Source organism: Coregonus clupeaformis, unplaced genomic scaffold (genome assembly GCF_020615455.1).
Source record: "Coregonus clupeaformis isolate EN_2021a unplaced genomic scaffold, ASM2061545v1 scaf0963, whole genome shotgun sequence".
Lineage (NCBI taxonomy): Eukaryota > Metazoa > Chordata > Actinopteri > Salmoniformes > Salmonidae > Coregonus > Coregonus clupeaformis.
In genome coordinates this window covers 348-144,526 of record NW_025534417.1, presented here as the reverse complement: position 1 = coordinate 144,526, position 144,179 = coordinate 348, and the positions used below count along the sequence as shown (strand labels likewise).

Genomic DNA, 144,179 nt, shown 5'->3' with positions numbered 1-144,179 from the left:
TGTCTACACTGTATTTCTGATCAATTTGATGTTATTTTAATGGACAAAAAAATTGCCTTTCTTTTGAAAACAAGGATATTTCTAAGTGACCCCAAACTTTTGAACGGTAGTGTACACCTGTTCTGAAAGGCCCGAGAGTCTGCAACACCATTAAGCAAGGGGCACCACCAAGCAAGCGGCACCATGAAGACCAAGGAGGTCTCCAAACAGGTCAGGGACAAAGTTGTGGAGAAGTACAGATCAGGGTTGGGTTATTTAAAAAAATCAGAAACTTTGAACATCCCACGGAGCACCATTAAATCCATTATAAAAAAAATTGAAAGAATATGGCACCACAACAAACCTGCCAAGAGAGGGCCGCCCACCAAATCTCACGGCCCAGGCAAGGAGGGCATTAATCAGAGGCAACAAAGAGTCAAAAGATAAATCTGAAGGAGCTGCAAAGCTCCACAGCGGAGATTGGAGTATCTGTCCATAGGACTCTACAAAGTATTGACTTTGGGGGGGTGAATAGTTATGCTCGCTCAAGTTCTCTGTTTTTTTGGTCTTATTTCTTGTTTGTTTCACAATAAAAAAATATTTTGCATCTTCAAAGTGGTAGGCATGTTGTGTAAATCAAATGATACAAACACCCAAAAATCAATTTTAATTCCAGGTTGTAAGGCAACAAAATAGGAAAAATGCCAAGGGGGGTGAATACTTTTGCAAGCCACTGTATACCACACCCCCTCTGGCCTTAATACAGCTGTTATAAGGCTTTATGAATGCATGGATAAGGACACCTTCAGTAAAATGTTACCAATTATTTTACAGCACTTACAACCCATGAAAAATCTGAAATCAGAAAATCCACAACAATTTACACATATCACAGGATACAAAGACAATGTCTATTTTATTAAGCACAAATTAATTTACCCTGCATGAGAAAGGCCCCACATGGCCCCAGCAGCAGAGTATGAAAGATAGGTATTGTTTCTCGAAAAGTGTTTATGCTTATGACATAACGCCACTTCCTGGTTCTGTGTGTACTCTGAACCTGTAGAGGGTGTGGTGTTGGACAGAGGTCAGGAAGAGATTGTCTGTCCAATCAGAGGCAATGTTTATTGCCATTGATGGCAAGTTTTACAGTATGTCTGGAATGTAACCCTCTACAATCCATTGTACCTTAGTCTGCAGTTCAAGACCTCTCAGTAGTTGACCTCTCCATCCAAAACACTATTCTCATACTCATTAACCTAACTAAAGCGAAGAAAACAATATAAAAATATATAAAAATAATAATATATAAATAATAGTTGGGCACACAACATAAACATGGATTATACCTGGTACGGACACCAGTTTCTGGAGCTCCTTCTTGAGTCGAGTGATTTCCTTACACAGCTGAATGTCATCCATCCTAAAGACATAAACATTTAATTATTTAAAAACCCTGCATTATTCAGAATGATTCAGCAAATGGTCCAATCTAAGTTTACATGTAATTTGTAAAAATGTTTAGTCATTTAGCAGACACTCTAATCCAGAGCGATTTACAGTAGTGAGTGTATACATTTTTGATACCGGTAACCCAGTATCACAGCATCACAGTTGGGTAGCTGAGCCTACAGACATCCATCACTGTCAGCTAACTGAGAGCCTCACCTCTCTACCTCCTCTACCTCTCTACCTGTCATTGTACTCTACCAATACCATTACTGCCTCAGAGCAGCCAGCCTCACATCTCTCACACACCCTATCTGATGTTAATGGTAGAAAGTCCCTAGTTATTAGCTACAGATGTAGAATAACATGATGATGTTTTAGAAAGGCTCTCTGTGTCCAACCCGGTCTCCTGTCCCCCTCCCCATCTGACCAACATGCACATGGATCCTCTCTCAATTAAATTCAAATAATCTCTCTCTCTCTCTCTCTCTCTCTCTCTCTCTCTCTCTCTCTCTCTCTCTCTCTCTCTCTCTCTCTCTCTCTCTCTCTCTCTCTCTCTCTCTCTCTCTCTCTCTCTCTCTCTCTCTCTCTCTCTCTCTCTCTCTCTCTCTCTCTCTCTCTCTCTCTCTCTCTCTCTCTCTCTCTCTCTCTCTCTCTCTCTCTCTCTCTCTCTCTCTCAGATTATACATTTTACATTTACATTTTAGTCATTTAACAAACGCTCTTATCCAGAGTGACTTACAGTTAGTGAGTGCATACATTTTCATACTGGCCCCCCTTCTATTCTATTATAATGAAATTGTTGAAGCAGCTTTGCTTATTATCTTTGTTATCATTGTTATGAGTGGTGTGTTGAATGGGTTTTCAATAAACTTGATTTGATCATGGATATATGCTACTCATATTCCTGAATTGGCAACATACAGGGATCATTATACTAACTACTTGCATTTTATATGCTCAGTCATACTCATTAAGGCCTAGTCTGATTAGATTACTGTGTATCAAAGTCTTGGCTCTAAATGAATCACAGCTCATTCCCTGTCTTTGTGTCACAAGGGAGGGAGGCGATTCCATTGGGTTATGATGATGGTGTAGCACTAGCAAAAATGCAGTATAATCATGCCTGAGTATAGACATTCCTGGATTACTTTCCTTCCATTCATCTCTATTGGATCACTCTGTCTCTTATAACAGTGTACGTAACTGTGAACACACAGTTAGGATGAGAGAGTTAAGCCTATGGGTTCGTAGCTTCAACCCCGCAGCACACACACACTTACTCACACACCAACTGATTAATGGACTGCTGAATGTTTTTTTTGTTGTTCTCTTGCTTGGTTTGTTCTTTTACATATTATGTCTATCTCTGAAAAGCTACCCAGGAAAGGGCTGAAAATAGCCCATATTAATATAGGTAGCTTTAGAAATAAGGTTAATGAAATCAATAACATTCATATATTAGCCATTTCTGAGACTCACTTAAATAATTCCTTTGATCATAAAGCAGTAGCAATACTTGTTTTATTTTATTTCACCTTTATTTAACCAGGTAAGCCAGTTGAGAACAAGTTCTAATTTACAACTGCGACCTGGCCAAGATAAAGCAAAGCAGTGCGATAAAAACAATAACAACACAGAGTTACATATGGAATAAACAAAACGTACAGTCATTAACACAATAGAAAATCTATATACAGTGTGTGCAAATGTAGTAAGCTATGGAGGTAAGGCAATAAATAGGCCATAGTGCAAAATAATTACAATTTAGTATTAACACTGGAGTGATAGATGTGCAGAAGACGATGTGCAAATAGAGATACTGGGGTGCAATGAGCAAAATAAATAACAATGTAAATAACAATATGGGGATGAGATAGTTGGGTGGGCTAATTTCAGATGGGCTGTGTACAGGTGCAGTGATCGGTAAGCTGCTCTGACAACTGATGCTTAAAGATAGTGAGGGAGATAAGTGTCTCCAGCTTCAGAGGTTTTTGCAGTTCGTTCCAGTCATTTGCAGCAGAGAAGTGGTAGGAATGGCGGCCAAAGGAGGTGTTGGCTTTGGGGATGACCAGAGAGATATACCTGATGGAACGCATACTACGGGTGGGTGTTGCTATGGTGACCAATGAGCTAAGATAAGGCGGGGATTTGCCTAGAAGAGATTTATAGATGACCTGGAGCAAGTGGGTTTGGCAACGAATATGTAGTGAGGGCCAGCCAACGAGAGCGTACAGGTCACAATGGTGGGTAGTATATGGGGCTTTGGTGACAAAACGGATGGCACTGTGATAGACTACATCCAATTTGCTGAGTAGAGTGTTGGAAGCTATTTTGTAAATGACATTGCCGAAGTCAACGATCAGTAGGATAGTCAGTTTTACGAGGGCATGTTTAGCAGCATGAGTGAAGGAGGCTTTGTGGCGAAATAGGAAGCCGATTCTAGATTTAACTTTGGATTGGAGATGCTTAATGTGAGTCTGGAAGGAGAGTTTACGGTCTAACCAGACACCTAGGTATTTGTAGTTGTCCACATATTCTAAGTCAGACCCGCCGAGAGTAGTGATTCTAGTCGGGCGGGCGGGTGCAAGCAGCGTTCGATTGAAGAGCATGCATTTAGTTTTACTAGCATTTAAGAGCAGTTGGAGGCCACGGAAGGAGTGTTGTATGGCATTGAAGCTCGTTTGGAGGTTTGTTAACACAGTGTCCAATGAAGGGCCAGATGTATACAAAATGGTGTCGTCTGCGTAGAGGTGGATCTGAGAGTCACCAGCAGCAAGAGCGACATCATTGATATACACAGAGAATAGAGTCGGCCCGAGAATTGAACCCTGTGGCACCCCCATAGACACTGCCAGAGGTCCAGACAACAGGCCCTCCGATTTGACACATTGAACTCTATCTGAGAAGTAGTTGGTGAACCAGACGAGGCAGTCATTTGAGAAACCAAGGCTATTTAGTCTGCCAATTAGAATGCGGTTATTGAAAGAGTCAAAAGCCTTGGCCAGGTCGATAAAGACGGCTGCACAGTACTTTCGTTTATCGATCGCGGTTATTATATCCTTTAGGACCTTGAGCGTGGCTGAGGTGCACCCATGACCAGCTCAGAAATCAGATTGCATAGTGGAGAAGGTACGGTGGGATTTGAAATGGTCGGTGATCTGTTTGTTAACTTGGCTTTCAAATACTTTCGAAAGGCAGGGCAGGATGGATATAGGTCTGAAACAGTTTGGATCTAGAGTGTCACCCCCTTTGAAGAGGGGGATGACTGCGGCAGCTTTCCAATCTCTGGGGATCTCAGACGATACGAAAGAGAATACAAGAATATAACATCTATAGAAGAGACAGGAATGCTTATGGGGAGGTGTTGTTAAATATATATATACAGTTGAAGTCGGAAGTTTACATACACTTAGGTTGGAGTCATTAAAACTTGTTTTTTAACCACTCCACTAATTTCTTGTTAACAAACTATAGTTTTGGCAAGTTGGTTAGGACATCTACTTTGTTTATGACACAAGTAATTTTTCCAACAATTGTTTACAGACAGATTATTTCACTTACAATTCACAGTATCACAATTCCAGTGGGTCAGAAGTTTACATACACTAAGTTGACTGTGCCTTTAAACAGCTTGGAAAATTCCAGAAAATGATGTCATGGCTTTAGAAGCTTCTGATAGGCTAATTGACATCATTTGAGTCAGTTGGAGGTGTACCTGTGGATGTATTTCAAGGCCTACCTTCACACTCAGTGCCTCTTTGCTTTACATCAAGGGAAAATCAAAAGAAATCAGCCAAGACCTCAGAAAATAAATTGTAGACCTCCACAAGTCTGGTTCATCCTTGGGAGCAATTTCCAAACACCTGAAGGTACCACGTTAATCTGTACAAACAATAATACGCAAGTATAAACACCATGGGACCACGCAGCCGTCATACCGCTCAGGAAGGAGACGCGTTCTGTCTCCTAGAGATGAACGTACTTTGGTGTGAAAAGTGCAAATCAATCCCAGAACAACAGCAAAGGACCTTGTGAAGATGCTGGAGGAAACAGGTACAAAAGTATCTATATCCACAGTAAAACAAGTCCTATATCGACATAACCTGAAAGGCCGCTCAGCAAGGAAGAAGCCACTGCTCCAAAACCGCCATAAAAAAGCCAGACTACAGTTTGCAACTGCACATTGGGACTTTTTGGAGAAATGTCCTCTGGTCTGATGAAACAAAAATAGAACTGTTTGGCCATAATGACCATCGTTATGTTTGGAAGAAACAGGGTAAGGCTTGCAAGCCGAAGAACACCATCCCAACCGTGAAGCACGGGGGTGGCAGCATCATGCTGTGGGGGTGCTTTGCTACAGGAGGGACTGGTGCACTTCACAAAATAGATGGCATCATGAGGAAGGAAAATTATGTGGATATATTGAAAAAACATCTCAAGACATCAGGCAGGAAGTTAAAGCTTGGTCGCAAATGGGTCTCCCAAATGGATAATGACCCCAAGTATACTTCCAAAGTTGTGGCAAAATGGCTTAAGGACAACAAAGTCTAGGTATTGGAGTGGCCAACACAAAGCCCTGACCTTAATCCTATAGAACATTTGTGGGCAGAACTGAAAAAGCGTGTGCAAGCAAGGAGGCCTACAAATCTGACTCAGTTACACCAGCTCTGTCAGGAGGAATGGGCCAAAATTCACCCAACTTATTGTGGGAAGCTTGTGGAAGGCTACCCGAAACATTTGACCCAAGTTAAACAATTCAAAGGCAATGCTACCAAATACTAATTGAGTGTATGTAAACTTCTGACCCATTGGGAATGTGATTAAATAAATAAAAGCTGAAATAAATCACTCTACTATTATTCTGACATTTCACATTCTTAAAATAAAGTGGTGATCCTAACTGACCTAAGACAGGGACTTTTTACTAGGATTAAATGTCAGGAATTGTGAAAAACTGAGTTTAAATGTATTTGGCTAAGGTGTATGTAAACTTCCGATTTCAATCAGTCAAAAGTTTGGACAAGGGTTTTTCTTAATTTTTACTATTTTACATTGTAGAATAATAGTGAAGACATCAAAACTATGAAATAACACATATGGAATCATGTAGTAGCCAAAAAAGTGTTAAACAAATCAAAATATATTTTATATTTGAGATTCTTCAAATAGCCACCCTTTGCCTTGATGACAGCTTTGCACATTCTCAACTAGCTTCAGAAGAAGAGACCTGCTTGGGCCAAGAAACACGAGCAATGGACATTAAACCGGCAGAAATGTGTCCTTTGGTCCATCCACCGTGGCTTTGTGAGACGCGGTGTGGGTGAACGGATGATCTCCGCATGTGTATTTCCCACCGTAAAGCATGGAGGAGTAGGTGTTATGGTGTGGGGGTGCTTTGCTGGTGACACTGTCTGTGATTTATTTAGAATTCAAGGCACACTTAACAAGCATGGCTACTACAGCATTCTGCAGCGATACGCCATCCCATCTGGATTGGGTTTAGTGGGATTATCATTTGTTTTTCAACAGGACAATGACCCAACACACCTCCAGGCCGTGTAAGGGCTATTTGACCAAGAAGGAGAGTGATGGAGTGCTGCATCAGATGACCTGGCCTCCATAATCCCCCGACCTCAACCCAATTGAGATGGTTTGGGATGAGTCGGATGGCAGAGTGAAGGAAAAGCAGCCAACAAGTGCTAAGCATATGTGGGAACTCCTTCAAGAATGTTGGAAAAACATCCCAGGTGAAGCTGGTTGAGAGAATGGCAAGAGTGTGCAAAGCTGTCATCAAGGCAAAGGGTGTCTATTTGAAGAATATAAAATATAAAAAATATTTTGATTTATTTAACACTTTTTGGGTTACTACATGATTCCATATGTGTTATTTCATAGTTTTGATGTCTTCACTATTATTCTACAATGTAGAAAATAGTAGAAATAAAGAAAAACCCTTGAATGAGTAGGTGTGCTGTATATATATACACATACAGTATGCAGTGCATTCAGAAAGTATTCAGACCCCTTGACTTTTTCCTAATTTTGTTACGTTACAGCCTTATTCTAAAATGTATTACATCTTTTTTTCCCCTCATCAGTCTAGACACAATACCCCATAATGACAAAGCAAAAAAAGGGTTTTAGTATTGTTTGCAAATGTATAAAAAAACAAAAAACTGAAATATCACATTGACATTAGTTTTCTGACCCTTTACTCAATACTTTGTTAAAGCACATTTGGCAGCGATTACAGCCTTGAGTCTTGGTTATGATGCTACAAGCTTGGCACACCTGTATTTGGGGAGTTTCTCCCATTCTTCTCTGCAGATCCTCTCAAGCTCTGTCAGGTTGGATGGGGAGCGTCGCTGCACAGCTATTTTCAGGTCTCTCCAGAGATGTTCGATCGGGTTCAAGTCCGGGCTGGGCCACTCAAGGACATTCAGAGACTTGTCCCGCTGTGTGCTTAGGGTCGCTGTCCTGTTGGAAGGTGAAACTTCGGTCCTGAGCGCTCTGGAGCAGGTTTTCATCAAGGATCTCTCTGTACTTTGCTCTGTTCATCTTTCCTTCATCCCTGCTGCTGAAAAACATCCCCACAGCATGATGCTGCCACCACCATGCTTCACCGTAGGGATGGTGCCAGGTTTCCTCCAGACGTGACGCTTGGCATTCAGGCCAAAGAGTTCAATCTTGGTTTCATCAGACCAGAGAATCTTGTTTCTCATGGTCTGAGAGTCTTTATGTGCCTTTTGGCAAACTCCAAGCGGGCTGTCATGTGCCTTTTACTGAAGAACTCTGGAGGTCTTTCAGAGTGACAAATTAAACTTTCATCGAATCAGATGGCTTATTCATCACAAAACCATTTCATGTTGGCAATTATTTTAATGATTACTTCATTGGCAAAGTGGGCAAACTTAGGCAGGAAATGCCAACAACGAACAGTGAGCCATTGAATTCATGCATTAAAAAACAAATAATGAAAGAAAAGCATTGTTAGAATTTTGTAAAGTTAGTGTGGGAGAGGTGCAAAAATGATTGTTATCGATCAATAATGACAAACCTCCTGGCATTGACAACTTAGATGGAAAGCTACTGAGGATGGTAGCTGACTCTATAGCCACTCCTATCTGTCATATCTTTAATCTGAGTCTAGAGGAAGGTGTTTGTCCTCAGGCCTGGAGGGAAGCCAAAGTCATTCCGCTACCCAAAAGTGGTAAAGTGGCCTTTACTGGTTCTAACAGTAGACCTATCAGCTTATTGCCAGCTCTTAGAAAACAGTTGGAAAAAATGGCGTTTGACCAAATACAATGCTATTTCTCTGTAAACAAATTGACAACAAACTTTCAGCATGCTTATAGAGAAGGACACTCAACATTTACTGCACTGACACAAATAACTGATGATTGGTTGAAAGAAATTGATAAAAATAAGATTGTGGGAGCTGTGCTGTTAGACTTCAGTATAACCATAACCTGTTGTTGAGAAAACATATGTTTTATGGCTTTTCAACCTCTGCCATATTGTGGATTCAGAGCTATCTATCTAATAGAACTCAGAGGGTTTCCTTTAATGGAAGCCTCTCTAATATCAAACATATAGGGTGTGGTGTACCACAGGGCAGCTCTCTAGGCCCTCTACTCTGTTCTATTTATACAAATGATCTGCCACTGGCATTAAACAAAGCCTGTGTGTCCATGTATGCTGATGATTCAACCATATACGTGTCAGCAACCACAGCTAATGAAGTCACTGAAACCATTAACAAGGGGTTTCAGTCAGTTTTGGAATGGGTGGCCAGTAATAAACTGGTCCTGAACATCTCTAAAACTAAGAGCATTGTATTTGGTACAAATCATTCCCTAAGATCTAGACCTCAGCTGAATCTGGTAATGAATGGCGTGGCTGTTGAACAAGTTGAGGAGACTAAATTACTTGGTGTTACCTTAGATTGTAAACTGTCATGGTCAAAACATATAGATTCAATGGTTGTAAAGAGGTCTGTCCATAATAAAGAGATGCTCTGCTTTTTTGACACCACACTCCAAAAAGCAAGTCCTACAGGCTCTAGTTTTGTCTTCTCTTGATTATTGTCCAGTCGTTAAGCTGCAGCTGGTCCAGAACAGAACGGTACATCTTGCTCTTCATTGTAATCAGAGGGCTAATATAAATACTATGCATGCCAGTCTCTCTTGGCTAAGAGTTGAGGAGAGACTGACTGCATCACTTATTTTTATAAGAAACATTAATGTGTTGAAAATTCCAAATTGTTTGCATAGTAAACTTACACACAGCTCTGACACACACACTTACCCCCACCAGACATGCCACCAGGGGTCTTTTCACAGTCCCCAAATCCAGAACAAACTCATGAAAGCGTACAGTATTATATAGAGCCATTATTGCATGGAACTCCCTTCCATCTCATATTGCTCAAATGAACAGCAAACCTGGTTTCAGAAAACAGATAAAGCAACACCTCACGGCACACCTCTCCCCTATTTGACCTAGATATTTTGTTTGTGTGTATTGATATGTAGGCTATGTGTGCCATTTTCATTTGATGTAGTTCTGTCCTTGAGCTGTTCTTGTCTATTAATGGTCTGTATTATGTTGTTTCATGTTTCGTGTGGACCCCAGGAAGAGTAGCTGCTGCTTTCGCAACAGCTAATGGGTATCCTAATAAATACAAAAAAATTGCACACACATGCACAAGCACACGCACACCACCCTGCTATTCAGAATAATAAATGACAATACAGTAGAGATATCCAGATTAGAGATATCCAGATTAGAGATATCAGACATACAAGACACTCACATGTATCTGAGTTCTGACTCTCTTCTGACCAGCACATCTCGAATTCTGTCGATCTTGAATAGCTCTCCCTCAATGTCATCTATGGTGATGGTGGAGTCTGCCATGGAGACGATGTCCTCTTCTGCTCAGAGAGATGGACAGACATTAATTTCGTTCCACTTCTTTCCAGTTCTGCATTTCGGAATTATATGGATATGGTAGAATAGGAAGGCAAACGTGTCCTCACGAGCAAACATGCACACACACACAGTTGGGTCAGCACAGCTAAGTAACACTGTGACAAGATAAAGCCGGCATCAGTATAAACATGGCTGTATAACACAGCATGTCCTACTGTAGCATCATGGATTAGGTAGCTTGGGACCAGATCATTTTCTTTGTATACTGCCAAGCAAAGTATTGCTTTTGTCTGGTTCAACGCAGGCTAAGGAATTAAATTAGGGTTTGTTCCAGGCTTAAACAAATAGCTGTGTCTCTATAGGAAGAACTATGTTCCTTGTAATTAATGTTGATTGTCTGAACCCACGGAGACTCTGGGGAACCATTTGAGAAAAGAGTTGACTATCTGAGTGCTCTGGTGCAGACCTGCTCACATAGTGAGTGAGTTAGTGAGTAAATGAGAGAGAGAGAGAGAGAGAAAGAGAAAGAGAAAGAGAAAGAGAAAGAGAAAGAGAAAGAGAAAGAGAAAGAGAGAAAGTGTGTGTGTGCGCGCGCGAGTGAGTCTGCCTCTGTGTGTCCTACCTCCCTCACCACCAGTGGGCTTTGAGCGGAAGATAAATCACAAAGAAAAATACAATTAAGTATGAACAGCTACTTATGGGGTTTTACAGCGGCGGCCAGACATCGGCACAAGGAAATACCTAGCAGAATTACATTATAATAAATGTCAATGTGCATTTCTTGAATTTATGCAGGACACATCTTGCCAGGCCATTTCTTTAAGTTGCTTTATAACATTTACTTGTCTTTTTACTCCTTTGGTAACCAGAGTGTAATTCCATAGCAACTGTAGACTACTGTAGTTAGGTATAACAACAATTAACTTGTTCTGAAGGGAAACCACTACAAGTGAGAAATCAATTATTATCTACAGTTATTATACAGTTGCTGTGGTCTTACAAATTCGGACAAAGTTGTTACAACATTTCAGTAACGTAAAAGTGTGTCCATACAAGGTTAAAACAATTACTACTGGTAGTATACCATCCTTTACCACTATTCCATGATTCCATCTAACCTGCTGTTACACAATGTGATCATAGATAATGCATTATAAGCTTCGCCATATCTCAGCCGCTAAATCAAACCCTTTTGTCTGTCTGCCCCAAGCTGTTAACATCAAGCTTTGTTTTCCCTCAGAGTCCCAATAACTAGTGTGGGACGGAGCCAGTTCAAAGCATTTCAGCTTCAGACCCACCGCAGAATTTCAATCGAGCCAAACACTCTACCATGAAATCAAACATTCAACTGCATCCACCTCCCCAACTCCCTATTGCTTTCACAGATTTACACCTACCAGTCGCACAAAAGAGGATTATACATTTATTTACCTTCTGATCCTAGATCAGTATTGATTGATCAAACGTTCAACTGCATCCACCTCCCCAACTCCCTATTGCTTTCGCAGATTTACACCTACCAGTCGCACAAAAGAGGATTATACATTTATTTACCATCTGATCCTAGATCAGTATTGATTGATCAAACGTTCAACTGCATCCACCTCCCCAACTCCCTATTGCTTTCGCAGATTTACACCTACCAGTTGAACAAAAGAGGATTATACATTTATTTACCATCTGATCCTAGATCAGTATTGATTGATCAAACGTTCAACTGAATCCACCTCCCCAACTACCTATTTCTTTCGCAGATTTACACCTACAAGTCACAGAAAAAACAGATTATCCAGTGCCTTGCAAAAGTATTCATCCTCCTTGGCATTTTTCCTATTTTGTTGCATTACAACCTGTAATTTAAATTGATTTTTATTTGGATTTCATGTAATGGACATACACAAAATAGTCCAAATTGGTGAAGTGAAATGAAAAAAATAACTTGTTTCAAAAAATTCTACAAAATAATTAACTGAAAAGTGGTGTGTGCATATGTATTCACCCCCTTTGCTATGAAGCCCCTAAATAAGATCTGGTGCAACCAATTACCTTCAGAAGTCACATAATTTGTTAAATACAGTCCACCTGTGTGCAATCTAAGTGTCACATTATCTGTCACATAATCTCAGTACATATACACCTGTTCTGAAAGGCCCCAGAGTCTGCAACACCATTAAGCAAGGGGCACCACCAAGCAAGCGGCACCATGAAGACCAAGGAGCTCTCCAAACAAGTCAGGGACAAAGTTGTGGAAAAGTACAGATCAGGGTTGGATTATGAAAAAATATCAGAAACTTTGAACATCCCACGGAGCACCATTAAATCCATTATTAAGAATATGGCACCACAACAAACCTGCCAAGAGAGGGCCGCCCACCAAATCTCACGGCCCAGGCAAGGAGGGCATTAATCAGAGAGGCAACAAAGAGACAAAAGATAACCCTGAAGGAGCTGCAAAGCTCCACAGCGAGATTGGAGTATCTGTCCATAGGACCACTTTAAGCCGTACACTCCACAGAGCTAGGCTTTACGGAAGAGTGGCCAGAAAAGAAAAAATAAATAAGCAAACATGTTTGGTGTTCGCCAAAATACATGTGGGAGACTCCCCAAACATATGGAAGAAGGTACTCTGGTCAGATGAGACTAAAATTGCTTTGGCCATCAAGGAAAACGCTATGTCTGGCGCAAACCTAACACCTCTCATCACCCAGAGAACACCATCCCCATAGTGAAGCATGGTGGTGGCAGCATCATGCTGTGGGGATGTTTTTCAGCAGCAGGGATGAAGGAATGATGGATGGCGCTAAATACAGGGACATTCTTGAGGGAAACCTGTTTCAGTCTTCCAGAGATTTGAGACTGGGACGGAGGTTCACCTTCCAGCAGGACAATGACCCTAAGCATACTGCTAAAGCAACACTCGAGTGGTTTAAGGGGAAACATTTAAATTTCTTGGAATGGCCTAGTCAAAGCCCAGACCTCAATCCAATTGAGAATCTGTGGTATGACTTAAAGATTGCTGTACACCAGCGGAACCCATCCAACTTGAAGGAGCTGGAGCAGTTTTGCCTTGATAATGGGCAAAAATCCCAGTAGCTAGATGTGCCAAGCTTATAGAGACATACCCCAAGAGACTTGCAGCTGTAATTGCTGCAAAAAAAAAATATTGACTTTTGGGGGGGGGGGGAGTGAATAGTTATGCACGCTCAAGTTTTCTGTTTTCTTGTTTGTTTCACAAGAAAAAATATGTTGCATCTTCAAAGTGGTAGGCATGTTGTGTAAATCAAATGATACAAACCCCCCAAAAATCCATTTTAATTCCAGGTTGTAAGGCAACAAAATAGGAAAAATGCCAAGGGGGGTGAATACTTTCGCAAGCCACTGTGCATGGATTTAACTTTATTTACTGATCCTAGAACTGTCAGTAAGATCAGTAATTCCTTGATGAAGGCATCTTGAGGTATGCTGCGGATGTGTCCTGCGTGCCACAAGACTGTGTTAGCATGCTGAGCTAAAGGAAGTCAGAGGTTCAACAGTTCAGTCAGTCTGCCTTGTATTCCTCCGAGTCTCTTCTGAGTCTCGTCTGCTGGTTCTTGGTTCCCTAGCGGCTCTGCTATCTAAGTCTCCCCCGCTGTTGAGCTGCTCTGTGTGGAGCCCGACTAACTGAGACACCACCTGGGCTGGGGATTCAGAAACCTCACACCACCACCACTGACTGAACAGAGAATCTGATAGTCTCCCCTCTGCCTCCTGAGGGATGAGACTGTCTGCTTTGATACCTTTTACAATGGCAAATACATACAAGATGTGTGTTTTGTCTGGAAGTCAATTGAAAATAAAGCAGAGAGAGAAGGGTGAGGGAGAGAGAGAGAGCACTAAAGAAAGAGTAAGAGATATATCCTTTTCTCCTCCTCACACATAGGCTAGCCCCAGGGATGGCAGACTGGACTGGGCTTGATGTGCAGAATCAGATATAACATCCTTTGGAGGGAGCTGAAAGGAAGAGAAGAGGTGTATTCTAACTAATGCCATCCTCCTCTCTTTGATGTTGACGAAACGGTCTATCACTCTGTCATACAGTACACGCTTTTGTCCTAGGCTACCTGGCTAAAAGGCTTGCTCACTAACCTCTTCCATTCATGGGCAACGTTAGCTAGTTAACATTAACCTTCTACATTTAGCTACATATTGAACTTCCATCCTCTCAGGTCAGGGGCACAATAATGTATGAATTAAGGGTTGGATCAGAATTGCCATTATAATCATTGGCCAGTACGGAGAATTAAGTAAAACCATTTAGTCAAAAATCACAAATCCAAATCCCTATCTCCATCCATGGCTAATTTAGGAAAGGGCCAATTTTAGCTAGCTGGCTAGCTAGCCAAAGGAGGACAACAACACAGCGAGATGCATCAATTCAAGTTATTCTGTCAATGATGTATGCTCTCAATGGGATTTGATAGGAGTGACGCCAAATCCAAACTGGCTTCCCTTGAAAAAAAATGTTGGTGCGCCAGGACCATTCACAGTTGAGCTCGCTCCGTTTAGCTCAACGCTGATTGGCACATTTTATATACTTTTTTAATTTGCTCTGTGACCTTAGGCTTGTACTGAGAGAGTTAAAGAGCTGAAGAAAAGAGACTTGATGACTATCAGCAGTGTATATTCACTCATATCCCTTTGGCATCTGTCAGCATTGTATTGTGTACAAGCCTGAGACTCCCAAAGAGCCAAAGCACTCAGCTTTCTCAGCCAGGCACAAAGGATGCATACTTATCTATATGAATCTTCACAGAGCCGCTCAGCTGTGTTACTATGACAAACTTCCTGATGTGACCTGCTACGACAGCGCTTACGTCAAGACAACCATGGCACTTTTACTCCGGAGGGAGGGCTAGTTTCATCATTAAGACTGATTAGTGGACTCTGGATCTTAAAAACTTGCCAATGTTTCAAACTCCATTCAAGTAAACCTGACAACACTCCCAACATCTCCTAAAGTCCAAACCTCTCTCTCTATAACTCTACTGTCTTTAGAGTCCATTCCCATCCCTCCTCTCTCCTACACTTCCCCCCTGTTAAGAACATCACCCGTGGCACGTTGGGATTTCCAAATGCCACAACAGGTTTCCCAAAAGCCATCAGTGAGAGGTTCACTGTGTACCCAGCCTCCGGCACCCATTACCTTGACAGCCATCATCACGTCTGGGGTTGAGAGGTTGGTCGGGTCTGGCAGTACTGGGCGGCATGTTCACACCCCTGCACTAAGGGAAAGAGATCGGAGTAGGGCTAGAGGGGGTAATTCCCGGAGCTAGAGCCAGGGTCAATGTGAGAGTGCACAGCGGAAGTGTGTGTGTAATAGCGTGTGTGTGTGTGTGTGAGTAGAGAGGGAGAAATGGATCATAGAGATACTGGAAGAACAGTCATCCAATTCCTCTGGAGAGCTTCTCATGTTGAGACAATTGTTGTGTTTCAAACTCAATTCAGAAGTACACTCCTACCTGGCTTTCAACCTCGCTCTGCGGAACTAACTTTAAAAGTTTGACTGTAGCTCGCTCTAAGTCCATGTCTCTCACCCTCCCTAAGAGAATGTCTAGCACACTGTCACTGCCAATTGGAGGACACTGCTGGATCTGTTAGCCGACCGCTGCATGTTAGCATTCAGAATGCACATAGCATATGTATCATAGCATAGCACCATGTACGTGACTCCTCCTGAAGTCTAATTATTTTACGCCTCGAATAGAGCTGCCACTCACGACACACCAAGGCCTCAATTTGCTGTCTTTTTTCTCCTCCCTCTATCCCTTCTTTTTTTCCCCTCCATCAGCCTGGGTGGTTTTCTTCTTAATGAGGTAAATATCACGCAGAGTGACTGACTAACGGACAGGTCAGACTAAATGCAAGGAGGGAGGGAGGGAGAGAAGAGGGTGGGAAGGAAGGAGGAAGGGAGAGAGGGAGGGAGGAGGAAGAGAGGAGGGAGTGAGGATGGGAAGACCGGAGGGAGAGAGAAAGATAGAAATAGAGAGAGAGAGGTAAAGGGAAAAAGAGAGAGAGAGAGACAGAGAGAGAGATAGAGAGAAATAAATAAAATATATATAGAGAGAGATATAGAAATAGAAAGAGAGAGAGTGAGATATGTATATATATATATATATAGATATAGATATATATATATATATATATATATATATATACAGTGGGGAGAACAAGTATTTGATACACTGCCGATGTTGCAGGTTTTCCTACTTACAAAGCATGTAGAGGTCTGTCATTTTTATCATAGGTACACTTCAACTGTGAGAGACGGAATCTAAAACAAAAATCCAGAAAATCACATTGTATGATTTTTAAGTAATTAATTTGCATTTTATTGCATGACATAAGTATTTGATCACCTACAAACCAGTAAGAATTCCGGCTCTCACAGACCTGTTAGTTTTTCTTTAAGAAGCCCTCCTGTTCTCCACTCATTACCTGTATTAACTGCACCTGTTTGAACTCGTTACCTGTATAAAAGACACCTGTCCACACACTCAATCAAACAGACTCCAACCTCTCCACAATGGCCAAGACCAGAGAGCTGTGTAAGGACATCAGGGATAAAATTGTAGACCTGCACAAGGCTGGAATGGGCTACAGGACAATAGGCAAGCAGCTTTGTGAGAAGACAACAGCTGTTGGCGCAATTATTAGAAAATTGAAGAAGTTCAAGATGACGGTCAATCACCCTCGGTCTGGGGCTCCATGCAAGATCTCACCTCGTGGGGCATCAATGATCATGAGGAAGGTGAGGGATCAGCCCAGAACTACACGGCAGGACCTGGTCAATGACCTGAAGAGAGCTGGGACCACAGTCTCAAAGAAAACCATTAGTAACACACTACGCCGTCATGGATTAAAATCCTGCAGCGCACGCAAGGTCCCCCTGCTCAAGCCAGCGCATGTCCAGGCCCGTCTGAAGTTTACCAATGACCATCTGGATGATCCAGAGGAGGAATGGGAGAAGGTCATGTGGTCTGATGAGACAAAAATAGAGCTTTTTGGTCTAAACTCCACTCGCCGTGTTTGGAGGAAGAAGAAGGATGAGTACAACCCCAAGAACACCATCCCAGCCGTGAAGCATGGAGGTGGAAACATCATTCCTTGGGGATGCTTTTCTGCAAAGGGGACAGGACGACTGCACCGTATTGAGGGGAGGATGGATGGGGCCATGTATCGCGAGATCTTGGCCAACAACCTCCTTCCCTCAGTAAGAGCATTGAAGATGGGTCGTGGCTGGGTCTTCCAGCATGACAACGACCCGAAACACACAGCCAGAGCAACTAAGGAGTGGCTCCGTAAGAAGCATCTCAAGTTCCTGGAGTGGCCTAATCAGTCTCCAGACCTGAACCCAATAGAAAATCTTTGGAGGGAACTGAAAGTCCGTATTGCCCAGCGACAGCCCCGAAACCTGAAGGATCTGGAGAAGGTCTGTATGGAGGAGTGGGCCAAAATCCCTGCTGCAGTGTGTGCAAACCTGGTCAAGACCTACAGGAAACGTATGATCTCTGTAATTGCAAACAAAGGTTTCTGTACCAAATATTAAGTTCAGCTTTTCTGATGTATCAAATACTTATGTCATGCAATAAAATGCAAATTAATTACTTAAAAATCATACAATGTAATTTTCTGGATTTTTGTTTTAGATTCCGTCTCTCACAGTTGAAGTGTACCTATGATAAAAATTACAGACCTCTACATGCTTTGTAAGTAGGAAAACCTGCAAAATCGGCAGTGTATCAAATACTTGTTCTCCCCACTGTATGTATATATATATATATATATACAGTCATGGCCAAAATTGTTGGCACCCCTGAAATTTTTCCAGAAAATGAAGTATTTCTCACAGAAAAGTATTGAAATTACACATGTTTTGCTATGCACATGTTTATTTCCTTTGTGTGTATTGGAATAACACAAAAAAAAACAGGAAAAAAGCAAATTTGACATAATTTCACACAAAACTAAAAAAATGGGCCGGACAAAGTTATTGGCACCCTTTCAAAATTGTGGATAAATAAGTTTGTTCCAAGCATGTGATGCTCCTTTAAACTCACCTGGGGGCAAGTAACAGGTGTGGGCAATCTAAAAATCACACCTGAAAGCAGATAAAAAGGAGAGAAGTTGACTCAGTCTTTGCATTGTGTTTCTGTGTGTGCCACACTAAGCATGGAGAACAGAAAGAGGAAAAGAGAACTGTCTGAGGACTTGAGAACCAAAATTGTGGAAAAATATCAACAATCTCAAGGTTACAAGTCCATCTCCAGAGATCTAGATGTTCCTTTGTCCACAGTGCGCAACATGATCAAGAAGTTTGCAACCCATGGCACTGTAGCTAATCTCCCTGGACGTGGACGGAAGAGAAAAATTTATGAAAGGTTGCAACGCAGGATAGTCCGGATGGTGGATAAGCAGCCCCAAACAAGTTCCAAAGAAATTCAAGCTGTCCTGCAGGCTCAGGGTGCATCAGTGTCAGCGCGAACTATACGTCGAAATTTGAATGAAATGAAACGCTATGGCAGGAGACCCAGGAGGACCCCACTGCTGACACAGAGACATAAAAAAGCAAGACTACAGTTTGCCAAAATGTACATGAGTAAGCCAAATTCCTTCTGGGAGAACGTCTTATGGACAGATGAGACCAAGATAGAGCTTTTTGGGTAAAGCACATCGTTCTACTGTTTACCGAAAATGTAATGAAGCCTTCAAAGAAAAGAACACAGTACCTACAGTCAAATATGGTGGAGGTTCAAAGATGTTTTGGGGTTGTTTTGCTGCCTCTGGCACTGGGTGCCTTGACTGTGTGCAAGGCATCATGAAATCTGAGGATTACCAAAGGATTTTGGGTCGCAATGTAGGGCCCAGTGTCAGAAAGCTGGGTTTGCGTCCGAGATCATGGGTCTTCCAGCAGGACAATGACCCCAAACATACTTCAAAAAGCACCCAGAAATGGATGGCAACAAAGCGCTGGAGAGTTCTGAAGTGGCCAGCAATGAGTCCAGATCTTAATCCCATTGAACACCTGTGGAGAGATCTTAAAATTGCTGTTGGGAAAAGGCACCCATCCAATATGAGAGACCTGGAGCAGTTTGCAAAAGAAGAGTGGTCCAAAATTCCGGGTGAGAGGTGTAAGAAGCTTATTGATGGTTATAGGAAGCGACTGATTTCAGTTATTTTTTCCAAAGGGTGTGCAACTAAATATTAAGTTAAGGGTGCCAATCATTTTGTCCGGCCCATTTTTTTGAGTTTTGTGTGAAATTATGTCAAATTTGCTTTTTTCCTGTTTTTTTGTGTTATTCCAATACACACAAAGGAAATAAACATGTGCATAGCAAAACATGTGTAATTTCAATACTTTTCTGTGAGAAATACTTCATTTTCTGGAAAAATTTCAGGGGTGCCAACAATTTTGGCCATGACTGTATATATATATATATATATATATATATATATATATATATATATATAGATATAGAGAGAGAGAGAGAGAGAGAGAGAGAGAGAGAGAGAGAGAGAGAGAGAAAAGAGAGAGAGAGAGAGAGAGAGACCTAATGTTGAGGAAGTGCAGTAATAGCCTTCAGGTGCTTTGATTGAAGAGAAAGAAGATAATGACTAAAACAAAATATATACATTATTCTCAACAAACAAACACTACATTATCTTCAACAAACAAACACTTTCCTATTCCTCTTGTTGTTGAAACATGAAAGCAAAAGGAGAATGACCGAGAGAATTGTTGATGTAATGATATGAAAAGTGTGGGAACAATGTTATTTTCCATTCTCAATGTCCTGTTAAGTCTCATCAGCGGGCCGTCATCTATAATTTGGGGTGCAATTTACTGACTATAATGGCGTACAGCCTGTGACTGTACACATTATTCTAAAACGGACACACACACACACGTTATTGAAAAAGCTCACTTGTTATGGCTTTACATCACCTACCATCACATGGTTGGAGAGTTACTTATCCAATAGAACCCAGAGAGTGTTCTTCAATGGAAGCTTCTCTAACATCAGATATGTACAGTGCGGTGTCCCTCAGGGCAGTTGCCTTGGGCCGTTAGTCTTCTCTATTTTTACAAATGATTTGCCACTTGTCTTACAAGAAGCTAACATGACTATGTATGCTGATGATTGCACACTCTACACATCAGCAACTACAGCCAGTGAGCTCACTGAGACTCTTAGCAAGGAGTTACAGTCAGTGTCAGAATGGGTCATTAACAATAAACTGGTCTTAAATACATCTAAAACCAAAAGCATTATATTTGGTTCAAAGCATTCTCCTAGACCTAAACCTCAAATGTAGTTGTGCATAAAGGGTGTGACCATTGAACAAGTGGAAGAAGCTGAACTCCTAGGAGTAACATTGGATGGTCAGTTATCATGGTCAAGTCATATTGACAAAGTTGTTGTAAAGATGGGGAGAGGTATGTCTGTTATAAAAAGATGTTCTGCGTTTTTTACACAAAGATCAACTGTACTAGTTGTTCAGGCGCAGATCTTGATTACTGCCCGGTAATATGGTCAGGTGCAGCAAAGAAAGACCTAGCAAAGCTGCAGCTGGCTCAAAACAAAGCAGCACGCCTTGTCCTCAACTGCACACAAAGAACTGACATCAACAACATGCATGATAGTATTTCATGGTAGAGGGTGGAGGAGAAATTGACTACTTCTCTTGTAGTCTTTTTAAGAAACATTTGTGCGTTGAAAATGCCTAACAATTTGAATAATCTATTTGCATAAACTTCAAACAGCCATACAATATACCTAACCCACCAGACACACCACTATGTGTTTCTTCACTGTACCCAAACCAAAAAACAGATTTAATGCGTCACTCAGTTATGTATAGAGCCATGTCATCATGTAATGCTCTGCCACCAGAGGTTAGTCAGGCAAAAAGCAAGTTTAGCTTAAAAAAAAAACAGATTAAAAAAACATATTGTATCACAGCACCTCTCCTCTTTCTAAAGATCGAATTTAACTGTACTGTATATAACAATATGAATATGAATAGTGTGTAAATTTAAAAAAAGGTTGTTTCTTGGTGTCATTCCAATATAGAACTCTTATATTATTATGTTCTTTTGAATTTCATGTCCTTGTCTATAGCTGTTCTGTACTTTGTCATGTATGTGTACGTTTTATGTGGACCCCAGGAAGAGTTAGCTGCTGCATGTGCAGTAGTTGATGGAGATCCTAATGAACTAAACTAAACAGTAAGCTCTCTAGTTACAGCTGTTGACTGCCACCTGTAGACGTGCATTATGAAACAAACAACATCTGCATGCAACTGCAAGCATTTGACCTGTAATACTGTTGTCTTCACTTTCTCAGGTAAATTATGCACACACAAACAGTTCGACTTATTTACCTGTTTTGGAAGTGTCTGTATTCCAATTTGTGCATTCCAGAGAGCCGTACTGATGTGATGATCCATGTTTATTTTCCTTTTCCATCTCTCCACCGTGGGTTCGATTCCAAACTGGTCAAGGATGCGTTGTCGAACAAATACAATGCTGTCTTGGAAACCGAAGGAAAACTAACAAGAAAAGGCAACTGGAGCAGTCTTTCATGAAGTAACAAGCTGCATGGCACTTGGGTTTAAAAGGCAGATAATTTGGTAAAAACGCTTCCACAACCTGCTGGTGTTGTAACGCTCTTGCCGTTGTTTGAGTTTGCGGTGTTCGAGCAAAGGCTGATGATGTTTTCAATACCTACACTGGAATATATAATTTTATATTACACCATGGCGCCACCTAACGCTAATAATCGGTGGTACTACATACATTTCCCCCACAGTATCTCTCTCATTCAACAGCACTGTCCTTAAAGGGATAGCTCACCCAAATTACAAAATGATAAATTGGTTTCCTTACCCTGTAATGCTGCGTTCAAGGCAACTCAGAACTAGGAAACTCTGAAATGTCCAACATGGAAACTCGTTGTAGAAAGATGAGGTCCGAGTTTCCCAATTGGAAAGTATCAGAATCAACCAATTGGAAGCTCTACACAAAAAACATATGCACATTTTAACTATGAGGTTTCCGTGTTTCCAAGTTGTCTTGAATGCAGCATAAGCGGTCTATGGACAAGGTATGACAGCAATCCATGCTTTGGTTTAATTCCCCTGGCACCTTTTTAGCATTGTGGCACAAATCCCATTCAAGTCGTGGTACCGATATTAGCATTTTTCACGCATCAAGTCCAAATCATCTGAAAGTATCTCAAATGTATTTGACTCAACAAAGTCACTTCTAGATGATTTGAACATGATGTGCGAAAAACGCTAATATGAGTATATATACAGTACCAGTTAAACGTTTGGACACACCTACTCATTCAAGGGTTTTTCTTTATTTTTTTCTATTTTCTACATTGTAGAATAATAGTGAAGACATCAAAACTATGAAATAACACATATGGAATCATGTAGTAACCAAAAAAGTGTTGAACAAATCAAAATATATTTTATATTTGAGACTCTTCAAAGTAGCCAACCTTTGCCTTGATGACAGCTTTGCACACGCTTGGCATTTTCTCAACCAGCTTCATGAGGTAGTCACCTGGAATGCATTTCAATTAACAGGTGTGCCTTAAAAGTTAATTTGTGGAATTTCTTTCCTTCTTAATGGATTTGAGCCAATCAGTTGTGTTGTGACAAGGTAGGGGTGGTATACAGAAGATAGCCCTATTTGGTAAAAGACCAAGTCCATATTATGGCAAGAACAGCTCAAATAAGCAAAGAGAAACGACAGTCCATCATTATTTTAAGACATGAAGGTCAGTCAATCAGGAAAATTTCAAGAACTTTGAAAGTGCAATCGCAAAAACCATCAAGCGCTATGATGAAACTGGCTCTCATGAGGACCGCCACAGGAAAGGAAGACCCAGAGTTACCTCTGCTGCAGAGGATAAGTTCATTAAAGTTACCAGCCTCAGAAATCGGCAATTAACTGCACCTCAGATTGCAGCCCAAATAAATGCTTCACAGAGTTCAAGTAACAGACATATCTCAACATCAACTGTTCAGAGGAGACTACGTGAATCAGGCCTTCATGGTCGAATTGCTGCAAAGAAACCACTACTAAAGGACACTGATAAGAAGAAGAGACTTGCTTGGGCCAAGAAATACGAGCAATAGACATTAGACCGGTGGAAATCTGTCCTTTGGTCTGATGAGTCCAAATTTCAGATTTTTGGTTCCAACTGCCGTGTCTTTGTGAGACGCAGAGTAGGTGAACGGATGATCTCCGCATGTGTGGTTCCCACCATGAAGCATGGAGGAGGAGGTGTGATGGTGTGGGGGTGCTTTGCTGGTGACACTGTCAGTGATTTATTTAGAATTAAGGCACACTTAACCAGCATGGCTACCACAGCATTCTGCAGCGATATGCCATCCCATCTGGTTTGCGCTTAGTGGGACTATCATTTGTTTTTCAACAGGACAATGACCCAAAACACACCTTCAGGCTGTGTAAGGGCTATTTGACCAAGGAGAGGGATGGAGTGTTACATCAGATGACCTGGCCTTCACAATCACCCGACCTCAACCCAATTGAGATGGTTTGGGATGAGTTGGACCGTAGAGTGAAGGAAAAGCAGCAAACAAGTGCTCAGCATATGTGGGAACTCCTTCAAGACTGTTGGAAAAGCATGAAGCTGGTTGAGAGAATGCCAAGAGTGTGCAAAGCTGTCATCAAGGCAAAGGTTGGCTACTTTGAAGAATCTCAAATATAAAATATATTTTTATTTGTTCAACACTTTTTTGGTTACTACATGATTCCATATGTGTTATTTCATAGTTTTGATGTCTTCACTATTATTCTACAATGTAGAAAATAGTAAAAATAAAGAAAAACCCTTGAATGAGTAGGTGTGTCCAAACTTTTGACTGGTACTGTATATTGTTGTGCCTTAAATGCTAAAACGTTAGCAGTGTAAACAGTGTCAGGAAAACTAAACCAAGGCATGTATTTATTTCTGCCATACCTTGTCCATAGACTGCTTGCTTACAGTGTAAGGACACCAACATGTCATTTTGTAATTTGGGTGAACTATCCCTTTAAGAATAGAATAATCAGCTCATTCATATCTAATTTAAGAAAAAGTAAACAGATTCAAATTCTTTCTTTTTATATAAAATATACAGTAATTATATCAAATACATATATTTACACCACTATTAAACAAGTAATTGCAATGATACCATACTCCAATGATTTGTCTTACATACATTACATTTTAAAATAGACTAGTGTGCAAAAAGGTCTATTGATGATTGACGATGCATTACAAACATACTGGCTGGTGATCAGACCCCATAATCAAATGAATTAAGTTACCAAATTCTCTTTAAGATTCTCTTTAAGACCCAATTTTTTTTTCAATGGTATTATGACAGTGGCTTTTATAGATGTGGCCTCAGTCAATCAGTCAGTCAGTGTCTCTCTTTCTCTCTCTCTCTCTCTCGCTCATCTACATACTTTTTCTGGGTGCATATATGATAACTAGTCCCCATTTATTGTAAACCAGCCAGTGTCTTTCAGCGGTGACTGTGTTCTATCACCTTCAAGTTAGGTGCAATAAATTCAGACCTTGAAACAACTGAAGGGCTCCGAGTTCTACTTTCATTTTAGCATAGACCTCCTAGCATGGTAATATCAACCACACTGGATATCGCACCACATGTTAGTATAGCATACAAAGTCATAAGCAGAAAGCCACCAAACATTGAAACCCCCCCAGTCAGTTTCCTGTCATGCAACATGTTCTATAGGGATCTTAAAAAAGGTGTCTGTTCTTTTGTGTCATGTTTTTACTGAAGGCTTGTGCACAGTGCATTCAAACCTTTATTGCTAAAAGTATTATTATATTATTGATTGATTGACTATGACTTTTCAGATCACCCAGTAATGCTATCTGCAAGGTTAGCTCCAGGTAAATATTGCAATCCTTTAGCCATTCCTGGACCTGTGTCCAAAAACAAACTACAAATGGACAGAACCAAAACAAATGATCTAATGATTCTGTCTCTTCACAGCAAAATCTGCAGAGCTGGGAAGATTGTATCCCCCATATAAATAACATTCTATTGGTAGCAAGAATTTTATATAATAATTTAAATTGAAAGATTCTAATTTTTGAATCCGGTGTCGTTTTGCGTGTCAGTTCATAAACACTATGCCATGGGATCGGTACGTCAAAGATCTCTTCCCAACTATTTTGCAATCTATATGGGACAGCTGTCAATCCTTTGATCCTTAAGTGAAACTGATATACTTTTTTATTTATCACAGTTTTCCTTAACCAATTATGTTCTTTAATGCAAGGCCGACAGACAAGTTCCTTACTTTCTCCCCCTTCCACTTTCCTCTTCCACTTTTGCGGTAAGGCTGCAATTATTTGGTTGTAATTTTGGGTAGAGCAGACATTTCCATATGTTTTTGTTAGCTGCATGTGCGACATAACTCCACCAGTCCTACCGATGATATCATTTACGAAGATTATACCTTTTTTAAACATTCTGTCAAAAAATTAAGATTTTTTGTCAATTAGTATATTTGAATTTAACCACAATATTTGTTGCATTATTTGTTCTGTCGTTTCTGGAGGATTAAATTGAAATTGCAACCAACTTTCTATGGCTTGTTTTAGAAATAGTGATATTTGGGAGATTATTTCCTTTTCAAATAACTGAAAGTGAGAGGTTGTAATCTGAATAAAGGGAAAAAGGCCTTTCTTGAACATTGGGTGAGACAATCTTACTAATTTGCTTGAGAACCAGTTCGGATTTAAGTATAACTTTTGTATGACTGAAGCTTTTAGTGATAGGTCTAATGCTTTAATATTTAATAATTTCTGTCCTCCGAATTCATATTCATTATATAAATATGCCCTTTTAATTTTGTCTGGCTTGCCGTTCCAAATAAAATTGAATATTTTTTTCTCATATAATTTAAAAACTGTTCGCTAGGCGTAGGCAAGACCATAAGCAAATAGGTAAACTGGGATAATACTAAAGAGTTAATCAGGGTGATTTTTCCACAAATTGACAGGTATTTTCCTTTCCATGGTAGTAAGATCTTATCTATTTTTGCTAACTTTCTATTAAAATGTATTGAAGTGAGATCATTTATTTCCTTTGGGATATGTATTCCGAGTATATCCACATCACCATCAGACCATTTTATTGGTAAACTACATGGTAATGTAACATTTTTATTTTTTAGTGATCCAATACGTAATATAGTACATTTGTCATAATTTGGTTGTAATCCAGAGAGGTTAGAAAATGTATCTAGATCCTCTATGAGGCTGTGGAGGGATTCTAGTTGTGGATTTAAAAGAAAACATGAATCATCAGCGTACAATGACACCTTTGTTTTTAAGCCCTGTATTTCTAATCCTCTGATATTATTATTGGATCTGATTTTAATAGCTAACATCTCGATGGCCACAATAAATAGATATGCCGATAGTGGACAACCTTGTTTCACTCCTCTTGACAGTTTAAAACTTTCTGAGAAATAGCCATTATTTACTATTTTACACCTAGGGTTACTATACATGATTTTGACCCATTTTATAAGAGATTCTCCAAAATTGAAATGCTCCAGGCATTTATATATAAACCCCAGTCGAACTTTATCAAATGCCTTTTCGAAGTCTGCTATGAATAGCAGGCCTGGTTTCCCATATTTTCCATAGGGTTATATTGTTTCCAATACTTGCCTTATATTATCTCCAATGTATCTTCCATGTAAAAAACCTGTCTGATTAGAATGAATAATATCCGACAATACCTTTTTAATTCTATGCGCTATACATTTGCTAGGATTTTTGCATCACAACACTGAAGTGTAAGGGGCCTCCAATTTTGTAAATGGACTGGATCTTTATATTTTCCACTTGTATCCTGTTTCATTAATAATGAGATAAGACCTTCTTCTTGAGTGTCAGATAATCTACCATTTACATAGGAGTGGTTAAAACATGCTAATAACGGTCCTCTTAGTATATCAAAAAAGGTTTGGTATACCTCGACTGGTATGCCATCCAACCCTGGAGTTTTCCCGGACTTAATGTCTTATTGCATCCAGAAGTTCCTCCTCTGTAATTTCACCTTCACATGAGTCTTTCTGTGTGGCTGTTAATTTGACATTATCAATAGAAAAAAATTCTCTACAATTAGCTTCAGTTAGAGGAGATGGAGGCGACTGAAAAGAAAACATATGCTTAAAGTACTTTGTTTCTTCCTTCAAAATATAATTTAGTGAATTATGGGTGACTCCGTCAATTGTAACCAACTTATAAGAACTTAGATGAGCTCAGAGAGCAGACTTGGCCTGTAGTAGGCTATATGCACCTTTTAATGGAACCTGTTTTTTAAAGAACTGGTTAATCCAACAAGTGACTGCTTCAAGAGCTTCTGTTGTTAGCGCACCAAGACATCAAACTATCTTTAAGTCATTCTTCTGCCAAGCTTAGTAATGAAAATGTCCCTCCCAGGGTGATTCAGTGTTGGAACACAAAGAGCAGCAGGTAGTGTGTTTACATGGCAAGCAGGGTTGGATCAATTCCATTTCAATTCAGTCAATTCCTATGGGAATTTCAGTTTACTCCATAACTTTACTGCATTGAAATGGAATTCACCCCAACCCTGACGTCAAGGGATGGATGATTGGGAGGGTGGGCTACTCTTCAGACGGACCAGATTTTGAACCCAGGTTGTCAAGTTTATGTTAGCCCTCTGAGCTAAAGCCTATCTAGGAGCTAATACCACCTCAGCTTCACTCTCATGCCTCATACACTCTCATAAAATTGTAAATTGTAGAGGCAATATTGTTTTTTGACAACGCTGTCAGTCAGAGATATGCCCATGGGTACAGTATATGATACAACTCTGTCACAAGCAGAAACTGGAACGAGATCCAATACCCATGGCATATTCATTTGTTTGTTGACACATCTAACACTTGTCAGACTCAATTGGTTTTCTTGTCAAGGTTACACCAGGTAAATAACCCTGGCTTACCCTTAGCTGCCACCCGGGTTCTCTTTCCACATCCCCTCAAGGTACACTGAGCCTCTGTTTTGAGTACTGAGCGCATCCGTGATCGTCATACAATGTGGATGGTCTCAACCCTTCAGTCTCTGTATAGGAGAGTCCATCCAGATGGTTGTGGGATCAGTCAGTTGATGATACCAGCGAAGGTGTTGATTGGAAGAGGAAGTCCTTTGTTCATGTACTTGCTGAGGCCAGCGTCCCTCTCCTCTTCCCCCAAACTGAACTTGGACCGCATGGTCTTCTGGACACAGTACCCAGGATCAAGACAGGGGGTGATCTCTATGCTGGAAATGAATTCATTGATAGAGGACATGTCAAATTATGAGCGTTAGATAAGTATGTTTGCCCGTTTTATTTGGGCTTTAGTGACATTGAACATTGACTGAGGATTATAATATGACACTTTTTAAAAGCATATACAGTATGTGCATTTAGTTATTTACATATAACATATATACTGTAACATGACACAATATATATAATATATACTGTAACATGACACAATATATATATAATTTATACTGTAACATGACACTATATATATAATTTATACTGTAACATGACACAATATATATAATTTATACTGCAACATGACACAATACATATAATATGTGCATATGTAGCTAAAACATATACAGTATGACTAGGGCAAATCAAATGAGGTTAGACCAACATGGTTCAGAAGAAATTTCAACCAGCAACCTTCTGGTAACAAGATCATCTGTCTATCCACCAAACCACTGACCTGTTTTCATCTATTTAAAGTTGACATGGTAGGCCTACCGTTGGCAACAGCTACACCAACAGCTCTCACCTCTGTACGTCTTTGAAGGTCCTCCTAGAGTCTTTGTCCAGGGTCACAGTAAAGGTTTTCATCTCCAGGGTTCTGATCTTAATGTTACAGGTACGGATCTTGGCCTCCTGTGGAATTAAGTTTATGTGTTAGGTTTGGTTTTAGGTTTATGAGTTCATAAGCGATGTGGCCACAAGGCTTAGTAAAGCGAACCAGGCCTTTGTGATCTTAAGAACAATATGGAAACCCAAGAACATCAAGAGGATTAAGTAAATATGTTTATGAATTTTATAACAACCTTCACTAACAGAAGTCTTTGTGTTAAAATTGTGTAAACTTACCATGGTGTTCTTGGGTTTAGTTTCGTTGAAAGCTACTGTAAGACAGTTCAGATCTGAGGACAACAAAGGAACAAGAACATAAGCCAGGCCTCAACAAATATACAGAATAATATGGGAAAAGTAGTAGACATTTCAGAACTTATTTTTACATTCACACAATTGTATCAATTTTAACAGCATGAACATGCACTACTTTTTTACACTGTGACTTTGCCCACTGGCCACACACTGGCTGAATCAACGTTGTTTCCATGTCATTTCAATGAAATGACGTGGAACCAACTTGGAATAGACGTTGAATTGACGTCTGTGCCCAATGGGTGACAACTTAGCTACCACTGATCATAATACAGTTGAATCTATCAATTAATTACATTAATAGCGGTATCGTGTGTGATATTTAATGTTGTATACCTTCAGTTTCATTGGAGGGAATGGCACTAATCTGAGCACCTGAGGTCCTCACTGACATACCCTTATCTACGTCTCTACCACTCAACGACACCTGGAGAGGAGGACAGAGACACAGGTCAGAGGTCATAGAGAGAAACTAACACCTAAACGTCAAATACAGGTTATATGATCTTTCTTCAGGTCAGTTCACTCTCATGATGCAGTTCAAAACTCTAAACGGAGACAAACAGACATTGCATGAACAGTATCAATCACAAACACTATCAAAATAGAGCTAAACGTCAAATACAGGTTATATGATCTCTCTTCAGGTCAGTTAAGTTCACACTCATGAAGCAGTTCAAAACTCTAAACAGAGACAAACAGAAGTTGCATCAACAGTATCAATCATTAGCTTTATAGTCAGCTACAGCACTTTTACATTGATGTATATTGATGAGGTAATATTTAAAAAACGGTTGAACTTCGCTGACCTTTGTGTAGTTTACAGAGACGACAGCACCACATACATCTCCAGTGTTCTTCTTCTGCTTGATGGTCATGGCTGAGAGAGGGAGGACAGACGTGATCAGACCGGACGAGCGACATATACACGTGCACACACCAATGCATGCGCACACGTACACACACACTTTAAATCAGTTTAAAAAACATCAGATGCAGAGAATGTTGAGTGCAGCGATCAGTGTACACAGGCTAAATGTTACCTTTCAAAGTAGCTGGGGACTGTTTGAACTCGGGGAAGTCCAGCTCTAAGTGAGAGAGAAACACGTCCTCCACTGGGTCCTTGGTCAGGTTGGAGAAGGAGATCTAGAACATAGTCAAGAGGATGACAAACAAACACCAGTGGATTTTTTATCGGACAATTGTGGCTCAGTTGGTAGAGCATGGCGCTTGCAACACCAATGGTTGTGGGTTTGTTTTCCGCTGGGGCCACCCGTATGTAAAAATGTATGCATACATGACTGTAAGTCTCTTTGGATAAAAGCGTTTGCTAAATGGCATATATTTATAATATATTACAATTCAGATAATGTGCACTCTTGCATTTGGTGTTTTTGGTCTATGAGTGAGGACTGATAATCATGAACATGCTAGAGGACTAAACGTAAACTATGCTCAGTCCATTGCTGCAGACTTAACTGTCATTATATCACACAATGAACAACAGACAGTGGTAGAGAGATTCTATAGTATATAGGCGATAACCAGAGCTGTTTGTAAAGCATATGGCTATGTTTGTGTTCCAAATGGCACCCTATTCCGTTTATTGTGTACTGCTTCGGACCAGGACCCACAGGGATCTGAATAGGGTGCCATTTCAGATGCATCCTATGTCTCCTCACCTTGACAGAATAGATGGTGAAGTAAACAGGCTGCAGTCCGGTCCGCACGTAGTAGGAAATTACATCAGACAGGAAGGGGTTTGGCTCTGCCTGCTTGCTGCTTTTGGACTGCTGGAGAGAGATAGGCTCATGTTAGTAAGGAGCCTGGGGTTGACCAAGACAGATAGGGGTACAAATAAAAGTAGCTTTTTAATACACTGAATGATCATGTTTTGGAAGGAACTATATTTCACTGATGTAGAGACACAGGAGAGGAGCGTTTGTTTTGTTTATTGTGCTCTTTGATCATGGGATGATACTATAGAAAAAATAAGGGGTTAATGCTGTGGTCCTCTGTAGCTCAGCTGGTAGAGCACGGCGCTTGTAACGCCAAGGTAGTGGGTTCGATCCCCGGGACCACCCATACACAAAAAAATATATATATATGCACGCATGACTGTAAGTCGCTTTGGATAAAAGCGTCTGCTAAATGGCATATTATATTATAATGCTGGATAGTAAACAATGCCGGAAAAGCCATGGCGCAAAGAAACTTCCAGAAGTAATCAAGGCACTCTCATGTAGTGGAAAAATTCAAAAGCCTTTATTGTTTTACGGCTTATGCATGACAATAATAAAAACCCACCGACGCGTTGCAATAAAGGCTTTTTCATTTTTCCACTACATGAGTGCCTTGATTACTTCTGGAAGTTTGTTTGTACCAAGGCTTTTTTACTTTGCAGCGTCAACTTATTTTTGTTCTATTTCCCTCATGTTGTAATTCATTATAGGTCATTATTGATTGGAAACTACAGCATTAAACAATGATAACCTGACCCTGTGCTCCTGCTACGTTTCACAATCTTTTTCCCCGCAATACTTCCCTGTCTTTCCCTATACTGTGTCATTCAGTTTCTCTTCCCTCTATCCAGCTAAATGCTGATGACCAATAACAGCAAAACTATTTGCATACAGTACTCATAGCTTGTTAGTTTCGATAAGAGCCCACAGATGTTTTTTTCGCTTCCTGTAAGCAAGCAACTACTGTAAAGTACTGTGCAATTTCCTTTGGTTTTGCTAATCATTCAAGATGCCTAGCAACATGCAAACAGTAATTTGTGGACATTTATTTTATGGTCCCGACTCCCAGTTGCAGAGCATAAACCACATTCAACATAACCACACATAACTTTATCTACTGTAGATCAGACCTACTTTAGATTAGACTAGTATTTTGTTTACTCATAAAATCCTGAAAGCTACACTTGATTGGTCCAATGAAACCAATGGAATAGTCCTGAAAGTGCAAACCCTATCCATCTAGAATTCCAGGCAGGCACAATCAAAGTATCAAAAGAGAACAGAAACACTATTTGATGCTGTCATTTCAATATAACGTAGAAACAGTAGGTTACTGTACCATTTTGGCCAGCTTGGGGATCATGGAGCCCAGACTGTTGATGTTGCAGTCGTACCATGGATCCACCATTCCCAAGTAGGAACCCAGGGCACAGGGGTTGTCCCGGGATGGGGAGAGGTTTTCCTGATAGAGAAGTACAACATGGTATATTATAGATACACTACTGTATTAAACTGTTAGGGTTACTCAACTACAGCCAAGTTAAGTGTAAAACCAGAGAACAACATTAACCCTTTACACTCGTGGGAATTGGCCTATATGGATAGGGCTAAATTGAAATGCTTCTTACAGAAGAAATATAAACAAACATATGCATAACCATGGTAGCAATTGAAAGGGAACAGTTTGGAGATTATGGGAAAATTATAATACCAAAGTTGAGGACACAGTTCACCTGACACAAGATTGAATCCAAACATTACACTGTTGATTTAATGCGTATTTTACATTTACTGTACTTTTCGCCACATTTATTGATAACAGAATCTCTAAAAAATACTCTGAATACATTCAATAACATGATAAGAATATTCCTGGAAAATGTGAGGTAGGTGCAACATAAGACAAAAAAAATTGTCTCCAAGTGGCCACACACCTCTCCAAAGTGTGCTCAGTTTCTAAGTAATTTCAATGCATTTTTATGACTCAAAGAAGAGTCTTCAACTATAAGGTGCTTTTTTGAGCTATCCTAGCTGTGCCATTGAGGAACTACAGCAAGCAGACTTGTAGTTGTTTTGTTTGGAACACAATACTGCATCACCACCATCACATAATTACTGTTGTTGTTTACGCAATCCAAAGACGGACCATTATAAATCGCAATCTGGGTCAGGTGGGCATCATTTGAAAGCTTGTTCTATTGCCAACATGACTAGCTAAGTTATAAAATACGATCTTACAGTGTTAGGCTTTCACAGGGCAATTCAGAGAACATATCGTAATTTTGGTGCGCATCAAAAGGAGTCATGCGTGCATTCAGGTGCTGTCAACGGGTGCTGAAGGTGGGGTGTGGTGTGTGAATCAGGCGCAGGACGCAGAGGCTCAGTCCAAAGGCTTTAGTGCAATATTCACAAAAGACATAAGCACAATAAGCCCGAAGGCGAATACACGGCGCACACAGGCGACAAAACAAACGGCGCACTAACATGTGCAAAAGAACCTCTCCAAAACACTGGAGGGAAAATAGTAGCTCCAACACGAAACAGAAGAGCAATCACACACAAAGACACACACAACCAACGAGAACTAAATAGGACACTAACGAGGACTAACAAGACACAGGTGTACAACATCAAGACAAAACCAAACGAACATGAAACATAGATCGGTGGCAGCTAGTACTCCGGGGACGACGACCGCCGAAGCCTGCCCGAACCAGGAGGAGGAGCAGCCTCGGCCGAAACCGTGACAGGTGCATTCAGCTGCGTGTTCCGTGACGGATTTTCTTCATAATAGACAAACATCCCATTGGGCACAGACGTCATTTCAACGTCTAGTTTTGATTTACATTTGATTGAGTTGTCAACTAATGTGAATTCAACGTGAAATCAACAAACAATGTCACTACGTCATTAGATTTATGTTGATGACTTTTTTCAAATCCAATCAGTTTTCCACGTTAATTCAACATCATCACATAGATTTTTTGTTGTTGAAATGGCGTGGAAACAACATTGATTCAACCAGTTTTTGCCAAGTGAGATTCTGTTCAGAACAACCCAGGGTATGACACCATGCTTCTACATCTGCATTGCTTGCTGTTTGGGGTTTTAGGCTGGGTTTCTGTATAGCACTTTGTGACATCTGCTGATGTAAAAAGGGCTTTATAAATTCATTTGATTGATTGATGTCATCTTGTAACTGTACATCAAACACAGTGATCATACATTTTGACAGTATATTACATGAGTTTTATGATATGGAAATGTGAAGTGCACATTTTGACATTTTGGTGTTTTGCTTGTATGACATCAAAGTAGTATTTATTATAATTCTCAACATCTTATCTTTCAAAATACATCGAGTCCTCTTAATTGACAGAATTTCCCTCACTCAGACAACAAAACATTTCGAAAGTTGTCCAACTAGCAGGAGGGATGGGGGCAACTTCTTGTCGCGCGTGGTGCTCAAGTTCAGAACGGCTGTCAGTCAAAACCCCTACAGCACTGTGAAGCGCAGAGCCTGAGCTCTGACGTCATTTACAGCATATTACTGTACAGCCACTACGTTCCAATGTAGGCCCTTATTAGTGCCCAAATCTGCCATTTCAACCTACATTATTTTGATGTGATCATTTCACATACTGTGTGTGGGTGATCACATACTGAAACACTGAAATGAGTCATATCTTTGTCTCTTGACAGGTTGTAAACTGATAGGAGTGAGGTGTTAGTTTGTGGTCTTACTTTGACAGGACAGGTGGGACTGGTATCTTCACAGACAGGGATGTAGTAAAACTGGAAGTTGACTTTCATCGTCAGAAAGAGACGACGCGCTTCCCTTTTCCTGCAGAGTGAAACCAAATGATTAATTAACCCTAAAACCATGATACACAGGAAACCAAAATGGCTGTAACCAGTCTTGAGTTAGTCGGAATAATCCCATTGTATATTTCTGACGCATTAACTATTAATGTGTCATGGTTTCAATTCAACTTTCTTCTTCCTGACTAGACCATGGAAATACAAATATGGACTGTTAGTTTCTGATTCCATTTTTGGACATTAGGAAATAAAACATTTTCAACAGCATAGTATAAGGCTAACCAAACTGAGATGTTGTAGGTGGAACTGTCTCCAAAAACTGTACTATGATCATTTCTAACAGAAATCTATCATATCCAGTATCCATTCTAATATATCTAATATCCACTACAAACTACATGCAGTCTCCCAGACTACATTACCCATGATCCTTGTCCCTCACCTGAGAAAGTAGAAGGCCTTAGCCAGCTTCCCCAGCACCCTGTCATCCCCCATCACCACGATCCGGGCCGTGAAGTGCTTCTGCTGCTTGGAGAATGAGGGGGTCCCGCTGCACCCCGCCTTCCTCTGAAGTTTCCCCCCTCCAATGGCTCCCCCTCCCCCGGCCACGCTCCCGCTCTCCTCCAGAGCGTCCTGCATCAGGGCCATATTGTCCGTGACTGACGGCCTCATCTTGATGCCTCCTCGACGGGTTAACCTGGCCTCCCCCTCCTCCAAACCACCAGAGGGTTCTACCACTGATGGCTCAACCCCAGGGGGAAGGTCCCTCTCGATGCCGCTGTCGGTGGACATCACGGAGTGGCGGGGCATGGCGGAGGAGGAAGTGAGGTCGGCTGGGAGGTCGGCGAGGTCAAAGTCGGTCTCCTGGTCGAGGCAGAAGTGTTCCGACGACATGGAGCTGGAGCGCACACACTTGGCCAGCTCGCGCCCTGTTGGAAGACGTGACATCAGAGAAATAGGAATTAGATTACTGTATCTCTATAAAATGTATGTCAATGCAGGTCAATGAGAACATGAAACAGTGAGACAAGAAAGAGCTATAGTATTGGAAGTTCCCATTGGGTGAGAACACAGTGTGCTAGCTACAACAGAATAACATCGATCCCCTTTTAACATACAGTGGGGTCCGAAATGATTGACACCCTTGATAAAGATGAGCAATAATGACTGTATAAAATTAATAATTAAAATAATGACAATAATAATCATCATCATCTTTGACCCTCTGTAGCTTTCTCACTCATCATTATTCACGATTCATTTAGGATTATCCATAATCATGGTAGCATCCACATTAATGTAGAAGTGTTCAGAAACATATTATATTCTTGTTTACAATAAAAGTGACTCCAAAATGACACAATACATTATTTATCATTCATTTCTATTGGGCACAAAATAATCTGAAACACAACCAAAAACGAACTGCAAATGCATCCAATACGAGTCGCAAGCTTGATGTAGTCATTGCGTACTAGGAATATGGGATCACATACTAAACTTTTGACTACTTTATTTCGAAGAATCTTTAGGGGTGTCAATAATTTTGACCCCTACCCTTTTTGAGAAAAAAAGTATTATTTGTTATTAAACAGAGTAACAGAGTTGATGTAACAGAGTTCTCCCATTGGTGTGTATAAACAACAGATCTCGCCACTCACAGATCTCCTCATCCTCCTGCCACAGGTGGAAGCTCATCTCCGGGTTGGGAAGTGGCGTGTCACACAGGGATCCCCCGCCACCGGAGGACAATATGTCTAAACCAGGAAGAGCCCAAACTGTCACAATGACACCAAAAAACAACACAACACCCGCTTACTTCCTGGTCCCCCTGCCCTACACTAAGTATATGGCCTCACAGCTGGTCTGTGAGAGAGGTCAATTTGAAGGATAGTTGTTATGATGAGAATAATAAATATGGATGAAAAGGGAAATACACTGTACATCCGTCTTAAAGGGGGGCCTGACTCGACAGATTTAGACATGGAGGAATACAGTGTGAAAGATCAGCTGACCTATACAGCAATCTATTAATAACATTCCCAAAATCAGTGACTGCTATAGAGCGATCTATTAATAACGTTCCCGAAGTCAGTGACTGCTGCACTGAACGGTATGTGTCAGCTTGAAGACACACCAACACAATTGACAGCATTGGCAGTATTTATCTGAATAAGCCCTATGTGAAAAATGTATAACTACTTATATACATGTACCAGCTGTAATCTATAGTACCCCTCCATGTTCACTTGTCAAAAGATGACCCCTCTATGATAAGGATACAGTACCTGATGTGTCAGTATGGGTGAGGATCTCTCTGTAGAGTTGTCTCAGTCTCCCCCTCAGCATCACCCCCTCCCCCTTGCTGCCCTCCTCCACACTCTGCTCCAGACTGGCCACCACTTCCTGGAAGTACGGCTCCACATCCTGGCCCATTTCCTGCCACACACACACACGCACAAACAGACACACACGTGGAGACACATGGATGCGGACGGACAGACACACACACACACACACACCGTCTATCAATAGAATACAGGTGAAAGGCCACCAGTGTCCAGACAAACACATCTGGAAGTCTGAGTTTGAGACATCCTGTTGAGATGAGTGTTATATTAGGACCAGTGTGTGTAAGTATGTGTGTGTGTGTGTTTTATTAGGAATGGTGCCAACCTCTGTTAGATCATGGAACAACACAACTAAACAACACATTGTTGAGTCATTATAGATAATCTCTGGTTAAGTGTGTTGCTGAAGATGACTGAGATGGCAAGTATGAGGCACCAGTAGAGACCTTTTAGCTTACTGAGCTTTGCTACAAAGGGGATTGCGCAATACACTGAAATAGAAACTAGTATCAAACACAAAGTGATATTGATTTAGATAACTTTGAACAAACTTAGAACACAGCAACATTTGTGAAATGACACGACAAAACCAAAGTCAAACCAAAGTAAACATCAAAGTAACTATCAAGACCATAAAACAGGTTTCTTTACTCTAGAACAGAAGTCAAACCCAAAAGGTTTTTCTACGGTGTAAAAAGTGCTGTATATGTAAAATGTGTGTACAATGTACATGTAAAAAAAAAAAAAAAGATATAAAAACGAAGTTCCCTTTGTTCTCCGAAGAGGGGTGGATGGACAAATAAAGAAAGAAAACAAAGTAAAAGAAGGGTTTTACCAATAACTTTTACCCTGAAACCCATCATCACATACGCATAGCGAAAGAACAAAGACTTGAACAGAAGAAGAAACATCATAGTGAAACTCAATGTTGGGCTGTGTGACATGAATCACACACAAACATAAACCCAACCGCAGCGCAACCGCAAGCACACTGACCTTCAGTACCTGTGCCAGTTTATGACTGTGGCACAGCTCCCCACCTAGAGCAGCCTGGATGGAGTGTTGGACCACGCTCCGCATGTAGTCAAGGGGGTTCAGATACCCCCCTGACCCTGAGGCCTCGATGTCCCACCTCAGCGCCCCACCGAGGGGGCCGGAGAAGACCGCCGGATCGGCGAACACAAACACCCTAGGAGACCATAGGAGAGATTGAGTTATTGCCTTTGGTTCTCCTTGATTAACCAGTTACCTAATTGTTTGGTTGGCAGTTCACATGCAAGCTGCTGTTATTACAAGCTACTTTATCTACAAACAGCATATCATTCTATACCATAAGGAAAAATGGCTTCTCTCTGTGTCACCGTGTGTATACAACATCAAGTTAGGTTGTTCTCTCACCTCTCCTGAAACGGATGGTAGACATTCTTCAAGCTCTGCTCTGCTACAACCATCCTCTGATACAGCACTCCTGTGGGTCAAAAATATTTACTATCCAGATAAAACACATGACATTCTCGTACTACAGCCATTGAATACATTGAAACAAACATCCCTCTTCATTATAAAGTGTATTACAGTAAAACGATGATCACCTTTGAAGACAGTAAATTCTACCAATAAAGTCTTATCTACTACATAATAAAAAAATACATCATTCGACAAGTTAGACCAAGGATGTATGTTGGTTTCAGTACCTGGTGTGTAGCGTTCTGTCTTCATGCGTCTGGTGTAGCTGAGGCCGACAGTACAGTAGGGCTGGGGGAGGGTAAGTAGCCTCTTACAGAAGTCATACACCCGCTTGTACAGGTCGTCAGGAAGATATGCTGACTGGAACATACACAGATATACGCACAGTTAGCACTGTCAGTCAGTCACAGCTGTCCTCGGACTGAACTAAACCACCAAACACAATTGGTATGGTACACACAACCCTCAAATGCAGTATGGTACTATTTCCCTCCATAAATACTTGTACAAACTTCCCAAAACAAGCAATCGTTAATGGTTTGTAATATTCTATTATTTTCTATCCCATTCTATTCTATTCTACTGTAATGAACCGATGGCACCGGTAACAACAAGAACTGTCTCTTTAAGACACTAACAGATAAAGAAGAGATAAAGGTCTACTACAGGACAGAGTCCTGACCTAGCCTGACCAGGAAGTATAAGAGACGATTAACAGGAAATAAGACTTCATCAAATCTGAGATCATCAAAACAGTGATAGGAAATGATCCAATCCCCCAAATTAAAGCTCCTCCCCAGCCAACCCTGAGACAGGTCGGTCTGTAAAGATGGTGTTATCATGTCTGACAGGTGTTTCTTTGTGTAATGTAAGCCCCAGAACCTACCTGTATGACAGCATAGATGAGTGTGTGGAGCAGGGGGATGATGTGTATCCGACAATCTACCCTCTCAGCCTGCAGACAACAAGAGACAAACACACAAACTGTGTCAGTCAGTTACTCACTAATGCAAAGTTTGTCTGTAGAAGATAGCTTGTCTGTTACCACCAGGGGCGGACTGGGACCAGAAATCGGCCCTGGCATTTCTAACACATTGAACATTATTTTCCTTGAGGCCTCCACACAGGCCCATTATCAGCAAGTTAATGATCATTTTGCGTAAAAAAACCCAAGTTTGACAGACCCACTGGGCTAAAAATAAACCATTCCATCTGGCATTTGCCTGAAATGCCTGATGGCCAATCCGCCCCTGGTTCCACTAGACATAACATTCATGTTTCACATCGTTGCACAATGTCCTTGACAATCTTTGTGTTCTTTTCATCTGTGGCAAACAAGTTTATTTGGGTAGCAATCGTTGATTGTCTTATCATGTTTCTTGACACTAGAGTGAAATCTAACGTACCATATGCACTGGATACACTCCAAATGGAATGACTAATAATAAATGGCCCAGAGTCTTATATTTCTCCATATAAGGCCACGGAATGGTCTAATGGCACACATTGATGACATACCTTTTCCAGCTCCTTGACGACGACTCTCACCAGAATGAGACTGTTGGCAGGATTGTTCCGAACCTTCTTGTGCAGCGTCCATCTTAGCATCCCTTCAAATGGAAACACACACACTCAGCACAAACATTTCCACAGACATGGCGCTAAACAGCACTCACACTCTCTGTTGTTTCCATAGCTCTACACAAATAGCTGGTGTGACTCAGTGTCAATGCTTTGTTCCATTGCACAGCTAATCCAAACTGTGGCTAAAACAAATAGCTGACTGAGTGCAATTTTCCGATTATTGGCAGGCAGCGTTACGTGTCATCCTCATGTGGTTTGGGCAGATTGATAAGGCCTGGTTGGCACATTAAAGAGGATCAACTCCTTCTGCACAGTGGAGCAGAGAGGCAAGTCAGGGACCTTTAGTCCATTTTAGACCTAGATGCTTTGTATGTAAGGCACAGGCGGCTGGTGGCACATTAATTGGGGAGGACAGGCTGGAATGTAATGAATGGAACAGGCCTCCCGAGAGGCGCAGCGGTCTAAGGCACTGCATCGCAGTGCTAGAGGCGTCACTACAGACCCGGGTTCGATCCCGGGCTGTATCACAACCGGCCGTGATCGGGAGTCCCATCGGGCGGCGCACAATTGGCCCAGCGTCGTCCGGGTTAGGGCAGGGTTTGGCCGGGGGGGCTTTACTTGGCTCATCGCGCTCTAGCGACTCCTTGTGGCGGGCCAGGCGCCTGCAGGCTGACATCGGTCGTCAGTTGAACTGTGTTTCCTCCGACACATTGGTGCGGCTGGCTTCCAGGTTAAGAGGGCGGGTGTTAAGAAGCGCATTTTGGCGGACGCATGACTCGACCTTCGCCTCCCGAGCCCGTTGCAGCGATGAGACAAGATCAAAATTGGGGAGAAAAAGGGGGTAAAATACAAAAAAATAATAAGAAAAATGAATAAATGGAACGGTAACAAACACATCGTTTCCATACCAATCCATTCACTTCATTCCAGCCATTATTATGAGCCGTCCTCCTCTCACCAGCCTCTTGTGATGTAAGGGTACCCATATGTATCTTTATTGAGCTTAGGGTCAGTAATGTGGGGGTTACTTGATGAAGCTTGCTATGCATCTAGCTATCACTACCAGTTGAAGCTAGCCCGCTAGCGACACCCCTGACCAAACCAGACTGGAAATAAGCAATGTGCAACAAAAGCAGGCTGACTTTATACGGAGCCATGCTCACACAACAGTGTGTAAACCCTATAAAGAGTCTAGTGGAAACTACTGGTGGGCTTACCTTTATTGAGCACAGAGGAGGGGTGTTGGCTCTCCAGCTCCCTGAGCACGGCCTGGACGCTGCGGTAGATGTCCGACTCTGAGGCCGAGGGGGCACAGCTTCCTGGAGGGTCAGAAGTTAGGAGTTAATGTTAATAAAAGTCCTACAGCAAATGTTCCATTTTGGATCAAATGTACATGCATGCCACTGTTGAAATCGTGGCGTGTCAAATGACACCCTATTCCCTATATAGTACCTATAGGCTCCATGCTGTTCGTGGGGCTGCTCAAGCTATCCCAGGCTGCCTTGTTGGTCATGTCTCACATGCATGGTGGGGACACGGCCTGGTGTCTATAGGGACGGGGCAGGAAGAAAGTAAAAGCTGTTAGCGGCACCCACCGGAGGGATGACATGGGCTTTTAACCAGGAAAAAGGCTGTAGACCTAAATGATATACTGGACATTATTGTGGCACAGAGGTGTTAGGACTTGTGAGTCTCCAAAAGTAGAACCAGTGACCTGACCACGAAAAACACACACACACACACACACACACACACACACACACACACACACACACACACACACACACACACACACACACACACACACACACACACACACACACGTACACACACACACACACAACCCTGAGCTATAACACTAACCATAATGAGTTTCAGCAGCAGGTGCTGCGGTCACAGTCACAGTACTGTTCAAATAGAGCATGGCTGATCGTTCTCATTGCCTCATAAAACAACCTCTCTCTCTGCTTCTCTTTCTCACAGTCTAGTTTATCATCGCACAAATATAATTATACCCCATCCCACATGTTTGTTTTTTGGCGTTCGGTAGAAATAAGTCATCTACCCACCTGTTTCTCACAATCCCCCATAACAAAGGCTAAAATGACAGGGGGTGTATTGAGGTCTATGGGACAGCTTCACTCATCACATGTAAAATGGCCAATCATGTCAAATGAAAGTTCCCAACAGTGAAAGACGATGACTTCTTGATACTCTGTGATGAGTACACTGACAGTATACACGCAGGATGCATCACCTCCTTCTTTCCACTCCTCTCCTCTTTTGACCTCACCCTCTCACCGTCCCCCCCTACTCACAAGGCAGGCAATACGCTTGACCTCATCTTTACTAGATGCTGCTCTTCTACTAATCTCACTGCAACTCCCCTCCATGTCTCCGACCACTACTTTGTTTCCTTTTCTCTCTCGCTCTCCTCCAACACTACTCACTCTGCCCCTACACAGATGGTAATGCGCCGCCGCAACCTTCGCTCTCTCTCTCCCACTACTCTCTCCTCTTCCATCCTATCATCTCTTCCCTCTGCTCAATCCTTCTCCCTCCAATCTCCTGATTCTGCCTCCTCAACCCTCCTCTCCCTCCCTTTCTGCATCCTTTGACTCTCTGTGTCCCCTATCCTCCCGGCCGGCTCGGTCCTCCCCTCCAGCTCCGTGGCTTGATGACTCATTGCGAGCTCACAGAACAGAGCTCCGGGCAGCGGAGCGGAAATGGAAGAAAACTAAACTCCCTGCCGACCTGGCATCTTTCACTCCCTCCTCTCTACATTTTCTTCATCTGTTTCTGCTGCTAAGGCCACTTTCTACCACTCTAAATTCCAAGCATCTGCCTCTAACCCTAGGAAGCTCTTTGCCACATTTTCCTCCCTCCTGAATCCTCCCCCCCTCCTCTCTCTCTGTGGATGACTTCGTCAACCACTTTGAAAAGAAGGTTGACGACATCCGATCCTCGTTTGTTAAGTCTAATGACACTGCTGGTCCTACTCACACTGCCCTACCCTATGCTTTGACTTCTTTCTCCCCTCTCTCTCCAGATAAAATCCTGCGACTTGTGACTGCAGGCCGCCCAACAACCTGCCCGCTTGACCCCATCCTCCTCTCTTCTCCAGACCATCTCCGGTGACCTTCTCCCCTACCTCACCTCGCTGATCAACTCATCCTTGACCGCTGGCCATGTCCCTTCCGTCTTCAAGAGAGCGAGAGTTGCTCCCCTTCTCAAAAAAACCAACACTCGATCCCACTGATGTCAACAACTACAGACCAGTATCCCTTCTTTCTTTTCTTTCCAAAACTATTGAGCGTGCCGTCTTTAGCCAACTCTCTTGCTATCTCTCTCAGAATGACCTTCTTGATCCAAACCAGTCAGGTTTCAGGACTGGTCATTCAACTGAGACTGCTCTTCTCTGTGTCACGGAGGCTCTCCGCCACTGCTAAAGCTAACTCTCTCTCCTCTGCTCTTGTCCTTCTAGACCTGTCTGCTGCCTTTGATACTGTGAACCATCAGATCCTCCTCTCCACCCTCTCCGAGCTGGGCATCTCCGGCGCGGCTCACTCCTGGATTGCGTCCTACCTGACCGGTCGCTCCTACCAAGTGGCGTGGCGAGAAGCTGTCTCCCGCACCACGTGCTCTCACCACTGGTGTCCCCAGGGCTCAGTTCTAGGCCCTCTCTTTTCTCCCTATACACCAAGTCACTTGGCTCTGTCATATCCTCACATGGCCTCTCCTATCATTGCTACGCTGACGATACACAACTAATCTTCTCCTTTCCCCCTTCTGATAACCAGGTGGCGAATCGCATCTCTGCATGTCTGGCAGACATATCAGTATGGATGACGGATCACCACCTCAAGCTGAACCCTGGCAAGACGGAGCTGCTCTCTTCCTCCCGGGAAGGACTGCCCGTTCCATGATCTCGCCATCACGGTTGACAACTCCGTTGTGCCTCCCCCCAGAGTGCGAAGAGCCTTGGCGTGACCCTGGACAACACCCTGTCGTTCTCCGCTAACATCAAGGCGGTGACCCGCTCCTGCAGGTTCATGCTCTACAACATTCGAGAGTACGACCCTGCCTTACACAGGAAGCGGCACAGGTCCTAATCCAGGCACTTGTCATCTCCCGTCTGGATTACTGCAACTCGCTGTTGGCTGGCCTCCCTGCCTGTGCCATTAAACCCCTACAACTCATCCAGAATGCCGCAGCCCGTCTGGTGTTCAACCTTCCCAAGTTCTCTCACGTCACCCCCTCCTCCGCACACTACACTGGCTTCCAGTTGAAGCTCGCATCCGTTACAAGACCATGGTGCTTGCCTTGGAGCAGTGAGGGGAACGGCACCTCTGTACCTTCGGGCTCTGATCAGTCCCTACACCCAAACGAGGCATTGCGTTCATCCACCTCTGGCCTGCTGGCTCCCTTCCTCTGCGGAAGCATAGTTCCCGCTCAGCCCAGTCAAAACTGTTCGTGCTCTGGCACCCCAATGGTGGAACAAGCTCCCCTCACGACGCCAGGACAGCGGAGTCACTCACCACGTTCCGGGAGACATTTGAAACCCCACCTCTTTAAGGAATACCTGGGATAGGATAAAGTAATCCTTCTACCCCCCCCAAAAAAAATTGTAAAGTGGTTATCCCACTGGCTATAGGGTGAATGCACCAATTTGTGAGTCGCTCTGGATAAGAGCGTCTGCTAAATGACGTAAATGTGCCCTTGAGCAAGGCACTTAACCCTAAAAAGTCTCCTGTAAGTCGCTCTGGATAAGAGCGTCTGCTAAATGACTAAAATGTAAATGTAAATCACAACACAAGACAGATCTAGTGAACTAGTGAAACTGCTGTGGAGTTATAAACATGAGCATAAAAAAGTGTATTACTGTAACTTGCCTTAGAGATAGATACCGGAGTGAAAGAAAATAAAAGTAATTTTCAATTTGAATTAAATTGCCAAATAGAATATGCTGCATTGTTTCTGCAACAACTATACCACCAACTTGACTTTCACCACATGCCTCAGCTAACAGCATACTAAGACATTTACAAAAGTGAAACATACTCAGTATAATTAACTGTATCACTTCCTCAGTTTTGAATAGCCTGACCCAGAATGACACTGCTGAAATGAATGAATGTCACCATACTGATATAAAAACAGTTGGTCTATAAAGTTGCACCAAATGTTCTGTTGAAACATTTCCTATCCAGTCAAAACTTGGAAAGAAAGGACTATCTGACAAACCCTGTAACAGTTCCCTAAGCCAGAGGCAGAGAGCATGCCAAAATGTCTCTCTTGCTCTCTCTCTCTCTCTCTCAAAACTCTCTCTCTCTCAATGTTAGTTCTCATACTGAAAGTTCACAGTTCTATCCCAGACACATCCACCATCCAGTACCTACCCACCAAAGCACACAAAACAGGTGAACCGCCAAAAAAACAAATCCCCCTACCTTTTCCCTCCCAGAAAGTTTCCTCTTTTCAGTGATACACAAAAGGTTCCCTGAGGTGTTTAATATCCGACACACTGGCTCAGTGTTCAGCGTGCTGCTGCAGGGTCTGACAGAGAGAATAGTGAAGTGAATTTACTGAGTGAACTTCCTCTAACTGGGAGGTAGTGACGAGGTGGTGGTGGTGGTGGTGACAGAGAGAGGAGCAGTGTTCTGAGAGAGGGGGAGAGAGAGAAAGAGGTAGCAGTGTTCTGAGAGAGGGGGGAGAGAGAGAGAGGTAGAGGGGGAGGAGGAAAGTGAGCTGGAGGTTTGGAGGAGGATGTTTGGGGGAGAGGTAACAGCAGCAACCTGTTTGAACTGTGTTTAGTGTTGCATTCTCTCTCTCTCTCCTTTTGTCTTTCCGTTTTCTTGTATCTCTCTTTGTGCTGATCTTTTTCTCATATTTTTCTCCCTCTCTTTCTCCCACTCCCTCAGGCTGTCCTGGGGGTTGTTCCTGAGGCTACAGTAGCAAAATGGAGGTTTAGTTTGAGGGGATTTAGCCTGGATCCCTGCAAGAAAAGCACAACACGGGGAAGAACAGCGCTGCCTCAGCAACTGCCTGGGTGACCACACGTTTCCTGTCGCTGATGCACCCCTCACTCTCTCTTTCGCTCTCTCTCTGACTCTTGGTCTGTCTCTCTCTCACTCTTTCTCTCTTTCTACACTCTGTCCTTCACTCCCTCTGCCTTTCTCTCTCTCCATCCTCCCTCACTCTCTCTCCCCCTCATTCTCTCTCTTCAACACTCTCCATCTCTCACACACTAACATATTGTTTTTTTTAAAACCTATTTGTGCGGAGGGAGGACAGGACCTGCAACATTTCCTGTCTGTGTGAATGCGTAGGCCTACACCACGCTCAACAGGCTATATTTAGGTTGGAGCCCCAGAGGTGGGTGTGTGTGTGTGTGTGTGTGTATGTGTGTGTGTGCCCCAGAGGTTTCATTCATGTGTTGCCAAATGAAGAGCCTAAAAATAGTATGTCAGTTCAGAAATGTCAGTTTCAGCACTAAGTGAGCATGTCCTTGCAAACTGAGGGAGGAAAGTGTACGTGTCGCAACAATGAGTGATCTGCAAGACAATTATAGGTGTGTATATCGTTTAGATTTGATATGGGTGTGGCAAGTGGCACACAACTAGAGCTCTGCCTGTGGATGACATTTGGAGCTTTTGTAAATTGTGCATGAGATTTGGAGCTTTTGTAAATTGTGCATGAGATTTGGAGCTTTGATAAGAGTATCCAAAACCAATGGTAAAAGCATGTGCTTTAGCAACTTGTACTTCAAGAAAGAAGTACAAGACTGAAGTCCAAGTTTGCAGTGAGTGCTCTACCACCGGGACCACAAAACCCCAAGCCTCAGGTGGACATGAACACTCACAAACAATGTGCTACAATACTTTAGGTTGAGTCAATCAAACATACCCTTATCAGACTGTATAACTGTACATGGTACATGGCTAAAAACAGACTGCGTTTTCCCAGCTAGCCACACCCCTTTCACATGATCACATACCTGTAAACACCCTACAGTACGTGCAGGGCTACTCAAGTGTATGACTAAGGTTTCATACACACGCATGCCTGAACGCACACACGCACCCTATAAAGACTACTGTGCAGGACTATAGAGGTGTAGAGTCCATGGCTGAGATTTCATTTATGACCAGGGCATCTTAAGTCTAGTAGGCCTAGTCATTGTAATCAGTTTATGTGTGAAAGCGTTATCCAAACATGCAGATTGTTGAAGTGTCTTTTCCTGCTCCTTTATTCAAATCAAAATCAATCAAATCAAAGTTTATTGGTCGCGTACACGGATTTACAGGTGTTATAGTAGGTGCAGTGAAATGCTTATGTTACTAGCTCAAACAGTGCAGTGCAATTTCTAGCGAATAACATTAAAAAAAAATGAAGAATCTTAAACAAGAAATCAATTAACAATCCAAGTAGATATATTAGAGTGAGCAGAGTCAGAACCCAGAATATAAATATAATTACGTGGTGTGTATAGACTATATAATTTGGAAAATAAAATAGTACGTACAGTACAGAGTTCATTTCGTCAACAAGAATAGTGACTAAAATATTAATCAAACACCTACTTTTCAGTGGCAATTGATGAGACTATAACTGACAAAATAGTACCAGAAACTACATGAAAATTATTTTTCATTTCAGTTGACTAAAACGAGACGAGACAAAATTATCTCTGTGACTAAAATCTGACTACTAAGACAACTGGAGAAGAGTTTTTGAAGAGATTGAGAGCTTTTCATTGATAAGCACAATTAATATTAGCAGCACAGATGCTCAGCGCAGTTTTGTTCAGCAGTGGGAAGGACACACCCGGCACACACAGCCTACATCAGCTGGTGAGCTGCGGGGGAGCAGACGATGAGTGTTGGCAGATAGGCTCTGCTCCGGCTCCGCCTCCAATTATACACATCGCGCAGGCGACTCTGTTGCCTCCCCGTAGCTAACCACCGGCCTTCTAGTTAGCTACCCTTTGCCTGGTTAAGAAACACAAGCTACTTTACGAAATTAAAAACAATAGCAGTTTAAAAGTAAAACAACAGTCTAGCTATGTTTTTCTCTCCTTTGAGTATAGAAAAGTAGGCTGTCATTGAATTTGTAGTCTCGCTCAACCCTCCCACTGCATTTCATAGCCAGGTTCTGTAGCCAATGTAGCCAAGTCTCCCTCTTTTCCTTAGAGAAAACAGCTTGAGAGATTACCATTCAAATGATACTGTATGATCCATAATATCGGTGCTACGTTTTGTTGGCTGGTATGTTAATGCCGATGACAACAAGGACAGACATACTACAGCCTGGCAGTGTCAAGTAAACTAACTTCTTCCAGCCCTGCCTATTATTTACAGGACAGAGCTGGCTCAGTTCCTGCTCTCAGTTACAACCGCAGGTTGGAGGATTCCAGTTAATATAGAGGCGAAAGAAACGCACACCTATTTAGGCGAGGTGCTGGCTAACGGAGTAGAACACTTGAAAAAGAAAAGGAGAGCCGCACACTCTAAGAGCTCAGATGCAATCATTTAATAACTTAATAACCAATGTTTCGACAGTCTTCATCAGGGTATAATGACAAACACTGCGGGTCACTAGTTTATGTAGTGTCAAAGGACACACACAGGTGTCTGTAATCATGGCTGGGTGTGGCCTGATATCATTGGTTAATTCACAGATAAACAGAACATACAGAAAACATGAATAGATAGCATACGATCATAGATACAATGGCTACACAGGCCCACAAACATTTACAATGAATAGCAAAATCACAATAATCACAAGAATGGCTTCAAATCAAAGTCTACGTTGAGACCGAAGGGAGCAAGGGTCTTTAAATTAAAGATCCAGGCAGCCTCTCGTTTTAACAATAAGTTGTCGAGGTCACCCCCTCTCCTAGGGAGGGTGACATGTTTGATGCCGATATAACGTCGGGACGAAATCGAGTGGTTCCCTTCCAAAAAATGGGCAGAGACTGGGTATGTCGAGTTTTTGCACCTAATGGTGCTACGATGCTCCGAGATTTGTACTTTTAATTCGCACTTTGTTTTACCCACATCATTTTTACCAGTTAACATCCACCTGTCGAGCCTCAGTCTGTAGAACTGGGTCATATTAATGTGTGCCCACCATAGCAAAGCGTTTTGCAATGGTAAAATGAACATGTGCTTTTCTTATTGGACAAGATCAGGTAGTCCCTCCCTGTTTTCATCCTCTTTTCTTCCGTTTGGTGCCTAGTGAAAACAACCTTTCAGGCAGTGAAAAACAGGGGGATTCAATTCCGTTCAGGCCTGCCGCAGATGCCTCTGAAAACAGGAAGAGCCAGCCAGCGAGAGAGAGAGAATATAGGAATTGGAGGGAGTGGGGGTTGAGGGAGGGTGAGGTGCGTGTGTGTGTGCATGCGTGCATGTGAGTGTGTAAGTGTGTGAGGCTGGAAATCCCCACGTTAGGACAGTGAGCAGCAAAATAATATATATACTGTAGGCTCACATGTACAGTGCCTTCGGAAAGTATTCAGACCCCTTGACTTTTTCCACATTTTATTATGTTACAGCCTTATTCTAAAATTGATTCAATATTTGTTTTTCCTCAGCAATCTACACACAATACCCCATAATGACAAAGTGAAAACAGAAATACCTTATTTACATAAGTATTCAGACCGTTCGCAATGAGACTCGAAATTGAGCTCAGGTGCATCCTGTTTCCATTGATCATCCTTGAGATGTTTCTACAACTTGACTGGAGTCCACCTGTGGTAAATTCTATTGATTGGACATGATTTGGAAAGGCACACACCTGTCTATATAAGGTCCCACGGTGCATGTCAGAGCAAAAACCAAGCCATGAGGTCGAAGGAATTGTCTGTAGAGCTCCGAGACAGGATTGTGTCGAGAGGCACAGATCTGGGGAAGGGTACCAAAACATTTCTGCAGCATTGACGCAGATGCTAAGCTACAGGACTGTTTTGCTAGCACAGACTGGAACATGTTCCGGGATTCTTCAGACAGCATTGAGGAGTACACCACATCAGTCACTGGCTTCATCAATAAGTGCATCGATGATGTCGTCCCCACAGTGACCGTACGCACATACCCCAACCAGAAGCCATGGATTACAGGAAACATCCGCACTGAGCTAAAGGGTAGAGCTGCCGCTTTCAAGGAACGGGACTCTAACCCGGACGCTTATAAGAAATCCCGCTATGACCTCCGACGAACCATCAAACAGGCAAAGAGTCAATACAGGTCTAAGATTGAATCATACTACACTGGCTCTGACGCCCGTCGGATGTGGCAGGGCTTGAAAACTATTACAGACTACAAAGGGAAGCACAGCCGCGAGCTGCCCAGTGACACAAGCCTACCAGACGAGCTAAACCACTTCTATGCTCGCTTCGAGGCAAGCAACACTGAAGCATGCATGAGAGCACCAGCTGTTCCGGACGACTATGTGATCACGCTCTCCGTAGCCGATGTGAGTAAGACTTTTAAGCAGGTCAACATTCACAAGGCCGCAGGGCCAGACGGATTACCAGGACGTGTACTCCGAGCATGTGCTGACCAACTGGCAAGTGTCTTCACTGACATTTTCAACATGTCCCTGACTGAGTCTGTAATACCAACATGTTTCAAGCAGACCACCATAGTCCCCGTGCCCAAGAACTCTAAGATAACCTGCCTAAATGACTACCGACCCGTGGCACTGACGCCTGTAGCCATGAAGTGCTTTGAAAGACTGGTCATGGCTCACATCAACAGCATAATCCCAGAAACCCTAGACCCACTCCAATTTGCATACCGCCCCAACAGATCCACAGATGATGCAATCTCTATCGCACTCCACACTGCCCTTTCCCACCTGGACAAGAGGAACACCTATGTGAGAATGCTATTCATTGACTACAGCTCAGCATTCAACACCATAGTGCCCTCAAAGCTCATCACTAAGCTAAGGATCCTGGGACTAAACACCTCCCTCTGCAACTGGATCCTGGACTTCCTGACGGGCCACCCCCAGGTGGTAAGGGTAGGTAACAACACATCTGCCACACTGATCCTCAACACGGGGCCCCTCAGGGGTGCATGCTCATTCCCCTCCTGTACTCTCTGTTCACCCATGACTGCATGGCCAGGCACGACTCCAACACCATCATTAAGTTTGCCGACGACACAACAGTGGTAGGCCTGATCACCGACAACGATGAGACAGCCTATAGGGAGGAGGTCAGAGATCTGGCCGTGTGGTGCCAGGACAACAACCTCTCCCTCAACGTGACCAAGACAAAGGAGATGATTGTGGACTACAGGAAAAAAAAGAGGACTGAGCACGCCCCATTCTCATCGACGGGGCTGTAGAGGAACAGGTTGAGAGCTTCAAGTTCCTTGGTGTCCACATCACCAACGAACTATCATGGTCCAAACACACCAAGACAGTCGTGAAGAGGGCACGACAAAGCCTATTCCCCTCAGGAGACTAAAAAGATTTGGCATGGGTCCTCAGATCCTCAAAAAATTCTACAGCTGCACCATCGAGAGCATCCTGACTGGTTGCATCACCGCCTGGTATGGCAACTGCTTGGCCTCTGACCGCAAGGCACTACAGAGGGTAGTGCGTACGGCCCAGTACATCACAGGGGCAAAGCTCCCTGCCATCCAGGACCTCCTATACCAGGCGGTGTCAGAGGAAGGCCCTCAAAATTGTCAAAGACTCCAGTCACCCTAGTCATAGACTGTTCTCTCTGCTACCGCACGGCAAGCGGTACCGGAGTGCCAAGTCTAGGGTCCAAAAGACTTCTCAACAGCTTCTACCCCCAAGCCATAAGACTCCTGAACAGCTAATCATGGCTACCCGACTATTTGCACTGCCCCCCCCACCCCATACTTTTTTACGCTGCTGCTACTCTGTTAAGTATTTATGCATAGTCACTTTAACTCTACCCACATGTACATATTACCTCAACTACCTCAACTAGCCGGTGCCCCCGCACATTGACTATGCAACGGTACCCCCTGTATATATAGCCTCCTACTGTCACTTTATTCTATTGTATATATAGCCTCCCTACTGTCACTTTATTTTTACTTCTGCTCTTTTTTTCTCAACACTTTTTTGTTGTTGTTTTATTCTTACTTTTTTGTTTAAAATAAATGCACTGTTGGTTAGGGGCTGTAAGTAAGCATTTCACTGTAATGTCTGCACCTGTTGTATTCGGCGCATGTGACCAATAAAATTTGATTTGATTTGATTTGAAGGTCCCCAAGAAATCAGTGGCCTCCATCATTCTTAAATGGAAGAACTTTGCAACCACCAAGACTTCCTAAAGCTAGCGACCCGATGGTCACTCTGACAGAGCTCTAGAGTTCCTCTGTGGAGATGGGAGAACCTTTCAGAAGGACAACCATCTCTGCAGCACTCCACCAATCAGGCCTTTATGGTAGAGTGGCCTGATGGAAGCCAGTCCTCAGTAAAAGGCACATGACAGCCCGCTAAAGACTCTCAGACCATGAGTAACAAGATTCTCTGGTCTGATGAAACCAAGATTGAACTCTTTGGCCTGAATGCCAAGCGTCACGTCTGGAGGAAACCTGGCACCATCCCTACGGTGAAGCATGGTGGTGGCAGTATCATGCTGTGGGGATGTTTTTCAGTGGCAGGGACTGGGAGACTAGTCAGGATCGAGGCAAAGATGAAAGGTGCAAAGTACAGAGAGATCCTTGATGAAAACCTGCTCCAGAGCACTCAGGACCTCAGACTGGGGCGAAGGTTCACCTTCCAACAGGACAACAACCCTAAGCACACAGCCAAGACAGCGCAGGAGTGGCTTTGGGACAAGTCTCTGAATGTCCTTGAGTGGCCCAGCCAGAGCCTGGACTCGAACCCGATCTAACATTTCTGAAGAGACCTGAAAATAGCTGTGCAGCGACGCTCCCCATCCAAACTGACAGAGCTTGAGAGGATCTGCAGAGAAGAATGGGAGAAACTCCCCAAATACAGGTGTGCCAACTTTGTAGCGTCATACCCAAGAAGACTCGAAACTATAATCCCTGCCAAAGGTGCTTCAACAAAGTACTGAGTAAAGGGTGTGAATACTAATGTAAATGTGATATTTCCTGGGTAAAAAAAAAAACATTGGCAACATTTTCACAAAAACTGTTTTTGCTTTGTCATTATGGTGTATTGTGTGTAGATTGATGAGGGGGAAAAAACTATTTTATCCATTTTAGAATAAGGCTGTAATGTAACAAAATGTAGAGTGGTTATTATGTCACAGTTGAAAAACCAGGCAAGTACACTAGAACATTCCTTTCATGACATAGGCAAAGAAATGTCCCAGCTAAAGTAACTCTTAGGTTGTGTTGCTACAGTATGTTGTTGAGCAATGCCTCACGTCACAAGCAAGTTGACGTTTATTGTCATGAGTCTTGTCCTGGAGGCAGAACTGAGCGATATCCCCTTAGACAGGCCAGCTGCAAAGTCAAACTTCGCTATATGGTAAAAATTTATGAAAACAAAAATTAGCTTTTTGGTCTTAATTTAAGGTTAGGGTTAGGGTTAGGCATTAGGGTTAGCAGTGCGGTTAAGGTTAAGTTTAAAATCAGATGTTATGACTTTGTGGCTGTGCTAGCTAGTGACCACTCCACATAGCTGCCTCCAGAACAAGATTCATGACGAAAAACGCTAACCCGCACGTCACAAACTAACACTACCAAGTTTTTTTTTGTTAGAAACCAGTCCAGTAACAAGTGGTGCAAATGTTGTTCTTGGATAATTTCCGTACAAACAAGGCACCCAGTATAGAAAAAAATCTAAAAAGGACACCATTGAAAACCAACAGTATTTCCCTCCACCATCAAACTAAGCAAAAATCTACATACAACGTCTCTAACCCATAACACCTAATGTAACCATAACACATACAAGATAAAGCGGTCAATGATTCTCCTCCACTAGTGGCAGAAGTACCTGTAAGAACATAAACATAGGCTATGTCCTAAAGGTAGTGCACTGTAGATATACAGGGAATAGGGTGGCATTTCAGATGCAGCCTCTATGCTGCTGGTGTGAGGGGGGATATCAATCAAGGATATTTCCTGCATTCACAGCAGGAACAATGTGAGGAAGTGTTTCAAGACCACTGGACTCTCACAACCCTCTGGCTCTCTACCTGGCTAAGCTTCCCTAAGTTCCCCTATCACATTGCGTCAGACCCACACATGAGCATGCACACACACACACACATTCAGGAGGCAGGCACACACAATTCTGACAGGACACAATGGGGCTAAGGGGAAGATTTATACCCCATGTGCTAAAACCATCAGGCTGGATGGAGGAAGAGAGGAGGAAGAGGGGTGGGTAAAGAGGGGGTCCCCACGGGGGGCTGTTGGTGTGAATTGGGCCCTGTACAGAGGATCACCTGAGGATGTCGCTCCTTGGCTGGTTCTTGTTTGGGCACCAGCACTCAGGGGCCAACTGTACTGTGCAGTACTGTACACACACATGCATGCATGCACAAATGTGCACCTGCACGCATGGATGCACGCATGTTTACACAAGCACGCACAAAAACTACTGTAAACCTAACCAAAATAAATATGACATTTACTTTATTGAACTATTGGCATGAACTATCGGCATGAACTATTGAACTTCCACAAAGACCTACAGTACAGAACTTACTTCTGATCCTGGTTTATCATGACTATGCTTTTACAACCATCGGATACTGTTCAAGGTTTTAAAATGATACAATTTGCACGATATCAAAAGTGTATGGCCTCCCTCTTATCAATGTGTTAAGAACATTGCACTTAACGGTTTCTCATTCATTCCTTAACGGGAAATATAATGCTTAATCTGTTCTTATCAAGCAAAAATCCAGGCTTGAACACAAGGTTGTTACCATAGCTACAACTAGGGCCCTGTGACAACTCAGTAACAAGAGTGCTTGAGGATTTCAGGCTAGTAGTGTGGTACATTGGCTAAGCATACAGTAAATGGCATTTTTCCATTGAATGTCTAAGGAATGGTTTTGTAGAAACTAGTAGGGCTGGTTTTGACATACACTGCTGCTGTACGTGGTCATTATAAGCCATGTTAACATTAGAGTAAACATATATCGAGGGAGGTTGTTTGGTGTAATGCAATCTATCCGCCACTGGGACAGGATGTACCCAGGGCGTCAGACTAGACGTGGTCGCAACACACACACACGCACACGTGCACACACACTTGGCAGGGAGCATGTCCAGCCATTGTGGAGACAACCTCCCAGGAGCCTTTACACACGACGATGCCAAAAGTGTGGCCATTTGTTTATATATTCTTCTTTAGGAAAGTGCGTCTGAGCTGAAGTGCGTCTGCGGTTTGCCTGCCACCTCAATGTGCTCATAGCGTCAGGCTTAGACTGTGAGTAAGGTATCATTTCAATTGACATTTCTTCAGTTAAACAAGGAAGCTTCATGGCTCACACAAAATCTTCATTTCTAATGCCAGACTCTTAGCTTGGGTGCCAGTCTGTTTCTGCTTTCCATAAGGAGGCAAGAAACCAGGCACAGCGGAACAGGCTGGCACCCAGGCTACCATATTCCCACTAGGGAATATGTTTACATCAACATAGGCATGCCATAAACCTAGAGTGTTTGGACCCAGTGACCCCTGGCTTGCTACTTTATAACCCCATTGAGACAGAGAGCTTTCCCTATAATGACACTGCCTAAGCTCTCCTCTCCTCAGCTGAGTACACTACCAGTATCCCATACAGAAGACCCAAGCCAATGGGTCATATCATTGAGGGTCCATATTCAGGGGTGGCCAGGGGTTATGGACACTCCCATAACAAATCAGAGCACCGCTATAAAGCATTTAAAATATAAAATTTGGGAACCCACATAAGTGTTCATAATAAGAACATTGATCCAGCAATTACTACTTTACCCATACATTAAAGCTGCAATATGTAACTTTTTGAGCGACCTGACAAAAAGCACATAGAAATGTGAGTTATAGATCTGTCATTCTCATTGAAAGTAAGTCTAAGAAGCGGTAGATATGTTCTATGTGTGCTATTTCTATGCTTTCTCTTCTTAAGTTTCATTTTTGTGTCTTTTACTTTTGGTTTTGTATCCCAGCTTCAAACAGCTGAAAATCCAATATTTTTGGTTATGGAAAATATATTTCATAGCGGTTTAGATGGTATAATGATTCTCTACACTATACTTGCTTGTTTTGTCACATAAACTGAAATTAGGCAAACTATTAGAATTCTAGCAACCAGGAAATGGTAGAGCGGTTTTTTAAGTAGTTCTTATAACGGTGTAGTAACACTGTAATTAAATTAGCTGGAAATGGGCACCAACCCTTTCCAACACTCAATGAGTAATTCAAACCCTGCCCAAACATCACCAACAACCAACCACGCATCTAGCCTGGTCCCAGATCTGTTTGTTATGTCTTGTTGACTGTTGACCATATGAGTTGGCAAGACAGCATAAACAGATCTGGGACCAGGCTACAATGAATCCCAGAACTACCAGGAAACCTGAATCTAAAACAAGGAAACTTGAGGACAGCTGTGCTTTAGACTCACCAAGACAAAACACACATCGCCCACAGAGCCAGACCTTCAATCATGCATTGTGTTATCATAATGTTGTTATCTCAGGAGAGAAAAAAAAATGGTTGTTGTCCTTTGTGTCTTCCAGTTAAGGCGTAGTGTGTTTGAACAGGCATGATGGCAAGGAACTTTTTTTATAAAGGAAAAACTAAAAATAGAACAACTTCTTCTCATGTCTACTCTGTTTATCCCCTCTATGTATCCATATTCATTTCATTCAGTGGGATATCTGTATGAGTCACTATCGGGCTGGTTAGGTTACAGTGTGGCAGATTCTGAACTCTCAGTTCTCTAGATGAAGTGTAGTACCACACTGATAAAGAATGCACCTGATTCTCATTCAATGGAAAACATAAACAGCAACAGTAAAAGAGTGGAACCAAACAAAATACGCAGTAATCTTGTCATGAGTTGTTTTAACTCTCAACCCCAAAATACAAAAGGCACACTGAGAACAATCCACTGCTTGTATTAGAAAATGGCTCAGTCATGCATTGATGACTACTGTTTTGAAATATGCATCAAAGCTCTGTTGGCACCATATCAGAAAAAGAGTTCAACTTTATCTCAGTAGTGAGTTTAACAGTGCAACATTATTGCAGTATTTAGGTTCAAAACTGTGCAACTTGAACATAAAACATGAATCATGCAATGGTCCAAGAGCAATTATCTTACTGTAAAACCATTCAAAATGAACAAACTCACAAAACAAAAAGGCCACACATTTAAGAGAGCTTATTTCTGTTAACAACATCACTATTTACCTGCGGTTCCGTTCAGCAAAGAAATCCATTAGCTTTCTATGAAGGTGATCGAACTCTGCTCGGCAAAAGCAACTTCACAAGTTGCTACAGTGCAGCTGTGACAACAGCACAGGTGGTAATACAGTATGACAACGCCCACCGAGGATTTATTTAACCAATAGGATGTCTCAGATGTTTCCCTGGTGATCTAGGTAGGAGGCGTTAGCTAATCAAATAGGCCTACAATATATACCTGTATTTTGTGCTGGTTGTGGTTTCTCATCTTTGAATAGATTTCAAACACAGTTGATATGCTGTTTGAAATTCAGCCTACTGTATGTTCAAAGATACCCAGAGAAACAAGTTTTTTAAATGTAGCCTAACATTTTATCTTGTTTCATCATCATTATTTATTTCTTGTAGGATTTCTCAGATTATACAAACACACAATTATAGGACATTGATAAAACACAAAATGAAGACTAACATCAAAATTGGTACCATATGGAGAAAACAGAAGTGCAAGACAACACAATTTTGTTATATCTTGTAACATGTACAGTACCTTTCATTTTTGTTTATTTTATACCTGTCTGTTGAAGTTAACTATATAGCAATATACATTGAGTGTCCAAAACATTAGGAACACCTGCTCTTCCCATGACATAGACTGACCTGGTGAAAGCTATGATCCCTTATTGATGTCACTTGTTAAATCCACTTCAATCAGTGTAGATGAAGGGGAGGAGACAGGTTAAAGAAGGATTTTTAAGCCTTGAGACATGGATTGTGTGTGTGCCGTTCAGGTGATGGGCAAGACAAAATATTTAAGTGCCTTTGAACGGGGTAGGATAGAAGGTGCCAGGCGCACAGGTTTGCATGTGTCAAGAACTGCAATGCTGATGGGTTTTTCACACTCAACAGTTTCCCGTGTGTATCAAGAATGGTCCACCACCCAAAGGACATCCAGCCAACTTGACACAACTGTGGGAAGCATTGGAGTCAACATAGGCCAGCATCCCTGTGGAACGCTTTTGACACCTTTTAGAGTACATGCCCCGACGAACTGAGGCTGTTCTGAGAGCAAAAGAGGGTGCAACTCAATATTAGCAAGGTGTTCTTAATGTTTTGTACGCTCGGTGTACATGTGTAATGTATTAACCTGTGGTGTTTTCCTGACATCATAGGAAAACTGGTTCGGTCACAGTCAGGATAAACCCAGAGCCCTACCCATGTTTAACACTAAGATTTCTAACATACCAACCTCACCCTTTTTTAAGCAATTTTACTGGCTATTTTACTGTGCATTCTATTCTGCTTTATGATTGATTACTGTGACCATATTCATTTTTCTGCAGTGCAAAGCTGTAGACAGCAATAAATTAGATAAGTGATTAACAAAAGGACATGGTCTGGATGAGTCTATTCTGTAGCACCATAGACTGGTCTATGACACCAGGTCAATATACCCTGGAATATCTATATCCTTTCTGCGTCCCTGCGGTCATCAGTATCAGCTAAATAAAAACATATATCTTATATTATGTCAAATACAGTGTCAAATAAACATTACAGTGTGCTACTTAGTATGATACACCTTATATTATGTACAATGGAATGTCAAAATGGGATTATTTAATACAATGTCAAATATATACATTCAAATGTAAAAACACAACATGTAATGTAATTGCTATAGGATCAGTCTGTGGAGTCCTGAGAAAGGCTGCTTTTCCTACCTCATTAACCTGCCATACATTACTCTAGTGTGGGAAAGTGAACACAATAGCCTCCCCTGCTGGTCTAAAGTAGTTACTGTGATATTTCAGAAATGTTCCATTTCAGGAAACCGTTGCTCATTGCAGTGCAGGAAGAGAGGACTTCAGTGCTTTCAAATACCTTGCACCAATGCCGGTGTAGCTACAGTGTAATGTTGAAGTTATTTTCAGGGAAGAAATATATAGTATACAAATGTACATCATTTACATAATCCATAGTGTCCATTTTAGAAACTGGGTATCGAACCGGGTCTCCTGAATGTCACAAGACTGTGTGAGCCCAACATTAGTCATCACAGGAGGGTGGTTCGCTGAACCATCCAGCAGCCATAATGTGTCTTGGCTCCAAAAATAGTCTCATCCATTCATTTTAGTCTGGTCCACAGACTCAAGGCTTCTCACCTCCACTTGCCAGTCTCCCCCTATGTTACCAGCTGTCTAAAAAAAAGTGTCAGAAATACATTAAAGTATATATATTTTTAAGGCTGGTCTCCCCCTTCAGGGGAGAGGCCCACTGCTCTCAAGGCTGTGCTCCACTGAAGGTGGCTATGGGCAGGCAGAGGAGGGAGCAGAAGGTGGGGTGGAGAGGCTGGATCTGGGCAGACAGGCCCTGGCCTAACCTCCAGTCTGTAGAGCTGTCAGGCTTGTAGCATACAGATACCTCACACCTGGGAGAGAAGGATGGAGGGAAGGAGACGGTGCGGTCAGTGTGTGTGTGTGTTGACGTGTTTAACTATACTTGTGGGGACTAGAAGTCCCCATAAGAATAGTAAACGAACAAAAATTGGACCAACTGGGACATTTTGTTGGTCCACAAAAGGTCAAATGCTATTTCTAGGGGGTTTGGGTTAAGGTTAGAATTAGTGTTAGGGTTAGAATTAGGTTTAGGGTTAGGAGCTATGGTTAGTTTTAGGATTAGGAGCTAGGGTTAGGGTTAAGGTTAGGTTTTGGGTTAGGGTAAGGGTTAGGTTTAGGGGTTAGGGAAAATAGGTTTTTGAATGGGATTGAATTGTGTGTCCCCACAAGGTTAGTTGTACAAGACTGTGTGTGTGTGTGTGTGTGTGTGTGTGTGTGTGTGTGTGTGTGTGTGTGTGTGTGTGTGTGTGTGTGTGTGTGTGTGTGTGTGTGTGTATGCCTGTACCTGGTGACACCCTGGAAGATCTTCTTCTCATCCTGGTCCAGACACACAGCGAAGGTGGTGTTACCAACCCCACTAACCTGCACCTTGTCCACCTTCACCTCAGTAATGCTCAGTTGCTGTCAAGTAGAAACTGACCATTAGAAGGAATACAAGTATATTTTGGGACTCTAAGGGTCGTTTTCCCAGAAACAGATTAAACATAGTCCTGGATTTAAAAGCATGACCAAAGGAGAATCTCCAGTGAAAGTGTTTAGGACTAGGCAAAATAAAAGCCTTATTAGTGGCATTAATGCTATATTTGTCGGAGCTACAGGATGCAGTGTCTCATATTCATGTAAGATCAAGTGAACAGGAAAAGGGTTGGACAATTAACAAAAAACTCAAGTGAAAGTCGTGCTCTGTTAAGGTAGAAACTGAGATGTGTTTGTGAAAGTGTGCATTGGGTTTCTTATCAGGTCGATCTAGAAATAAGTTCATTCTCAGGGTATGAGAGATGTTGCTACAGACCTCTTTATGGAGTCCTTATAGAGCACAGTGGTTTATGTAAAGTTGTTGATGAACGCTGTCTAACCGCAAGTCACACAAACTCGATCTGACAACATCCTGCTCACCTGATTGTAGCCCTTCTTAGATTTGTTTGAGTTTTGCCTTTTCAGTACTTCTGTCATTGTCAACTGCAAGCACTCCATCTTTGCATCTAAACCGTGGGGGGAGGAAAGGATAAAACACGATTTCTGCATTTTTGAAACAAACGTTCAAACCTAACTGATGTCGCTGCTCTCTGACATGCGTGAGCCAAGAAATGTCCAATTCATGAATGAACCGCAGAACATTGTATTACTGTAGTTTATTTTATTGCTGTAGTTATATTACCTAGTTCCTCTGGATTCTTGCAGGCTTTGGTCAGGTTGATGGAGGTGCAAACTTTGTCTTTTGTCGTCCATTGACTTCTCCCACTGATAACCACCTGAAAGAGAAAAGGAAGAAGGAGAGAGAGAGAAATACATCAGAAATGCATCAGGCAAAGATATTGATGATTAATTATGCAGTTGACACTTCAGTATGCTTCTAGAAGGATGAAGAGCTACTGAACACCACCTTACCCTGTTATAAACCACCTCTAACATCAGAGGGACTGCCTCCCGGTCGCCATCAATCCCAAACCTCTTGCTTGCGGCACCTACAAAGGATAAACACAGAGCTTCATATTAGGGTACAGCCATAGAGCTGAACATGATGATGATGAAGAATAATCTATCATTGATGATGATGATGATGATGATGATGATGATGATGATGATGATGATGAAGAATGATGATTTATACATTTAGTATTATTAGTTTTTTTTAATAAGCAAAAAGCGGTGGAAGAGATTCAGTCATGTATCATAAAAGAAATGACATGGAGGAACAAATTAGACAAATGTAGTCTCTGAATCATAGATTGAAACAGCAGATGTTCCCATAACCATATAATCCATCCAGACCTTGGACTCCCGGCTGAAGTCAAGATGCATATTTTCTGTTTGGAAAATCTTAACTGCCTGTTGTTTATTATGGGCTGGTTGCTAGGAGACTGGGCTGAGGCAGATGTAAGTACCCATGGCCTTGATGGCTCGTGTTCCCGCGGTGTGGCCCAGCTCTAGGGAGTGGATGAACACCTCTGTCCTCCTCTCGCCTCCAGCTAACGTCATCTACAACCCCAAGAACATCAAACACTCAATACACACATTTATAACATGGAGGCGGAGTATAGGAGATGTGCAGTGTGTGTGTGAGTGAGAGAGAGAGAGAGAGAGAGAGAGAAAGAGAAAGAGACAGACAGACTCCAGGCCTCACCTCAGCTTGGTAGAGCTGCATCAGTGCAGGCCGGGTGGCATGGCGACAGTAGTATAACACCAGGTCAGCCAGGATGGGCAGACGATCCTCGTAGGAACTATCATACAGCTCAGACTCTATCTTAGAGGTTTGCTGCAAGACACAGTAAATACCATTGACTATGTGCGAGACAAAAAAAATGCAGCATTTGATATGTCACACACACACACACACACACAAAATGCGGTCTTACCTGACACACCACGTTGGCTGGTAGACTGAGCAGGCTCAAGGTGTTGCGTTCGTACCAGGGGTCCAGCATACCAATGAAACGGGCTATGTCGTTAGTGCTGTCTTCTGTGCCCAGATTGTTGAGCTCCTAAAAGAACAATACAACACAATACGTCAGTCTCTCTTCATTTTAGCTGCAGTAGTAATAGTATTGTATGGCCACAGAAACATTGCCTGACGACTCATCCTGAATTGAATTCCGTTGCTCTATTAATCTCTCCATACATTCATTGTGGAGAAGAAACGCTAGTGGGCGTGGCATTTGGCCGGTGCGATGTGGATGGGTCGCCAGGCAAACAGAAACAGTCACGTATCCTAAAAAGCACTCAACCCATAATCTAGAATTATAAGCTTTAGAGCTGATGTCTCTTATGGTGCACCATAAACTGTACCAGGGTTTGGGTCAACCTCATCAATTCAGGAAGGGAATTGAAGTTAAATGTATGAATTGAAAAAACTTAAATAGTAGCACTTTTCAATATTACAAATGAAATGTCAATTATCTCCCCAATTGACTGAATTGAAATAGAATTGACCCCAACCCTGATAGGGCCACTATACTATAAGAGTTGGACTCACTGTACAGGATGTACTTCCTCTCCGTGGGCTTGCCGACTGGCCTCCAGGGCTAGGGCACCTGGGACTGGGGCACCTCACAACACCATCCCTCTTCACGGGCACAAAGTAGAATTGCAGTCGGAAGGCTCTGCTGAGGCGCGGGCAAACGTTCTCTCTCTGGCGTAGGTTACTATAGGCCCTCGCCACCTTGCCCGCAACGTGGTCGGCCCCAAACACTACCACCCTCAGGGTGGTGGCATTACTGTTGCCCTCCTCGTCACTGCTCAGGATGGGCCTCCGGTGGAAGCACACGTGCTTGAGGGCCTGGGGGGTACAGGGGGTCTGGAACAGGGAGTCTGGGCTGCGTAGATGCACCTGCTGCGGGAGGGAGTTGGAGCGCTTGGAACGAACCACGACCAAGTCCTTAGCATCTGGGCTGCCGAGGCTCTTGGCTCTGGTCAGGGACTGAGTCTTTGTCTTGAAGAGACGGGAGAGGTGCTGGCTCAGACGGGCCGAAGCTTTGGCTGACTTGCCGGACGATGGGCTCCGTTCCGAAGGGGAGGGGCTGGAGGTGGAGGTGGCGGTGCCGTCCTCTGGGTCTTCGTAGAAGTCGCTGTCGATGCCGGAAGTGACTGAGAGGACGGAGGGGGCGTGGGATCCGGAGGCCAAGGACAAGGTGGAGTACATGGAGTCTTTAGAGGCAGTGGAGAGGGAGGAGACGGTGGAGAAGGTAGAGGCTCGGTGGTCCACTCTGCAGCAGTTGTACATAGACATGGCGGAGACAAACTCCTCCTCTCCCTCTTCCGTCTCTCCCTCTTCCTCCTCCAGGTCGAACTCTGCCCCTTCCTCCTCCTCATCTTCGCCGTCACCCTGATCACTGGAGGCCTGGAAGCCGGTTAGGTCATGCTCGTTCTCCAGGATGGTGTTGAGGATGTCTGAAAATCACAAGGACACAGTCTATCAGTTACATGTACTGTAAAGCACCGTCTACAAATTCATTCGTCACAATCCAAGTCGAAATCCCCAAAGAGAAAGGAAAGTCAACCTAGGTAGGGAGAAACCTTGAGAGGAACCAGACTCAACAGGGGGGATCCCATGACAAGCCATTTCATGAGAGAGTGAAGACCAAAGTCCTTTACCAAAGTTGTCCTTGTCCCAGTGAAACATGTAGCACTTGGCTGTGGGCAGTGGTAGAGTTTGCAGCAGAGTTTGCAGCATTCCTAAAAACAGAATAAATACAACAAAACAACATTTACACACATTGTATGGACATTTTTTTCATAAGCCTCTATCATTTTGACAAACCATTGCACTGGTTAGGCTCCGCCCTCTCACCGTCAGACTTCCTGCCATTGGATGCTGGGACGCCAATCCTCTCCCTCAGCCCCTCCAGGCCCTGGGTCACATGATCACGGCCTTTCACCGGGTCGCCCATGGCAGCGGCCGTCTCCAGGACGTCGGTTACCATGGAGAAGATCTCCGCCAGCTCCTCTAGACTCTTGACCTGTGGAGAGATAGTTATGTTTTGTTACTGTACATAAGATAGGTGGTCCATTTCAGAGGCACTAACAAACTATCAAACTACTAAACATTCATTTTGACCATGATGAAAAACGAACAGATTACACAGCCATCGAGACTAACAAAATCTTCGCAAAAATCACTTTATTTCTATCGGTATCTCTATAGCTCTCTAGTGGTATATTGTGTTGTCCAGTACCTGCAGGGCTTTGTGGATGTTGGCCAGGAGGTACTTGGTGCCCAGAGTAGCCTGGTAGGTATGTTTGACCAGTGTGATGTATGTCTCTCTCTGGGACTGTTGGATGCTACTCAGCTGCTCTGCCACAGACAAGAACTCAGGAGGCACCTCACCAGGGTTCATCAACAGAACCGTCCTATAGGGATGAGATGGCATAGTCGTGGAAACACAGGGGTGATAGAGGTCTGCACTCTAAAAACGAGTCAATATTATTATTCCTTGTTACACTAATTGTATAACAGCAAGATACAAATGCCTTTGTTACACACATAAATACACACCCAGTAACACAGAAACAGAACAAGGGGAATGCTAACAGAAGAAAAACACACGAGAGTGAAACGGAAGTAGTGATATATTGGGCTGGGAGTGGGTGGGGAGAATCAATAACTGAAGGGGATTTCCAGACCTGTGCAAGACAAAAATGCACAATACTTTCTAATAAGCTGTAGTAAAATATAGCAGTTGAGCTGTTGACAACCTACATTGTTTTTGAGTGATGTTTTGAGGTGGCCAGGCCTTGCTCTTCTCTCACCAGTCTGTGATAGGAAATCCCTGTGAAATGAACACACACGCTGAATAAGTTGATTGTTCCTTGCACACTAAAGTATTGTATTGCACACAATTACATAATAATTTGATCTCACAACATCACAAAATAGTGAGGCCCATTCACAACACTGCAAGTTCATTCATTCATTGGCCTCTACCTGACGTGACTTTCTCAGATTTCCGTGGTATTCTTTATTTGATCTGTCACTATCCTCTTCCAGGTAGTTGAGAGGTTGTCATAGCTCTGCTTTTCATTCTTTTGTGAATTGAAATATCGCACATCCGCTTTCAAAGAACAGGCTACAACAGAACCCTAAATCACTTCTCCATTATCAATGGCACATGTTTGAGCAGACACATTTACCTAACTTGACTCGACTCTTAACTTACCTAACTTGATCACTTTGAGGTGATCAAGTTCATCCGATTATGTTATATCTACAGTGCCTTCAGAAAGTATTCATACCCCTTTACTTATTCCACATATAGTTGTGTTACAGCCTAATTCAAAATTGATTAAATTTTTTAAAAATACTCACCCATCTACACACAATCCCTCATAATGACAAAGTTAAAACATGTTTTTAGATTTTTTTTGCAAATGTATTGAAAATTAAATACAGAATTATCTCATTTACATAAGTATTTACACCCCTGAGTCAATACTTTGTAGAAGCACCTTTGGCAGCAATTACAGCTGTAAGTCTTTCTGGGTAAGTCTCTAAGAGCTTTCCACACCTTGATTGTGCAACATTTGCCCATTATTCTTTTCAAAATTCTTCAAGCTCTGTCCAATTGGTTGTTGATCATTGCTAGACAACAATTTTCAGGTCTTGCCATAGATTTTCAAGTAGATTTAAGTCATAACTGTAAAACTCAGCCACTCAGGTACATTCACTGTCTTCTTGGTAAGCAACTCCAGTGTAGATTGGGCCTTGTGTTTTAGGTTATTGTCCTGCTGAAAGGTGAATTAATCTCCTAGTGTCTGGTGGAAAGCAGACTGAATCAGGTTTTCCTCTAGGATTTTGCCTGTTCTCAGCTCCATTCCATTTCTTTTTTATCTTGAAAAACTCCCCAGTCCTTAACGATGACAAGCATACCCATAACATAATGCAGCCACCACTATGCTTGAAAATATGGAGACTGGTACTCAGTAATGTGTTGTATTGGATTTGCCCCAAACATTTCACTTTGTATTCAGGACAAAAAGTTAATTGCTTTGCCACATTTTTGCAGTATTACTTTAGTGCCTTGTTGAAAACAGGATGCATGATTTGGAATATTTTTATTCTGTACAGGCTTCCTTCTTTTCACTTCAATTAGGTTAGTATTGTGGAGTAACTACAATGTTGTTGATCCATCCTCAGTTTTCCTCCTATCACAGCCATTAAACTCTAACTGTTTTAAAGTCACCATTGGCATGGTGAAATCCCTGAGCGGCTTCCTTGCTCTCCGGCAACTGAGTTAGGAAGGATGCCTGTATCTTTGTAGTGACTGTGTGTATTGATACACCATCCAAAGTGTAATTAATAACTTCACCATGCTCAAAGAGATATGAGTGTCTGCTTTTTTTTAACCAATAGGTGCCCTTCTTTGTGAGGCATTGGAAAACCTCCCTGGTCTTTGTGGTTGCATCTGTGTTTGAAATGCACTGCTCAACTGAGGGTCCTTACAGATAATTGTATGTGTGGGGTACAGCGATGAGGTAGTCATCTAAAAATCATGTTAAACACTATTATTGCACACAGAGTGAGTCCATGCAACTTATTAAGTGACTTGTTAAGCACATTTTTACTCCTGAACTTATTTAGGTTTGCCATAACAAACGGGTTGAATACTTATTGACTCAAGACATTTCAGCTTTTGATTTTTTATTAATTTCTAAACTTTCTAAAAACATAATTACACTTTGACATTATGGGGTATTGTGTGCAGGCCAGTGATTAAAAAACATCTCAATTTAATCAAATTTTAAATTCAGGCTGTAACACAACAAAATGTGGAAAAAGTAAAAGGGTGTGAATACTTTCTGAAGGCACCGTATTTGTGCGTTTCATCTTCCTGTGTTATCTGTTTGAGTCACTAGGTGGCAGTCACTCATCATGGTTGACAGAGCCACAGTACATGACATGGGGTGTATTCATACGGAAACCATTTACGGTTGAAGAATCAAATGAATCAAACAGAGCAAACTGAACGAAACGGGGAGGGACCTACCTGAATTTGTTCAATAGAAACTCTTGTTTGAGTTTCCAGTGTTTGGAGTAAACAGTTTATTGCAAAACGTTTTGCAACAGAATCGGCGTAATGATTACACTCCTGAGTAACTATGGCTCGGACCATTGAGAGAGAAGTCAACCTAGGCACTTGTTGTCTCACAAAAAAGAAAGGCTGTCTTACACATCTTTCATATGTCTGTTTTTGACCTCATATTGATCCAAAGTCCACGTTGCTCATCAATGAAGTAAATGAATAGTTCAAAACCCCCACAGAAACATAGATGTATAAAACCTAGAGTAGTTCACATGTCTTTCAATGTTTACCTGGGGCCTTGAGTTCCTGGTGTAAAGTGGAGAGCAGTCCTTTACACACACTGCAGTAAGGCTCTGGCCACGTCAGGAAACAGCCAAACACCTCACAGGCCTCCTCCAGCAGCTCCATGTCAGGGGGACAGAAGGGGGTCTGCAACCAGAAAAACACATAGTTAGAGGTGACTAAGGTTGGGGTTCTCGTGTTTGATTTCTTCAATTGATTGATTGATTGATTTATTGATTACCATTACCTGTAGCAGAGTGGAGGAGAACATGATAGCGAGGGGAGCCACCAGCTCATACTGACACTGCTCCTGAACCTGCACACACATACAGAGACCCAAAAGTTCATTCACATAAACACTTTACAGTTTCAGTTCTCAATTCCCACCACAAGGTGGCTAATCACATACTCTCGATCAGACTGTGTGTCTAAAATCCCACCTACATTCTGTAGAGGCTTGGGGTCACCATGACATGTGACCATAAGAATCTAGGTCATAGCAGCATCCTGAGTAGAGGAGTTATGATGGCCTCTGACCTTTCAGTAATGACCTGTGACCACTCACCTCTCGGGTCTTCCTGAGGATCTGCTGCAGGAGGATGAGGAAGTTCTCTGGGTCTCTCTTCACCAGTTCCTCCAGACTCCAGCGGTTCATAGACTGGCCCACCGAGCACATCAGGACTGAAGCAAACACGTCACATCAGAGGGAGCATGGCACATTGTGTAACATGTTTATGAAACTAGAACATGCAGCTTCCCTGAAGGGTACACAGCATACTTGGAACAAATTAATAACTTCCTTTCAACACCCTATGTGGTAACAAGGTACCATCTGAAAACATGACATATAAAACCACAGTGTGTAGGTGTATCATATCTGACACAGTTGGTGCTGCTACACTCTACTACACTAACCGATCCTACCCCCTCACACTACCTCATCATACTTCAGGCACACTGCGGTGGTCTGTGCCACCACTTCCTCCACAGCCATAGTGTCGACGTTGATACTTCCTCTAGCACATAATAACACTTCTCTGACAGTTTAACAACAACAGACTCACTAGGCCTACTGGGCTTCAAATATCCCTGTCAAAATGAACAGTTCTGGTGTTTATAAATTGAGAAAAAACTATTTACTGTCAGTGTGGTCTGACTGACAGGTAATGAAGATGACCTTGTGGAGGGGTTACATGTTGCTGGACACTTGAAATGTGAAACATCTCATGCTATTTGATACCATGTAGACTTTCAGTAACACCACACTTAGAAAATGTTCCTACAGTTTGGATCAATACTCTAACATGAACTACATGCAACAGTGACACGTGAACAGGCCTGCTTTCCATATCATGTGAACAACCATATTATGCCTTTCTTACAAAATAATTTCCCTTAGAATGAAAACTAAGTCACCAATGAAGAGATGAAATACACCCCCCATGTCCGACCCTGCTCAGCCCAGATGAGGCTTACCGTTCCAGGGTTGTGGTGTCGTGGGGCTGGGTCTGAGCCCATCCAGACATCGGTCCAGAGCATGCTGGATCCGGTCCTCAGTACACGACGTGTGCTGCATGTCTTCTCACAACCTGGAGTAGAAGAGAGGGATTGTGAGATAAACATTCATTACACACACACACACTTCTCTCCATTCATCCTTCTCTTTCCGTGAAAACATATTAGACTTATCAGATCAAGGAAGTAAACACAGGTCCAGTTTTGCATGTTGGTATACATCACAGAGGACATATGAAAATGCCCTCACGAGTTTCGTGGAAAAGCCACAGGACAGGAGGGATTTTCAGGGGGATGGAGAAAGAGAATATCAGTTTGTTTATCTTCCTTCCTGCCCTTCTCATAGTTTATTATATTTCTATGGCCCTTCATAGGCATCACCCTCATCTGTGTTCCTGGGAATCATATAGAGACAATAGCATATGGGATTTCCTGGTATTAGGACAAACAACAGGCATGTTCAGTAGAAACCAAACGATTTGAACATGGTTTGAAACAGAGAACATTAACTGGTATATTATCAAAAATCATTTTTCAGCTTCAAAATGTTCCTGTTTCATGCCTGTTTCGACCCAGGTGTTAGGCTCTATGGTTGGACTTTGTTTCAGTCGTGTTATAATTGTGTTGAATCTCCTCTGTTATGCATGATGGTGTTGTATCATAACAGACAATCTCACTCTCAATCACAGGAGTTTCATGTTTCTATAATCCAGTCTCTGCATCAACATCACATGAATAAATGTACATTATATCCTCAAAACTACTGGAGGCTGATGAATTTGCTGTCTATTACTGTAATAACTGGTAATAATTTGTTAATAATTGTGTTATTTAACAAAAATGTCTAATTGTTTTTCACAACAATCTTCAAGTAGTCGGTGACACTACAATAATTCATGCGACTAGCTCACCAATTGATCATGTACAGTGACAAGTACAGTAGCCTACTGTATGAATGTGTTGACTGCAGATTGATCAACAGCCGGACGTTCTTTGGTTATAACTTCATGATACAATCTGCAGATGTCTCAAGAAAGGCCTGTGAAAATGCTTGTCAAAGTCATTGATGTGTTTTTGACCAGCTACAGTAATGTAGGATACTGTACATTCACAGAGAAACATCTTTGTATTAGCCTGAGTGCCAGTCTATTTGTGCTATCATGCCAACTCCGTATCACTCATTGCCATGCCTTTGTCCTGACAATGAGAGCAGTAGGAGTTGGCAAGAGCACAAACAGATCTGGGACCAGGCTACTAGTGTTTGAATCGACTGTACACATTCTAAGATTCCAATATAGGGACATAACCAATGGTACTGTCTAAGGCTGCTACTATATTGTCCTTTCTTGCCCCACTGGGGAACTTTACCATGGGTTAAAGCCCAGGTTTGGAGTTTCGAAAGTGGACAGTGCAGCTTCCTTTGTTGAGTGAAAACAAATGTTTTTCATGAGACAATACACTTAAATCCCTCCCACCAAGTGTTAGTATCCAATAACAGGCTCAAAAACTCCCCATCGAGACAGAGAAATCCCCTATATCCCACATGTGAGTGATGATGTGTGCCAGATAGCACCGTGCTGCATATGAATCTGTGCCTATGAATGACTCACACAAATGCACAAAAGGTCAGAGGAGTGATCGCCATGCTGATTAGTGGTAATATCTCACCAAAGTACGGTGAATGAAAAATCCACCAGACACCTGCTCTGAGTGGACTTATGCTGATTCTGACCAACCAATCCTTATCTATGAGTGTTCCTCACTGGCCTTATGTTGATACAGAGATAGGGTCTGTTTATGTTTTAGCTCCAGGTCAAAACAAGTACTAGTTCATTTGAAGCATTTTAACACCAGGAGCAGGCTTCATTTGGGTTCTGGAAACCAGCTCTTGAAGTAATGTTAGAGGGGCCAGGGGTTAGACAAAGCCAAGCTTTCTCAACTGGGTCATTCAACTGCTGTTGAGAAAGGCAATATTATAAATTCTCATGATGAGAAGTCTCCCTATTTCTAGGTCTTGTGTGGGACTTTTCACAGTGTTGACCACATGACAGGAAACTGTCATTGTGTACAGATGGGTCTGGGGGGCTAGACACACACACACAAAGAAGCACACAAACACCACAGGAGGTTGGTGGAACCTTAATTGGGGAGGACAGGCTCGTGGTAATGGCTGGAGCGGAATCAGTGGCATGTTATCAAATACATCAAACACATGGTTTCCATGGTTTCCATGTGTTTGATGCCATTCCATTCGCTCCGTTCTGGCCATTAATATGAGCTGTCCTTCCCTCAGCAGCCTCCTGTGACACACACAAACACAACAGGGCCAGAGAGCGGATAGTCAGACGGATGGGGAAATCGAGGGTTAGCCCCGGCTTCAGAAGCTAACCGGCGGGGCGCCCCCGCCATTAAGGCCCCTAAGGAACCATGAGAGGAAGAGCATGTGACCAAAGGCCAGGGGGTCAGAGTAATTAGCCATTATTTCCCAGCACCACTACTGTTAATAACAACAATATGGTAAACCCCGACAATAATAATAGACGTTACATAAACAACACGTCCATACAGCCTAGTTCTCAGCCCCCTTCGCTAAAGGTGTATTGTGTCCCGTGTGGCTCAGTAGGTAGAGCATGGCGCTTGCAACGCCAGGGTTGTGGGTTCGATTCCCACGGGGGGCAAGTATGAAAAATGTATGCACTCACTAACTGTAAGTCGCTCTGGATAAGAGCGTCTGCTAAATGACTAAAATGTAAAAATGTAAATGTGTCCCCAAAAGTGTTATAGCCTGGTCTGAGATCTGTTTGGGCTGTCTTGCCAAATCTGTCATTGTTTGGGTTGACAATGACCATAGGAGTTGGCAGGACAACACAAACAGGTCTGGGACCAGGCAAGATGTGTGGCACGGTCAGTAGGTGTAGGAAAGTTACTGTTTGATACTAACCAGTAATGACCCACTGGTCATTGTTGGACACAGGTCAGGTGGAATGGGAAGGTACTAATAAGTCATAGAAGTTCTGATGTCTGTATCCAGCCTAGGGTCAGATGTTAACTCTGGGTATAATAAAGCAACTCTTATGATCTCATATACAGTAGGATATTCAGAGTGAGTCATCCACTGCCATATAATGGCTGACTGTAGGTTATTATCTTATTTAAATTATTATGTAGTGGTATGAATGCATTTAGTATGGATTATGAATATGTAAATATGTAATATGTAAAGTCCTTCAAACAAAGTGTTACCAACATTTTCTAAACATCAGTGACTGTTGGATATATTTCACATAGTCAATGTAACAATAGCATAGAGTAACAGGCTGTTCTGGAAAATTCTATTCAGTAATTGAATCATTCTGTTTGCATGGCAACTATTGAAAATATATGAAATTGTGGGCTTTCATAAGAGGATGTATGAATGTCCTCTCAAACGTCAACAAGGTCACTTCCACATTTTCAGCTGTTGCGAAAGCTGACTAAAAAGTCACATCTGTCTCTAGGTGCCATGTCTCCGGTCTCTCCTTTGTCCTTCACATCACATATCATTTTGGAGTATCCTACACTCTTAGAAAAAAAGGTGCTATCTAGAACCTAAAAATGGATCTTCGGCTGTCCCCATGGGAGAGCCCTTTGAAGAACCCTTTTTGGTTCCTGGTAGAACCCTTTTGGGTTCCATCTAGAACCCTTTCCACAGATGGTTCTACATGGAACCAAAATGGGTTCTACTTTGATTTTTGTTTTAAAGGGTTCTCCTATGGGGACAGCCGGAGAACCCTTTGGGAACCCTTTTTTCCTAAGAGTGTAGCATCTGCAGGTTTTCCACTAATCCCTGATTTTAACCCAAGGTACTAGCATGACACATCCGATCTCATCCAATTAATCAATTAGGATCAGATACATCAACGGATCAATACAAACAACTGACTGCCACGATCAAGCCAACAACTGAGTCATATTGAGCCTGACCGAACATAACCTGACTATTTAGTCTTATTGTCAGCAGATTTATAGGTCAAGCCTGAATGTGACTCAATCCTGATGGAGCACTCTTGCACACAGCTGTGGCATGATGAAGGCCCTCAAGTAATGTCAAGTCAACAGTAACAAGATCTTCAGTTTGCCGCTAGCCGGGTTGCCAGATCTGTGTATACTTTAGCCAACTCTCCAATCAAATTAACAACAGAAGAGTTAGCACAAGCAGATCTGGCAACCAGGTTAGCTTCCCACTCAGCCTGTACCCTCCACGGAGATCCTATTAAATGGCTATATGTAATTCTATGGTACCCTACCCTCAAAAACAGTGTTATAGCCATGACAACGAGCAAAAGATCTGGCAACCAGCTTAGCTCTACACTTTCTTCTTTGCCTCTACAATGCTCTTCCCTCAGACACAGTGTGAGACTCTTCCTTCTTCCCAAGTCTTTTCTTTCCTCTTTCTCTTCCTCTTGCCTAGCCTGATCACAACAGCTTCCAAACAGGAAGATAGCTCCCCAGCTCTGGAAGGGAAACAGGTGCCTCTCCATTGTTGTGGTGTGATCAGCCTCTCAGATAGACTCCCACAGACCAGGGAGGAGGTGGTGGAGGGGGGTCGTCTCATTGTACTTTAATTGATAGAGTCCCATATCCCCATCCAATCTTCCTCTGTTGGGTTTAAAACACTGAAGGCCCCCTCCCCCTATCACCTTCCTCTCCTCTATTTCTCTCCACTGGACTACTGCATGAGAACCAGCCTCTTATGGTTTTAGGAAATAACAAAAGTTAAACAATAATACAATAATGCTCTGCTGTTAATTGCTTCCTCTTTTGTTCAATGCAACTACCGGCGAGGGGGTGTCTTTCGCACGTACAGGCCCAACCAGGTACAGTGGGATGCAGAGGCAGGGTATCAATGATGGTAAAGTTCATTACACTCTATGGTGGAAGTAAAGAAGTGGCCACATCTGCAGTTACTATTATGTACTGAACACTTTTATCTGATTAAAATGTTTTTTTACGCATTACTGTCTGCGGTGTGGTCCTTACTGTACACTCTACACATATCTTATGATCAGATTCAGGACACATTAAGACAAGTGACAATAGATCCACAAGGTGGATGGGAGTTAGAACAACAGTGTCATTATACAGACTTTGATCCTCACGTCCCCAGTAAAGATATTATAAGAGGGAGTGGCCAATTATGCAAATATGGTCTGAATTGCATGATGTTGGTCTTGCACTGGATGTTATGGACTACGAGCCAGGTTTGATATAAGACAGACATGACTACCAAACCTCCACACTGTGTTATATATATATATATATATAGCTAGACTGTCAGTTAGAATATCATGAGCACATGATATGTAAATAAGGAAAATCAGTCAGGTGTATAATGTTTGACTGCTCTAATCCTAGCATTAGTGTATAACGTGCAATGTAGATATAGTGTACGCAATGTGAAAGACCTGGGGCGTGTTCAGGTTACCTTCAGATAGAAATATGTTTAACAAAATACGTAGAACAAACATGCCTCTCTGACATGTAGAATAAGGAATCATGTCAGCTCTATTTATTACATTTCTATCTGCAACGTTCCACATTTGCCTACTGAACGTACCCCTGGGTGAGTGAGGTGTAACGTGGGAGAGTTATGAGTGTGTGTAGAAAAGTGAAATTGTAGATTTTGTAGATAGATAAGACTGGTAAAGAGGTAAACAGGAAGAGAGGTTGTGTGAATCATACTGCAGGGCGTTTTGATGTGCGTGCTAACCAAATTATCTTGTCTACTAAAAATGGGTATTGCTGCTTTCACTAGTGCTTGGCGATAGAAATAGGGAGGTGGGTGACATCCAATCTTATGCTGTAGAGCAGCAGGTAGCCTAGCAGTTTAGAGTATTGAGCCAGTAACAAAGGTTTCTGGTTCGAATCCCCGAGCTGACTAGGTGAAAAATCTGTTGATGTGCCCGATTGCTCCTGTATGTCGCTCTGGATAATAGTGTCTGCTAAATTTTGGTTAACACCTTGCTAGTGTTATAAATATTTTCAGTGCTCACAATAGACTGATACCTAAAACGGAAACACACTTGCACATCAATAGCAGGTTGCTAGAAGGAGCATTTGGAGATATGAAAAAGTATTCCGTTTCATTCTGCCTTCGCAAAATAATTGTGTTGACAAAATATCAAATTCTGATAAAAGTGAGATAAGTTTTCAATTAAAAGCTAGATTAAAAAGCCGAAACAGTAAATCCACACTCATGATTGGGATATGGATTAAGTAGTTCCTTATGTAACATTACTATAATTCTTAGAAAAACTGCAATACCCAACTGCAGAGGCCATTTCCCAATCTTTGACTAATCTTTGAGCAAAACACTGAGTAGAAAAATACATGACTGTGAAGGACTTCCAGGTACCTATAGCTTCAGATTACTGTAAGTGTTGCATCAGTCAACACATAGGCCTACTGTAAGTGTTGCATCAGTCAACACATAGGCCTACTGTAAGTGTTGCATCAGTCAACACATAGGCCTACTGTAAGGGGTGCATCAGTCAACACATAGGCCTACTGTAAGGGGTGCATCAGACAACACATAGACCTACTGTAAGGGGTGCATCAGTCAACACATAGGTCTACTGTAAGTCGTGCATCAGTCAACACATAGGCTTATTGTAAGTGACAGCTGAGGTATTAGAGTATTATAACTGTGGTCCTCCGTGGCTTGGTTGGTAGATCACGGCGCTTGCAACGCCAGGATCAAAGGTTTGGTTCCCGGGAACACCCATATGAAGAATGTATGCATGCTTGACTAATTCGCTTTAGATAAAAGCATCTGCTAAATGGCATATATAATCATTGTTTGCATGCATACTGTGTCCATGCAACCAACACATGCTTATTCATCTACTTCCTCATTGTGTATTAGAAGCATGACAGTACAATCACAGGGTGTCTAAAAATAAGTTTAAAAAATGCTGCTTGGTGGGGGTCTGCAAGTTTACTTCCTTGTGTGTCAGTGACATCATTTTGACAGCTCCTTTCCTAGCACTGTAACAGAATCTACCATGAACCGTGTAATAAGCACAGTTGGGTTTATAGGTGTGGTTTCTGATAGTCACCACAGTTTTATTGATGGAGTGCAAGTCCATTTGTGGAATTTGCAAGTAAAATAATTTGATATCAATTTAATGGATGACGACCTCATCTAACCAGAATAGCCCATCACCAGTACTCTAACTATCCTTATTACTATAATACTGTCTCAGTACCCTTTTCTTACACCCCTGGACCAACAGCCAGCCACAAATTCAGAAACACAAGCATTAAGGCAATGATATGACAATTGGGCATTGGTTAGGTTTATTCAATTGGCTGGTCTAGTCCAAGGATTAGTACAAAATAAAATGTTCCCTTCTCAGATGTATGGCACCAGTATTTTCTCTGTTTGCAGTTGTGGGCACAATGGCCAGTAGAAATGTTCAGTGACAAGGCATCATCCACAGATGAAGACAACTGACAATTCTAAGGCCATAGTAACTCATATCCAAGGTCAAATGTCTACATTTGAAGAAAATATCATTGTGAATATCTGAGTCTGGAGTCATAGACACTTGCTGAGTACTTTACAGATTGTCCAGATGTTATATTTTCTAAACTTTTCTATTGCCTATTATTCTGGATCTTTAGGCTCCAGTAATTTAGTTGGCATGAGTCACTGGACCCGGGTTCGAGTCCCAGTCGGGGCTACTCCCCTCCACCAAATTCGCCCTTAACCTTCAACCTTCTGGCCCGAAGCCCAGTGCACCATCGACTGTGCCACAAAAGCATGCTCATACATTGTGAAAAGACAATAGCCTTGTAGGGTTACAACCACAGATAAAGCACCAGATCCCCTTCAGGAGATAGTCCACTAGTCCTCCACACTGCTTACCTACTGTTATCGTCCAGTAACATCCATAGCCTTTTGGCGTCAGTTTGTGCGAAAGCCCCTCAGGTCCAATGACTCCAATCCCACTGCCATTTATTCACAAGAGAGAAGAGGAGGAGAGCAGATGAGCCACATCCTTTACTAGTGCTGTGTATGGCCCCAGAAAAACAACAGCTGTAGACTAACCACCAGTCACAGTAGCCGCAGTAGTAGTAGTGGAGATATAGTCCCTCCACACGCAGAGAGCTTGTGTCAAACAGGAAGTGAATGAGAGAGGTGCATGTAAGCACAATGAGGAAGGCAGAGTGTGGGTGTCTGTGTCTGTTGGCCTCCCTAAAGGAAGTAATTTGTCTCATTTGTTTGTTTCCCTGCTATTTTCATGGATAAACACGTGTTTCATTGTTTTGAATGTTGGGCTTTAACTATATTTATTACTAATCCAAATAGTATTTTGCCTCGTCTTTGCAAAGGTAGTTTTCACATATCACTACCCGATTCACTTGAGAGAAAATACACTTGAGAGTTTGTCCAAGTTCAAGTTAGTTCACATGACAGAGGACAATTGAACTCTGAATTGTGATGAATAATAAAAGGAAACTAATAGAAAAAACAAGTACTTTTAGTTTTAAAATGACTTCCTAAAGTTCACTATCTAAATAACAACAAGCCTATTTTGAAATGAAAAATGCATCTGGGCTCATTGGGACAGCCATTGTTCCAGGTCCAATTCAGCAGTTCTGTAATTCTCTCCGCCCACTCAGCTGTTTTCTTCTCACTCAGAGCAGCACTTAGTCTCCCTACTTCCCCTGAAGCCACTTTGACTGTGATTTGCATTTCATGTGTTACGGTAAATCCACCCTCTCTCTCCCCCTCTCTCTGAGAGGGAACAGGACCCAGTAAATAAACAGTAAATTCATGAGGTTCACAATGAAGGGGAACGTGAGCATGAGTATTTCATGAGTATTTCATGAGTATTTCCAGTATTGCTCTGGGCTTGGGATGGATTACTTTATTCTTATCATATTTTTTTATATAGGCCCTACTCTGGAAGTCTGAAGTCTATGATTACTATAATAGCTCTAGAAAGGTCAAAGGTGAAAATGATATAATTTAAACTGGCTTTAAATGTGCATATGAGATATTGGGAGAAGAGGCCCAGTCTAATAATAAAGATGGCTCTCCACTATTGCACAGATGCCATCATGCCAATGAGATTGAATAGACCCCACTAAGTACAGTAGCCAGTCAGAGTAGCCAACCTACAACAACAGTGGTGAAACACTGCCACCTCCTGTTATGAAGTCATTAGACTACAGCAGTGGTGAGGACATTGATGTGGGTTATCATGAAACTTCCTTCGTTTTTTGACTTCTCCACAGAATATCAAAAGGTGCCAGATTAATATTGGTCAATGTTGGATAAACAGTACTACATTGTCTCAACGTTTTAAGTCAGACTGGTTTTACAGGTCATGGTGGGTGCATTTTTGTTGTTGACGATGATTTGGAACAAACTTACCAAGTTCCATCCTGTTCCCACAAGATGACGCTCTTTCCACAGCCTCAGGATATCAACGTGCTACAGGTGCTTGATAAACAATGCAGAACATCAACTTCCCTCTCCACAGCCATCTGAAGAGATAAATGGAATAAACAACAAAAAAATGCTGCTGATGTTATTGTACTGGCAACCTAGTTAAACATTCCTGACAGCCACTCTAGCATAGGTGTTTGCAAATGTCCATCAACGCATGCCAAACAAAGCACTTTCCAGATGTAATCTTTGGTTGAGTCTTTTGCCCATTTATTAGCAGCAAAGATAAATACACTGAAAGCATTACATACAGGCCTATTAGCGTAGGCGAAATCACAGTTCCAAGGTGTAAACGGTGAAATGTATGCTCTCCATACCTGTGCATTCCCACTTCCTGGTCACCTGTGTGCCTACACACGTGACCCATGACCCAAGATATAGAGCCCCACAGTGAAGGTGTCATAATACCCATAAAACCTAGCGGTCAAACAGGGAAATGGTTCCAATCATTTTTCCACCATTCATTTTTCCAATAGGGAATTTCAGAAGCACTTCAAATAAGGACAGTGTTTTGTATAGGCTTACCCTGGCATGACGTTTTGATAACCATGTAAATGTCTCTCGGACAAGGTAACTTTTATCAATATATTCGGCTCTATTTACTCTCAGATTTGAAAATGTTTTTTAGCATCAAAGTAGACATCATGCAAGACTACAAATCCCTGCAAGCTCCTGCACATCATCTTTAGCTGCAAACTGTATTATTCTGTATGTAAATCCGAGACACTCCATTTAGTATGATTTGTTACGTTTCGTATGGTATGTATTAATTTGTGGATGTCCATCACCCATTTCGTATGATATGTTACAAATTACAATTTGTATTATATGTCACGAATTTGCAAAACGTACAATATGTTACGAATTTGCAAAACGTTTGACATGTTATGAATTTGCAAACGTACAATATGTTACGCAGTTGCAAAACGTACAGTATGTTACAAATTTGCAAAATGTATGATACAGTATGTTACAAATTCTAGCTAGGTGGCTAGGTGGCTAACGTAAGCTAGCTTGCTAACGTTAGCTAGGATAGGATTTATGGTTAGGTGTTAGGGTTAAGTTTAGGAGTTAGGTTAAAGGGTTAAGGTTAGGGTTAGGGGAAGGGTTAGCTAAAAGGTTTAAGGTTAGGGTTGGGGGAAGGGTTAGCTAACATGCTAAGTAGTTGCAAAGTAGCTAAAAAGTAGTAAGTATTTGAAAAGTTTCTAATAAGCTAAAATGCTAAAGTTGTCAATGATGAGGCAACTTTGGGTTGCTAGACGTTTGCGTTATACACCCAACCATCTAGAACTTTGTCGATTTTAACACACTATTCTGGCAATAGAGCAGGCCTACACTGCAGGGCCTATTTCTAGTCCTCGAGCACCCCGTGGGTAATGCGCGTGCGAAAGCCAGGTATGTGACACATCGAAGAAGGTCAAGCTGCAATGGAATGTGAAGGATGGTTTGTATTGCATGTTCAGAGAGCCAGTCAATCATACACTACATGACCAAAAGTATGTGGACACCTGCTCGTTGAACATCTCATTCCAAAATCATGGGCATTAACATGGAGTTGGTCCCCCATTTGCTGCTATTACAGCCTCCACTCTCCTGGGAAGGCTTTCCACTAGATGTTGGAACATTGCTGTGGGGACTTGCTTCCATTCAGCCACAAGAGCATTAGTGAGGTCGGGCACTGATGTTGGGCGATTAGGCCTGGCTCACAGTCGGCGTTCCAATTTATCCCAAAGGTGTTCAATGTGGTTGAGGTCAAGGCTTTGTGCAGGCCAGTCAAGTTCTTCCACACCAATGTAGAACAAACCATTTCTGTATGGACCTCACTTTGTGCACTGGGCATTGTCATGCTGAAACAGGAAACGGCCTTCCCAAACTGTTGCCACAAAGTTGGAAGCACAGAATCGTCTAGAATGTAATTGTATGCTGTAGCCTTAAGATTTCCCTTCATTGTAACTAACCATGGAAAAACAGCCCCAGACCATTATTCCTCCACCACATTTTACAGTTGGCACTATGCATTCGAGCAGGTAGCATTCTCCTGGCATCTGCCAAACCCAGTTTCATCCATCAGACTTCCAGATGGTGAAGCTGGATTCATCACTCCAGAGAACACGTTTCCACTGCTCCAGAGTCCAATGGCCGCAAGCTTTACACCACTCCAGCCGACACTTGGCATTGCGCATGATGATCTTTGGCTTGTGTGCAGCTGCTTGGCCATGGAAACCCATTTCATGAAGCAGCCAATGAACAGTTATTGTGCTGATGTTGCTTCCAGAGGCAGTTTGAAACTCGGTAGTGAGTGTTGCAACCCAGGACAGACTATTTTTACGTGCTACGCTTGTGCGGTCTACCACTTCACCGCTGAGCCATTGTTGCGCCTAGAGGTTTCCACTTCACAATAACAGCACTTACAGTTGACCAGGGCAGCTCTAACAGGGCAGAAATGTGAGGAACTGACTTGTTGGAAAGGTTGCATCCTATGACGGTGCCACGTTGAAAGTCACTGAGCTCTTCTGTAAGGCCATTCTACTGCCAATGTTTGTAAATGGAGATTGCATGGCTGTGTGCTCGATTGTATACACCTGTCAGCAACGGGTATGGCTGAAATAGCCGAATCCACTCATTTGGATTTGAAAAAAATAAAATATGTATGCACTCACTAACTGTAAGTCGCTCTGGATAAGAGCGTCTGCTAAATGACTAAAATGTAAAATGTAAAAATGTGAAGGGGTATCCACATACTTTTGTATATATAGTGTATTATAGCCATTTTGCGCTCCATGTAATCCCCAATGAATAGGCTGTGGAAGCATTACACGAAATAGAATATGTATGGTCTCCACTGCTTTTTCTCTTCAAAAATGGTCAAGTCAGAAATATCGAAATAGGCATATTTTATAGTGGTCTTGAGCAGTTCATAAAATATGCACAGAAGCCTTGTAATATTATAGAATAGGACAGACTTGTTTGTACTTTGCACTTCGTTTCTATGAAGGTTTGATAATTTAAACTTTTTGGAAAACTGATAGGGCTACTGAATGGGGAAAAAACCCATCAAGGATGCGTAAAATGTGCTTAATAACTGTTAATTAACAAGTGAATCTGGGTCACAGTCTAAATTATGAAGTACAAATGCACCATAATTCCCCAGAAAGAATAATAGCATTAGTAATAATAATAAATAGATTAAAAAACATATATATTAACCTAATAAAAGGCTAATGTGACAAAGTAAATATTCATGATGAAATACAAGCTGCCATTTCGATAAGAAATATGAAAACAACTTCAATATGGAAGCCTTGGATTATGTAATCTACGTGATAATCAGATAACCTTGATCAGTTTGTTGTTCTTGTCATCGATAAACTACCAGTGGATGTCGTTGTTCACTCCTTTTATGCGCGAGTGTCACTCCTCAAGATGACCTCAAGCTCTCCAATCGTCCTTCACTTTCTATACAGTCAGTGCGGCAGACAGAGATAGAAGGTTAGAGGGAGGGAGTGAGAGAGGGAGTGAGTGAATGAGAAAGACCGGCACACAGGGAGTGAAACAGACACAGGGAGAGTAGCGGTTCTTACATCTAGACGCGTGTAGATATTTTGCTCCCGGAGATTCCAAATAAAACAAACAAGAACACAACAGCTCGCGCTTGTGACAGGACAGGCACCCGACAGAGAGAGCGAGCCTGCTGATATTTGAATGACTTTTCTGTCTAGTTGAATTATTATTCCGAGGAATAGTGTCATATGTGGAGATTTCTTAACCTCGTAAGCCGATTTATTTCACTTAATAGGTGCATTATGATAGGCTAATGTTATAAATCGATACATTTCTCCTGACAGTGTGTTCATATTAATAACGGTTCAAATTATGTTTTATGTAGGCTATTCATGTGATGGTAATCTTTATGAAAATGTTATTCGATCTATGTGCATGGTAAATTCAAATATCAATTGAGGTGTTGCTTTTCTATTCTAATTCATAGCTTTACATCTGCAGTGCTCTTTTGGACATCATGCAAAAGTGTCATTTCTTATCTGTCTTTTCAGGGAACGGCTGGCGTTTTTCAGCGCAAGAGACACTGAAGAACTAGGAATACAATGCTAAGGATTTTGGATACCGTGGTCACTGTCTTGACCGTTTCCTTTGTGGTCGAGGGGGTGCTCGGTGGCTACGGGATGAGCATGTTCGCAGCGCAAACATCTCCCCCGGACCCTTGCTACGACGAGAACGGTAACCCAAGGAGATGCATCCCCGATTTTGTGAACTCCGCTTTCGGGAAGGAAGTCCGCACTTCCAGCACCTGTGGTAAGACCCCGGGTAGGTACTGCTTGGTAACTGAGAAGGGCGACGAGAGAAATAGGAACTGCCATACTTGCGATGCCTCGGACCCTAAAAAGTATCACCCACCGGCATATCTAACGGATCTCAACAACCCCCATAACCTCACATGTTGGCAATCGGAAAATTACATCCAATACCCCCAAAACGTCACCATAACACTGTCACTGGGCAAGAAATTCGAAGTCACCTACGTAAGCCTGCAGTTCTGCTCACCTCGACCCGAATCTATGGCTATCTTCAAGTCTATGGACTACGGCAAATCTTGGGTACCTTTCCAATTCTATTCCGCCCAGTGCAGGAAGATGTACTCCAAACCGAGCAAGGCCACCATTACCAAACAGAACGAACAAGAGGCGATATGCACGGACTCCCACACGGACATGCACCCTCTATCCGGCGGTCTCATTGCCTTCAGCACTCTGGACGGCAGACCGTCGGCGCACGACTTCGACAACTCGCCAGTGCTCCAGGACTGGGTCACCGCCACGGATATCAAGGTGACGTTCAGCCGATTACACACTTTCGGTGATGAGAACGAGGATGACTCGGAGCTATCCCGGGACTCTTATTTCTATGCGGTGTCCGATCTGCAAGTTGGCGGTCGATGCAAATGCAATGGCCACGCTTCGCGGTGCGTAAAAGACAGGGATGGAAACCTTGTTTGTGAGTGCAAACATAATACCGCGGGACCGGAGTGCGACAGGTGCAAGCCTTTCCATTATGATCGGCCGTGGCAACGCGCAACAGCTAGAGAAGCCAACGAATGTGTCGGTAAGTCAAAACATTATATTTGTCTTAAAAAATCATCCAAATTATCTTTAAACACTGCAGCAGTTTCCTCTCCACACAATGTCTGTATCACAAGCAAAAATACCTTTGGCATAAATTGAATTATTTGGTGACTCTTGTTTGGACAGTCATGAGTGATTTGGCTGTTTTTAAGTTTGGTAATCTTTGTCAATTCTGGTGAAAAACAAAGATTCAGATAGGCCTATTATTTTCTCTGGATGAAAGTTGTCGAAATACCATAAGAGTTATTTGTATTGTCATGAATTAGAAATGGGATTGTAGCACATCATTTTACGCCCCATCAAGTTCACACAATTTTACAAAACCTTCTGTGTAATTTAGGTTTCCAACTCCAAGGCTCGAGGAAAAATTGCCTATCCTTTGTTGTAGTTTATATAGTTATGGAAAACAATTAAAAATCCTTATTAGTATTAAAATGTTATTATAATGATCATTATTATTGTTATTATAATTTAGTCTCGAAATTAATTTTTATAGTTGTAAGCATTTTATTAGGCTATGTCAATTTTTGTCTGATCAGCCCACGCTGTATTAATAGTCCATGCTTTCATTAAAACATGATACTGATGTGATTTGAAAATGTAGGCTATCAAAAACAAGGCTGTACGGTTGTTATAGAGGTCTGAATTAAGGATAAATCAAAACCACTGTTAGGCCCAACACAAAATGCACTATTTTAATGAAATTATGTCGCGCGTCCATGCACATAAAAAGTCACATGCAATGAGTTCTCAATTTGAAAACCTTAAAGGCCGTTACCGCCATAGCTCAAATGGAGGTTTATAACAACCACCCACTTCAGAAAGACCGCCACATCACAATGTCTAATCATGCACCGCATTGAAATGTTTCTCATGGGGCAAATTGATGTACAGTTCCAACTTCATCACTGCAATAAAGCGACGCACTGTAATTTATTTAAAGAGCATTTAAACTGCCCCACCACAGTAATTGAACACAGTCTTCTCTGCCCATTTAATTGTCGTTTGAATCAAAGTTAATTATAGGTCTAAATTACGTTAATTGATGTATCATAAAACGATTTTAAAAAAGTATATTGAAAAAAATCCTTATTTCAACCCGAAACCATTATGATTATGATTATTATTATTGTTATTATATCAAATGTATTGCAATTTTTTAAAACAATAAAATAGGAATTTGCCTTCCTTGGAAACAATTTGCAAAATGTTAATCCACCTATTAAGCCTTAATACTCAAATAAATGTGATATTATTAGGCAATCATTATTAATTACAACCATAACACGTTATCATTACTATTGTAATCATTCTAAATATTATTAATAGGCTATTATTAGTATTCATATTATTAGCTTTTTATTATGTGCTGGTCTTCAACGATATCATCGGGCATAGTTTATGAATGTGAACACTTTAGGCCTACAAGAAGAAAAGTAACCGTAGTAGATATGGATTCCTATCTTCAATGAACCGGCCCTTTTAGATGTATGCTTTCCCATCTGTCCCCATGAAGGCAAATAAAGCACATGGAGGAAGCTATCACATCGGACAAAATGCGGCCACTTGGCTGTGTTTTGTGGCTTTCATTGAATTCATTCAGTACACTGTTTCCAATAGCGAGGATACATCAGCTGCTATAGAGATAGGGACAATGCCGCAGCAGGATCAAAGATATGGTAGTACTTTTTATTGCCAGATATGCCTATGAACCACTTAAAGATAATATGTATTCATGCATAGATGAGGAGAGAGAGATCATGCAGGAGCTTGGTGAGAATGTGAGTGCTCCTACTTTAGATAAAGGATAATTAATTATTGGAAAATTGTAGTCTGATATTGACTTGGCTGTGTTTTGACTGTCTAGCAAATATTGTATACGATTTTATCATGATGATCGTGGTTAAAAGTTGTGATTATGTATTGTTGATGTAGGCGAAGAGAATTGATTCCTTGTTAAATATCTCACCCCTTATAAGCCAAGTAACTGCCCTATACATGCATGCTTTCAAGGTTAACATGAAAGGTAGGCCTAGTGGAGGATGGTTCCCCAGCCCATAGTACCCGAATGACTTCATCAACTGCATTGCTGCATAATGTATGTGTCAGTACTTTATATCAACTCTGCAAATGTGCAGTGTTTCATTGGCATTGTATACCCAACATTTATAATAATAGTTCAAGACTCAGAGCATGCAAGGGCATCTCTTAGGGCATGCAATGTGGATGCAAATAGGCCTGTGTGTCTCAAGAGACAATGCTGATGGAAAAGATGAGGATGATGATGAAGGTGGATAAACCTCGACTTCTCTCTGTAACCCACTCTAGATTGGATTTGCGATTGCATGGCACACATTAATTATCATGGTGTGAGGAGGCTCCTCATTCAACCCCATATTGTTTGCATCAGAGAGCCCTACAGTCGACCTGTAGTAACAGGAACTGAGTCAAACTCCCCTTTTGTCTTTATGTCTATTTGACTGTTGTCGGGGGAAAGTGGAGCTGGATTGTTTGACAGTCATCCATGGCACATGTCGACTGTTTTGACACATAGCAGGTGTTTAAAAGGGTTTCGTTTGCTGTTTGTTTCCATTGCCACAGCTCAGAGTGGTTCTCTACGGCAGATAAACAGGCTTGAGCCTTGTGGAAATATCTACGCTCTTACTATAGTGACTGGCTACGAATACACTTTGGAGACAGTCACCCCAGTTGTGTATAAAACTGTGATGTGTTACCACAATTAAGAGGGCTCTGAATCTGATAATATATCACTCTCAAAATATCCCGATCGCAGCCCTCCATATTACAGGCTACATTTCTAAGCCCTGCCGTCAAATCCAAGATTTATACTAGTTGGCCAACTATGAGAAACACAGAGTGACAATGATTAAATTAAGTTGACCAAATAGGTGAAACACAAAGTGACAAATGAATACAAATGAATAAGTGATTGTCAGTGGCGGTTTCTGTGAGGAGGAAAGGAAGTCTGTGCCTTCCTCTTTGGTTCGCCAGGGCTCCCATCCTGGAAAAGCAAACAGACTTGTTTAGACACAACCCCGCCGCTATAGGAATGAAGAATGAATTGTTCCCCCGCTATCCCCAGTATCCTTGACACTTTCTTTTTACCGGACCAGGATGTGTGTGTGTCGTGTGTGTGTCATGTGTGTGTCTCGCACGGGTCCACAAAGGAGTATCACTCACTGTATCCATCATTCTGTCAGCACACACACACACACACACACACACACACACACACACACACACACACACACACACACACACGCACACACACATACACACACACACCCTGTAGAAACACATTCCTCTGGGCTGTTTGTGCTGCGGGCCGCCTACACCGTCAGACAAGGCGTGGAAATGAAGAGCGAGGTGCGGAGGGGTGCTGGGGTCGCACACCTTCTGCTGAAGCAAACACCGCCTCATCTCTCAAACAGGGAGAAGAATGGTCTGCCTGACACCTCTGTGTGAAGGCAGGCTCCTAGGGTTTTTGAGAGGGTGGGGTGGGGTAGGATGAGGTGGAGTTGGAGCAGTGTGTGTGTGTGTGTGTGTGTGTGTGGTATAGTGCTGTTGTCTGTTACCACCTGTAATAGCAATTAGTCACAAGAGGTTGGTGGAACCTTAATTGGGGAGGACGGGCTCGTGGTAATGGCTGGAGCGGAATTAATGGAACGGTAACAAACACATTGTTTCCATGGTTTCCATGTGTTTGATACCATTCCATTAACTCCATTCCAGCCATTATTATGAGCCGTCCTCCCCTCAGCAGCCTCCACTGCAATCAGTAATTGTAGCATAAAGATATGACTAGAACAGAACACAGCTTCAGTAGCAGAGGAGTGATGTCAAAGCGAGATGTACTGTACTGTACGATAAGCTTTGCTATGAGCTGCTTGTCTGGATGTGCTGAAATATTGAACAGTTCCAGCACTATTTGACAGTCAGTAAATTGAAAGATTCCAACTCTCTCTGGATCCTCTGCAGTCATAACATGTTCTCAGTTACAGAGTTTATCTAGTGTAGAATTCAAAAGTGATACCAGGTGGGGAAAGGAAACGTCATCAAGACCAGCATCTTCTTCTATGGTGTGTGAAACACAACATAGGGATAGGTACTTACATTTTATTATAGAGATAATGATAGGCACTTGTTTTTATCATGGTCCAAAGAGCCAATGGCTGAGAAAAAGAAATACGTACAGCCTAAGCCCATGCAGTTAGTCTGTCAGGATCTCTCTCTGGATGATTATCTTTGTCCAAGTCCTTGAATCTTGCTACTTGCTCTGTCTTTGACTGAACCTGGATATTGGTTATCATATCTATATAAAGGTCTAGGCATTCCACTACAAATAGCTTTGCATTTGTGGAGTGATTATAATGCAATTGGTCTTACAAAAACAAAACGCATTGAAACAGGTTGCATGTCGTCTTCCCTCCTTGATGTGCACTTTGCTGATTAGTCCGTCTGAGTCTTAAAGGACTTTCATGCACTTCTGAGTGCACTTCCAGGTCCATTTGGGATATTGATTCTCACAGGCCACAGGGGAGACCGTCTTTGTAATCTAATGCAATGAGTTTCAGAATGGAGGCATGGAGGAGGAAGAATCGTGGGTTCAATATCAATTCAGGTGTGACCAGTCTCGGCCTGACAGACATGGCCGGATGGATAGACTGTCTCATCACGACTGTCTCATCGTGTCGAATTCGGTCGGGGTCAGCAAGGATGCTCAACTACCCAATTGTCCCAATTTAATCAAATAGATTCCCTTCCTCTTACTTAAGAACTCTATCAACTCAGAGTGAAACTACAGCATCTGAAGGAGAATGAAGGAGACGCCAATTCCGCTCATGGTAATGAGGAAAATGTGTTAGACCCCTAAGACGATCACTTTAGGAGGAAGGTCTTTCAGATACAGAAAATGAAATGCAAGACTGTTCCACTGCATTTTCTGACTGAGTTTGTCCTGTTTTATTAGCTTCTGGTTCCATAGCTTGAAAGTGTTGAGAAAAGGGGTCTTGAATAATTCAGAGAGATTAAGAAGAATGCTTGGAGGCATGCAGAATGAAGGGACGGGTACTGCTGCAGCACAGTGAAAAGTAAAGAGATTGAGGGAGACTACAATAGAGACTATAAATGAGAGAGAGAGAGAGAGGGGGAAGATATAGAGAAAGAGAGATGGAAACAGAAAGACAAAGGGACAGGAGAGAGTGACATATCCAGGGGCTTTTGGGGACAGGAGAGACTTTTTTGATGAAACAGGCTTTATCTTTTCTTGAGAACCACTTCACGGTAGTTTTTCTACTTGTTCATAGAGTGGGTGGAGGGGGCGGGGAGGGGGAGGGCCCTTCCCTCAGTTCTAGAATTTTGTTGGCACAGAGATAGCATATCAGTGACTTGGCACAGACATCGCCTCAAGCCCCGTCCAAATCTCCATGGACTTCCCCCCCATCCCCCCGAGAAACATTTCCCCCCCCCGTAGATAACTTCATTTATCCAGCCTCAAACCGCAACATCATCTGGCCGATTTGAGCAGACCTGCCGGTTGTCTCGCCTGATTACGTCAAATAAATACGCTCCCAGGTGTTATTCTGAACAGTTTAATTGACAGGCGAAGATGACTGTGGTGGTGGATTGAAATTGAGATTTGACGCACCTTCAGGTAATTGGGCTTAAATGCTCTAACCACTTGCTTAGAGGAAACAGTGTTTTGCTGAGATGTCTTTTTGATAGAATCTTCCCTAGTTCCATTGACGGAAGAAAGATCAACAATGGCATGATGATATGTCAGTAATTAAAACGTTCTCACCTTAAATAACTAATTCATGTTTTTGGAAATGGAAAATGGTTAACTACAATAAAGTTAAGCATTTTGGGAATGTCGGTTAGATTGTCAAAATGTAATAGACTAGTCTTTATGTTCATATGGGATCCTGCAGATAAGATTTAATGGAAAAACAAAGCAACACTACAAAAGAGAGTATACTGTATTGTGTTGGCTTTTCAGACCTTTCATTTCATGTAGGGGCTTCTAAAACTGAGTAAAACAGCAATAGTTATTAACAATGACACCATGATGAGGCATGATGACCGAGCTGTGGTCTGGTTAATGTTTGAGCTGCCACCAAAGGACCTCCATCCTTTATGAACCGCCGAGCTTAATCTTCAAAGGGCAACCGCCGACCGTCAAACGCATTGACCATCCCGACACTCACCACCCGACAACGCCAGGCAGACTAAAGGAGTGAGAAACAGAGGTGCGAAAAGAGTGTCAAAGTAGTTTGCACTTTGCACCGTGGCGTATTCCCCTCCCTTCCCCCCTGAAGAATCCCGACCCCCGTGCCGGTAGTTCAAACAGGTGAATGGCCTCCCTCACGCAATGAGGACCTCCTTCCTACAAAGTGTTATCACTGTTTTACGACTTGTTTTTTAAACCACTGCATAACACGTTATTCAGAGTCTGGAGTAGGACGCACTCTGATGACTCCTACTTTTGGTTAACTATATAACTAACTAGCTATGCACAGCCTTGCACCTTGCTCAGCCACTGTTTAAGTTTAGCATATGCATGCAGTTACATATGGTATGCATGCCTGCAACGTCACACACACAAAACCCATCAAACTCAATTGTGACCATAACTTTGATTCTTGAAACCAGCCACAGAAGCAGACAGCCAAAACAGTCAGCCAAAACAGACAGCCAAACAGATAACTGTAAATCGTAAAACCTCCTCCACAGTGAGAAGCCACAGGTTAGGTTTCTGAGGACGCCCAGACCTCCCGCCTGCGTCTGTGCTGGCCGGGGGCCCACAAAGGATTCTGTTGCATTGGTGGCAGGGACGGGAAAAGAGGGGTGGGCTAGGGCTGTTTCCAGCAGGGTGTCCAGGACCATTGCAGCGGGGCCACAGCAAATTCAACCTGATGGCTGGCAGGACAAGCTGGGGCAGGCCAGGCTGCAGTATAGGCCCATCTGTATCTTGTTTAAACCTAGTAGTGTGTTACCATCCACTACTACTCTGCTGGGCGCAGCGTGGAACTAATGGGAGAATGTGTTGAAATATGAGGTTACTGGCTCTGTGCACAAATGCTGCTGCAGTGGTGGCCTGAGTAAATGTGTATGCCAGAGAGAGAGAGAGGGAGGGACTAAATGAAGGGTGCTCTTTGGTTAGTTTTTGAATTCTCCTGTAAAGGGGGTTGGGATAGATTGTAAAGGGGGTTGATATAGATTGTAAGGGGGTTGATATAGATTGTAAAGGGAGTTGATATAGATTGTAAAGGGGGTTGATATAGATTGTAAAGGAGGTTGATATAGATTGTAAAGGGGGTTGATATAGACTGTAAAGGGGGTTGATATAGATTGTAAAGGGGGTTGATATAGATTGTAAAGGGGGTTGATATAGATTGTAAAGGGGGTTGATATAGATTGTAAAGGAGGTTGATATAGTTGTAAAGGGGGTTGATATAGATTGTAAAGGGGGTTGATATAGATTATAAAAGGGGTTGATATAGATTGTAAAGGGGGTTGATATAGATTGTAAAAGGGGTTGATATATATTGAGAAGGGGGTTGATATAGATTGTAAAGGAGGTTGATATAGATTGTAAAGGGGGTTGATATAGATTGTAAAGGGGGTTGATATCGATTGTAAAGGGGGTTGATATAGTTTGTAAAGGGGGTTGATATAGATTGTAAAGGGGGTTGATATAGTTTGTAAAGGGGGTTGATATAGATTGTAAAGGGGGTTGATATAGATGGTAAAGGGGGTTGATATAGATTGTAAAGGGGGTTGATATAGATTGTAAAGGGGGTTGATATAGATTGTAAAGGGGGTTGATATAGATTGTAAAGGGGGTTGATATAAATTGTAAAGGGGGTTGATATAGATTGTAAAGGGGGTTGATATAGATTATAAAGTGAGTTGATATAGATTGTAAAGGGGGTTGATATAGATTGTAAAGGGGGTTGATATAGATTGTAACGGGGGTTGATATAGATTGTAAAGGGGGTTGATATAGATTGTAAAGGGGGTTGATATAAATTGTAAAGGGGGTTGATATAGATTGTAAAGGGGGTTGATATATATTATAAAAGGGGTTGATATAGATTGTAAAGGGGGATGATATAGATTGTAAAGGGGGTTGATATAGATTATAAACTGGGTTGATATAGATTGTAAAGGGGGTTGATATAGATTGTAAAGGGGGTTGATATAAATTGTAAAGGGGTTGATATAGATTGTAAAGGGGGTTGATATAGATTGTAAAGGAGGTTGATATAGTTGTAAAGGGGGTTGATATAGATTGTAAAGGGGGTTGATATAGATTGTAAAGGGGGTTGATATAGATTGTAAAGGGGGTTGATATAGATTATAAAAGGGGTTGATATAGATTATAAAAGGGGTTGATATAGATTGTAAAGGGGGTTGATATAGATTGTAAAGGGGGTTGATACAGATTGTAAAGGGGTTTGATATAGATTGTAAAGGGGGTTGATATAGATTGTAAAGGGGGTTGATACAGATTGCTTTGAGTTTGAGGCATCTCTTTTGATCATCGTAGTCTTTAGACAAAATGAATTCAGTGGTCTGTGACAGTTTCAGTATCAGTACCAGATGAGTTACAGTAATCCATCAAATCTGTTTGACAATTATCTCATTACAACATTCTACCGGGAGAGTGCTCTCTTAGCACGTAAGGGATTCCATACAGTAGCTAACTGTACTGCGTCAATCACTTTGACAATAAGATCATGATGACATTTTACATTGGTAGCAAGGAAAGACACATTGAAACCTGATGGCTTGATGGTTTCTTGGACCTTTAGAGGATCCATACTTCACTGTACTGTAAGGGCCACATTCACATCTGTCCAGGACGGTCATACTGTAGGTCCTTGAATGCATAGACTGTACATACTAGGTAAAAATACATAGTCAAAATACCCACAAAGACCGGGACCCCCCTGGGTCTTCTTCCCCCAGCAAGGTCAACACGCGAGCGGGTCAATCTGTGCTAGTCAGAGCCCCCTGTGTTGGATCTCTCTGTCTCTTTCTCGCGCTCTCTATGACAACAAGATGAGGAACTATCTGTTTTTGATGATTCACACAGAGACCATTCTGGTTAATTTCCCAAAGACTGAGTTCATATGAACTGCAATAACTCACTCAAGAAACCTTGTGAAATGTATGCATATTAAGAGTTATATTCTATTGTAATCTTGACGAACTGAAGATCTTGAAGCCATTAAAGTCTACTTTGGCCAGACGTCTTTTTAAAGGGGAATTTGGAGCAGGTTGATGCAAAGTGAAAGGGCTGTTCAAGACGCAATTTCACTTTGACGGAATTCCAGCTTTACCCAGATAACAGATTTTGACAGGATATTTTGAATGGAAACACTATATATGGAGGAGAATGTCAGATGAGGAGAATAGATGCTGGGGCTGTTAACACAGAAAACTATGATTAGAGAGGGAGGGTGTGTGTGTGTATGTGTGTGAAAACACCATTTTAAACATGTACATGATACTGCAACAAAATAATTTCCCCCACGAGGACAATAAAGTCAGTAAATGAAAGAGAGAGAATGGGAGAAAGAAAGAAAGAAAGAAAGAAAGAAGAGTATTGGCTACTGATACCATGTGCAACAGACAACAGGCTCCTGGCACTACATCACATACTATGATTACAGTATGGGCAATCTATACCATCTCTTGTGGAAAGACATTGTTGCTACAATACATTCCATAACCTTTGGCAATGCTCACTCCACAACGCTGAGGGCTTGTGGGATGTGTTTGATTGACAGAGTAGCAAAAATGCATTCAGAAATCTTACCGTCGAAGATTTTTGAGGAATTTCAGGCTTCTTTGGGCAAAGCCTGCATTTCCTTTTTGTTTTGTTTTGCTGGTTAGGGTTAAATGCATAATGCAACACAGATACTGCTGATGGTATGTGTGTGTGTGTGTGTGTGTGTGTGTGTGTGTGTGTGTGTGTGTGTGTGTGTGTGTGTGTAGCTTGCTTGAGTACACATTCCTGCTTTGACTCTCCTAAAGACTAAACCTTGACCCTGTTTAGAGAGGCGGTTTGGTGGGAAGCCATATTGTTGTGTAGAAGGAGAATATTGCATTTCCGCCTTGGCTCTGTGTTTGCTTCCACTCATCGGTTGAAGTCCGTCCACTGTCACTGGTTTATCGCATGGTCCGCCATCACCGTGTGTGAAGTCATCACATCACGGCCTCCAGAACGGGTTGGCGGTTGGCGGCATGGAACACGTGTTCCGCTTTGATCATTTTGGTGTGTTAAAACGTCACCGTCTTAATGTAAAGCAGACTCCCACGCTTTCTCATTCAGCACTCTCACAGCAGCTGGAGCTAATTGGGTCGGAGGATGACGGGACTTTGCGTTAACCAGCAAGGCCTTCTCTTTTCTTCTGTTTCTTCTGTTTCTTCTCTTCTGTTCCCTTCTCTCTCCATATTGGCCCAACTGAGAGTGTTGAGTGACTCAGTGAGTCTAAGAGAGTATGGCCTACCAAAACGCTGCAGGCGTAGACGCGGGAGACGAGGCGGAGAGAAAACCGAACGGCGCTCCCCTCAGTTCTATTGGCAACTGTCCAGTCAATCGATAATAAGGTGGATGAGCTTCATTCTAGAGTCTCTTATCAGAGAGACTTGAAAAACTGCAATATTATATGTTTTACTGAAACGTGGCTGGATGATGACGCTATGCACGTAGTACTCGGTGGATTCTCCAGGCAGTGGCAGGATTGTACAACGGCTTCGGGGAAGTCGAAAGGAGGCGGAGTGTGTTTTTTCATGAATAACAACTGGTGTGCTGCTTCAAGTGTGAAGGAAATCTCAAGCTTTTGTTCACCTGATATAGAATACCTCATGGTAAGCTGCAGACCCTTTTATCTACCGAGAGAGTTCTCATCCATAGTTATCATGGATGTCTACATCCCTCCACAAGCCATCACTACTCTGGCACTCAACGAAATGTATGGGCCCATAAGCAAACAAGAAAACGCTCACCCAGATGCAGCGTTTTTCGGGGGCTGAGATTTTAACGCGTGGAGACTTAAAACCGTCCTACCTCACTTCTACCAACACGTCTCCTGAGTCACTAGGGGCGTTTACTTTCTAGACCACTTTTATTCTACCCACAGAAATGCATACAAGGCCCTCCCTCATCCTCCCTTGGGCAAATCTGACCATGACTCCATTCTCCTGCTTTTTGTTTACAAACAAAAGCTCAAACAGGAAGTAACAGTGATGCGCTCAATGTGGAAGTGGTCAGATGAAGCAGACGCGAGGCTACAAGTGTCACGACCGTCTTGAAAGGGAGCAGACCAATACGCAGCGCGTTGAGTGAACATGATGACTTTAATGAGTAAAGCACGTAAATACAAAACAAAAGACGATAGTGAAGTCCAACAGTGACAAAGACTGAACCTGGAACAAAAACCCACAACACCCACAGGAAAACATACAGATAAATATGGCTCCCAATCAGAGATAACGAGCCGACAGCTGACACTCGTTACCTCCGATTGGGAGTCATTGAACCCAACAAAGAAATACAACACATAGAACCACCCAACCAAACAAAACACCACGAAAACGAACACACCCTGGCTCAACACACAAAGTCCCGGAGCCAGAGCGTGACAGTACCCCCCTAAAGGCGCGGACTGCGACCGCGCCTCAATAAGGCTAAACAAGGGAGGGCTGGGTGGGCATACCTCTTCGGCGGTGGTTCTGGCTCTGGCCGTGGTCCCCACCCCACCAAAGTCACTACCCGCTTACGTAGCCTCCTCCACATGACCACCCCCCAACTAAACCCCACTGGATTAAGGGGCGGCACCGGACTAAAGGGCAGCACCGGACTAAGGGGCAGCACCGGACTAAGGGGCAGCACCGGACTAAGGGGCAGTACCGGACTAAGGGGCAGCACCAGGATAAGGGGCAGCACCGGGCTAAGGGACAGCACCGGACTCAATGGCGGATCCTGGCTGGCTGGCTCTGGCGGATCCTGGCTGGACGGCTCATGGCTGGCTGAAGGATCTGGCTGCTCATGGCTGGCTGACGGATCTGGCTGCTCATGGCTGGCTGACGGATCTGGCTGCTCATGGCTGGCCGACGGATCTGGCTGCTCATGGCTGGCCGACGGATCTGGCTGCTCATGGCTGGCTGACGGATCTGGCTGCTCATGGCCGGCTGACGGATCTGGCTGCTCATGGCTGGCGGAAGGCTCTGGCTGATCCTGTCTGGCGGAAGGCTCTGGCTGATCCTGTCTGGCGGAAGGCTCTAGCGGCTCCGGTCTGGCGGACGGCTCTGAAGGCTCATGGCAGACGGGCGGCTTTGCAGGCTCCGTACAGACGGGCAGTTCATGCAGCGCTTGGCAGACGGACAGTTCAGACGGCGTTGGGCAGACAGGCAGTTCAGGCGCCGTTGGGCAGACGGGCAGTTCAAGCGCCGTTGGGCAGACGGGCAGTTCAGGCGCCCGTTGGGCAGACGGCAGACTCTGGCCGTCTGAGGCGCACCGTAGGCCTGGTGCGTGGTGCCGGAACTGGAGGTACCGGGCTGAGGACACGCATCTCAGGGCTAGTGCGGGGAGAAGGAACAGGCCGGACCGGGCTGGCGACGCGCACCGTAGGTTTGGTGCGAGTGGCAGGAACAGGCCGGGTCGGGCTGGCGACGCGCACCGTAGACTTGGTGCGGGTGGCAGGAACAGGCCGGACCAGGCTGGCGACGCGCACCGTAGGTTTGGTGCGAGTGGCAGGAACAGGCCGGGTCGGGCTGGCGACGCGCACCGTAGGTTTGGTGCGAGTGGCAGGAACAGGCCGGGCTGGGCTGGCGACGCACACCGTAGGTTCTGTGCGTGGAGCAGGAACAGGCCGGGCTGGGCTGGCGACGCACACCGTAGGTTCTGTGCGTGGAGCAGGAACAGGCCGGGCTGGGCTGGCGACGCACACCGTAGGTTCTGTGCGTGGAGCAGGAACAGGCCGGGCTGGGCTGGCGACGCACACCGTAGGTTCTGTGCGTGGAGCAGGAACAGGCCGGGCTGGGCTGGCGACGCACACCGTAGGTTCTGTGCGTGGAGCAGGAACAGGCCGGGCTGGACTGGCGACGCACACCGTGGGCTTGATGCGTGGAGTAGGAACAGGCCGGTCCGTACTGGGAACACACACCACTGGCTTTAACTGGGGATCAGGAACGGGCCGGACCGGACTGGTAACACACATCAGTCTCTCACGCCGTGCCGCAACAACTTCCCTTCCTCTACTCGCCAATGGCTCCCGTAATCCGATAGCCTTCTCTCCACGTCTCCCTGTGGCAGCCTCCTGCTGCCCAGCCGCCTAGCCATGTGCCCCCCCAAAAAACTTTTTGGGGTTGCCTCTCGTCCTTCCAACGATGACCCTGCTGACGCCGTTGCTCCTCTCTCGCCAGGGCCTTGATCTTCCCCCAAGGTCCCTTGCCCCCGAGCATGTCCTCCCAGGACCACGATTTGCCCACCTGGGCCATCGCCAGCCTCTCGATCTCCTTACCAGGCGCCTCCTCCCATGTCCAGTCTCTTTGCTCCTGGACACGCTGCTTGGTCCTTTTAAGGTGGGTTTTTCTGTCACGACCGTCTTGAAAGGGAGCAGACCAATACGCAGCGCGTTGAGTGAACATGATGACTTTAATGAGTAAAGCACGTAAATACAAAACAAAAGACGATAGTGAAGTCCAACAGTGACAAAGACTGAACCTGGAACAAAAACCCACAACACCCACAGGAAAACATACAGATAAATATGGCTCCCAATCAGAGATAACGAGCCGACAGCTGACACTCGTTACCTCCGATTGGGAGTCATTGAACCCAACAAAGAAATACAACACATAGAACCACCCAACCAAACAAAACACCACGAAACGAACACACCCTGGCTCAACACACAAAGTCCCGGAGCCAGAGCGTGACAACAAGACTGTTTTGCTAGTACAGACTGGGATATGTTCTGGGATTCATCTAATACAGGGGTGTCAAACTCATTTTAGCTCAGGGGCCACATGGAGGAAAATCTATTCCCAAGTGGGCCGGACCGGTAAAATCATGGTATATATAACTTAAAAACAACAACTTCAGATTGTTTTCTTTGTTTTAATACTATCAACATAAAACATAAAGCTGGAGCCTGAGGACAGTGTGTCCAAAATAGTACAAGCACAACATCACTATTAATCATAAAACACCTCAAGTTTATTTGAAAATTCTAAAGAAAAAACACACAAACACACAATGCCTCAGTGATTCACATAACTGTTTCACAGATCACAGAACTATATCAGGGTGTCATTTCTCAGGCAGAAATGTAGATACAAATAATGAAATCCTGTTCCCCAAACAAGTGCAAGAACCACAGAGTCAAGAATAGGTTAAATATACAAATAAAATAAAATCAATTAAAAACAATAGCACATCAACATAAAAACATATAAACATAAAGCTGGAGCCTGAGGACAGTGTGTCCAAAAGCACAACATCACTATTAATCATAAAACATCTCAAGTTATTTGAAATTCTGAGGACAAACAACACACAAACACACAATGCCTCAGTGATTCACAGAAGTATATCACAGATCACAGAACTATATCAGGGTGTCTCATGCAGCACTTTAAGTGGGGTTGCATAGTTTATTTGACTCCTGATACCTGGCATCTTTTAGCTTTCACCAGCGCATCAATATCAGGCGTCACATCCTGAGTGGCAGCCAACTTCAGGATGTGATTCAAGTGCTTGTGCGTGAGCCTTGAGCGCAGCTTTGTTTTATTTATGAACTTGCTCACAAAGATATGTGGTTCCAAACATGCTGTCACACCCTGGCTCTGGGACTCTATATGTTGAGCCAGGGTGTGTTCATTCTATGTGTTATATTTCTATGTTGGGGCTTCTAGTTCTTCTGTTTCTTTGTTGGCCTGAGTGACTCCCAATCAGAGGCAACAAGTGTCAGCTGTGGCTGGTTGTCTCTGATTGGGAGCCATATTTAAACTGTCTGTTTTCCCTTGGTGTTTGTGGGTTTTTGTTCCAGTTGGTCATTGTTACCTAGGACGTTACGAGTCGTTTTGTTGTTTTGTATCGTGTGTGCACTCCTCCTCTATTAACGACGATCGTGACAGAAAAACCCACCATACAAGGACCAAGCAGCGTGTCCAGGAGCAGGCAGCCTGGACATGGATGGAGATACAGGCCGGGATGGATCGGCGTCCGTGGGAAGAGACGGTGGAGGCGCGCCGGAGAGAGGAGCAGCGGCGCCAAACGGGTCAACGTCGGACAGGCGAGAGGCAACCCCAGAAAATGTTTAGGGGGGGGGCACACGGCATGGACGACGGGGCTGACGGAGGCAGACAAGGGGTGTATTCAGAGGGCCACCAGGTTACGGGGGTCACTGGTAAAGGAAGGGAAGGAAGGTTTAGAGGCACGGCGAGAGGTACTGGGGTGTGTTACCAGTCCGGTCCGGCCCGTTCCAGATCCCGGTATAGAGCCAGTGGTGTGTGTCCCCAGTACGGTCCGGCCTGTCCCTGCTCCACGCACTAAGCCTACGGTGTGCGTCGCCAGCCCAGTCCGGCCTGTCCCTGCTCCACGCACCAAGCCTACGGTGTGCGTCGCCAGCCCGGTCCGGCCTGTCCCTGCTCCACGCACCAAGCCTACGGTGTGCGTCGCCAGCCCGGTCCGGCCTGTCCCTGCTCCTCGCACCAAGCCTACGGTGTGCGTCGCCAGCCCGGTCCGGCCTGTCCCTGCTCCTCGCACCAAGCCTACGGTGTGCGTCGCCAGCCCGGTCCGGCCTGTCCCTGCTCCTCGCACCAAGCCTACGGTGTGCGTCGCCAGCCCGGTCCGGCCTGTCCCTGCTCCACGCACCAAGCCTACGGTGTGCGTCGCCAGCCCGGTCCGGCCTGTTCCTACTCCACGCACCAAACCAGGGGTGCGCATCGTCAGCCCGGCCCGGCCTGTTCCTGCCCCTCGCACCAAGCCTACGGTGCGCGTCGCCAGCCCGGCCCGGCCTGTTCCTGCCACTCGCACCAAGCCAGGGGTGCGAGTCGTCAGCCTGGTCTGGCCCGTTCCTACTCCACGCACCAAGCCAGGGGTGCGAGTCGTCAGCCTGGTTCGGCCCGTTCCTACTCCACGCACCAAGCCAGGGGTGCGAGTCGTCAGCCCGGTCCGGCCCGTTCCGGCTCCACGCACCAAGCCAGGGGTGCGCGTCGTCAGTCCAGCACAACCCGTGCCTGGGTCACCGGTGCCTGGTAAGGTACCGGTCAACTGCTCCACTACGGAGCTGAAGCTAACCGCTCCTGCTACGTCCAGTTCAGCTCCAGCCAGCGGGGCCAGACCGGACCAGGGGTACTATGGGGGGTTTATTGGAGGGTGGTGGGCAAGGCCGGAGCCAGAACCGCCGCCGAGGAGGAATGCCCACCCAGCCCTCCCCTGTTTTGTTCTAGTGGAGGCGCGGTCGCAGTCCGCGCCTTTAGGGGGGGGTACTGTCATACCCTGGCTCTGGGACTCTATATGTTGAGCCAGGGTGTGTTCATTCTATGTGTTATATTTCTATGTTGGGGGTTCTAGTTCTTCTGTTTCTTTGTTGGCCTGAGTGACTCCCAATCAGAGGCAACAAGTGTCAGCTGTGGCTGGTTGTCTCTGATTGGGAGCCATATTTAAACTGTCTGTTTTCCCTTGGTGTTTGTGGGTTTTTGTTCCAGTTGGTCATTGTTACCTAGGACGTTACGAGTCGTTTTGTTGTTTTGTATCGTGTGTGCACTTTAACTAATTAAAGTATGTTCGCTCAACACGCTGCGCCTTGGTCCTCCTCTATTAACGACGATCGTGACAGAAAAACCCACCATACAAGGACCAAGCAGCGTGTCCAGGAGCAGGCAGCCTGGACATGGATGGAGATACAGGCCGGGATGGATCGGCGTCCGTGGGAAGAGACGGTGGAGGCGCGCCGGAGAGAGGAGCAGCGGCGCCAAACGGGTCAACGTCGGACAGGCGAGAGGCAACCCCAGAAAATTTTTAGGGGGGGGGGCACACGGCATGGACGACGGGGCTGACGGAGGCAGACAAGGGGTGTATTCAGAGGGCCACCAGGTTACGGGGGTCACTGGTAAAGGAAGGGAAGGAAGGTTTAGAGGCACGGCGAGAGGTACTGGGGTGTGTTACCAGTCCGGTCCGGCCCGTTCCAGATCCCGGTATAGAGCCAGTGGTGTGTGTCCCCAGTACGGTCCGGCCTGTCCCTGCTCCACGCACTAAGCCTACGGTGTGCGTCGCCAGCCCAGTCCGGCCTGTCCCTGCTCCACGCACCAAGCCTACGGTGTGCGTCGCCAGCCCGGTCCGGCCTGTCCCTGCTCCACGCACCAAGCCTACGGTGTGCGTCGCCAGCCCGGTCCGGCCTGTCCCTGCTCCTCGCACCAAGCCTACGGTGTGCGTCGCCAGCCCGGTCCGGCCTGTCCCTGCTCCTCGCACCAAGCCTACGGTGTGCGTCGCCAGCCCGGTCCGGCCTGTCCCTGCTCCTCGCACCAAGCCTACGGTGTGCGTCGCCAGCCCGGTCCGGCCTGTCCCTGCTCCACGCACCAAGCCTACGGTGTGCGTCGCCAGCCCGGTCCGGCCTGTTCCTACTCCACGCACCAAACTAGGGGTGCGCATCGTCAGCCCGGCCCGGCCTGTTCCTGCCACTCGCACCAAGTCTACGGTGCGCGTCGCCAGCCCGGCCCGGCCTGTTCCTGCCACTCGCACCAAGCCAGGGGTGCGAGTCGTCAGCCTGGTCTGGCCCGTTCCTACTCCACGCACCAAGCCAGGGGTGCGAGTCGTCAGCCTGGTTCGGCCCGTTCCTACTCCACGCACCAAGCCAGGGGTGCGAGTCGTCAGCCCGGTCCGGCCCGTTCGGCTCTACGCACCAAGCCAGGGGTGCGCGTCGTCAGTCCAGCACAACCCGTGCCTGGGTCACCGGTGCCTGGTAAGGTACCGGTCAACTGCTCCACTACGGAGCTGAAGCTAACCGCTCCTGCTACGTCCCAGTTCAGCTCCAGCCAGCGGGGCCAGACCGGACCAGGGGCGCTATGGGGGGTTTATTGGAGGGTGGTGGGCAAGGCCGGAGCCAGAACCGCCGCCGAGGAGGAATGCCCACCCAGCCCTCCCCTGTTTTGTTCTAGTGGAGGCGCGGTCGCAGTCCGCGCCTTTAGGGGGGGGTACTGTCACATCCTGGCTCTGGGACTCTATATGTTGAGCCAGGGTGTGTTCATTCTATGTGTTATATTTCTATGTTGGGGGTTCTAGTTCTTCTGTTTCTTTGTTGGCCTGAGTGACTCCCAATCAGAGGCAACAAGTGTCAGCTGTGGCTGGTTGTCTCTGATTGGGAGCCATATTTAAACTGTCTGTTTTCCCTTGGTGTTTGTGGGTTTTTGTTCCAGTTGGTCATTGTTACCTAGGACGTTACGAGTCGTTTTGTTGTTTTGTATCGTGTGTGCACTTTAACTAATTAAAGTATGTTCGCTCAACACGCTGCGCCTTGGTCCTCCTCTATTAACGACGATCGTGACACATGCACAACCGTTTTGCAGCGAGGGCTGTCAAGTTGGGGTAACCTGGCAAGAGATTCTGATAAAATGTGTCCAAGCCAGCTGCGGCAAATTTGCCCTTCAAATCCGAGTCACACTGCAAGTCTATTATTTCAAGTTGGATGCTGACGGGCAGATCAGAGGGATTCACGGTGAATGGCGAACAAAAACGCGTTGAAGTCTTTCTCCAGTTCACCAAAAATCTGAAAGCGTTGCTCAAACTCCCTTAACAGTCCCGTTAATTTATCTTTGAACTGCTTCATGTCTGCCACATGTTGGGTCGCGCACACATTTTTCAGACAGGGGAAGTGAGCTGCATCACCACCGGCGAGTTGCGTCTCCCACAATGACAGCTTCAACTTGAAAGAACGTATTTTACATTTTAGTCATTTAGCAGACACTCTTATCCAGAGCGACTTACAGTTAGTGAATACATATTTTTTTTATACTGGCCCCCCGTGGGAATCAAACCCACAACCCTGGCGTTGCAAACGCCATGCTCTACCAACTGAGTTACATCCCTGCCGGCCATTCCCTCCCCTACCCTGGACCAATTGTGCGCCGCCCATGAGTCTCCCGGTCGCGGCCGGCTGCGACAGAGCCTGGATTCGAACCAGGATCTCTAGTGGCACAGTTAGCACTGCGATGCAGTGCCTTAGACCACTGCGCCACTCAGGAGTATGCTGTCATAATGCTGTCATAATACTGTCATAATACTGCGTGGCAACTTTGTTGCGCCCTTGCAGCTGTTTGTTCAAGTTATTCAGGTGCTCTGTAACATCCACCATAAATGCAAGGTCCTGCATCCATTCTGCGGAATTAAATTCTAACACTGGTTTGCCCTTTTCTTCCATGAACTGTTCAATTTCTTCTCGTAAATCAAAGAAACGCCTCAGCACAGCACCTCGGCTTAACCATCTTACCTCAGTGTGGTATGGCAGGCCATAGATGTGGTCTTTCTCTCTGAGAAGGCTGTCAAACTGAGGGTGATTCAGGCTTCTGGATCGGATGAAATTAACAGTTTGGATGACCACCTTCATGACGTTATCCATCTTTAATGACTTGCAACACAAAGCCTCCTGGTGCAAAATACAGTGAAAGGTCCAAAAATCACGTCCTCCATTTGCAGATTGCACTTTCTCTCTGAACTTTGTCACAACGCCTGCTTTTTTCCCGATAATTGAGGGCGAACCATCTGTAGCCAGGCTGACAGCGCGCGACCAGTCCACTCCGACCCTGTCCAGCGCGCCGACGAGTGCAGTGAAAATATCAGCTGCTGTCGTTGTATCTGTCATCGGCACCAACTCCACGAACTCCTCGGTGACGGTCAATGTGTCACTCCGCGGATGAAAATGGCCAGTTGTGCAACATCTGTAATGTCCGTGCTTTCATCAATTGCAACCGAAAACACAATAAATGACTTTACTTTTTGCTTCAACTTGCTGTCCAAATCCACTGAAAGATCGGAAATCCTGTCTGCAGCTGTGTTTCTTGTCAGGCTGATATTTGCAAAAGCCTGGTGCTTTTCAGGGCACACAATCTCTGCTGCCTTCATCATGCATGTTTTTACAAATTCACCCTCACTAAATGGTTTTGAAGCCACTGCGATTTCATTAGCAATGAGGTAGCTAGCTTTCACTGCAGCGTCACTGATGTCTCGGCTGTGAGTAAACACAGACTGCTGTTTCTTCAGACCCACCAACAGTTCATTCACCTTCTCTCTTCTCCGCTGTCCTTGAAAGTTGTCATATTTGTCGGCATGAAGACTCACATAGTGGCGACAAAGGTTATATTCTTTCAGCACTGCAACATGCTGTGAACACACCAAACATACAGCTTTCCCATTCAATTCCGTGAATAAATAGAAGGATGACAATTTTTCTTTGAACACTCTGCACTCTGCGTCCACTTTTTCTCTTTTTTGACAGAGACATATTGGGGCAATGAGGGTGCCAAAGCACATAATGTTAAAAGTAGAAGCCGTAATAAATATCGCGGGCAAAACAAAGTAGCTCATCCGGACTGGCTGCACTTGCTTGACCTATTTGCTCTGCCCCAGTATAAACAGTTTGCTTGCTTAACACAATTGCTATTGCGCCATCCAGTGGACACAATTGGAACAGCAGTTTCTTTTATTGAAAAATTGCAGCTCATTTTTATACTTTACAAAATCATCTCGCGGGCCGGATTAAACCCGTTTGCGGGCCTGATCCGGCCCGCGGGCCTGACGTTTGACACCCCTGATCTAATAGCATTGAGGAGTTTACCACAACAGTCACAGGCTTCATCAATAAGTGCATAGACGATGTTGTCCCCACAGTGACTATAAGAACGTGTCCAAACCAAAAACCATGGATTACAGGCAACATCTGTGCTGGACTAAAGGCTGGCAAGTGTCTTGTGATGTCACGAGAGGCTGTGTCCTGGAGGGACGTTACATCCCCCTGAGGTGGCTGCAAACCCAGACAGCTATGGCTCCATCTGCTGGTATGGTCGGGAACTCCACCCCTCTATGGCCAATCTTCCCACGCAGCTGAAACAAATGAGGAGCTGATGAGCTGAAGGTTTGGGAAGGGAAGAGACACACTGAGAGTGTGTGTGGGGGGTGAAGAGACACAATCTCCAACCTGGGCTCTCTGGAGGACAAGAGTGCTGCACGTCCACTTCCATGAGGAATATAAGGATTTGGAGATACTTACCTTTGGGAAATACTCACCTTTGGATATATGCACCTGTGGAAATACGTGAGAGACATTTGGAAGGACTTTTTTGCTGGGTTGGCCACTAGCTGCAACGTGGACTACAGTAAGGCTGGGGAAAAGTTATCTGAGCGAGTGAGAATTATGATTTTGGATGTGGAAGAGACATCCCTGAACTGTTAACCCTTAAAGAGCCACAAGAGAACAGAATTTTGTTATATTTTCGTTAATTTCCCAAGACCTATAATAAAATCCTTGTTTTGTTTGAACCTTGTCTCCTTGCACTACTTGAGCAATCCCGCTGAAAGCTGTGTAGCCTCTCGTGACGTCACAGATGGTGGAGAATACAGGCACGCTCAAGCGTTAATAGTGCATGTCAGAGGAGGATACCGAAGGTTTGATCACCCAGTTTTCCAAGTTGGCCGTAGGCTCCCCCGCCGACTGAAATGGAGGACATATTGAAAGCCCTTGTTGCTGGCCAGCAAGCCCAGATGCAAGCAAACGTGGCTCTCTTGGAGGAGCAAAAGAAAGCCAACCTTCTGAAGGCAGAGGAATTGCAGTTGCAGAGACAGAGGGTTGTCCAAAATACCCGCCCAATAAAGGCAAGTGACTTTATATCTAAGATGGGAGCTACCGATGACATTGAGGCATACCTGCATGCATTTGAGGCCACGGCCACTAGGGAAGCCTGGCCCAAGCAACAGTGGGTTGGTCTGTTAGCCCCCCTTTCTAACCGGGGAATCGCTGAATGCTGTCCGGGACCTGGGCCCTGACCAGGTTACTGACTATGATGCCCTGAAGTCTGAGATCCTCAGCAGATATGGACTCACAAAGTTTGGTATGGCCCAGCGCTTTCACAGCTGGACCTTCCAACCAGACCAACCTCCTCGGGCGCAGATGCATGAACTTGTCCGAATCGCAAGGAAATGGCTGGATCCGCAGAGGAATACAGCAGCGGCGGTGGTGGAGGCCGTTGTGGTGGATCGTTACCTACGCGCCCTGCCTTATGAGGCAAAACGGTTCATCAGTCAACAGGCCTTGACCACGGCTGATCTGACCGTGGAAGCTGTGGAAAAGTACCAGACCACAGCGGAGATGCTGAATGCTTCCCGAAAAAGACCCCAGGAGTGCGGCCCCACCACAAATGGGAAGAACCCGTCCAAAGGACCCCCAAGGTCTCGAACCCAGCCACGTCAGGACTTATCCCGGCTCCAGGGGGAGCCAGAAACCAGGCGGGTCCAAGAAGAGTACACCAGGAGGGGGAAACTTCGACAGTGTTACCGGTGTGGGGAGATGGGACATATCTCCTGGCAGTGTGGGAAACCAGCCGATGAACCTATGCCCACTGCGGAGTCCTCCAGCTCAGCACCCACACACCGCTTTTGCCTCGCTCTTGGGAGTCGTAGATGGCGGCCCAGATCGACCCCCCACCTGCCCGGTAACTGTGAATCACCATGATGTGGAGGCCTTACTGGATTCTGGTAGCCGGGCCACCCTGGTGCGTAAGGATTTGGTGGGCCCAACGTGTCTGACCCCGGGGAAAGTCCTCCCAGTTTCCTGTGTCCATGGGGACACCAGAGAATACCCCATTACTGAACTTACAATGACCAGCACACGGGGAACCATACACACGACGGTGGGGGTGGTTGATTCCCTCCCGTCCCTGTCCTAATTGGACGAGACTGCCCAGCCTTTTACCCACTCTGGAGAGAGTCTCAGGAGAGGATAACCCGAGTACCTCGGAAACGGAGAGGCAAGACTCATCCTGGGAAGGCTCCGGTGCAATCCTCCGAGTTACTCACTCCCGCCCGGGCTCTGATAGGGATGGCAGGTGCCCAGACCGACACAGAGACGGAGCTACAGAATCTGGACAAAGAACTGTCTGGTCTGAAGGGGACCGCTGAGAGGTATCGTTTGTTAAAGCAACAGTTAGACATGAAGACAGAAGAGTTAGATATCCTCCAGGCTAAACTCCAACAGAGCTCCTTCCATAAGCAACAGGAGGAGCTGGAGAGGCTGCGCAGGACCATCGAGGAGTGTGAGGAGACCCTGCGCAGTAGTAAGGAGGTCCAGAAGAAGGCAGAGGAGAAGTACAAGGTGTTGGAGAACAAGATGAAGAATGCGGAGGCAGAGAGAGAGAAGGAACTGAAAGCTGCTCAACAGAAGCTAAACTCTGCTAAAACCAAGGCTGATGCGTTCAGTAAGAAACTCAAGGAGAGACAACAGGAGGCTGAGTCCCTGGTCCTAGAGGTGGAGGAGGTGAAGAGAGAGCAGGCTGGCAAGCACCACGGCAATGCGGACGCCCTCTCCCGGCGTGATGCCTTCTTCGCTGCCTTTACCCCGACGAGGACGTCGGTCCCGAGGAGGGGGATGTGTGATGTCACGAGAGGCTGTGTCCTGGAGGGACGTTACATCCCCCTGAGGTGGCTGCAAACCCAGACAGCTATGGCTCCATCTGCTGGTATGGTCGGGAACTCCACCCCTCTATGGCCAATCTTCCCACGCAGCTGAAACAAATGAGGAGCTGATGAGCTGAAGGTTTGGGAAGGGAAGAGACACACTGAGAGTGTGTGTGGGGGGTGAAGAGACACAATCTCCAACCTGGGCTCTCTGGAGGACAAGAGTGCTGCACGTCCACTTCCATGAGGAATATAAGGATTTGGAGATACTTACCTTTGGGAAATACTCACCTTTGGATATATGCACCTGTGGAAATACGTGAGAGACATTTGGAAGGACTTTTTGCTGGGTTGGCCACTAGCTGCAACGTGGACTACAGTAAGGCTGGGGAAAAGTTATCTGAGCGAGTGAGAATTATGATTTTGGATGTGGAAGAGACATCCCTGAACTGTTAACCCTTAAAGAGCCACAAGAGAACAGAATTTTGTTATATTTTCGTTAATTTCCCAAGACCTATAATAAAATCCTTGTTTTGTTTGAACCTTGTCTCCTTGCACTACTTGAGCAATCCCGCTGAAAGCTGTGTAGCCTCTCGTGACGTCACAGTCTTCACAGACATTTTCAATCTACCCAGTCTGTAATCCCAACATGTTTCAAGATGACCACCATTGTCGTTGTTCCCAAGAGCTCCAAGGTAACCTGCCAAAATGACTACCGCCCTGTAGCACTCACATCTGTAATTATGAAGTGCTTTGAAAGGCTGGTCATGACACACATCAACACCACCATCCCAGACACCCTAGACCCACTCCAATTTGCATACCGCCCCAGCAGATCCACAGATGACGAAATCTCAATTGCACGTCACAATGCCCTTTCCCACCTGGACAAGAGGGGAATAACTATGTGAGAATGCTGTTCATAGACTACAGCACAACGTTCAACACCATAGTGCCCTCAAAGCTCATCACGAAGCTAGGGATCCTGGGACTGAACCCCTCCGTCTGCAACTGGATCCTGGACTTCCTGACAGGCCGGCATCAGGTGGTGAGGGTAGGCAACAACACCTCCGCCACGCTGACCCTCAACACGAGGGCCCCTCAGTGGTGTGTACTTAGTCCCCTCCTGTACTCCCTGTTCAAACACGACTGCGTGGCCACACACGACTCCGACACCATCATCAAGTTTGCTGACGACACTACGGTGGTAGGCCTGATCACCGATGGCAATGAGTCAGCCTACAGGGAGGAAGTCAGAGTGCTTAGCAGTGTGGTGCCAGGACAACAACCTCTCCCTCAACGTCAGTAAGACCAAGGAGATGATCGTGGACTATAGGAGAAAGAGGGGAGAGCACGCCACCATCCACATCGACGGGGCTGTTGTGGAGCGGGTCGAGAGCTTCAATTTCCTTACCGTTCCTTGGCGTTAACATGGTCCACACACACCTTATCATTATCTATCCTGATGCCTAGTCACTTTACCCTGCCTTCATGTACATATCTACCTCAAATACCTTATTATTATCTATCCTGATGCCTAGTCACTTTACCCTGCCTTCATGTACATATCTACCTCAAATATCTTATTATTATCTATCCTGATGCCTAGTCACTTTACCCTGCCTTCATGTACATATCTACCTCAAATATCTTATTATTATCTATCCTGATGCCTAGTCACTTTACCCTGCCTTCATGTACATATCTACCTCAAATACCTCGTACCTCTGCACATTGATCTGGTACTGTTACTCCCTGTATATAGTTCCATTCTTGTGTATTTTATTTTATTCCTCTTGTGTTACTATTTTATTTTTAAACTCTACATTGTTGGGAAGGGCTTGTAAGCAAGTATTTCACGGTAAAGTCTACACCAGTTGTATTTTGGTGCATTTGAAAAAATCTAACTTCATTTGATTTGATTTGAGTCTCAGTGCTCAACGCTCCTCAGGCTGCCTGTCTATCTGACTCAGATTGTCCATTGACATCCAACATCTCTTAACTCAACACCTCCCGCCTTTGGCACTGAACACACAACCCACTCCAGACAGCCGCGTTTAGCTGTTTGGATGTGTCCTTGTTGATACCTGTCTCACTCATCTCGTCTGCCAACAGCTGTTTACAATACAGAGATGTATTGTAGGAGGGTTGTTTCTAGCAATTCCCAGCCCCTCGGGCCGACTTCAGCTAATTAATTAATTGAGGGCTGTTGATGCCGTAGTGAAAGCTATGTGTCTGGGTGTAGGGCGGTGTTTCAGAGAGGTGGTTTTGGAGCAAGATGGAAGGTTGAGAGAGGGATGGATGAGAGAGGGAGGGATGAGACAGAGAGTGAGAAGGTGTGGAGTGATGAGAGGGAGAGAGGGAGAGAGAGAGAGAGAGAGAGAGAGAGAGAGAGAGAGAGAGAGCTTGTCCTGATGGAGGGCGGTGTTTCAGAGATGTGGTTTTGGAGCAAGATGGTGGGATGAGAGGAAGAGGGATGGATGAGACGGAGGGAGAGATGGAGGGAGAGACGGAGGGAGAGAGGTTTAATGGAAAGTTTGGGTGGTTTGGTAGACTGGGCAGCCAACAGACGATTAGGAGCAATTAAAGCCAACGCCAGACAACATCAATGTGTTATTCACACATAAGACACATTAAACAGTATAATGTTTCAGTACCAAGTCCCATGAGTCAGAATCACTCTGTTTATTAATGACACTCTCACCACAGAATGAACACTCATTATGCATGATCAAACAGCAATGAAATAGTACATTACATGCTTTTTGGTTTGATATGATGTTTTTGCGCTATACCCCAAAGAATGGCAACAATGTACGAACTATTCCAAAAGAGCTGTATCTTAACTACCAATTAATTGGCTATAAATCACGATAGCCTACTTTCCATGACCCAGGGTGTTGAAACAGTGGCATTGCTGTACTACAGAGCCCATGTGAGCTGTATGGCAGAGCCCCAGCTCCAGTGCCAGATACCCTGCACCTCCAGGAAGTAGGCAGACAAAACCCACAGACATCACAGAACCTAGAGTAAACAGTACCCAGACATTTTCCTTGAATTGCTCCAGAAAGAAGTATGTGGAATGGAGAGACCTGCTGCAGTTGTTCTACAGTAGTCCTATCCACGATGAGCTTCCCCCTACGGCACCACCCCTGTTCCCATCCCCATTCCATTACTTAGCAGTGTATAACTGGATGTCTTTCTTTAACCCTCAACCTATTTGGAAACCCCCCTCATAATTATGTACTTTACCCGACATTAGAGTGCTTACTACGGGCATTTCTGTGAACTGTGAAGTCATCAGGTCTTTTCCCTGTGTGGCAACAGGCCCTTGTTGAACTGTTTCTGATTCATTACAGTAATAGACAGGGCTGAGTTGTCTTGCTTGTTAAAGTGTCACTGGATTTTTAACAGAGGTCGTAAAGAGAGCAGTAAACAGGGTAGACAAATACATGGGGAGGAGTGTGTGTGTGTGTGTGTGTGTGTGTGGTGTAGTAGCGCCAGTCAACAGTGTGTGTGACCTGCTCCTGAGGCCAGGGCCAGGGGCACTGTGGAGGATCACAGATGATGACCTCAGCACCCCTGTGTGGCGCTTACCAGGTGGTTAACGGGCTGTGGGCAAGTGTTAGGAGCCAAGGCAAATATACAACAATGAGAGAGAGGGAGGGAGAGGAATAGAGAGAGGGGAGAGAGGACTAGAGATAGATAAAGAGAGAGAGATGGGGAGCGAGAGAGCGAGAGAGAGGGAGAGAGATAGAGGGAGAGAGAGAGAGATAGAGAGAGGAAAGAGAGAGAGAGAGAGAGAGAGAGAGAGAGAGAGAGAGAGAGAGAGAGAGAGAGAGAGAGAGAGAGAGAGACCCTTGGTGTAGCAACGCTCGAGTCCCCCTCCGCTGGCCAACAGGACCACCTAGAGTGAGAATGAGCACATTGGACCCAAAGCGGGGTCCAGTCTATAGTCTATAGGCGAAGCGTTATGTATGATTAATGTGTGTATTAAGTTACTACACATACCCAATGCCCCCTGCAGTGTAGGATGTGTTGGACAGAGCGCCCCCCTCTGTCTCCCTCCGGTACTGCTGCTGACGTCTGAGGGGGTTGCAAATCTTGGAGTAGTTAAATGTTGTCCATAACTGATATATTTTTCATCCTTCTAATGGTTAAAGTTAGGATTTGAGCCGGAGTAATCTGAGGTTAGGGGACATTTCTGGACACAGGCTGAGTCAAGCAGAACACCTGTGGCAGATCAAACAAGAGACAGTCAAACACTGACAGTTAGTCAAACATGCGATGGACAAAAATAATGTTGGTGTAGGACGAGTAAAGTGGGTGAACGTGATTTATCTTTGTCTTTCCTATATATGTCAGGAACAGGGAGGTTGGACGGTGGGTGGCCACAAGCATTGCAGCCTAGGATTGTATCACTGTGTCACCATGGACGCAGGTCACAAAGAGCGTTCTGTGTGTGTGTTGTGTGTGTGTGTGTGTGTGTGTGTGTGTGTGTATGTGTGTGTGTATTTAGGCAGCAGAGGTCTCAGGGTCAGGTTGTGATAGGACTAAAATTAATAAATGCACATGATTGTCAGACTTCCAATTTCTATCCTTGTTTTCTAGAGACATTACTTGTCTATTTGTCCTAGTTCTATGGCAAATAAAGCTGGTATGGCACTGGTGAACATGGAGCGAGATTGACACCAGTCATTGGAGTTCAGGCCAAATGTGACTATTTTATATAATAACATAGCTGCAGACTTGGTTTCACCTTGGCCGTACTGTGCAACTGTTCCATACTATTCAAGGGAGTGTGCAAAGTGTGTGTGTACGTATGTGTGTGTGTTTGTGTGTGTGTGTGTGTGTGTGTGTGAGAGAGAAAGAGAAAGACCGAGAGGGAGAGGGAGAGACAGAGTATGAGAGATGAGAGAGAGAGATGAACGTGTGTGTGTGTTTGCAGGAGTGTGTGTTTGCGGGAGTGTGTCCGAGTGTGTGTTTGTATTTGCGGGAGTGGGGGTGTGTGTGTGTTTGCGTGTTTGTGGGTGTGTTTGCGAGGAGTGTGTGTGGGATGTGTGAAGTGGAATGTGTACTGCTGGGAAGGCACTTAGGGGAAAGTTTGCGAGGTCATCTCAATTTGCCAAGGGTGATCCATGGGTTAATCCATCACCCATTAGGTCTCACAAGACCGATAGGAGGTGGGGGAGAGGAGCCCATACCTCTCTCATCTCATCCCCCACAAACACACACACACGTTATCAAGAAACAGAGGGAGAGCAAGTCAAGAGAGAGAAAGAAAGAGAAAAACAGAGAGAGAAATAGAGAAAGAACCAGCCAGTAAGAACAAGCTCCACATCCCTGTGAGCCTGACACTCCCCTTCCCCATTAACCCCTTCCCTCTCTTTGTTACCTCCAGGACAATGGAGGTGATTCATTAGGCTTGGTTTCCAGACGGGAAGGGAAGGGTAGAGCAGTGAGCCCCTGCTTATTCAGCCCTGATGGTCCATTATGGGCCCTTTATAGAGAGAGCTGCTGGGCTCTTGACTCAGCAAGCTACCGGTAAGAGCTTTAAATAGCCTCCTCTTCTCACATCGCTACTGCTGTCTGGGGGTCTGACAGAAATGTGTATGTGAGAAAGAGAGAGAGAGAGAGAGAGGGAGAGAGAGAGAGAGAGAGAGAGAGAGAGAGAGAGAGAGAGAGAGAGAGAGAGAGAGAGAGAGAGAGAGAGAGAGAGAGAGAGAGAGAGAGAGAGACGGTGTGTGTGTGTGTGTGTGTGTAGCTGTGTGAGTCATTCGTAGGGGTCCCCACATCCCCATCTGAAAAGGCCATTAGGTTCCTGCATTGGTCCCTTCCTGCTTATAATAACAAAAGCCCTATCTAGCACTGGAACATGACAAAGCAAACAAGTGGGCCGTTATTATGAGGGTGATAAGGAAATGGCGTCATTACTGCTAATATTAGTTTTATGAGAGGATACTGCGTCAGGGGCCCCGAGAGAGAAGGGTCTCAGGGTCTCTAGTGGAAATACATTTCTAATAGGGGCCCCTGTTCCCTTGAGGAGGATTGGTTATTTTCTTAGAACTATTAACCACTGGACCTGGGGATGAAAAAATAGGAAAAATACAAAAATGATGGACAGAGATGGAGAGAGACAGTTGGCCAGGATTCAAACTGACGCAGATTAACAACCTACGCACTGTGATTGACTTTTAAAAGCAATTTCCCAGACGTTCCCGGAGATCCCGTAAACGCTGCAGATGTCACATTTAAAAGTCAATCGGAGTGCACAGGTCTTTAATCTCTGTTTGTTTGAATCTTGGCCTTGATCTCAATCATAGTCCTCCCCCTCTCTATGAAATGTACAATCCAGAATCTCAATCATTCCCTCCTTCCACTACATATCCAGTAGATATCCAGAGGTAGGCTACATCTAAAGCAGCAGGAACAGGAGGAATAACCTCCCTTCTTTCCACCTCTAAGATCCTTGGGATTCGGGAATGTTTCCCTCTCTTCCTTTTTCCAAGTACTCCTCATATTTTCTCCTGGAGGCTGCTAGGAGGACAGGGCGCTGGCCGGAGATGAAAGCCGGGGGTCGGGATGAGGGATGATCGATAAGAGCCTGTGTTCCTGTCTCCCATCGTCTCTGAGGAGAGAGAGGGATGGAGAGAGGGATGGAGCTGGGCCTGTCGTATAGCAGTGGGTGGGCGGCTGGGCGGCTCGCTCCCAACCCAGCACTCCTTTTTTTTACTCATGTGGTAGAGTACTGTGGTTGTGGCATATAGGAGCTGCAACAGTAACCATTCTGACCTTGACTGTGACCCTGACAGTACAGGGGCCTTAACTCCCTCCTGTCTTGCCCTGCCCTCTTGGGGTGTTGTGAGATATTGAGATCCTGGGATATGTGGTAAATGTTAGGTGCCAGAGAGAGAGAGGGAGCTCAATAAGGATCGTGACACCATCCCTTGATATCGCGGCCCTGTGGCGTCCGGGGCTCCTCGTCGACGACCGTTTATTTATCTGGGGATGAAGCGAGACGCGTTTCCACGAGATACAGTATCTGGTTTCCGCGAAGGGGAGGTGTTGTCATGGCGACGGGCGGGAAATTGAAGTGAGTTCGGAGCCTCAATAACAAACAGTGACAGAAACAGTATAGAGTTCGATTAAGAAATAGAATAACAGTGGCGGGAAGTGTTTGGGCTGCACCTCTGCACCGTGGCTCTTTGACCTCTTTTTTTCCTGGCCTGTTTAGATTGGTCACTCCCCCTGGATTACAATAGACAGATGTTGACAGGAGACGGATACTGGAACAGTGAAAATTATGAAATAGGTTGATGACACGTGCACAATAATGACCAAGCAAAAAGACAACAGCATGCTTGATTTGTTTGATTGACACGTATATACCAAATAGCCTAGATTGGTTAATGTAGGCCTAGTTTTCAGCTGCAATGTTTTGAGACAAAAACGTATTACCTTTCTACCCCAGGATGTCAGAGTATTAATTCAAAGTAATTTTCAATAGATTACGTTTAAGTGGTCCATTGACAATAATTATGGTTAATTTTCCTGGCCCACCGAACACAATCGGTTTCAAACCGCGAGTCCCCTGCCAGAGCAAATAAAACCGCATATCTACAGAATCAATAGAACATTTAAGGTAATATTATTCTTGACATAAATTAAACAACCACTTTCATTTTGTTGGATGGCTTTGAACTAGCGCTCAGCAGCCAAACAGGCCACAGGAGTGGTAGCAGGGAGCCAATAGAATCTGGGGCATGTCATAGGCTATCTGACAGGAACAGGACGTTTTTGGAGTTCTGTTGTGTTTCCTGAAACTGTTCATCTTTTAACCTTTGAGAGATTCTATCCACTCTGTCACTTCCTTGTTCTGTTCTGGTCAAACAAGCACATTTCACTTCCGATAATTTCCTTTAGAAAGGACAGAAACACACTGTATGATCCGCACATCCATTGGCTTTGAGCAGGTGCTAAAGATCAAAGTTACCCAATGAAGGCCTAAGGGTTGAATCACATCTGGGATCACAGTGTGTGTACTGCAGACTTCCTTTGATGAACCATTACTCAGTCGCCATGCATCACCATCCAACTTTCTACCAGATTCAATACAGTACATTTGATCCCAATGTAGCCTCTCTGTTGCCTCAGTAGCCTACGTCGTTCATCAGCTCTCTTCTCCAGGAAAAGCCTTCCTCCCCAAAGGTTGTCCTCAGAGATGAACTTTTACCCCAGCCTCATCTTTCATCGGAATAAATCAGACTTTTAAATGAGACATTAAAAATAACGAGCTGTTTCCCCCACTCTTCTGTTCTGGGGGACTTCAATAAATCCTCAAATCATCATCTGTTCTGACTCCTGACTCCTCAGCGTTTCCACTCAAACAATGCAGCAATTGCTTCTCGATCCATTGGCTTTTCTTTCCACAAAGTTGGACGTTTTTTGGAACCTTGGGCCTTTTTTCTGTGTGCCCAAGGCCACCCCAGGTTCCAAACTGTTCTGTTTCAGCAATTAGAGAGGCTTGCTGAGCATGTAATCATTATTTAGTGGTAATATAGGACTTCCTCCATTGTCACATGACCATTTGTGAATCTGGACATTGTTGCGCAACGTTTCGAAACAAACTCTCAACGTTTGTCAGCCTCCGCAAACTCTGCTCTGCAAATCCCAGCCCAGGTTCCCTAATTGGCCCACTCCTGATTAGTTAATTACAACAAGGTTCGGGGTTTCTGGGTTTCAGGATCTGAGGGGCTATTTACCCCCTCTTTATGTCCCCTTGCATCCTCAACGCCCCCCTGTATCCTGAAGCTGTAATTTCGTTCAAAATAAAGTTCTGGGTGAAAAAAAACTCTAAGAACTACTGTTCCAAAGCTGCAATTAGAGCTAGAGTGATCCAATGGTTGGTGTGTGCTGTGGGTTTCCCAGAATTCCAGTGGGGCGAGGGGTAGGGGGTGGGTACTGGGCAAGAGGCATTATGACATGGCAGTGTTCTGTGGTAACTGCGGTTCTGGGAGCCGGTTCAGAAACAACATCTCAACTCCATCAGTGTCAGAAACAATCTGTGTGGACAGAACCAGCTGGTGTAGTTACACTTTAACACAGTATATAACCATCTATTGTTGTCATTGGATATGGATATCTGCTGGTTTCCATTTTTAGCATAATAATAAGCAACCCCTCGGAAATATGTCAAAGTTATTGGTCTTCTCTCTTTATCATTTGAGTGCTTGTGTAATACTTGTAGAATAACGAGGCATTGTGTCACGCCATTGTGTTTCTCCTCCAGTGTTGCTGTAAGTGACTTGTTCTTCTATAGCTTGAGTGTTAGGCTACACAGGCCCTGGAAAGACCTGGTCATAGAATGCCAACAGATGTTTTTTTATCTGTTTTGGCAGATGTATTGATTGATGTACCATGATTTATTATAAGAATCATCCAGCAGACATATTCATGAAATATGTACCGTAGACTATTACAATATGCTACTGTAATATGGTTTGTGTATGCCCATTTGTGGAGGGGTCCTGGCCCATCACAAAATCATTATGAGCATCCCTTCTCCCTCTCACTTAAACAGTGGAACAGTATCATCATTTCATCACTGTATTTGACTCTAGAACATTACAGTTCCGTATTAGTGTTCTGATGTGAGCTTCTCTGGCTAACTGGCCTAGACCTGGCAGAGTGTCTCAGTGTGAGCTCATCTTCCACACTGTGCTCTCTCTCTCCGCTGCCCCGTCCAAGAACAACGCCTGAGCCGGGGCAGAAGCGCCGGCTTCACACCCCATTAGCCGCCCTAAGCATCCACGCTGAGGCTTTGAAGGCTTCAAACAGGGGTGGAGAAAGACGGGCCATGGCGAGAAGTTAATTACTCCACACTCAGTCATACTGTGCAGAGACACACACGCTCGCAGATACGCCCGCAACAACGTTTACACACACAGCCAAACACAAACTGAAAAAATGTACGACTTTGTGGAATTCGGGCGAGAGTGGCGTCATTCTACAAACGAGAGAGAGGTGGAGAGAAAAAGAACAATAAACGTGTCCGAGGGAAGGCGGAGGAGCGCCGCATACTCCTAATTTACGGTTTCGCCGCTTCCTGCTTGGTCCCACTTCTCAATAGAAGAAACAGCACTAGATATGTGGCAGGGAGTCAAATACGCTCCCCTCCTCCTCCACCCTTCTCCCTCATCCCTCATTTGAATGAGCGAAGAAGTCTGCATGTGTGTGAAGAAGTCTTCCCCGGAGGCCCAGGAGAACAGGCTCACAGAACAGGCACAATGTCTATTTACACTGAGTCTGAGTCTGAGTCTGAGGCTGAGTCTGAGCCCTGACGCTCCGAACACAGTTCTACACACACAGGACATGTAACTCATGATCTGTGTGTGTGTGTGTGTGTGTGTGTGTGTGTGTGTGTGTGTGTGTGAGAGAGAGAGAGAGAGAGAGAGAGAGAGAGAGAGAGAGAGAGAGAGAGAGAGAGAGAGAGAGAGAGAGAGAGAGAGAGAGAGAGAGAGATGGAGATGGATCATTTGACAAATCTCATGTAGGGCAGTTTACAGAGAGACGTTGACGTAAAATCAATATATTGTTGTTATGAAAGTAGTTGTTCCTAACTCAATTGTCCAAATGCATTGGAATATGCCGTTTTTGTTAGGGCATTAGTGTGATTCAAGGCATAGTTTAACGGCTGGATCAGGGGGTTGAGAACTTTGGCACAACTCATTTCAATTCAATCGAATTTCCTCCTAAACACATTTATATTAATTGAATGCTTCCCAAGTTAGGTTACCATCGAGAGCCAACCACTAATAAAGACTTTAACTAAGTACCAAGCTGCAACTCTTCTATTCACAGCCACCATCCAGAGTCATTGAGTTGGTTTAACCATGTTTTTTATTGCACCCTGTGCTGCGACCAAATCAGCCCCCCGAGACTCTTTGCACTAATTGACAGATTGTTAAAAGAGCTAGAAAAAATCAGGGAGGTTAAATAGCCCAGACCTGAATGCCCTGTGAAAGGAGAGGTAACTTAACACACACTCAGTGGGATAGTGAAAGGACAAGTGTTTAGTTTGCAGGGAAAGAGAAAGCAGTCAGCCTGCAGAGCATAGCCTAGAATCTAGATTCTACACCCCTTCCCTCCTCCTTTCCTCCCCCTCTTTATCTGGCTCTTCTTCTTCTTCTTCTTCTTCTTCTTCTTCTTCTTCTTCTTCTTCTTCTTCTTCTTCTTCTTCTTCTTCTTCTTCTTCTTCTTCTTCTTCTTCTTCTTCTTCTTCTTCTTCTTCTTCTTCTTCTTCTTCTTCTTCTTCTTCTTCTTCTTCTTCTTCTTCTTCTTCTTCTTCTTCTTCTTCTTCTACCACCTCTCCTCTCCTCCCCTTTAGCTCAAACTGAAGTCATTTTCATGCTTTATACATTTTATTGAAAAATCCGTCGCGGTGGACTTGCGTTCCAATAAAGCAGCGTGAAGGCTTGTTAAGGCCAGAGCGTGGACGGCGGTAAATCGGCGAGGAGGTGACACATGCTAACGACATCTGCAGCAGGCAGCGAGGCAGGGAAGGAAAGCCCCCGGTTCTCCTCGGTCCCCCGAGAAGCGTCACGCCACATTTCTGCAGTGGTAGAAGACCCAGAGGGTCGCGGTTGGGGGTAGCGCGAAAAGGTTAAAGTTCACGCACCTGGTGACAATGGGCCCTAGCGCTATAATCACTAATGATGCTAGGAGAGAAGTGGAGCTGGTTTATTGAATAGAGCAGAGAGATTAGACTAGAGAGGGTTTTACCATATTACTTCACTCCTACACTCTTAGAAAAAAGGGTTCCAAAAGGGTTATTCGGCTGTCCCCATAGGAGAACCCTTTTTGGCTCCAGGTAGAACCCTTTTTGGTTCCAGGTAGAACTCTTTTGGGTTCCATGTAGAACCCTCTGGGGAAAGGATTGAACATGGAACCCAATAGGGTTGGGGACAGCTGATTAAGCCTTTTAGGTTTTAAATAGTATCTTTTTTTTAAGAGTGTACACATTCATTCATTCATTTATTCATCACCCATTCACTTCCTCTTGGCTGTGATGATAATGATATTATCGTGCATGCATATTCTAGTTCCCTGATCACTAAAGAAGTCCCTCGTCGTCAGTTAACTGTACAGAAAAGTAAGGATCACTCTGGGCCAGATAGCGAGAAATAAGGCAATTAATTAACATGCTATGTGTTATGATTTATGGATCGGAAAAATCCCAAGGGGGCCATTGGAAGTGGTTGCTTTACTTGAACTGAACAGTCCTATAGTTATACATGCACTGTCTCAAAATAGGTGATCTGTAGACTAAATACTTTGGGGACATTCTGTTACTAACCTTTTTGCATCACTTGTTAGTGATTTAGCATAACACTCCAAACCAGAGTGACTCACAACGAGTGCATTTTATATAGGAAATGAACAACACCATGAAAACCAAGCATAACCCAATTAGCCAACCAAAAATACATTACTAGCCGTCTCTCATCCATGGTTCGTCTGCTCACTGAGAATTTTTCCCCCATAGTCCAATACGTGAAGAGCCAGCCTTAGCGAACGCCAAACCCCTCTCGACCGTCTCTCATATGAACAGAAAACGAAAGGACCCACCAAAAAATTGGTATGAAACTATGCAATGTTCAGGCCGTGTTCATTACATAACGTGTCACTGAGATGATGTTAGAGGGGATATCCCCACGTCTGGCTCTTCCAGTCAGAATCAGAAACAGGAAATCAGAAACAGGAAACGCACCCTACCTTTCCCTGCAGGGCCTAGCTAACACTAACCCCATTCATCTTCAAACACTGTTTATTTGATATTTTCCCTCCAAATCCGTCAGTCATCTCTGTAACAGAAACTGCCTGTCACCTCAGTTTTGTGACTAATATGACAGGTTAATATCTTCATTAGGAGGCGCAGGCGATATGTGTGTGTGTGTGTGTGTGTGTGTGTGTGTAGGCCCGCCTTAATTGCAGACTCTGCTGGATTAGTGTAAACCGCAGTTATGATAAGTGTTGGTTTAGTTAGCATTGTGCCGCATGCCGCCGTCTCAGTGTCTTAGTTGACAACTTGGCCTTCTCAGCCAGGCCCTCAGGCAAGGGGAAAAGAGCCTGCCAAAATATGTGAGATCAGAAAATCCCTTTGAATCGTTCTCATAGAGACCAAAGCAATGCAGCCCAAATACACTGGAGGTGATATTTGACAAGAGAAGAGAGATGGGAGGGAGCTGTTGTTTAGAGAGATCCGTCTCGCCTCTTTCCGATCTACGTCGGTTCTGTGTAGCCCAAGAGCTGTTTGTGGATGTCCGCTGTGTGAGGCTAGGTGGAGGAGACACACTATTAAGTAATACGGCTGGTTGCTAAACTGTGGAAAACAGAGTGGAATCGTATTACCATTGGTATTTAAGGTCGTGTTGACGCCGGGCTTGCACCGGGGTTGCGAAGGGTTGAGCAATTGTTTTACACAGTTTGGTTCCCAACTTCCCGTCGATGTGGTGAGGTCTTGGTTCAGTTTGTTCAGGATCAGATAGAGGGCAGAATTTATCCGAAGATTTACCACAGTACCTATAGTTCACATTGAGGTTATCAGATAACTTTGGTCTGGCAAAAGGAAGCACGAATCTCAGCACAGCGATTCTCTGTCTGGAATTGACTGTGAAAAAGGAAACACTGCTCCAATGCTTCAACAGTTAAATACAATCCATTTCTAGTCCCCACTGCTTTGTCACGCCCTGGCTCTGGGGACACTTGTATGTTGAGCCAGGGTGTGCATTTCATTTGTTTATCTAGTATGTGTATTTCTATGTTGGCCTGAGTGGCTCCCAATCAGAGGCAACGAGTGTCAGCTGTCGTTGGTTGTCTCTGATTGGGAGCCATATTTAAACTGTCTGTTTCCCATTTGTGTTTGTGGGATCTTGTTTCGAGTCTGTTTATGTTAGACCGTGAACTGTCACGTATCGTTTGTTGTTTTTGATCGTGTCTCTAATTAAAGAGTATGTTTGCCTGCAACGCTGTGCCTTGGTCCTCTGTTCCCGACGATCGTGACATGCTTACCGTTCAATAAAATAAAACCCAACCGCTTCATAAGTGAAAGCAGAGATTTTGGTTTGCCCTCACTGAAAGCTATAAATCCAGTTATTTTCAATCTGTATCGTGTTCAACACACTTCCCTTTGCCATTGACCAATCAGATTCATTTATTTGTGGAGCTCTCGGCTACAGTAACCGACCACTAGCCTGGTTACTCGTGAAGTTCTTGGCTACAATATCCTGGTTTAACTCATGGTGAATACAGCGCCCAGTCTGGTTAAACCAAGCTTTGCGGATCCCACCGCTAACACCAGTGGGAGAGTTGTCGGAGGGCGATAGTGACAGTGTCAGTGGATGCTCCAGCGCTGTGTCCTCAAGCTGTCTACCAATCAAATTCACTTATGGGAGTTCTTAGCTACAGGAACCTAATCGGATCCCACCGCTGACACAGTTGTCGGAGTTGTGACTGACAGTGCAAGTGGATGGATGCTCCTCCAGTCCAGCACTGCATCCCCAATGGTTATCAGTCCCTCACGCTATTAAGACGGCTGGGTCTTTGTGGGTATTGTTTAGTGGGGATCTATGGGAGCCCTGACAGCCCTTATTATATTCTTTATTCACCCCTAAAGGGCTTTCACTGCCACGGCCTGAATGGGGCCTGTCCACATCAGATTGCCCCCATGGCATTTTTATGGCTTAGTTCACACACACAACACACCCTCAGCATCAACAGCCTCAATACTTTAGCGCTCTCTGTGTGTTGGTATGTCGTTGTTTTACTAAAGAAGTGGAGGGAAGATCTTTTCCAGGCAACGGCGTCTTTATTTAGCAATTACTCATCCAAACACACATAGAGAATAGACACAGTAACACTAACACTCACAGAGGCTTAGATACTGTACCCACACACACACACACACACACAAACAAACAAACAAACACACAAAATCTCTTTCCACACACAACCAGACAATAGAAGCCTTGCTTACTCAGCAAATTGATGCACCTCAGATCAGAGGCTGTCCCCTTTACAAACTAGCCCTATTATAGGCTCCCAGCGTGGGGTGGAAGTGCCAGAGTGGCCCCGGGGGCCTGGAGGGTGTGTAGGGGCCCGGGGCTACACCAGGGCTCCCTAATGAGAGGGCAGGCCGGACATTAAATGGGCACTAATGCGGGAAATAGGAGGCCATTAGGGCCCCTTTGTTGTTGGCCCCTCAGTGTGGCAAGAGCAGAGAGCAGGCTCTTGACAGAGCAACAGGCCTGATTAGTCCCCATGCGGTGGGACTATCTGCCACCATGGAGACTTCCTTATCTGGGCTGCTTAGGGTTAGTGAGTGCTGCTACTGCAGGTTGATGATGACGAAATGGTGGTGGAAGTGTGACCCAATGTCCTGAGGAACATATAGGGATTGATAAGAGTCGTAAAGGGTGGAGAGGACACATATGGGAATAGTTGTTTACATCCTGGAGCATACTGTACACCAGTGGGATAAACACTGACTGAAGGAAGATCAGGGTTTTTCTTCTTTAATGTTTGCCCCAAAGTTACAATTTGATGTTCTTAGATCTGTAACTTCTACCCAGAGCTACAGTACAGTATACAGTATAGTATCATAAAATATTTCAGCTGTACTCTACGGTCACCGTGGGCCCTCATTCTTCAGAAAGAACATTGTTTGCACTAAGCCCATGTACAGTACAACTGTCAAATAGAAAGTCGGATTATCTTAATTTTGGACCCATAGGCAATCCACTAGACTAGGCATTCCACTGGATGAAACAGAGGGAATGTTGAGATGGAGAATTCTGCTCTGCAGCTAATGTTTATTCTCCTCCAGTCCCAAATCCCCTCTGCTTAGCATTAACCTTAGCCTTAGAACCCCGGCTTCATTAGGATTCCCCCAGCAGCAGAGCACCCCTCTTTCTCACAGCTCTTAATTGCGGCGGAATATGTTTTATTAGCCAACTGACAGAACAGAACAGAATTTACTAATTTGAAGGAGGAAAATAGATGATATGAGAATGCAAATGTGTATGAAACATCCATAGCCAGCGGCCACGGTGTTAAATTATGAAATTAGATACAAACCCATAACAGCTTGACTGATATAAAAAAGGTTACACAGTTGGGGAAAGCCTGTTTGATTCGTAAAAATCCTGTCCATTTCAAATCAGTTCAATTCAGATTTCAGTCCCACGTCCAGACCAGTACATATTTCATCACAACCACAGCAGGCTTAAAACACTGATTAATATATAGCCCAGAACTCAGTTGCACAAGGCTACGTCCCAAATGGCACCCTGTTCCCTATATACTGCATTTCTTTTGACCAGAGCCCTATTGGCCTTGGTAAAAAGTAGTGCACTAAATAGGAAAAGGGGGGCCATTTGGACACAACCCACATCTCTTTCATTAAGTGGAGTCTATGATTTAACAAGCAACAGACTGATAAAAATCATATTTTATGTGCCAGAGACGAGTCATTAAAATGTGTGCATGTGAAACACGCCATTCCTGTGACAGAGCTCTGAGATCCAGAGTTGGTCATTAGAGATTGAGAGAGAAGGAGAGAGAGAGAAGGGGTAGATAGAGAAAGAGAGAGAGAGAGAGAGAGAGAGAGAGAGAGAGAGAGAGAGAGAGAGAGAGAGAGAGAGAGAGAGAGAGAGAGAGAGAGAGAGAGAGAGAGAGAGAGAGAGAGAAGGGGCGAGAGCCCTCTGGGAGCAGAAGTGCTACTGCTAATTGGCAGCGATAAAGGAATTAAATTAGCCTGATAGAATCTCAGCAGGCAGTAGGGGCCCCTCCCCTCCTTCCCCCCCTTTCCCTCCCCCGTCTCCCCCTCTGTCCTCTCCATCCCAGGAAAGCTTCAGGGAGGTCCTGCACTGCCTCTCTGGCAGAGTGACCCCTCACACCCACAAACTGACCCCGTCTTCCTCTGCCTCACACCTCCAGAAATCAGGTCCATGCCTCTCCCTTTTCTCCTCCGTGGTCCCCTTTTATGCTTCAGTTTTAAATTGGTGGGCTTAAGTAGTTTCCTTGAGGTTGATATAAGGTATGGAAGTCAGACAGAACTCTAGAAAGAGCTACAACTCTAGAAAGAGCTACAATTCTTGAAAGATCTACAATTCTAGAAAGATCTACAACTCTTGAATATAAAATACACTTGGAGGATGGACCTGAAACAGGTCTGAAGGGGAAACTGTTACAAACTTGCCAAGACTATCTTCTGCTGATGATTGCCAATTAAAGGAACAACAGGTACACATTTTTCAATCAAATAAATGTCTGTAATGTCCTTTTATTTCTTTTAGGGGCAGTTTTTCATTACATTTTTACTAAATGCTTTCATGGAAACGCATGTTACATTTCATGAACATATGGAATCACATTGTGGGTATATGATTTCACATTGTGGGGATATGATTTCACATTGTGGGGATATGATTTCACATTGTGGGGATATGATTTCACATTGTGTCACACATTCAAAGTGCAAGAATGGAACAACTTGTGCAAAGCCCATTTGTTTGTTTTGACTGAGCGTACACTGAAGCCTCTGTAGAGAGAGTGATCATGGAATCAACAGGGTCCTGTTTGACAATACAAACAGTTGTCTTCAATTAAATATGGAGTGTTTACGTCCTTACTCATCGATACAGATACAGGTGTTTGTCTGAACGGGCATTACATAAATCCTTCTCTTCCGGCCATGCATTCAGACAAACGAAGGCCGCCGCTATGTTAAATGTGTGTTTCATTAGAAGCGTATCGCTGACTCCATTCCCTTCATTCCCCACCTGGAAACTGATCTGAAATCAGAGTTTGTTATTGTGGGGCCTTGTCCACTCTGGTTAAGGTGATCAAAGAACCGTCATCTTAATACGTTTCTTCCTGGTACGCTTTTTCTCTCTAATCTTTTATTTGTTTATGTCACGCCAAGGTGATACTGTAGTTTCAAATCAGACCTTTTTTATTTTTCCAATTAAAAAAGTTTAGATTTCCGTCAAACCAACAAAGCATTCCGGAACATTGCGGTGACTTGTAAAATAAATCATCATCATCTCCATGGCTCCAACCCAAGTTGTTGTGTTCTTTTCCCTTCCCATCCAAAATAACAGCTGGCTTCGTGCAAAATATTACAAATGTTTGACGCATGCCGGATGATATTGAAACCGTCTGGACTGGAGAGGAGAACAATAGAAAGAGAGGAGAATAGCTGTAGCTTTATTTAATGAGAAAGACATTCATTGAATGAACGACTTAAAAGGAATATGCTTCCCTAACTGTTCCAGTAGTATATGTAAGGGGTATACAGCTTTTAAATACAGAGGCAAGGTTTGACACTTGACTTGTGATTTAATATTTATATTTTACACATGTTGATGCTGTTCACTAAGGGCCCGATTCCGACTTAGGAAATGTACGCCTTTCCTACACACGCCTTTCCTACGCACGCCTTTCCTACGCCAAGGGCGAAATTGTGGTGTAGATATTTGGGGGGACGAACAGTAGACGGGGACCAGATTTTTTTTGTACATTTTAAAATGCATTTCCTGCAATTCTACAAAGTTTGACATGACTTATGATGCCTCTCTTGAGGGATATTTGGAGGGGAATTTTGAAAACACAGTATAAGTGGAAGGATAAGTAGAAGGCCCCCCAACCCTCCAAATTTGTTTTGTTGTTGACTCATCTTACACTCGTATTTGTGGCAAAAGCAGAAATTGGAGAAACCCCCCCCCCTACCCACCTCAAACTTGTATCTCAAACAGACATTTTCAAAAATGCATGCTATTTCCTCATAGAGGATGAGCTGGCCAATCAGCGGCCTACTCGCATGAACATTTTTAATGACCGGTATACGCTCACACCATTATGTCGTTGGGGTAAACCCACACCATGCCAACACAGAAAAGCTGCTTTTTAACATACTTAATAACAATTTTTTGGAAGGAAAACTATTCAACTCATATTGTAATTAATTACAGGTAATATTGAATAGAATTCTGGAAACACTGGACAATTATTTTAAAGATCGACTTTGGGCAAAAACGCAAAAATAATGGCTTTAAACTGTATAACTGATCAATGCACCATCATACCAGGTCATTTAATGCATAAAAACAAAAACAATTATGAATAAGATATTTGGCCACAGAAGTGCCATTTCTTACCGATCTCTACAGCTTCCGTCCAAAAACAAATCCTGTGAAATGAAGTCAACAGATACTGGAGGAGTTACTGGCTAGCTACAAGTTGCTAGCTTAACTAACTACCTACGTCAGTCGCAGTGCGCATGACCAGAATGACACATCGATGAACCACCAAAGGCACATCCCATTTCTGTTTGAAAATTGAGATAGTGGAGGAGTTGGAAAACAAATGTGTGCCCATTAAATCTCATTTCCTGCAATTCGCACATTTCGCCATTGCTTATGACGTGTTCATATGCTATCTGGGGCCCCCCGATCTCCAGGGAGCCCCCAAATCATTTTTATTTGTATTTTGTATTTTTGTTCTTTTTTTTTGTTCTTGTACCCCCATTCCCAGTGGCAATTTTGCCTATGTCCTACGTACTACTCAGTAGTTGGTATTCAGACATATCTTATGCAGGTGCGTAATGGTCTTTGCAGGTGTGGTTAAAACTAATCTAAAACTATTTATATGTGTATTTACAATCCCCTTTTCCAAACTGATTACTTGGAGAATGCTGTTATTTATATCGGGAAAAATAAAGTAGATGCTTTTTCCACTTGGAACCTGCATAGCTAATGTTTTGGCAGTGTCAGAGGTGTAACTACATTGGAGCTGTCAAATCGGTGAGCAGCTGCTCTTGATCATTGTCACGAAGCAACAAAACCGTCCCACTCGGGTAGAAGTTCAGAACAACAAAGTGTAGGCTATATAGAAATAATGAAGCTCAAATTGAAAATCATTCAACAAAATAATGAGGATTTCTATCAGCCTAATCGAGGTGTAGATTACATCTCACATTCCAGTGTTCAAACTTGTAAACAAGGCTGCATGGGATTTCTCTTAATGCCAATGGCAATGTCCGCTTTAGGTATAATGCCAGGAGCCGCTTGTGGATTTCACAGCTCTAACACAGTTCCACCTCCAACACCCCCAAAACAATCGTTATGCGGATGCCGGCTAAAGCGGATCTGATTGAATAGAGCCCTTAGTCTGATTCAATAAAGCTCCCTCATTTGATCGAAAGTAAACACACAATGTCAGCTGTTATATATATATATTTTTTGTTTGTTTAATTGACTGGCAGCTATTAGATGTCAACTAAACGTCACCAGAGTGCTCTTTCATCTGTATATGATGCACCATTTGAAGTTGTCAGGCCCGTTTAATCGCATTGACTTGATGCTATAATTGGATCCAAAGGGAACGTCTGAAAACATGCATTGTTAGGCCTATAAGTATGATGTCATCCATTAAACTCTCTGAATACATTTTATTTATTTGGGAATTCCCAGCTCTGGAATGACATAATGCCCAGCTTTTACCATGGCAGTGTCTGAATCAACAAATAAACCAGACAAAAAACAATATTGTTCCAATGTAAAAGGAAAAATAACACACAACGAATAAATCACTGTGGTAACGTGAAGCAATTTAAGTAATTGTTGTCATGAAGTTTAATGGGTCAGATATATTAGTTGATATCTGAGCAAGTATGATACATATGGCATAGCTACAGCGTTAGCGTAAATATTTCCCCCTCTCTCTCTCTCTCTCTCTCTCTCTCTCGCTCAGATCACTTGATGCTTTGTGTGTGTGTGTGTGTGTGTGTGTTTGAGTGTGTGTGTTTGAGTGTGTGTCTGCTGTTATTATGGGATTTGACAAAGTGAGATGTTGTTTTGCAAAAAACAGTAATTTTGTTCTCAAGAAACTATTATTTATTTATAAGAGAGAGTAGAATTCCAGGGCATGTGAATTCTACACCTACTAGAGCATCGGTGTGGTCCTCAGTCCTGATATGTACAATATTGTCCTGGCTACAAGAGCTGCGGGAAGTAGGCCTAGCTAACTGTCATAAACACCAAGGTTTTTTAATCATAGCCAAGGAAAGTGTCAACATTGAGTGAATCTGTCTGTCTGCCAATAGCCTAAGAGGCTGCTGCCAGTTGCGGATGTGTGAATCAAAATGATTGTTTGCAACTGGTGCACTTTAACTATAATGCAAGGCATTACGGCTGGAGTATGAAAAGATGGAAAAGATTTTAAATCACAGACGATATCGTTATACCCCCTATGTAAGGCTTTAAGTTGTGCAAGGAATCTAAAGCAGTAGTGTGTGTGTACGTTCGTGTGTGTGCGTATGTACAGTGAGGGAAAAAAGTATGTGATCCCCTGCTGATTTTGTACGTTTGCCCACTGACAAAGAAATTATCAGTCTATAATTTTAATGGTAGGTTTATTTGAACAGTGAGAGACAGAATAACAAAACAAAAATCCAGAAAAACGCATGTCAAAAATGTTATAAATTGATTTGCATTTTAATGAGGGAAATAAGTATTTGACCCCCTCTCAATCAGAAAGATTTCTGGCTCCCAGGTGTCTTTTATATAGGTAACGAGCTGAGATTAGGAGCAGACTCTTAAAGCGAGTGCTCCTAATCTCAGCTTGTTACCTGTATAAAAGACACCTGTCCACAGAAGCAATCAATCAATCAGATTCCAAACTCTCCACCATGGCCAAGACCAAAGAGCTCTCAAAGGATGTCAGGGACAAGATTGTAGACCTACACAAGGCTGGAATGGGCTACAAGACCATCGCCAAGCAGCTTGGTGAGAAGGTGACAACAGTTGGTGCGATTATTCGCAAATGGACCTCTGTAGCTCAATTGGCATGGCGCTTGTAACGCCAGGGTAGTGGGTTCGATCCCCGGGACCACCCATACATAAAAATGTATGCACACATGACTGTAAGTCGCTTTGGATAAAAGCGTCTGCTAAATGGCATATTATTATTAAATTATAAACATAAAATAACTGTCAATCTCCCTTGGCCTGGGGCTCCATGCAAGATCTCACATCGTGGAGTTGCAATGATCATGAGAACGGTGAGGAATCAGCCCAGAACTACACGGGAGGATCTTGTCAATGATCTCAAGGCAGCTGGGACCATAGTCACCAAGAAAACAATTGGTAACACACTACGCCGTGAAGGACTGAAATCCTGCAGCGCCCGCAAGGTCCCCCTGCTCAAGAAAGCACATATACAGGGCCATCTGAAGTTTGCCAATGAACATCTGAATGATTCAGAGGAGAACTGGGTGAAAGTGTTGTGGTCAGATGAGACCAAAATCGAGCTCTTTGGCATCAACTCAAATCGCTGTGTTTGGAGGAGGAGGAATGCTGCCTATGACCCCAAGAACACCATCCCCACCGTCAAACATGGAGGTGGAAACATTATGCTTTGGGGGTGTTTTTCTGCTAAGGGGACAGGACAACTTCACCGCATCAAAGGGACGATGGACGGGGACATGTAACGTCAAATCTTGGGTGAGAACCTCCTTCCCTCAGCCAGGGCATTGAAAATGGGTCGTGGATGGGTATTCCAGCATGACAATGACCAAAAACACACGGCCAAGGCAACAAAGGAGTGGCTCAAGAAGAAGCACATTAAGGTCCTGGAGTGGCCTAGCCAGTCTCCAGACCTTAATCCCATAGAACATTTGTGGAGGGAGCTGAAGGTTCGAGTTGCCAAACGTCAGGCTCGAAACCTTAATGACTTGGAGAAGATCTACAAAGAGGAGTGGGACAAAATCCCTCCTGAGATGTGTGCAAACCTGGTGGCCAACTACAAGAAACGTCTGACCTCGGTGATTGCCAACAAGGGTTTTGCCACCAAGTACTAAGTCATGTTTTGCAGAGGGGTCAAATACTTATATCCCTCATTAAAATCAAATCAATTGATAACATTTTTGACATGCGTTTTTCTGGATTTTTTTGTTGTTATTCTGTCTCTCACTGTTCAAATAAACCTACCATTAAAATTATAGACTGATCATGTCTTTGTCAGTGGGCAAACATACAAAATCAGCAGGGGATCAAATACTTTTTTCCCTCACTGTACATTTGAGTGTGTGTGTGCACGTGCATGCGTGTGTGTTGGTCTGGCATGGCTGAAGGTGTACCATAGCATGCAGTCACATGTGTACGTTTATCCTATCAGACTTTTAGACCCACTTGTGGAGTGGATTAAAGTGGATTAGATCTGTAGAATGGATCTTGTCTGAGGAGGGATCTCCTGGCTGTATGTCAATTATGTGATCCTCATACTTTTAGCTGTATGAAGCACAACTCCCTCGTAACTACTGCTGGTGTGTGGCTAATGTAATGTTTCCTTAGGTCTCCAACTAGAGACCAGTCCTAAGCATGTGTAACCGGTTTGAAATGGCTAGCTAGTTAGCGGTGCACGCTAGTAGCATTTCAATCGGTGACGCCACTCACTCTGAGACCTTGAAGTAGTTGTTTCCCTTGCTCTGCAAGGGCCGCGGCTTTTGTGGAGCAATGGGTAACGGTGCTTCGAGGGTGACTGTTGTCGATGTGTGCAGAGGGACCCTGGTTCAAGCCAAGGTAGGGGCGAGGAGAGGGACTGAAGCAACACTGTTGCACATGCTGTCTATAGGTTAGCGGGGTAGAGGGAATTGAAGGACCAACTGTTGACCCTAATACGTTGTGACCAGAGGGGCTCTGGTTAAAAGTCATAGGATTACATTTGAGACACATTTGGTGCTCAGTGTTGCATCATGCATTGCATTCTAAAAATGTATGTAATGTGCTGTAATACTGGGAAGTCCTGCTGCTGATGGAACAAACATAATTCATCAACCCATCCACACATGGACAACATACACACACACACACACACACACACCTCCCTTCTCTGCCAAAACCCCTCGAAAACCAAAACAATCGCCAAAGTAGGGACACCCAATATTTTCTAATTTTGTCTTCAGGGGCTTTCTGGGCCTAATCTGATTACTTTCAGGGGCGCCCGTAGGATTAAAAGTAAACTGTGCGTGTAGGGGCTCCCCCGCCTGTTTGTTTTAAACCTAGAGACAGAATAGCGAGAGCCTCCTGCCCCTCCCTACCCCTGCTCCCCTGCTCTGACGCTCTGGTGTTGGGTGTTGCTATTCCGTCTGGTTTAGGGGGATAGTGAAGGTTTGAGGCGGCAGGGAGATGGAATTTGTGGGGTTTGTGGAATATCAATGACGGGACTCAGGTCAGTCTGTGACCCCTGAATGTTACAACAGACGGATGGACGGGTGGGTGGACGGATGAACGGACAGACAGTTTTTGAGATGAACATTGTTCAAGACGTCTTGCAGAGTGGGTGGTCAGGTTCTAATGATGGTTTTATTTAGCGCCAATTAAGTTTGGACTTCAATTAATTCAGTAACAAGCGTTCTTCATAGCAGTGAATTTTCTGAACAAATCTGTCACTATATGAAACTAGACCAACAGTTGTCGACTGGAACTTATTGCAACTTGAGCTTGACTCCCAGGGTCAAACTTTCTCGTTAATTAGGAAAACGAGGAAGCAGGGCTGTGTGTTAGTGATAGCAATGGGGTCAGTCCAAGAGCCTGGGGACCGTTCGGAGCGAACATCTGCCAATTCTGCAACACACACAAACACACTCTCTTTAGATCCAACTCTCTCTGGTGGTCTAATGTGTGCTGTTTCTCAGTAACAACTGATAGGCCTAGGCCTCATTTTATATTTCCCACAAAATACCACAGTATCTTCTTTCTAATATTTCTTCTTCGGCTTTTAATTCAAATTACTTTTTTCAAAACTTATTTGGGGAGGTAAAGGTCCCGTTTACAGTAGGTGTGAGTGTCATTAGGAGGGCTAAGCTTATCTTGATCCGGCTAACTCAATTATATGTGCTTATATGTGCTTAAAGGGATCAGTTAACACATTTTACTACATACCTGTGGGTCATTAACTAGTGGTGGGTTGCCGCGGTAACCCAACCTGAAGGGTTATAGTTGATAGCCCCATGGGGTTAGAAAATTGCCACACTTTTGCTTCCCGGTCTCATTTTTAACTTCCAGATTCAATCTTACATTAAATGTACAGTATGCTTAATTTATATGAAACAAAACAAGTAGTAATTACACTATAAATAATTGTGTCATGTCTCCTCATTTAATATTTTCAGTTATCACCTCGCTTTCGTAATAGTAAAACATGTGTTCTCATGCCCTGAAGACAAAATATGTATTTTATTTATTTATTGAATCTTTATTTAACTAGGCAAGTTAGTTAAGAACAAATTCTTATTTACAATGACGGCCTGTACAATTGGTAAATGGGGGAGAGAGAACGCACTTCAAAGCACACAGTACGTGCCAGGCATTCCCATGTGTGTGTGTGTGTGTGTGTGTGTGTGTGTGTGTGTGTGTGTGTGTGTGTGTGTGTGTGTGTGTGTGTGTGTGTGTGTGTGTGTGTGTGTGTGTGTGTGTGTGTGTGTGTTGAGGTGCATTGGAGTCTCATGGTCTTATAGGTGTGTACGCTGAAAGGTCTGGCAGGAGTGTGGCGCTTGCAGCTTTTGTGTTTCTCTATTGAGGGGCAGCCATCCTGAATCCTGCCTGGCCCAAGGAGCAGGTGTGAGTAGCTTATTTCTGTTTGTGTGCATTTGTGTGTGTGTGTGTGTGTTGGAAGTAGTGGAAAACAATTGTTCTCTTTCTCTCATTTGGCTGGGGTCTCATCACAGGAATCCCATGGTAGAAGTGTGTGTTGCATGTGTTTGCGCGGCATGTGTGTGTGCTTAACAGCAACAGTGGGGACTGCTCTTCAGCCTCTTCTAGACCTCTGTGACTGTGGAGGTGTCTCAACTTCAGATGAGGCCTGTCAGGAAGAGCTGCTGCTGTGAACCCTCAGCACAGAGAATGTCCCAGGTCAATGCAGGTGTTAAAACAACATGGGCCTCATCTTCAGAGCGCTGACATATAGAAAAAACCACAAGTATAACAGGTATTCAATGACGAGCGGCTGTATCCCATAGTTACCACCAAGACAAAACAAGATGATTATTTGGTTAAACTCAATTTGAAAGGGGGAACTCCACATGAATGAATGGATAAGGGTTGAATGAAGTCTGAATGACAAACGTACCTTTCGCAACATTGCAGGAAACGTGATAAGCCAATGCCAGACAAGCAAGCGGAACATCAGCTTTTATCTTCAATTGTTTTTAATTAAATCTAGCAGAAAAGAAAACTACCAGGGTTATGTAATTGTTAAAACAGTTTGTACTCATAATAACTCATAAAACACCTTGTTATTCATATGTTGCTCGGTTTCATGTCATGTAGCATATTTTTTTCAGTGCATTGAGAGCACGGTGCAATGCATTGCTGGAGCCACTCTAAACCCCGGGAGGATTTAACTGAAGACAAAAAGTCTGACTCTGTACGGGCTATTGTGATGCAGGTCTATCACTTTCTAAGGTTCTAAGAACCAGAAGTTTAGATAAAGGGTGTTTTTCTCTTTCCCATTGGTCGCGCAATGTATCTTTTGGAACCAATTACTGTAGCTTGAAGTGTATTACACCTTTCCATCCCAGTTGCATACTGTATAATAGCCAACATGCCCTGTAGCATATCTCTGTTATTGTAAAGATGGAGAGAATGAATGCATATTGCCCAGTTGTTGTAATCCCTGCTCCCATCATTAGGCAGGGTGTGAAGGAGTCTGGGTAGTGTAACTATAGAGCTGCCTGGAGCAGTCTGAGCAGTGATCCGGCAGCCTGAGGGAGCGGACACGCCGCACTGAATGTCCATCTGCCGTTCGTTCGCCGTTCGTTCGGCCAGTGTTTAGGGACCACCCCTAAAACACACTGTGGGTGTGTGACTGCCGACATGTTCGCATGATTCTACATGTAGAATTGGCTTGCAAATTACGGCTGGCACTGTTCAGAGGTGATAAGTACTCGCCACCGGTAAACGCTACCTGTGTGTCCGTGCCTTAACTCTCTCTGCCGGTAATCCCTAAACCTCCTAGCCTCCAGGCAGAGGGTTAAGGGATGGATAGGTTTCCTATGCAATGCCCACAAAGCAGATGGATAGTTTTCCACCGTGATGCCCCTAAGGCAGTGAGGGGTGAGGGGTGACGGGGCTAAAGCCCAGGGTGAGCCCAGGCAACAAACACAGAAAATCGACAGTCCCAGAGCAGGAGGAAAACAAGCAAAGAGGACAGCCCTAATTAACGACCCCTGGTGTCCGGTAGAGAGCTGGGAAACCAGACCCTACAGATAAGGGACTGAGCTTTGTGTGAACCCCCTGACACTCCTTCTCTCCAGTCTCAAACATAATTTGTGTGAAGGAGCTAATTATAGTGTCTGGACTAAAACACTACAGCCCTTCAATGGATCTTTGTTTTAACTGGTGCAAGCTGAGGAGCGACTCTGTTCCCTAGATTGTGATGGGCACATGATAACAGGAAGTAGCCTACTTGAGTGTGTGTACAGTACGTGTGTTTCGGGAGGGAGTGAGCTGAAAAACATGGGCAGATGTGTCAGGGTGGAGCCCTATCCAGATGTTCCCTCCCTCACCCCTCCTGTGGCTTTGGCATTGTGATGCAGTATTTGGTACAGTACACTGTAGTGGGACTATTGTGTCCCGCGGTAAATCATTGATGAGGAAGGGAGACCTGGACGGACTGGTAGATGTGTGTGTGTGTGTGTGTTGTCGGATGGGGGGTTTAATGAAGTCAAGTCAAGCGACGAGTCATGAATAAACATCAGCTGGCTAATTAAACTCGGCTGTAGCAACTTTATTCATTAGTAAACAAGCAGCAAACACGACCAGGGATTTGGTGTGGAATGATAATACTGTACTGAGACCTTGTCTGGTAGAGTCTGCTAGGAGGAGAGAAGAACCTTGAGAGAAAAAGAGAGAGAGAGGGGGAGAGAGAGTGAACGAGAGAGAGAGAGGGGGGGAAGAGAGGGGGAGAGAAAGTGAAAGAGAGAGAGAGAGAAGAAAGAGAGAGGGGGATGGAGAGCAGAGTGAGAGAGAGAGGTAGAGGAAGCAGGAAAGAGAGAGAGAGAGAGAGAGAGAGAGAGAGAGAGAGAGAGAGAGAGAGAGAGAGAGAGAGAGAGAGAGAGAGAGAGAGAGAGAGAGAGAGAGAGAGAGAGAAAACGACTGGACTCAGCTCAGTGCCTGACCTCATTATCAGGGAAGTTAAAACTCTCACGGTCTTTTACCTTGGGGGGCTGATCTGCTGAGGCCCAGGTGTCAAGTAGGATTTGTATATCTTGTAAACAAACACGTACAGAATACTGTAATTATTCACAACGCTTTATCGGTTGTCAGGCACCATACTGATAATTGGGGTGTGGGCATCAAGCGGTGGTGTAGATAGAGTGCAGTAATCTGTAGAGTTTGTAATTTAATGGAAGAATATATTTTCTTCTCTTTCTTTTCTTCTTCCCTTTATTATTTTCTCTTCTCTTCTGTTTATTCTATTCTCTCTCTTTCTCACTCTCTCCCTCTTTGCAGTGTTTTTTTGTTGTTGATTTGGCATTGAATTAGCAATTCAAATAAGTTGAAATGTGCCTATAAAGGCTGCTTAAAAATGCAATACCTCCCTTCCTTTCTGTCTCTGCAGCCTGTAACTGTAACCTGCATGCCAGGCGATGCCGTTTCAACATGGAGCTGTACAAGCTGTCTGGGAGGAAGAGCGGAGGAGTCTGTCTCAACTGTCGTCACAACACGGCCGGACGCCACTGTCACTACTGCAAGGAGGGTTACTACAGAGACCTGTCCAAAACCATCTCCCACAGGAAAGCCTGCAAAGGTATGAGGGGTCTGGGGAGGGCTTCTGTCCTGGTCTGAGTGTTAACTCTGGGGCTCTCTTGAAGCTCTAGTGACATGATACACATCTTTTATCCAAAGTTACACTTCATGTCATAAATAGAGTACATTTAGAAATTCTCCTCATCTGAAAACAGCATATTGTGCACATTTTTTTAATTTAATAACCCAGCTAGTCATGTTGACTGGTGAATAAATAACTGCAAAATCAGAGGAGAACCTAGAGATAACCACTACGTTATGTGGGTCCCTCATCTCCTATCTAAAAGTTAAGAGCAGAATCAGAAGAATTTGAAAAACACAGTGATCCATACATTCCTGGCCTGTCTTACCCCCGTCTAGCTCTGTCAGTGGAGATGGGTCAGCAGGAGTCTGTGATGAGGTAGGGGTTTGGGGGGTCTCCTCACTGACACAGAGTTATTTGGCTTCATTTGGGGTGAGGGATGGGGGATGACAGGGCAAGCAAAACAAACAGAGGTGTGAAGTGATCCCCGGCGAGGCGCAGGTCAGATGAGTGAGAGGAATTCTGGGATGGGTAGGGGGCGACAGGAGGAGGTGGGGGGGTGCAGGGCAAGAACGCATTTCTACACAGGTGTGCTCATCAGGGTTCATCAGGCAGTGGGGGGGGTGTAAAGATGCCACAATTTCCTGACATTTTTGGCCCCCACCTCAGGAGAGAAGAGGGTAAAAACAAAGAGAGAGAGAGAGAGAGAGAGAGAGGGGGGTGGAGAGGGGGAGGGGGAGAGGGAGAGGGAGAGGGAGAGGGAGAGGGAGAGGGAGAGGGAGAGGGAGAGAAAGACAAGGAGAGAAAGGGAGGGAGAGAAAGGGAGGGATAGAAAGAGAGGGAGAGAAATACAGGGAGAGAAAGAGAGGGAGAGAAAGAGAGGGAGAGAGAGAGAGAAAGAGAAAGAGAAGGAAAATAAAGATTATGTTTTCAAACCTCCTATAGCTGAAGGGAAAGAAAACATTGAGCTAAAGCTCTGTTCAAACAAGGTGACACCTCAAACATGCCCCGCATACACACACACATACACACATACACAAACACAAACACACTCTTTAGAGCGCTTCCTTCCAAGGTCGTATAAAAGGGAAATATTAGACAAATAGAGCTCCATTTTTCCCCACATTATTCATGGAGGAGGTAAATAAACAAACAAATCAATCAGTTTGACAGAGAGGCTGTCTTGTCTATCTGAGAAAAAGGACATCTGTGCTGCTCAACCCATAGACAACCCATAGACACTATTCACAGGAGGAGGGATGCCTAAGTCAATGTATTTCAGCTATTATAATGTTGTTTTCTTTATTTATCCACACCTGACATCAATACTACAGTATGAATGTGGAATAAGTGTCTATTTCCTGTATTGTTTGTGATTATTTGCTTGTGTCTGTTCAATGTCATATTTTCACATAACTGCAAAACTTGAATTTGCTATGAAGTTACGTTTCTAAAAGATCTGTCAGTTTGACAGAAAGAGAGAGATTGAGAGTAAACAGTCCAATTTATCCAAACACCACACCCAATATGATTCATTCTCTGCATGAAAAAAGTCCTAATAAAAAAAGTCATGGAACCTAACCCAAATATCCATCCATCCCATTCTTGCGGTATTCCCAACTGACATTAACACTTCGGAATGTTGATTCAGAATGCAAACAGACATCCATCACGGGAGGCTGTGTATCATTAACCCCCATACTACATGTCTATGAGGCTGTCTAATTGTTGGGGATTTAACCTCTATTGTTTTTACATCCATCCATCCCTTTTTCATGTGGACAAGACTTGATTCTTTCAGCATCATAACTCACTCTCATGGTGTGTTCTCTGTGATACCTTTAAGTCTGCTGATGCATTTTATTACAGTGTTGATTTAAATAATAATATTTAATGCAATTAACATTTTAATTCAATTACATGTATTCATCAATTATATTTATTCATTCATTTATATTTATGCCGCAGTGCTCCCCATATGTGTAGGAAGCTCCACTATCGCAAGACTACTGCTAGTCTTTTACCCCTACTTTCAGATTTTAATAAGGACCGAAATGAATAATCAATTTTACTCCCAGGTGAATCTGAACCCTTTTACGCTGGCTTTTTATTAAAAATGATTTGCTTTACTTGGAGAGCTAATGAAGACCTCTGGTTCTGAGTCAGAGTCCACAGAGGATTTCTGAGGCGGTGTGTGTGTGTGTGTGTGTGTGTGTGTGTGTGTGTGTTTGTGTGTGTGTGTCAGAGGCCACAGAGGATTTCTCAGGCGTAGCTGAATTAGGGTCAACAAACTAGCAGGAATTTGCTAATGGATTCACTGCAGCTTTGAGTAGTTAGTTAAGCCAAAGTTGAAATGCCACTCAAAACCCACAATATGCACAATTAGTATTTGGTTCTATAGCCTAGAGTAACCAACTTTATTTCTGTTGAGATTTTGCTAGTAGTTCTAGTTTCCTCGTTTTTTAAAAACAGTCATAGAATGTTAGGATTTACTGTAAATTATGAATTAATGGTAGGAGACTGATGCATTAAATATTATGTCAAAACAACTTGTCAAAAAGCTGTGAATAATGCATCAGTGTGGACCTCAAGGCATCTAATTCTGAACTATACGTGTGCATCCGGGACATGTGGGGCTGGCTTTGTAATTCTCTTGACTCCTTTGGGTGCACCAACTACCAACGCAACTGACATGGAAAACTGAGAAGAACACTCTCTGTGCCTCCTTCATCATCTCAATGTCTTCTTTTACATTTTTTTTACATTTTAGTCTTTTAGCAGACGCTCTTATCCAGAGCGACTTACAGGAGCAATTAGGGTTAAGTGCCTTGCTCAAGGGCACATCGACAGATTTTTCACCTAGTCGGCTCGGGGATTAGAACCAGCGACCTTTCGGTTACTGGCACAACGCTCTTAACCACTAAGCTACCTGCCGCTGCACAACGCTTTTGCATGACTTTTTTCACTCTTTTTTCCCGGCTGGTCTTCAACTTTTTTACTCATGCTCGTAACTACTTGATTTTCTCTCTTCGCTGCTGATACCTTGATGGCCAAACTGTACACATCTGTCCTGTTACTTTATATGTGATGTTTTTAACGGAGGTTGTAGAATATGATATTGTTCCAGTTTTTATTTCTAGGAGATTCTAGGAATGGAGCCTACATCTGTGTTAGATATTGAATATGTTTTTTATTTTTGGAATCTAGTGAGGATGGAGTCAAGCTTCTTGCTTATGTTCTTGAGAAAGTTACAAGCCTTAGGGCTCAGATACACCAATAGCATTTGCTGGCTGAGAGTACTTAACACCTCTGAACGTAATTTGCGAAGCGATTGCGCACCAACTTTACATGTAGAATCACATGAAAAATAAAACAGAGCGCAGACGAACGCTAGATCCACATTCGGTGCGATGTGTGCGAGCCGGGTAGACGTAGGCGCATCAGTGCCAAGACAGAGAGACTAAAAAACTGTTTCTATTAGCAGGCCATCAGACTGTTGAACAGCCATCACTAGCCGGCTACCAGGTGATGCACACTCACTGACACACAAAAACCACACAAGCTATCACACACACCTCATACTCACAGACACAGACACACACACACACACACACAAACACACACACACACACACACATCCAACGCTGCTGTCCCATGTCATAGAGACATTGAACCACTGGACACTTCCCGTTTCACACTGAGTATTTACAGTTGAAGTCGGAAGTTTACATACACCTTAGCCAAATACATTTAAACTCAATTAGCCTATCAGAAGCTTCTAAAGCCATGACATAATATTCTGGAATTTTCCAAGCTGTTTAAAGGCACAGTCAACTTAGTGTATGTAAACGTATGACCCACTGGAATTGTGATACAGTGAATTATAAGTGAAATAATCTGTCTGTAAACAATTGTTGGAAAAATTACTTGTGTCATGCACAAAGTAGATATCCTAACCGACTTGCCAAAACTATAGTTTGTTAACATGAAATTTGTGGAGTGGTTTAAATGACTCCAAACTAAGTGTATGTAAACTTCTGACTTCAACTGTAAATACTGTACTCCTGACATAGGTCATTCTAATATTTATACTACTGTACTTTGTATTAGTTACACTGTTTATACACACCGCATATTTATTTACTTATATACTGGATTCTTGACATAGCTAACTTTAATATATCTACTGCTGTACACATTCTTAATATACAACATATTGTGTACATTTTCCGGTGTACATACAGTGCATTCGGAAAGTATTCAGACCCCTTCACTTTTCCCACATTTTGTTACTTTACAGCCTTCCTCTAAAATGGATTAAATCAAATAAAAAACGAATCAATCTACACACAAGACCCCATAATGACAAAGCGAAAACAAGTTTGTATTTTATTTTAGAAATGTTTGCAAATGTATTACAAATAAAAAACAGAAATACCTTATTTACATAAGTATTCACACCTTTTGCTATGAGACTCGAAATTGAGCTCAGGTGCATGTTTTTCAGCAGCAGAGACTGGGAGACTAGTCAGGATCGAGGGACAGATGAACAGAGCAAAGTATAGAGCGATCCTTGATGAAAACCTGCTCCAGAGTGCTCATGACCTCAGACTGGGGCGAAGGTTCACCTTCCAACAGGACAACGACCCTAAGCACACAGCCAAGACAACAAAGGAGTGGCTTCGGGACAAGTCTCTAAACGTCCTTGAGTGGCCCAGCCAGAGCCCGGACTTGAACCCGATCTAACTTTTCTGGAGAGACCTGAAAATAGCTGTGCAGCGACGCTCCCCATCCAACCTGACAGAGCTTGAGAGGATCTGCAGAGAAGAATGGGAGAAACTCCCCAAATACAGGTGTGCCAAGCTTGTAGCGTCATACACAAGAATACTTGAGGCTGTAATCGCTGCCAAAGGTGATTCAACAAAGTACTGAGTAAATGGTCTGAATACTTATGTAAATGTGATATTTCCGTTTTTTATGTTTTATAGATTTGCAAAAATGTCTAAAAACCAGTTTATGCTTTGTCATTATGGGGTATTGTGTGTAAATTGATGAGGAAAACAAACAATTCAATCCATTTTAGAATAAGACTGTAACGTAACAAAATGTGGAAAAAGTCAAGGGGTCTGAATACTTTCCGAATGCACTGTAGGTATAGATTGCATTTTGATTACTGTTACAGTGCTATTTGGGTTGTTAATTGGATTCGTCCCGACGTTCTTGATTTTTGTTTTACTTTAAAAAAAACATTTTAATTATTTGTGTACTCCGCTATAAAATCTGCTAAACTGTGTGCGCGACCAATACACTTTGATTAGTCTTTAGCAAGCAGTCTTAACCTTCATATTCACCTAATCAGTAAGATCATCATCATTACCACAACACCTCCTAGATTAAGTTTATCACATTTATTTGTTCTTTATCCGTGTCACTAAATGAACAGCGTCCAATAGCAGTAACACATACACACCAACACACACACACGCACACCCACATCCACCAATCACAGACACCATTACTGATTACTGTACTCCCATAGGCTGTGAGCTCAAAGTCAGAACAGCAGTACAGCATACCCCTGTAGTCTAAACCCTTGCATGCCACCATGTAATAAACACTAGGTCCCCACACTAATAGGAAATAATAACTCATCTCATATGCAAGAGAAACTTCCTATGTTCCTCTGTTAGTTTGCCCTAACTCCTTCAAACTCAGTGATGCCTCACACCAAAACGAAAGCATAAACAGATTCCATCATCATTTATAAAATCCTCAGCTTACCTAAGGAGTTTTGTTCAATTTAATTCCTGAAACTAGCCAGAGTGAAAGACCTAAGCAAACGTTTTCCGAGTTAGGCTGCGGTGTTCGATTACATCAAAATAAGACTTACAATAAAGAATCCATGGTAATTACACTAAGGTGACAAATTATATTATGCATGATCCCGTCCGCTTGCCAGTTAAAACATTTGCACAAAACTATATTTGGAACTTTGCTGGCAGTGAGTAAAGATATGAATCTGTCACTGTGTTACACAGGCAAACTCTCTCTCTCTCTCTTCCCCCTCCCCTCTCTCTCTCTCTCTCTCTCTCTTCCCCCCCCCCCTCTCTCTCTCTCTCTTCCCCCTCCCCTCTCTCTCTTCCCCCCTCTCTCTCTTTCTCTCTCTCCCCTCTCTCTTCCTCTCTCTCCCTCTCTCCCCCTCTCTCTTCCTCTCTCTCTCTCTTTCCCCTCTCTCTCTCTTCCCCTCTCGCTCCTCTCTCTCTCCCTCTCTCTCTCTCTCTCTCTCCCTCTCTCTCTCTCTCTCTCTCTCTCTCTCTCTCTCTCTCTCTCTCTCTCTCTCTCTCTCTCTCTCTCTCTCTCTCTCTCTCTCTCTCTCTCTCTCTCTCTCTCTCTCTCTCTCTCTCTCTCTCTCTCTCTCTCTCTCTGTTAATGAAGTTACCACATACAGTGCTTTACCTATTATATATCAACTCCTGTGAATTATCTTGTGCTTAGTGCTTAGCTTGTAAAATTCTTTCAAGTCCGGCATATCATAAATCAAGACAATTCAATGAAAACTAAAACTGTGTAACTAATTTCTGTTCGCTCCTCCAGTGACATAAATACGCACCACGCAGCTACACTAAAGTGACAGCAATTAAGGCCCTCAGTTATTTATTGTTCAACAGGAACCTTTGCTGGGTAGCTCTTGGACAGAATAAGCCCTTTAGCAATCCAAGAGGGTAGAAGAGTACAGAGTCTTGCTTTTATATGAGAAACTCGATCACTTCAAATGACTCCCATGTGAGACCATTGTGAAGGAAACTGAGAACAACGGCCATTTTGGCTCCGAAAGAACTGTGCCCAGAGCCTAGATTTATGGCTTCACCCCTCATTGACAGAGCGTAAACACAGAATGCATTTCAATTGAGGGCCTGGGCCCTAAGTGACTACTTTTGAAAGGTGCATCTTGTTCGTTTCTCTAACAACTTTGTTGG

At 43.8% G+C, this 144,179-nt stretch overlaps 4 protein-coding genes and 1 long non-coding RNA gene across 5 annotated transcripts in view; 2 read left to right on the top strand and 3 right to left on the bottom strand.

The window, feature by feature from the left end:
* The window catches only part of LOC123486031 (bMERB domain-containing protein 1-like), a 47,973-nt gene extending 26,057 nt beyond the window's left edge, over positions 1 to 21,916 (bottom strand). Inside the window, exons 1-3 of the mRNA XM_045217203.1 lie at positions 21,787 to 21,916; positions 10,247 to 10,367; positions 1,329 to 1,402 (exon numbers count right to left, since the gene is read on the bottom strand). Coding sequence (XP_045073138.1) covers positions 1,329 to 1,402; positions 10,247 to 10,367; positions 21,787 to 21,871 — 280 coding nt within the window. The 5' untranslated portion in view covers positions 21,872 to 21,916. The remainder of the gene's footprint in view (positions 1 to 1,328; positions 1,403 to 10,246; positions 10,368 to 21,786) is intronic.
* On the top strand, positions 21,566 to 22,053 carry LOC123486032. Its single transcript, XR_006659226.1, has 2 exons — positions 21,566 to 21,749; positions 21,907 to 22,053. It is a non-coding gene; the product is annotated as an uncharacterized LOC123486032 (long non-coding RNA).
* A 5,599-nt stretch (positions 22,054 to 27,652) lies between these two features.
* On the bottom strand, positions 27,653 to 46,235 carry LOC123481092 (phosphoinositide 3-kinase regulatory subunit 6-like). The gene is made up of 20 exons (XM_045217201.1): positions 46,111 to 46,235; positions 42,113 to 42,207; positions 41,878 to 41,979; positions 40,595 to 40,686; positions 39,963 to 40,031; positions 39,304 to 39,436; positions 39,008 to 39,077; positions 38,606 to 38,798; positions 37,547 to 37,697; positions 36,920 to 37,015; positions 35,701 to 36,187; positions 35,181 to 35,280; positions 32,776 to 32,898; positions 31,377 to 31,487; positions 30,738 to 30,840; positions 30,504 to 30,574; positions 30,031 to 30,121; positions 29,617 to 29,669; positions 29,297 to 29,403; positions 27,653 to 28,766 (listed from the first exon to the last, which is right to left on the bottom strand). Exons 2-20 carry the CDS (start codon positions 42,171 to 42,173, stop codon positions 28,607 to 28,609), a joined length of 2,373 nt encoding a protein of 790 aa, XP_045073136.1. The 5' UTR covers positions 42,174 to 42,207; positions 46,111 to 46,235; the 3' UTR covers positions 27,653 to 28,606.
* A 13,412-nt stretch (positions 46,236 to 59,647) lies between these two features.
* On the bottom strand, positions 59,648 to 78,118 carry LOC121553987 (phosphoinositide 3-kinase regulatory subunit 5). Its single transcript, XM_041867401.2, has 18 exons — positions 77,884 to 78,118; positions 69,936 to 70,048; positions 69,025 to 69,140; positions 68,707 to 68,775; positions 68,468 to 68,606; positions 65,858 to 65,927; positions 65,334 to 65,508; positions 64,949 to 65,117; positions 64,753 to 64,833; positions 63,635 to 64,548; positions 63,018 to 63,143; positions 62,786 to 62,917; positions 62,547 to 62,640; positions 62,050 to 62,126; positions 61,820 to 61,913; positions 61,558 to 61,643; positions 60,947 to 61,062; positions 59,648 to 60,473 (listed from the first exon to the last, which is right to left on the bottom strand). Exons 2-18 carry the CDS (start codon positions 70,033 to 70,035, stop codon positions 60,326 to 60,328), a joined length of 2,706 nt encoding a protein of 901 aa, XP_041723335.2. The 5' UTR covers positions 70,036 to 70,048; positions 77,884 to 78,118; the 3' UTR covers positions 59,648 to 60,325.
* A 4,844-nt stretch (positions 78,119 to 82,962) lies between these two features.
* LOC123486030 (netrin-1-like) lies at positions 82,963 to 137,228 on the top strand. Its single transcript, XM_045217202.1, has 3 exons — positions 82,963 to 83,243; positions 83,526 to 84,591; positions 136,993 to 137,228. Exons 2-3 carry the CDS (start codon positions 83,577 to 83,579, stop codon positions 137,217 to 137,219), a joined length of 1,242 nt encoding a protein of 413 aa, XP_045073137.1. The 5' UTR covers positions 82,963 to 83,243; positions 83,526 to 83,576; the 3' UTR covers positions 137,220 to 137,228.
* The last annotated feature ends 6,951 nt before the right edge of the window (positions 137,229 to 144,179 follow it).

Excerpts from the sequence above, each read along its gene's own strand:
- LOC123481092 (XM_045217201.1), bottom strand. The coding sequence starts at position 42,173 with ATGACCAACAAGGCAGCCTGGGATAGCTTGAGCAGCCCCACGAACAGC. Across the intron at positions 37,698-38,605 it reads AACTGGCACAGGTACTGAAG|GAAATGGGCCAGGATGTGGA; the intron begins GTCAGTGTGCTT and ends TGTGTGTGGCAG. Across the intron at positions 29,670-30,030 it reads TCCCTCCAATGAAACTGAAG|ATCTGAACTGTCTTACAGTA; the intron begins GTATACAACATT and ends TGTTGTCCTCAG.
- LOC121553987 (XM_041867401.2), bottom strand. The coding sequence starts at position 70,035 with ATGCAGCACACGTCGTGTACTGAGGACCGGATCCAGCATGCTCTGGAC. Across the intron at positions 69,141-69,935 it reads GACACCACAACCCTGGAACG|TCCTGATGTGCTCGGTGGGC; the intron begins GTAAGCCTCATC and ends TGTTTGCTTCAG. Across the intron at positions 65,118-65,333 it reads ACATCCACAAAGCCCTGCAG|GTCAAGAGTCTAGAGGAGCT; the intron begins GTACTGGACAAC and ends ATCTCTCCACAG.
- LOC123486030 (XM_045217202.1), top strand. The coding sequence starts at position 83,577 with ATGCTAAGGATTTTGGATACCGTGGTCACTGTCTTGACCGTTTCCTTT. Across the intron at positions 84,592-136,992 it reads AGAAGCCAACGAATGTGTCG|CCTGTAACTGTAACCTGCAT; the intron begins GTAAGTCAAAAC and ends CTGTCTCTGCAG.